At 41.3% G+C, this 122,567-nt stretch overlaps 2 protein-coding genes and 1 long non-coding RNA gene across 10 annotated transcripts; 1 reads left to right on the plus strand and 2 right to left on the minus strand.

Moving 5' to 3' along the window:
• Positions 1-419: 419 nt before the first annotated feature.
• RPS6KA6 (ribosomal protein S6 kinase A6) lies at positions 420-85,397 on the plus strand. 5 transcript variants are annotated; one of them, XM_081847993.1, is made up of 22 exons: positions 420-576; positions 44,303-44,362; positions 51,499-51,615; positions 52,676-52,757; positions 53,905-53,985; positions 54,678-54,757; positions 56,580-56,686; positions 57,662-57,699; positions 63,969-64,111; positions 64,661-64,731; positions 66,201-66,289; positions 68,937-69,001; positions 71,084-71,186; positions 71,582-71,706; positions 72,739-72,864; positions 75,491-75,580; positions 79,675-79,833; positions 80,413-80,574; positions 81,005-81,081; positions 82,084-82,201; positions 83,350-83,490; positions 83,599-85,397. In XM_081847993.1, the coding sequence occupies exons 1-22, from the start codon at positions 448-450 to the stop codon at positions 83,722-83,724; spliced, it is 2,289 nt and encodes a 762-aa protein (XP_081704119.1). In that variant the 5' UTR covers positions 420-447; the 3' UTR covers positions 83,725-85,397. The 5 variants fall into 5 exon arrangements, with proteins under 5 accessions (XP_081704119.1, XP_081704122.1, XP_081704118.1 ...); XM_081847996.1 differs by lacking the exon at positions 420-576 and adding an exon at positions 25,164-25,273; XM_081847992.1 differs by lacking the exon at positions 420-576 and adding an exon at positions 31,925-32,666.
• LOC309334087 lies at positions 22,142-33,908 on the minus strand. Of its 2 annotated transcripts, none has more exons than XR_014152859.1 (4): positions 33,122-33,908; positions 30,220-30,304; positions 25,050-25,254; positions 22,142-24,135 (listed from the first exon to the last, which is right to left on the minus strand). It is a non-coding gene; the product is annotated as an uncharacterized lncRNA (long non-coding RNA). The 2 variants fall into 2 exon arrangements; XR_014152860.1 differs by lacking the exon at positions 33,122-33,908 and adding an exon at positions 32,826-32,925.
• A 21,371-nt stretch (positions 85,398-106,768) lies between the features above and the next one.
• LOC309333953 (uncharacterized protein) lies at positions 106,769-121,043 on the minus strand. 3 transcript variants are annotated; one of them, XM_081848041.1, is made up of 7 exons: positions 120,724-120,843; positions 120,247-120,414; positions 117,535-117,681; positions 113,106-113,146; positions 111,308-111,423; positions 108,101-109,438; positions 106,769-106,934 (listed from the first exon to the last, which is right to left on the minus strand). In XM_081848041.1, exons 1-7 carry the CDS (start codon positions 120,819-120,821, stop codon positions 106,899-106,901), a joined length of 1,944 nt encoding a protein of 647 aa, XP_081704167.1. In that variant the 5' UTR covers positions 120,822-120,843; the 3' UTR covers positions 106,769-106,898. The 3 variants fall into 3 exon arrangements, with proteins under 3 accessions (XP_081704167.1, XP_081704165.1, XP_081704166.1); XM_081848039.1 differs by lacking the exon at positions 106,769-106,934 and adding an exon at positions 107,117-107,319; XM_081848040.1 differs by lacking the exons at positions 106,769-106,934; positions 120,724-120,843 and adding exons at positions 107,123-107,319; positions 120,916-121,043.
• Positions 121,044-122,567: the final 1,524 nt, after the last annotated feature.

Raw genomic sequence — 122,567 nt, forward strand, 5'->3', positions numbered from 1 at the left:
CTGCCCTAGGCAGAAAAGCAAATCCTGCTGCAGAAAGACTGACAGTGGAATACATCATTTGCATGCATGACATTCTTGGGTGGAAGGCCCACGCCACATCTTGTTTGAGCTGCGGCGAGTTTTGCTGCAAAAGAAGGCTGTAGAGGATGCCATTTTGCCAACCATCCAGTGCTCAGCATGCTTTGTATTCAGTGAAATGATAATTCAGTCACCCTTGTGCTCAGATGTCTGTGAGAGAGAAGAGCTGGTATCCAAAAGATTGTTGATCTAAGGGGCAGTGGTGATGACACACTGGTAGATCTTTCTGTACATTTGAGGAAGACACCTTTCACCAGTCCCAGTGTTTCGTTCCTGTTGGAGCTGATAAACTGGTCTGACAGGGTACATGAACCTCCTTTGGAATATCAGCTTACCACAGCGGAAGTAAAGAAGTTCATTGCTGAACTCATGCAAGTTCCCCTCTGGTCCTGTCATGCTCAGTCTATGGAGAGGTGTGTGCAACAAGTCACAGAGGCAGCAGGGCTACATCAGAGGCCAAGAAGCAAGTTGGCAGCTGATATCCAAGAACAAAGCAAAGCATGACCTGATGAAACTTCTTGTTTAAATTTCTTATAAACTTTCTGATTACTTTCTTATGTTGCTTTATGATTACAAGGTAATGTTTCTCTGCTTTATGCTTTTTAACCAAACATAGATGTACCAAGATAAATGTTCTCCAGTCACAAAAATAATAGCTGGTTTGAATTCCTCACAGCCAAAAACATATTTTTAAAATTAAGTATCACCCCCCGCCCAGTGACATAGACCCATTCACCCTAATAGACCAACCACCTCTGCAAGCAAGCCAGAACAATTTTTTGCTGAATACTTAAGGTTATCTATACCACAAAGTGTACATCCTCCTATAGGTTCTACACAGTGCATTGAGCAATTGCAGGTGCACACATCATCTGACATTTGATGGACGGTGGACTTCATCTAGGGCTTTTTCCATGTTGTCCCCTTCTGTGGCTGGTTAGGCTGGCCTGCTCAAGACCCTTGTGAGAATGGAAGTGATCTTCCATTTTTTAAAAAGGCTTTAAAAAGAATAAATGTTATGAATAGTTATCGCTGTTGGTCTTCAAATTATTGTCATGGGGTTTTTTGGGTGTGTGTGTGTTAGGCTGCATATCTAAGACCCTTCTAATCCTTGGATCTAGCAAGTGTTGAAATCTAAGCAAAGATTCAAATGGTTGAAATGGCCATTAAGGTAACAAAGGAAGCAGTTCCATGCCAGATAACAAAAGGGTGGGACCCTCCTTCAAATTTCTGGTTCTTAGAAAGACAAAGACCAGAATTGGGAGGTGTGTGTGTGTGTGTAGAGAAGCTAGAAGCAAGGCTGCAGGCTGGGAAATGAGAGAGACAGAGCAATGTTTGATTTCTGTTTGAATTCAAGGCTGTGGTGATGAGGGAAGCAAGGCCCTCTTGGGGTGTTAATGCTGCAAACCCCTCCACCGTAGGCTCAGGTTGTATATATCCTTGCTCAGGTTGTATATATCCTCAGGTTGTATATATCCTCAGGTTGTATATATCCTAAAGACACCACAATCTTTGTTGTGCCTCATTTCCAAAAGGAAGCATGAACCCTGGCTAAGTGCCTGGAACCCCTGGAATCTCTCACCACTCAAAGATTGGGGTGGCGTGCAACCTTATTTATTATTGGATTATTTCTGTCCTCTGGCCTCCATTGTAGTGTCAGTTTAATTGTATATTATAGAATATTTTAAACTATTACTTAAATGTATTTTTAAAAGAAATGAAAAAAGTCACAGTGACATGATACTGATCAAGTGCTGGTTTTCAATAGAATTACAACAGAAACTGAACATGAATAATTTGGGGCTAATCTTCCCTCAAACATTTATTTCTTTTTAAAAAGACATTGTTGTGGTTTCTGTAAATATAGGGGTGTGTGTGTGTGTGTAACTGTTTAATATATGTTAGCATATTGTAAATCATTTTGTGATTTCTTATGAGAAGCGATTCATAAATGAAATTATACATGTGTCTGTCTAAAATGATGGTAGCCGCTTTGGAAACCATTTCTGGTTCAAGTGTGAAATAAAAATGCAAGGGTGAACAAATATGGGAAGAAGTCAGACCTTGTGCAACACTCTTTCCCAAGTCATGACATGTGAAATTAAATTATTTACTTTATTTATTTCAACCACTTAACCTCATGTCATAGTGTAGTGCATTTGCATGCTATCCAACATCCTATGGCTGTCCATACACTAAAATCTTTAACATCCAAGACGAGCCCCACTTCCCCTCAGGAAGGCTTGCATGGTCCCTGCTTTGGTGCCATTTCAACACCAAATAAACACCTTTTTTATTTTTGCAGGTTTTAAACAAATCATTTTAATCCAGTAGCTGTTTCTTCTGCTCTCCCAGAATTGGCTGGTTTTAGTTTGCTGTTTTGATTTCATTATTTTATCTTCTAGCTTTCACAAAGGCAAGATTTTAAAAATGTCCAGGATTGATAATATAAAACATGAACAGTAAAGCCTTGCCTTGGTTGCGGCAGAATTTTCAAGGTCCTCTGATAACAATTTCTGAATGCCTTCTGTTTGTGAGGTTGATTGTGAAGTTGATTGAGGCAAGGGAGGTTTTTTTTTGAACGTTATCTTGCCCTGTAAGCATGCTGCAGAGATAGATCTTGAACCTTGGCTGTTTATCCCCAATGAAAAATTCAATGCAAGTCTTATTATATGCTCACATTAACCTTTTTATATTCAGCCTTTGAAATCTCACATAGCTCAGAACAAGCTTCACTGGTGCCAGAAAAAAAATTAGCTGCTTATTGGATGCTTCGGTGAGCTTTTGTCTCAGCTTCTCTTAGAATGCTCTGGGATTAGGTGTCTGATGACAGCGCTGGAAGTGACAGTACCCCTCTTTCTCAGCCTGATTGTTGCTGGCTCCTTCAAGGCCTCATGACAGAGTGCATGGTGACATCATCTGACTGTTCACTTCTCCCACGCTGAAGCAATTTGTTGACTCAATGTGGCACTGATCTATACATCTTGAAATGACAAACCTGGCATTGGTTTTCAAGCTGCTGCATAAGTCAAATCATTCAAAAAACAGTAACCCTTGTCAAGATATTCCATATATTCATGCCTTTGCATCACACACACAAACACACACACACACACAGATTGTTTGTGCATAAGATGAATGTGTGGCAACAAAAGGTACTGCAATATGCATGGCACATAAAATAGCTATGCTGTTAGTGATTCAGTGAGTAGCTTTTAAGTCTGACTCACATCTGAATCAATGGCTGGCAACAGGTCAGCACACTAGCCTGACATCAAAATAATGCCAATTTCCAATAAAATACCAGGTTGGATCTGAACACAAACAATTTGGGGCTAAGATTCAACTTCACTCACGTACCTCAGAAAGGCGTTTCTTTTAGGCCATCCAAGTCTCATATCTGCTTTGCTAAATAACCTGTAGAACTGGCTCTTTCAGTCATCACTATATGCATTCTACACATTCATCACCACACTGCAGATTTTATCAGGCCTATCCATCGTACCTTACAAAGCATTCAACATCGTGAGAATATCATCTTAAAAAAAAGAAGGAAATCTAAGAGATTTAGTATATGAAACAAAAAATTAGTTCAAATGTTTAGGTTCAAAACATATACATTTTGCAATGGGTTAAATTGCTAAACCACTTCAGAGGAATAAAGCTCTGGGACATTTTCAGAGGAAAGGCAATGACATCTGCCAGAGGGTAACTGACAGACTGTCCTTGCTTTTGCAAGTGAATGAGGTAATAATGAGTCTTTCAAGTTTGTGACAAATTAGCATAGAAGAAATCAGGTAATAAGGGACGTAATCTAATAGAGGCTTGGCACTTATTTTCTTTGATGGGGTTCTTATTCACACATGAAGTTGCAACGGTAACGGTTTTTATTTCTAATAACATGCAGTCCTGTGCCCATTTATATAGGAGTAAGCCTCATTAAAGGGACGCGGGTAGCACTGCGGGTTAAACCACGGAGCCTAGGACTTGCCGATCAGAAGGTCGGCGGTTCGAATCCCCGTGATGGGGTGAGCTCCCGTTGCTTGGTCCCTGCTCCTGCCAACCTAGCAGTTTGAAAGCATGTCAAAGTGCAAGTAGATAAATGGGTACCGCTCCTGCGGGAAGGTAAACAGCGTTTCCGTGCACTGCTCTGGTTCACCAGAAGCGGCTTAGTCATGCTGGCCACATGACCCGGAAGCTGTACACCGGCTCCCTCGGCCAATAAAACCAGATGAGTGGTCAGGTGTCCCTATGCCTTTTTAAGCTTCATTAAACTCAATGGGATTGACTTACGCATACAGGGTCAGGGTTAATCCTAAAGCTCAGTTGCACAAAAGACCAAAGGAGCAGTGTGGTTGTAGATAAAATACAATGTGTTCTGCCAGCAGAAAAGTCAGCAGATAACAGCTCACCGAAAAAGCCTTTTTTGGGAGTGGGGGTGTTTCCTCTGCATTTTAGGAACATGGGAAAGATAGTTGGATTTAATTGTAAGATTTAGTTCTCCATTATATAAAATGTCCCACAAGACCATAGAAACAGAAAGGTCACCTTTGTGAATCAGCAAACAGCCATTCCACAAAAGGTCTTTATTAGTAGTAATTTAAAATGCTATCTTACTGTGTTTCCAGGCTTTTGAGCAGAACAGACAATGGGAGATAGGAATCTTAGGCTAGTCAAGACAATTGAAATGACCTACAAAGTTGGAGCTTTTAATTTGAACCGGGGGGCGGGGGGGGAATCAAAAGTGTAACGTGTATAGACGTTTATAAATTGTAAACTGTGTGGGTTGGGGAAATGGAGAAGCAGAAATTATTTTGTCCTTTTCTTTCTCTCTCTCACCCCAAAAAACATTATAATGCCACAGGATGTTGTGATAGCCACTAGCCTGAAATTTTTTTATATATATATAAGGAGCAGGTCACCCTACTCCATTTCTCTGCTTCTGTGTCAGTCTTGTCTCCCTTGCACAAGAATATTGTGCTGTCCCTTGACGTGGGGGCGAGAGAGCAGCATCAGCTTCTGAGCCGTGTTAAATTTTCATCTCTTGGAAAGTTGGCATAAACCTGTGCTGGTCTCAGCTCACTGATCTTCAGAAAGCATGTTAGTCTGACTATTTATCCATCTGCTCACTAGCATCAACTGCTTTCCAAGGTATCTGGCAGATGTCTTTGCCATAACCCACCACCTTATTTTTATACCTGGAGCTGCCAGGGATTCAACCTGGGACATTTCTCATGCAATATGTGTGCTTTACTGCCACAGAGCTATGGCTAGGGGAATAGGGGGTTTCTGAGGAGGGCTTTGCCTGACATATAGGGATGAATTTCTTCTAGGCTCCTCCATGTCCAGAAGTGAGTTGGGTGGTGACAGGGCCTTATCTGTGGTGGCATCTATGCTTGGATCTTCCTCTCAGTTTTGAGGACCAGGTTTAGAAACAGATAGGTAGCCGTGTTGGTCTGCCATAGTCAAAACAAAACAAATTCCTTCCAGTAGCACCTTAAAGACCAACTAAGTCAGTTCTTGGTATGAGCTTTCGTGTGCATGCACACTTCTTCAGATACACTGAAACAGAAGTTTCCAGACCCTTCTATATAGTGAGAAGGTGGGGAGGGGTATTACTCAGAAGGGTGGTGGGAATGGGTGATTGGCAGATAGCTGTGATGAGCCTGTTGACGACTCTTAACGACTGCAATAGGTCTTACAGGAAAAAGCAAGGGGTGAAAAGGTGAAAAATGGCTTTGTCATGTATAATGAGATAAGAATCCAAGGTCTTTGTTCAGACCAGGTTTCTCCATGGTTTTAAGTTTGGTGATAAGTTGTAATTCAGCAGCTTCTCTTTCCAGTCTATTTCTGAAATTCCTTTGTAGTAAAACAGCTACTTTGAGATCTTGTATAGAATGTCCTGGGAGATTGAAGTGTTCTCCTACTGGTTTTATTTATGTCCGTTTATTCTTTGGCGTAAGGTCTGACAAACAGGCCAGACCTTACGCCAAAGAATAAACGGACATAAATCGGACATCAGGAATCACAAGACGGAGAAACCAGTAGGAGAACACTTCAATCTCCCAGGACATTCTATACAAGATCTCAAAGTAGCTGTTTTACTACAAAGGAATTTCAGAAATAGACTGGAAAGAGAAGCTGCTGAATTACAACTTATCACCAAACTTAAAACCATGGAGAAACCTGGTCTGAACAAAGACCTTGGATTCTTATCTCATTATACATGACAAAGCCATTTTTCACCTTTTCACCCCTTGCTTTTTCCTGTAAGACCTATTGCAGTCGTTAAGAGTCGTCAACAGGCTCATCACAGCTATCTGCCAATCACCCATTCCCACCACCCTTCTGAGTAATACCCCTCCCCACCTTCTCACTATATAGAAGGGTCTGGAAACTTCTGTTTCAGTGTATCTGAAGAAGTGTGCATGCACACGAAAGCTCATACCAAGAACTGACTTAGTTGGTCTTTAAGGTGCTACTGGAAGGAATTTGTTTTGTTCAGGTTTAGAAAAGCATTCTGTTTGCACAAGCCTCTTAGAGTATGCTAGATATTTAACTGTTTTTCTTTTGGTGATTGTGGTGTTTGCCTCCTAGGTGGGTCATAATGAAAGGGCTAAAATGAGTGTGATGTGATTGGCCAGTGGGAATGCAAGGGAGGAGTAAAAGTTAGAATGGGAGGTTTTGAAAGTCCATTGAGGTTTGGGAATTGAAGAAGGAAGAGGGAGGATTGGGTGTGGGTTGGTAGAGTTGTATTGTGAGAGAGTGAGAGGAATTGTTAGGTGGAGTCAGATAGATAGTTGGGGATAATCAGTTTGAAGTTGAAAGAAACTAAGATTAAGAAACTGCCAAGAAAAATTAACTGAAACCATAAGCTTGTCCCTGCCTATAAAATAAACTTGATTATTTGTTAATGTTAACAACTGTCTGGGCTCCATGTATACCCGAGATAAACGGGTTGGTGGCAGCGAAGAAAGCAATCACAGTGGTGGCACAGGGATCAATAGACCATCAAACGTCCGGGGACCCTGTGTGATCGCCACAGTGATTTTTATTGTTTACTCCCTGTTGTGTATTGAGTCAAAGGATTTTATATCTGTATTATTATTGTCTGTATTTGCATTAGGGTAAAGTAACTGCCTTTTGGTTACAGCTACTACTGGTTCATTTAAGCTGCTGTATTTGGATCCTCTGTCTTATTGGTTTCCTCCAAAAGGCAGGACTGTGATTGCCTGATATTGTTCCCTCCAAAATGTATCCTTACTAGCTAGTTCCCTGTCCCTATAAATGTAGCTCTCCCCTCCTCAGGTCTCAGTCTTGTTGCTTTAATAAAGAAGTGTTACTAGAGAACTGTCTCCAGCATATTATGTCAAGAGAGCTGAAATCACAAACCCCACGTCACAACACTCCCTTTATTTTTTATATGTTGTTTTGAGAGCTTCAGATGAAGTGTGATCATAATCTATCAGTCAGTCATTCGGACACTATCACTACTTCTTGCACTGTTACTTCTTTGAATTGGTCCATAGGGCTAGATTTAAGAAGACTGCTGCTGGATCAGAGCAAAGACCTATTCAGTTCCATATTCTGTCTTCATCATGGCCAACCAGATGCCTATGGGAAGGAAGCCCACAACCAGGACTTTGTGCAACATCACTATCCCAGATTGTGATTCCTAGAAACTGGTATTCAGAGGAATACTCCCTCTGGCAGTGAAGGTCATACAAATCCATCATGGCTAGCAGTCATTTATAGCCTTATCCTCCATGAATCTGTATTATTATTATTATTATTATTATTATTATTATTATTACCACTATTACTATTTATACCCCACCTTTTCCCTGACGGAACGCAAGGCAGCTTACAGATATAAACAAGAACTGCTTAAAACATAGAAAAACCAATCATTAAAATACAATTAAACAGTGATAGAATGAAAACTATAGACATATATAAAATCTGTTTAAAATATTCCAATACAGTGGTACCTCGGGTTAAGTACTTAATTCGTTCCGGAGGTCCGTACTTAACCTGAAACTGTTCTTAACCTGAAGCACCACTTTAGCTAATGGGGCTTCCTGCTGCCGCCGCACCGCCGGAGCACGATTTCTGTTCTCATCCTGAAGCAAAGTTCTTAACCTGAAGCACTATTTCTGGGTTAGCGGAGTCTGTAACCTGAAGCGTATGTAACCTGAAGTGTCTGTAACCTGAGTACCACTGTAATAACAATAACCAGTGCTATTTTTCCCCCTAGAACTCGCCATGAATGCCTCCCTTGTTCTGTTATAATAGCAATGGTACCCCCATGAGAGGTGCCAGAACTGAGTTCCAGCAAGTTCTGGTGGTAAAGAAGTCTTGACAATAACGCCTATTTTAAAGCCATCCAAGTTGGTAGCAATCACCAGATATTGTGGGAACAATTTCCATAGCTAACTATGCACTGTGTGAAGAAGCACTTCCTTTTTCTCTGTCCCAAACATTCAAACATTCACCTTTACTGGATGGCCGTGAGTTCTATAAGAGGAATGAAAACTCACTCCAACTTGCCACTCTTTCAGTGCCATGAAAATCTCTGCTTTTTATTATATTGTGTTTTGATTGTATGATTGTATTTTATTGTTTTTTGCTTTTTAAAAAATTATTGGCTACCATGAGTGTTGCGTGAGCACCAGAAGAGCAGGATATGAATCTTTGTATAAAATAAAGTAATTCAAAAAGTGACAGAATATCCTGTGTGGGAGTGGAACTCTCCCCGCCCCCCCCCCCATTCTTTCCCAGGTAGCTGGCCTCAATAATGCAAAACAAAACAAGTAACAAAGCAAAAATAGCACCTCCAAGGTCACTTCACTCAGCCACACAAAATACAGCTGAAACTGGATATTCAAGAAAAGTCAGGGACATGTAGCAGCCTGTAGGACGGTTGTCTAGCACTTCCTATTAATTAGGAAGGGAGACCCTGAACTGTCAAAGACGCATTTTCATGTTCTGTGCCGATCATGAATTCTTTCTCTTTTTTTTAAGTAATAAAAACTATTGCAAATAACTAGGGATTGCCTGTTAGCCCTTTGACTTCCCTGGATTATTATTCTTTCTTCCTTTCCTGGTTAAAAAGAAGAAGTCACCAGTGGGAGGAAGACAATTACATGAGCTGTGATTCACATTACCATCCTTCCCTGTATCAAAGCTGTAATTTAAAAATACATAGCAAAAGTAATTGCTATTTCGGATGTGTCCTTTAAAAGCAAAACAAGAGGAAAATGAATGGCACAGCTTTTATGGACAGTGCTTCAATACAAGATGAAACTATTTAGAACAGTCAGTCCCCACAGTTAATTTCAAAAAGGAGAGGTCCTCGAGCATCACTCTGTTTTGAAGCTGCAAAGTCCAATTGGTAAGCCAATATGTGTATAAAAGTGACTGTGGTTATGGGTTGGGATAAGGGAGGAATTCAATTCGGTTTTCATTTAAAGGTGACTTTACCTATTTCATAATTTATAAAACAATATGTGAACCAAAACATGCTCATCTTTCAAAATTCACATATCTCTGAATATTGCAATGCAGTTCTTCAGCCAACTAATGTGTACAAAGATGCATACACTGGTGTTAAAGTGTACATATAAATGCATATACAGTGGTACCTTGGGTTACATATGCTTCAGGTTACATACACTTCAGGTTCCACTAACCCAGAAATAGTACCTTGGGTTAAGAACTTTGCTTCAGGATGAGAACAGAAATCTTGCGGTGGTGGCGCAACGGCAGCAGGAGGCCCCATTAGCTAAAGTGGTACCTCAGGTTAAGAACAGTTTCAGGTTAAGAACGGACCTCCAGAACGAATTAAGTACATAACCAGAGGTACCACTGTATTGGGGGGGGGGACCATACACAAATGCATTGTACTGGGGGAAATTGCTTTCCAAAATGTGATATTAATACAAAATTGCATACAAAAATGTGCATGTCATGAGAAACTCGAACTAAAATGCTGGTGAATAATTTTTTAAGAAAATAAATGCAAAGAGATGTGGAAATGTGTAAAACTGAACTTAAGATAAGAAAAATGAGAAACTGAGGGAAGCCAAGAGTTGCAAGTTCACCTATCCCAAGTTATAAGAAAGGTGGTCTTCACAGGCTGAGTCGCCCTTCTTCACAACTGGTTCATGTTTCCTAGGGATGAAACCATGGCACTGGCTCTGAAGCTAGCTCCTACTTAATTCTAAGGTGGCCTGAAGCATCACTATTTGTGAGAGGACTTCAGTCACATACTGGAGATTTAGGTTTGTGCAGGGGGGAACATGGACCTTTTGACTTTAGGAAAGTGGCAGAGAAGCGCAGGAAGAAAGGGTGGGATGAGCAACTGATTGATGAGAAGACATATAACTGCTGCACAAACAAATCAGGATGAACAATTGTTGTTATATACTGTAACTTCCTTGCAAACAAATCAGAATGAATGTGCAGTGGAGACCAGGTACTGTCTGACCCCTCCACGTAAGCATTGTGCAAGCAAATCAGGACAAGTCCATTGTCTGGGGTTGAACCTGGGACTTTCTACATTCAAAACATCTGCTCTATTGCAGAACTATGGCCCTACCTCTAAATGAGGGAGCTTGAGTAGCTGCTGAGTTAGTGCTGGAGTAGTTTGGATTCTGTGTCGGTGTCAGTCACTACCGTCTACTTAGGACTGAGCATGGAACGTCATGTTTTTGGCTTATTTTCACTTGGACTGATCTGTAGCTTGGAGTGGCGTTCTCCAAGCCTCACTGGCAGCTGACCTCTTGCCATTTAGAGTTGCTTTCTGAAATCTGGACAATGCTAAACCAGCCTGTAGTTTGAATAACATACTTCTATATTTCCCTCTTGATTAATATTTATTATTTTTAAGAAGGTTTATAGACCACTCACATTTTAAAAGTTCACAGTAGTGCACAGAAAACCAAAAGGCAGCATAAAATATTCATGAAAAAAATAAGGCAGTTAAAATAATAGCAAAACACAAGAAGATGATCAGGTAACTTTTTTTAAAAAAAGAATAATAATTCAGACAAATTATTTTTAAAATTGGGTAAATTATTTGGGTGAGGAAAAAAATGTTTTCAGCATAGAAAAGATTTTGGAGCATGCCTTATCTTAAGTGTTTATGAAATCCACACTAAAGGGGCCACCACACAGAAAGCCCAACTTTAGGTGGACACAAGGCAAAGAGTAGGAGCTGTCCACAGTAACAGGAGGTCTTCTACCATCGAATGTAATGGATAGATAGGGGTGTAAGGAGAGAGGCAGTTTCTCAAAAAGCCTGGTCCCAAGTTGCTTAGGGATTTGTAAACAAGTAGCAATACCGTGAACCTATCCTGGCAGCATATAGATAGCCAATGCAGCTGATTCAGCAAAGAGCAAAGATGTCATGTGTTGACGATGGTTTGCTTTGGACAGCAACATTGCAGCAGCAGCATTTTGTTCTAACTGCAGTTGCTAGATCATCCACAAGGGCAGCCCAGGAAAGGCTTGTAGCTTACTGATACAGCACCTGCCTTTTATGGAAAACATCCCAGGATCAATCACTGGCATCTCCAGGTAGCGCTGGGGAAAGATTCCACTCTGGAGAACCACTGCCAGTCAGTGTGGATAATACCACTAGATGGACTCAGTATAAGGCAGCTTCTTCTCTTCCTTTTGGTAAAGGCAAAGGTACCCCTGACCACTAGGTCCAGTCGTGGCCAACTCTGGGGTTGCGGCGCTCATCTGGTTTTATTGGCTGAGGGAGCCAGCGTACAGCTTCTGGGTCATGTGGCCAGCATGACTAAGCCGCTTCTGGAGAACCAGAGCAGCGCACGGAAATGCCGTTTACCTTCCTGCTGGAGCGGTACCTATTTATCTACTTGCACTTTGACGTGCTTTCGAACTGCTAGGTTGGCAGGAGCAGGGACCAAGCAACGGGAGCTCATCCCGTCGTGGGGATTCGAACTGCCAACCTTCTGATCAGCAAGTCCTAGGCTCTGTGGTTTAACCCACAGTGCCACCCGCGTCCCTTTCCTTTTGGTACATTGCAGTAATCTTTTATGAATCCATGGACCACTGCCCAGGAATAGTTGAAACTGGTAAAAGGCACTCCTAGGTATTGAAGTCCCTTGAGTCCCAAGTGACAGAGATGTATAATGAGTACCCCTAACTGTGAACTCACACCTTTCGACAAATTGTGATTGGAACTCTACATACACTCTTACTAAAGGCTCTTAGGAACAGTATTAAAATAGCTGCATTCAAGGACTTGGTCCTTAAGCAAGCTATACATACGCAGCAATAGAGAGTCTCAAAACACTGCTGTGAATGTGAGAACATACATGTCACCCTAACCTTCCTGAGAACAATATTTAAAAAGTATGTTCAATGCCATATACATATCTTTTCCTGAAAAGATTGTTCTCATGGCATCTAGTTATTTTTGATATTAAAAGCACTTTTCAGGAAGAGGAAGAAAAGAATGGAAAGGAGCTGAGGTTAGCTTGTTATCAAGGTATGACTAAGATGCAAAGATTGATAGAAATTGCCAGGCTATTGTTCTTGAAATAGAAATCTTGCAAGCAAAAAGAAAAAAGTCAGTCAGATAAAGTTTAAGTATAATCTTGACAACGGTTGCTTGTTCTGGCAACCACTGGTTAGGAGTGAGCGGTGTTCATATCACAACAGCCATACAAATATGTATCAGGGACTTGTATAGTCAATAATAATAATAATAATAATAATAATAATAATAATAATAATAATATTTTATTTATACCCCACCCTTCCCGGTTTAAAAACCAGGCTCAGGGCGGCTAACAACAAATATAAAACATTGATTAAAATGCGACTTAAAAACAGCATAGAATACAACATAAAATGCAGCATCAATATCAATAAAATTCAAAAATTCAGGGGTCATTTTTTTTTGGGGGGGGGAACCCCAGTCAGTAGACATCGAATGATCACCAGGGCTAACTGGCCAAGTTGGTCCTACTAGAGCCAGCAAGGATGTGTGTGAATAAGAATTTAAACGTGGCGTCCTAGAAAGGGTTGCTTCAAAGAAGAGGAAAGGGAAAAGGGAATAGAGGATCAGGCTAATTCAAATTGAAGGCCAGGCGGAATAGCTCTGTCTTACAGGCCCTGCTGAAGGACATCAAGTCCTGCAGGGCCCTAGGCTCATGGGACAGAGCATTCTACCAGGTCATAGCCAACACTGAAAAAGCCCTGCCCCTGCTGGAGGATAGCCTGGCTTCCTTAGGGCCTAGGACCTTTAAGCAATTATTATTCGTGGACCTTAGGGTCCTCTGCAGGACATACCGGGAGATACTGTATCTCCAACAGTGAATGATACTTAATACTCAAGGTGAGGTGCTTAACAGGGCAAGGCATCCTGGTGATTCCGATATTCTCATTAAGATTGCAGTTTAGTTTAGGACATGATCCATTAGTTGAGATTCCTGCATTTCAGGGAATTGAACAAGATGACCCTTGGAGTCCCCTCCAACTCTGCAATCCTATGATTCCATGATCTGCCATTGGGAAACCTTTTTACATTGTCTTTTTCTGAACAACTGCCAGGGAACTTCTCTGTGTTGCAGAAGATTTGGGGGGGGGGTATTGGTGTACGAACTCCTTACACAGGTCATTGTCCAAGCCTGCTGGGCCTCATCCACATCTCCAAATGGATGGAAACATTGTCTAGAACACACCCAATGCAGCCTCATTTGGCTACACACTATAGGGAAAGTTTAGTAGGCAACCAGGAAGCTTGTCCTTCATTTTCATATCTTGACACTGAGAAACACTAGGGTCCCCCTAGTTGGAAAGCCATAGTTTGGGTCAGGGTTGAGCCTCTCTGTCTGGCCCTTGGGACTCTCCCCAGGTCAGACCCTCTCCCTGGTCACACCCTCTTTACCCAGACTGCTTTGCACTGTCTTTGAGTATTTTTGCCAGGTGGAACGTGCCTTTGAACTCTAATACGCCACTTGCTTGACTGGCTGGAGGATGGAGAGGGGTCTGTGAGTGTGTGCAGAAACTAGCCTACTATACAAAGGTAAAATTTACATTAATTGCTCCACTGCCTTTTGCCTCTGGCCCTGCCTACCTCTGAAGGGGCTGCAGCCCTCAGGATGAAAAGAGTTCTTCACCCCTAGCTTAGATAAACAACAAGCCTGAAGGTAAGTTCATTGGTCATCCTTGCTAATAGTCAGGATCTTTTCTATGCTTTGTTAACTTGATGTTTTACGGCAGGAACTGAGAATTTCAGTAATGAGGCCCTCCAGACCTCTCTGTTCAGGCCTTGGGATTCTCCCCAGATCACACCCCTCACTGGCCCTGCACCTTGTCTTCCTCTTCAAATGCTTCTGCCTGACTGGAATTTGTCAACAACAGGTTCTCCACCCCTGTTTTACAGCAAGAATAGTAGTAGGAAGTATCTGCTATCAAGATTTTAGTTAAACTGGATTTTTCTTTTCTTTTGATTCTGATTGCAAGATTTCTATTTCAGGAACAATAGTTTGCTGGTATCTACCACCCTTTTTGTCTTAGTCACACAGTGATAACAAAAATCTGCATTACTTTCCCACAGTGCTTAGAGTAAAAAAATTATGAACTACACCTGAAAGTAGAGTGGAATCTACACACATATAAAAAAAAATTCTGAAAATGCTTTTTAAAAAATATGTTGAGTTTTCCATAAGGCTCACCATTGCCATCTAATGCATATTGTATATTGCACTTAAAACACACTTAAAGGTTTTCTTTGCAGCTGTATAGCTGAGTCCTAGTTCTCATAATTGCCAGATGAACTAAAGATTAATTAAATTCATTTTGCAGTAAAACAGTTAACAGTTTCTAGTTTGTATTCATGTTCATTCCCTTCACACCCGCATCATGCAGCAGGAGGCCCAGACTCTTAGCTTTCATTAAATAAATAAAAACAGTTGTGTCAACTGGATGTCCATGAAAACATGGAGGCAAAGCTCTAAGGCTTATTATGCAGCTATGGAGGCAGTGCTGTTCCTAAGATCACTTAGTCATGTTATCACTGTCGCTGAGCAATCAGAAGGAAGAAAGGAATGTGAGGCATTTCCTATCTCTTCCCTGCTGAAAAAAATCATGCTCTTTCAACAGGAGCAGCAAATGGTACCTTGTGCTTTTAACATCTGTGTATAGTGGGAGAAGATTTTATTCATCTGAATAATACTTTGAAGACTCTAACCTTGTACAGTGGTACCAGTTTAGCTAATGGGGCCTCCCGCTGCCACCACGCCGCCTTGCGATTTCTGTTCTCATCCTGAAGCAAAGTTCTTAACCAGAGGTGCTATTTCTGGATTAGCGGAGTCTGTAACCTGAAGCGTCTGTAACCCAAGGTACCACTGTATCTGGCACATATTAAGCAGGAGAAACCATTTTTAGTTTGAAAATGATATTATGGGGAAAGCCTCGCCTGTTGACATTTTGTCTGACATTTTATTACTTGTGTGTGTGGCTCCTGATTTACTTTTGGATCCTAAAGTTCTACATATCAGCTTGTGCAACATACTGAATGCTGAATTTCTTTTGCCAAGACTGAACTAAAAAGTTCATCTGGATTAGCTAGAACTGAACTAGTTCATTTTGCAAAAGGACAATCTGGAACTTATTCCTTTTTGGACAGGATGAACTTAAACTAGTTTCTTTTTAAAAATGAACTTTCCAGGCATTGCTTTCCCATTCACTTGTTAGAGCATGCTTCAAAATTCATGTACTATATACACAGTCATACCTCGGGTTAAATATGCTTTGGAATGAATATTTTCGGGTTGCGCTCACGGTGACCCAGAAGTAATGGAGCACGTTACTTCCAGGTTTCGCCGCTCATGCATGTGCAGACACTCAAAATGACATCACGAGCATGTGTGGAAGCAGCGAATCATGACCCGCGCATGTGCAGAAGCGCAGACGCGGGTTGTTTTTGCTTCAGGATGCGAACAGGGCTCCGGAATGGATCCCATTCACATCCACAGTACCTCGGGTTAAGAACTTAATTCGTTCCGGAGGTCCGTTCTTAACCTGAAACTGTTCTTAACCTGAAGCACCACTTTAGCTAATGGGGCCTCCCACTGCCACCATGCTGCCGGAGCACAATTTCTGTTCTCATCCTGAAGCAAAGTTCTTAACCCAAGGTGCTATTTCTGGGTTAGCAGAGTCTGTAACCTGAAGTGTCTGTAACCTGAAGTGTCTGTAACCTGAAGCGTATGTAACCCGAGGTACCACTGTACACACACACACACTGCTCTTCAGCCAAAAAATGATCCTAGAATGGCTTACTAATTACAGTCACTGCCCTCAGAACACAAAAGGGAAAAGGATGGGAGGGAGAAGGAAACAAACCAACTCAAGTTCAAGTTATTCAGAGAATTTTCCTCAGGATCACAGTAGGGGAAGAAAGGATTAAATTCCTTCTCCATGCCTGCTGTGATACTGTGAATTATCAATTCCTCCAGCTAATTCAATTTCTACTTTAGAAACCTTGCACATTAGATGCAAATATGGCATTCATCGTCTCATGTAGCTTGGCCTTGAAACCCAGAAGAGCTGCCGCTAGTCTGTGACAATACTGAGCTAGATGGACCAAATGGTCAGAGGCCCTTTCATTTTATTGTGAATACACATCATGCTGATGCTTCATTTCTGCCCCGAGCCTGCACTGCCAGGAAATAAACCTTGTTCTGGCCTGCATTGCATATGAATGCAGGATCCTGGTTTGTTTAGAAACAAAACATGATTCCAGGTTTAAACATAATGCTAAGCACATTGTGGCTTGTTTCCTAGAAGTGCAGCAGCAGCAACAGATAAGCAAAGCACATGTGATTTCAGCAGCATGTAGCAGCCTGCAGTAGTAGTCACATTAAACCAGGTTGTTGTTTTTTTTTACAGTATAAAGCATGGGTAGGCAAACTAAGGCCCAGGGGCCAGATCCGGCCCAATCGCCTTCTCAATCTGGCCCACGGTCCAGGAATCAGTGTGTTTTTACACGAGTAGAATGTGTCCTTTTATTTAAAATGCATCTCTGGGTTATTTGTGGGGGCATAGGAAATTGTTCATTTATTTTTTTCTCCAAAATATAGTCTGGCTCCCCACAAGGTCTGAGGGACAGTGGACCAGCCCCCTGCTGAAAAAGTTTGCTGACCCCTGCTATAAAGTGATCATGGATCATAGAACACACATAGCTGATCATAGAAGTGCAGAGTTGGAAGGGACCACAAGAGTTATCTAGTCCAACCCCCTGCAATGCAGGAATCTTTTGCCCAGTGTGGGATTTGAACCCACATCACTGATATTACCGTATTTTTCGCCCCATAGGGCGCACCGGCCCATAAGACGCACCTAGTTGTTTTTTTTTGGGGGGGGGGAAATAAAGAAAAAAAATTTTATTTCCCCCCAGGCACTGGGCTGGCGCGGGGGAAGCCCGAGCTTCCCCCGACCCGAGCCCCCAGAACAGCCTGCTATCTGCAAGCCTAGGGAGCCGCGCTGGTCTCCTCAGGCTTACGGAGAGCTGCGCAAAGCGCGGGCACGCTCTTCAGTGCACCCCAGGCTTCAGAATGCAGGCAGCTCTGCGCAACTTTGGGAGCCCGGCGCGGCTTCGCGCTGGGCTCCCTAGGGTTGCACAGAGCTGCGCGAAGCCCAGGAGCGCAGGCAGCTCTGCGCAACCCTTGGGAGCCCAGCGCGAAGCCGCGCCAGTCTCTCAAGGGTTGTACAGAGCTTCCTGAAGCCTGCATTCGCCCCATAGGACGCACACACATTTCCCCTTCATTTTTGGAGGGGAAAAAGTACGTCCTATAGGGCGAAAAATACGGTAAGTGTCCCATGCTCCAACAGCTGAGCTATTCATCCAGCTTAATGTGTGAATCAGGATAATATAAGGCAACACTAATAACACTAATAACACTAACAACAACAACAACAACAACAACAACAACAACAACAACAACAACAACAATAATAATATATTTATACCCCGCCCATCTGGTTGGGCTTCCCCAGCCACTCTGGGCGGCTTCCAGCAGAATACTAAAATACAATGATATATTAAAATACAATGATCTATGTTTCTGGGTCAGTTTTTCCAAAGTGTGTGGGGCGTCATTTCCTTTACAGGTTGTGTGTGTGTTACATAGAAGACAGGTACTATACATTCTGATATATCTTCATGTCATATTCACTGAGAACCTGTGAGGTGTAGAGGATGTCTTTTCAGTGACGGCATCCTTGATGTGGAATGCTCTCTGCAAGTACTGTATATGAGACTGGTGCTGACTGTTGTCTTTTCAGCAGGAGGAGATCCACATGTGAAAACCCACTGCTCTCGAAACCTCTCCTAAACCAACTTGTACTATGTAAACTGCTTTAAGAACTACTTGTTGTTGATGAAAACCAGCACGTAGAGTATAATAAATAAATAACTCTCTCTTTTTCCTAGTGCCTAACATACCTCAGAGGTTCATTAAAAAGTTCCATGTCATCACTTGTGCATTAAATTGACTCATCAGATTTATTTATTTATTTATTTGGTCACGCTACAGGTTTTAATTAACTTACCAGTGCCAGGGGATCTGCTGTTTTTTGTTTTGCTTTTGTTGTTGTTGTTTTTCCTTCCAGCTGCACTATAGGTGGTAACACAACCATCTCAGCAATGCGAAGTAGAATCACAGAACTGTATAGTTGGAAGGAAACCCAAGGGACATCGAGCCCAACCCCGTGCAATGCAGGAATCTCAATTAAAAAATCCATGACAGATGGACATCCAACTTTTGCTTAAAAACATCAAAGGAAATACACTCCACCACCTCTTGTGGAAGTCTGTTCCACAGTTGAACATCTCTTACTGTCAGAAAGTTCTTCCTGATGTTTAGTTGGAATCTCTTGTCACTATAATCCATGCACAAATCTGCTGCTGTAAAAAAGTAAATGTTTGCCTATTTAACATGCATGTAAGTAACTCACTGTAATTGCCATTCAGCTCCCACCTTACTATTTTCACCTTTATATACCTGCTAACTAAGATTCCACTGCATTCAGCTGATGAAGGGAGCCTGAGCCCATGGAGCCACTGTCACAATAAATGTGTTAGTGCTTAAGGTGCTACTTTTTGTTGTTTATACCTGAGGGGGGGTCATTATGGGGACAAACAGAGTGACCCTATGGGTGCAACCCCAATCCCTTTGAAGGAAGGGGAGAAAATCAATGTAATACATGTCTGTTATCTCTCTCCTATTAGAATCTGTTTTGTATGCAAGAGAACCCTGAGATTTTTCTCGCAATAATTTTAAATGATGACTAGGATCTAGGAAAACTCTTGTGAACAAATTTAGCTTTATATGTATCTTTAAGATGCATTCCGTTTCGTATCATGTATAACCACAGACATAAAAGTGTCCTAAATGCTTTCTTGGAAAAGAATGCATTCCTGAAATGGAGCGTTAATGAGAATTCTGGGTACTGGGTACTATGACAGTAAATCAAGACTAGGAGCTGGAATGTGAAGGAAAGATTAAATGTCCATTAGTGGGTGACATCACTGAGAGTAAAGTTGATGCAGTTAAGCAATGTGGGCCAAAGAATAACAATGAGGATATAACCCACCAATGAATCTGAAGGCAAGGGAGTGTGATTAAAGCCTTCACTATGAAAAAAAGAGAGAAAGCAATTTAGGTAAATTATGCAGATGTATGGAACTTTATGTCATAACAGCAGCTTGCGTGTTGAGGTCCCCAGGGCCACCTCAAATAACTCACACATCACACAGAAATTTTGTTTAAGGTTTTTGGCATAATTTTTGGCCACAACTTTATTAAAATACAAAAATGTGAGTGGTTGCTTAGGCATTGGTTGCGACTATCTGCCCCCCAGTGGGGGACAGACTGACATCCCGCACGCCTGCGAAAGTCAGAAAAGGGGAATACACTTGGGGGTAGCGACGGAGCAGGGAACCTGCCCTCAGCCCTCCCCAAATGCAACCAGGGGCTCTTGCATGGCCCCAGCCCCTTGACAGGGTTGGACAAAAGCAATAGTGAGCCCCTGTATTCCTTTAATGGAATCCCTTGCAGCAGCAGCATTAGAGGGGCAGGCACAGCCAATCCATGCCCCTCCACCAACCAAACCATAAACCAATGCCTAACCACAACCTTACAAGTTGTGACGATTTGCTACGCAGTAGGCAAAAACCAAATGGCCCCAGCCAATCAGCCAGATGGACAAAATTCTTACCAGGCCCCTGCCCCAAGAGCAGACGACCCCATGACAGGCATAGCAAGGTCAATGCGAACAACCCTAAATATCGGGAGGGGGGACGGGCAATCCGATGCATGGGGCGAAAAGAGGAAGCTCTACGCCTCCTGCAGGGAGTTTTAGCATTTCTGGCTGTCAATCAACAAATGGCAACATTAACGTCTTCCCAACAACAAGGGAAGCCCAATCACAACAGTGGCCAACGATCAATTAGCCCACCCCACAACTTTGGAGTGTCCTTTCGGCCCCCACCGCAACACGTGCTCTCCGTGAAAGAGAACACGCTTTGTAAAACCTGTATATTTTCTAGGCACCTGCAATGAAAGCTTCTTCTAGCGAATTCAAAACAATTCCCACCCCACTAATTTTCATTTATACATTGGGCCACCTGGCTGCAAATTTCCCATTTTTAGACCCCCTTGTCTCTAACCTTTCTGAGTACACACACACACACACACACACACACGTGTGCGCGCCCCTTTCTTTGGTTGATCTTTCCATTACTCCCATTTGTTTATTTATTTGTAACATCAGTAGACTGCATTTCATTACCTCCAATTTATTTTTCTTCATTCACAACACTACATCCAGGTGACAGCCCAGGCACTGCACAGCCTCTTCTGATTTACGAAGGAACAGAGCTGAGTATCACCAGCATAATGATGTCACCTTACCCCAGACCTTCTAATGACCCCTCCCAACAGCTTCATTTAAATGTTTAATTCCCACAGAGATAAAATAGCAACCTGTGGCATGGCTTTCCCCTGCTGATCTTCTCTCTGGTCCCTAATTAGCCAGCTGCCTAATCTTTTCACTTCCTACTAGGACCCTGTCTTCTCTAGGTCTCAGTCTATTCAGAAAATCTTAAGGTTGGCCCTTGCTCTTAAAAGTGGCACCAGAGGCAGGGTGCTGTGACAAATTATTAACTCTGTGGTGCCTATTATCAGTAAGGACTGTTGAATTTTGTTTCTCATCCCAATCTCCTCTCATTTAGCTTTCCATGCCCTCCTGTCAACCACCAGTAATAGCATGCAATCAGAACTCATTGTTAAGTTACACAAAGAAAGTCAGTAACAAGTCTAACAATTCATAGCAATATCATGACATTGCAAAGAGAACATTTTCTACCATGTTGTTTTGAGAAAGAGAGTGGTTCTCATTTAAAACTCAACAAGCACACTGCTAATAAACCAAGGTTGTTGAGAAACAAAGCAATCAGTCTAAAATGAGTGGTCTCTCTAAAATGATTTTTCTCTCCACTTTCTCTGATAGGAAACCAGTTAACAGAACAATAACATTTGAGCTGGGGAGTAGTATGGATTAGCTGTTATAATGAAGGTGATACAGCAAAAGTGCACTTACAATTATTTCACCTCATAATGTAGCATCAAGTGAGAGGGCAAATAGCTCTGAAGGCTTGTCTCATAATGGATAATTTAAAAATGGAACGAAAAACGGCACATCTCAAAGCAAATTGGCTGTTGTTCATGCACTCCAGTCCCTGTCTACGTACAGCCCGGATTTGGAACAAGCAAAGGAAAACCAGGATGCATAACTGCATAGCAAAGTCCCTTCCATACGCTATCCTACTTCTCTTCCCTTTGTAGTTTACTGCTGATTTTAATTATTTTTAAAATATTTTTAATTACTTGATTTTACTGTTTTTATTTATAGTTTCAATATATCCTCCAAACCACTTAGTGGTTTTGTTGCAGTCAAGCAGTTTATAAATTTTGTTAAATGGATAAATAAATCTAAGGTAGGGGCTGATCCCTATATTATTTGTAGATGCTTCATCATACCCTCCAACATTTATCCAATGAAAATAGGGGTGTCCTATTCCATAATGGAATAATATTTATTTATATATACCCAGCCCATCTGACTGGATTGCCCCAGCCACTCTGGGCAGCTTCAAACATGTAGTAAAAGGTAAAGGGACCCCTGACCATTAGGTCCAGTTGTGGCCGACTCTGGGGTTGCGGCGCTCATCTCACTTTACTGGCCGAGGGAGCCGGCGTACAGTTTCCGGGTCATGTGGCCAGCATGACTAAGCCACTTCTGGCGAACCAGAGCAGCGCATGGAAACTCCGTTTACCTTCCTGACGGAGCGGTACCTATTTATCTACTTGCACTTTGACGTGCTTTTGAACTGCTAGATTGGCAGGAGCAGGGACCGAGCAACGGGAACTCTCCCCGTCGCGGGGATTCGAACCACCAACCTGATCGGCAAGTCCTAGGCTCTGTGGTTTAAACCACAGCATAATAGAACATTTAACATTAAAATCTTCTCTTCACAGGACTGTCTTCATATGTCTTCTAAAGGTTGTATAGTTACTTATTTCCTTTGCTCGGGGGGGGGGGGCACATGACTCCATAGCCTCCAACATTTCTCCAATGAAAATAGGGACATCCTTAAAAAAGCAGGACATTCCGGGATCAAATCAGAAACCAAGACGGCTTCTGTAAATCCAGGACTGTCCCTGGAAAATAGGGACACTTCGAGGATATGTTTCATTGTTTGCTTTTATTTCTTTTCATACCACAGCTGTTCTGTGACTGGGTTGGGCCGGGAAGAGGTGGAAAGGGAATTACTGGCAGACAGTCTGAATGGATTGACCCTCTTGATCATATCTCTGGAGACCTTTGATTAGCAATTTGTATGATGGAAGGAGTTAGCTCAATCTATGCCAAGAGTGGGAAGGAGAGGAAGAAAGGACCTTTTGCAGAACTGCCAGTAGATTTAAGGATACCCATGATCTGGACATACTGGACATATTGAAATTTGTCAGCAGGACAAGGCAGGAGAGTCTGATAAAGGACAACATCCAGATGGACAACAATTTAACCTTTAATGTGATTGCAGATGAATTAACAGTGGTGAAAAAATTAGTGGGAAAGTGCTTTGTTTGGCCACAAGAGAGATTAGTTACTTGAATACAGACCAATATATGTGCCAATGGACAGTAATTCATCATGGAAAATATGGGGAAATGTTGTTGCTTTAGGATTGACTGCTTTTGAGGTCTTCCCTGTAACATAAGGCTGGGAAATATTTAGAGAATGAGCAGTGGGGTGGGTGGATGTGCGCTGCATATGACTAGTGCCAGGTTCACTTCCTCCCAGGGGTGCCAACTTGAATAAAATATTGTGGGGGCCCAGGTAAGCCCCGCCCTGCATAACTGATCACATGGCACAGTGCACACACACCATTTGAATGGGAATGCCCATCAACTGTGTGGGGGCCCAGCCTCAAATATTTTATTGTGGGGGCCAAAGCTGGCTCCTATGCTTCTCCCCAGATTCTGACACAGTGAAAGCTAGTGTGGTGTAGTGGTTAGAATGTTAGACTATGACTTGGGAGACCAGGGTTAAAATCCCTACTCAGCCATAAAGCTCATTGGGTGACCTTGTGCCAGTCACTGCCTCTCAGCCTAACAGGGTTGTTGTGAAGCTTAATTGAGGAGAAGGAGAACCAAGTATGCCCCCTTGAGCTCCTTGGAGAAAAAGGTAGGACATAAATGTAATAAACAAACAAGCAAGCAACTCATAGGCTTGCTTACCATTATATCTGAACCAGTGGTTATGGTTTGTTTCTCACCAAACAATGAGCAGAAACCAAGGTTTATTTTTGGCTTGTTGCTCATGGTTTACTTTGCTTGCTGGTTATCTTCACCTGTGATAATTGTATCCCAAAGTCCCATGACCTACACCCATGATTGTTTTGAATTCTAGGTTGAGTTTTCTTGCAACCTGCCAAATGCTGCTGCAAATTCCCTTTAAAAACAAACAAACAACATTCAGTCCAAATTTCTAAACTTCAGAAGTAGTCACCATATATATTTTGCTAAAACAACTCATATTGTCATTTGTGATATGACTACATGAAGGCAGATATATCAGCACCCATGAACTGCAATTCTCTTTTAGAATCACATAGCTGTGTTACAGTGTATTATTATGGTTAGTTGGATAAAACATGTAGTTCTTCCCAACATTTTCAGATAAACAACGCTACAACAGCCTGGAGCCTGTACCCAGATTTACAAATGTGAACACTGCCTTTGAACAAGAGAGAGAGAATCTTCTCCTGAACCATGTGGTGGACCAGATTGTTCCATCATTCTTGCCAATGTTACAAAAAAATAGGGAGGGGGGAATGACAGACCCAAGTGCCTTGTTTTCTCTTCACTTGCTAGCTTTTTCTGTGATGCTCTAAAGTTGCAAGTGATGCCATATGAAAGCAAAACTATCAAGACACTCTCAAATGTGCGTTGGAAGAGCCAATCTTAAAGGGCAACATTTCCATGAAATTTTAAGGTCTGTCTGTAAACAGGTGTTGCCAGGTATTGCCCTGCTACCTTGGCTCATACAGTTTCCATTTTGTTTTGCTTGTAAACAAGCATAGCATTTATGCAGAGACTTGACATCAGAGGACAAAATCCAATGGGAGAACACTACCCACCACAATCTCTTCATTGTCATGAACAAGGGAGTGGCTCACCACACCTGCTGTTCAGGAACCTGGGACCTCTGGAATGTGCAAATGTCTTGCCTTCACCTATTTCTATTATATATATAGAGAGAGAGAGAGACAAAGAGAGAGAGAGAGAGAGAGAGTCTTATAGAACATCTTTTGATTGGCTTCCAAAAAACCACACACAACTGAAAATCCAAGGAAAGCTACTTACCTTCAAACCCCTCCTCTCTTGTTGAAATCAACTAAGTTTCTTGTTTTTGTGCTTGGAAAACCTCCCAGGATCATCTGTGTGTCCCCCCGCTTTATCCTCCAGCACTCATTTGCACCTCTAGTTCCCTTTCCAACTCAGCAGCAGTGATCCTCCTGGCAGCAGCTAGGTAGAATGAGATCCCCCAGAAGCTGGTGATGCCTCTCCACTGGAAGTGGGGTACCCAGGTAAGGACAACACAGTGGCAGCAAAATATACGGTAAATACAACAGGTAGAGAACATTAAAGACATTTAATCATTTGATTGTATGAGCTGTAGTCAATTAAACTTGCATAAGGAAACAAAAGCGAAAGGCTAGGCTGGATGAATCCCAAGCCGGAATTAAGATTGCTGGAAGAAATATCAACAACCTCAGATATGCAGATGACACAACCTTGATGGCAGAAAGTGAGGAGGAATTAAAGAACCTTTTAATGAGGGTGAAAGAGGAGAGCGCAAAATATGGTCTGAAGCTCAACATCAAAAAAACGAAGATCATGGCCATTGGTCCCATCATCTCCTGGCAAATAGAAGGTGAAGAAATGGAGGCAGCGAGAGATTTTACTTTCCTGGGCTCCATGATCACTGCAGATGGTGACAGCAGCCACGAAATTAAAGGACGCCTGCTTCTTGGGAGAAAAGCAATGGCAAACCTAGACAGCATCTTAAAAAGCAGAGACATCACCTTACCAACAAAGGTCCGTATAGTTAAAGCTATGGTTTTCCCAGTAGTGATGTATGGAAGTGAAAGCTGGACCATAAAGAAAGCTGATCACCGAAGAATTGATGCTTTTGAATTATGGTGCTGGAGGAGACTCTTGAGAGTCCCATGGACTGCAAGAAGATCAAACCTCTCCATTCTTAAGGAAATCAGCCCTGAGAGCTCACTGGAAGGGCAGATCGTGAAGCTGAGGCTCCAATACTTTGGCCACCTCATGGGAAGAGAAGACTCCCTGGAAAAGACCCTGATGTTGGGAAAGACTGAGGGCACAAGGAGAAGGGGACGACAGAGGACGAGATGGTTGGACAGTGTTCTTGAAGCTACGAGCATGAGTTTGACCAAACTGCGGGAGGCAGTGGAAGACAGGAGTGCCTGGCGTGCTCTGGTCCATGGGGTCATGAAGAGTGGGACACGACTAAACAACTAAGCAACAACAACAAGAAACAAATATATGTATGATGCCAAAAACATGCATTCTTTGTTTTAAAATGATGCATGTGTGAGTTATAGCAGGCATAATCTCAGAAGGCACATTCCTTCCTATATAAGACAAAAGAGAAAGATGATGCTTATTATCTTCAGTTTTCCTAGCTAGCTAGCTTATATCCAATGTTAGTCCTCCTCAGAATTTACCCATTGAAATTAATGAACACGAGTAATTTAGTTCCACTAATTTCAGTGGATCTACTTTGAGTAACATTTAGTTGGCTAAAACTCTCTCTCTCTGTGTGTGTGTGTGTGTGTGTGTGTGTGTGTGTGTATGTGTGATGATTTGAAAACCTTGATTCATAATATATTTAATTCTGGATTGTTGGTAATCCTCTGGAATTTCTGTGGTAGTTTATTAAGTTTTCATAACACACACACACACATATGCGTGCGTGCTGAATCAGGGCAATTTTTACTTGATTAATTGAGGAAAGATGCTTTTAGTCTAACAAATTACAGTAATATACTAAGCGCTGTAGCCCTAAAAATAAAGTGTATTGATGGGGCTGAAGGGGGATAGGGGAAAATATTATGTGTTAGGTAAAGCACAGAGATGTGTCCCTGTTTGTAGCTGGGAAACAGTGGAGAGCAGAAATAAATGTTTTACATATGACTCTCATTATTATTATTAGATTCAAGTGCATACTGGAAATTTAAGCTTGTACAATTAAACTGGATTCAATGCTCTGCATTCCTAATGTAACAAAACCATTTCTTAATATTCTTATTCTTATTTATTAAATTTCTATGCTGCCTTTCATTCAAAGATTTGTTACAATAAAAAAACACAAAATACATACCATAATAACAAACAAAAATAACGTGCTCTCATAGTGTAAAAGGTCATAGATTGTTTAATTAGCCAAAGACCTGGGAGGAGAGGAATGTTTTTGCATGGTGCCTAAATGTGAACCCCCCCTGGGGAGAGCATTCCACAAACAGGGTGCCATTGCAGAAAATGCCCATTCTCTTATTGCCGTGCTCTAGATCTCTCTCAGAGGAGGCACATGAAGGAAGGCCTCAGATGATGACTTTTAATGACTTTTGCTATTAGGAAAATAATGTGCAAATACTGAAAAGTGTGGGGAAAACATAATCAACGGGAAAATGTGTAAACACCTGCAAGCAATCCAGGGTGAATATTCATTGTCGTGTAACTACCACCTACAAAATTAGAATGAATGCTCAATAAAGACTGGACATAGTCTAATCACTGTGTAAGCGAATCAGAATGAATGGTCATCTGGACTGGAGGAGCCCTGTTTGTGTAGTGTGTACCATCACAAATGTGGTACAAACATAGTATTTGTGCAAATCTGCCCAAAACAGTCCCTGCTTTGCATTAGGTATTTCTAGTTAGTCACCCAAGAATGAGTTTTTAAGGTCACTGGGCACAGATTGTTTCAAGGAAATGGCATGGGCAGGAGGAATAAATATTGCTTCTCCTACACCTTTTAGCTCCTACAAAGAAGCCAAGCCAGATGCCCAAACAAGTGGCTGCAGTGATTGTTTCCTCTGCTATGTCACAGGAAATGGTGGGAGAGAGAATTAATCATAGGAATGGTGCTAAAATTTTAGCTGAAGCCTAGCCATGCCTCAATTGAAAACTGGGGATTTGCATCTTTGGGCCCTTATCATATTACTTTGTGAGGCCATGGTTGGCTGCACACATCTACAGATACAAATGCGAATGTGGGAAGCCTAACAAGAGACCACAATATTCAGAGAAAGGGAATGCACAGTCAGAAGTGTGAAAATCTGCAGAATGCACATCTCTGGAAAACATACACCTCTCTACATTGCTTGCATTTTCACACATCCAAAGGCAAACTTGGCCTTGATTGCAGGGCATCTCAGCTCAGGAAGAGTCATTACAAAGGATTGAGAACAGGCTTTATAAGGTTTATTATAAAGCATCCAGAGTAGTAAACACCAACCTTTTAAAGATTTCATCTTAATGTTGATAAGAACATAAGAAGAGCCTGCTGGATCAGGCCAATGGCCCATCTGTTTCAGGCACAAGAGCACTCTCCCTTCCTGCTACTCTTAAAAACAAACAAACAGAAATCTAGCACAACAGATGAGGCCCACCATAAATCAGACCATGTGTGGGTCCTAATCTACTTGTTGGACCAATACTCTAGAGCCAAATAACGTGGGAAATGATGTACGCATTGAGTAATTATAGCTAAATAGTTATTTATTAATTATTTAAAATATTTATAGATAGCCACTGCATATAAATCAATGTGGTGCAAAAAATAAAGTCAGTAGAACATGAGGCTCATAATCTCAAGGTCGTAGGTTTGAGCCCCATGTTGAGTAGAAGATTCCTGCATTGCAGACAGTTGGACTAGATGATCCATGTGGGCCCTTCGAACTCTACAATTCAATGATTCTCATTTTAATTTATTGGCTCTCAGCCAGTCCTTCACGGCATTCAGGCATTGGTCCAGGGCTCGCACAGCCAGTCCTGATTAAGATGTTATGGAGAAATAGAGCTGTGTGTCATCAGAGTACTGATGACACTGTGCTCCAAAACTCTGAATGACTGCTCCTGACTCAATTATTTAGATGCTAAATAGCATTGGGGACAAAATAGTGCCCTGCAGAACCCCATAGCACAATGACAGCCACCAAGGAGCATTCTGCCAATGCTCTTTGGACTCAGCAACACAGGCAGGAATTGAAGTAATACAGCGATTCTGATGGGCATCCTGAACAACTGGTCCAGGATACAATGGTTAATGGTATCAAACACCACTTAAAGATTGAGTAACACAGGGTTGCTTTTCATAAAGGACATCTATCAGGGAGATCAAGGCTGGTTCAGTCCCAAAACGTGGGCTAAACCCAGATAATTAGTACTGCCCAAGCAGTTGCTCTGCTGCAACCACTGCCTTTCACCCAAAAGCAAATATATTATAAGCAAGGGGTAGAGATGAGCAGAATGAACGCGATGGCAAAAGGTTGGAAGGCTGAAGAAAAGGGGAAAATGCCAGGGAGAGGTGTGTGGGAAGTTGACAGCCTACAAACATCTCAAAGGATTTCAGAACTGTTGTCTGGATTAGGTAAAGGGCTGGATAAGGGCCAAGAAACTGATGCTGAATCCTGACAAGATTAAGGTGCTATGGGTAGGTGGTTCTCAGGTCTGGGAGCTTGCTGTTTTTCCTGTTCTGAATGTTTTGGCACTCCCTCTGAAAGAGCAGGTGCACAGTCTGGGAATACTCCTTGATCCAACTCTGTTAATGAAACCTTGAGTGGTACTAAGTCCCTTTTACCAGCTTAGGTTAATTTGCCCAGTTGTAGCCATTCCTGGTTAGGGATAGCCTAGCTATGGTGAGTCTTCCAGCCCTGTTAGTCTTCCAGTTGTACTGCTGTGGTAAATTATATGTGGGGCTGCCCTTGAAGATGACTTAGAAACTTCAGAATTCTTGAAGCTGAATTCTGCCTGGTGTGGATAGCAGGATGCATATTACTAGATCAATTCATAAAGAATTACATTGTACGCTTATTCAGTTTCAGGCACAATTCAAGATACTGGTTCTTAACTTTTAAGTTCTAAATAGCTTTGAATCTACTTTACGAAAGAAGAATGAGTTAGTTGTATGCCTGCTGTCACTAAACCTTTCCCACCCCCAATATGGCAAAGATAATAATAGTAACTCACATTGCAGGGATGTTCTAACAATAACTATCAGAATTCATGTGACACTCTTTGAGCATTTGGGGGTAAGTATTATATAAATATTATTCCGCCAACTTTCAGCCAACCAGTGCATATCTTCAACCAGTGCATACAAAATTTGTCTTGTGATACATCACATTTCCCTTCAAGAGCTTATGGAGATAGGGATAATATGGTGTGGCAAAAACTGAACTTTGCATGTGGCGCTAAGCCCAGTGTCTTACTGGTTACCCACCTTGCAATCAGCAGTAAAGTACACAGGCCTTCCTTAGTGTTGGAGAAAGGCACTCTGAACATTCTTAGAAGCAGGTCCTTGAAACCTGGTGTGGAAGAAAGGTCCCAGTTTGCATATATCTTTTCACCAATCACTTTTTACTTCAGAGAGGTAGTTGTCTTAAGACTACAAAATCGTCAAAGGCTCTTGTTGCAACTTAATTTTACAGGATCTGCTTCCTGTGTTCATTGGGACTTGGTAAGCACATTCTCTAGTAAGTGCATTCATTCAATATAATTTAGGCCACTTTTTGGAGCGAGCATCTGAACAGGAAGAAGCCATGCAGTACCTAGACCAGTGCTTGGAGACAGTGATGAGATGGATGAGGAAAAACAAGCTGAACTTGAATCCTGGCAAGACAGAGGCACTGTGGGTGAGTGGTTCCCATGTCTGAGAAATTGGTCAATTGCCTTTTCTGGATAGGGTTGCACTTCCCTTGAAGGAGCAGGTTGACAGTCTGGGGGGTTGCCTGGATCGAGTTTTGTCACTGGAGACCAAGGCAGCCTCAGAGGCTGGAAGCACCTTGGACTGGGAAAGCTTGGCCACAGTAGTTCATGCATTGCTTACATCCAAGATTGGATTACAACAATGTGCTCCATATGGGGCTTCCTTTCCACTTGATCCAGAAGGCTGTGGCACAACTGCTGGCAGGAGTGAGACCTTGTCAGCATATAATGCCTGTGCTCAGAGACCTATACTGGTTGTTGACTTGCTACTGGGCCAAGTTCAAGTATGTAAAACCTTTAACAACTTGGGAGCAGTTTACGAGTGAGATTGCCTTACGCCATATACCTGACTTGCTTTGATTTGTGGAACTGGCACTGCTACAGGTGCCACATAATACCCATTCTGCACTTGTAAGAAATCCACCTTACGTGTGGCAGCACTTATTGACGTCAGACAGGTGCCTTCACTGTACTCTTTTGGAAGCCTGCGTTTTTAAAAACAGCAACAACACAAAACCCAACATTCTTGTTTAGGCAAGCCTGCCCAAATATGTAGCACGTTGGTGTTTTAACTTGGTTGGTCCTTAGCTTATAGCTATTTTTTAATCACTCTTTTAATATGTCGCAGCTGTTTTATTGATGTTATTGTTTTATTCTTTTTGTAAACGGCTTTGAGGTTTCTTCTTCTTAGTCAAGAGGTATGCAAATTCCACGAAATACAGTAACTAAATGGAACATTGAAGGGGGTGGGGGTGGGAAGCAAACGTTTGGAGCTGCAGCCCTAACCGGTTTACTGTGCGGCACCAGCCTTTCAGGGTGCTTCAGCTGCAACAGCAGCACGACTGTCTCAATAGCATCTGGATTTATTTATTTAATTTTTTTTAAAAAAGGAAATTAGTTCTTCCACTGCTCGCCTGTCGCCTCCGCCCCCCCCCCCGCTACCCCTTTCACCCAACCCAAAACTCATCTCGAGTATAAAATAGCCTTTATTATTTAAAACAGCCAATTCTCCCTCCTTCTCTGATCCGAGCAGCGTTGCACATTTCAGTGGTGGTGCGGTGGGGGGGGGGGGAAAGAGAGAGAGAGAGGAAGACGAGATGGGTGGCGGTGGAAAAGCGGCGGGTGCCGACGTCATCGCCACCGACGTCACCTTTCCCCGAGCCCACGCAATCGCTGACGCCACACCTCCCCCTCCCTCCCCAACTCTACCTTCTCACCCCCCCCTCCCACCACCCTACGCGTGATGCTCGCAACTCCCCCCTCCCGCAGGGGGAATTCTCCTCTACCCGGGCCTGACATCACTCCTCCCTCACCCAACAGCCCACCAAAGCAGAGACGCCGGTTTAGCGACGGCCTTCTCCTCCCGCCATGTTAGGAGGAGGAGGGGAGGTCGGCGTAACACGGAGCCGCCCCCGCCTGCCCGGGTAGCAGCAGCAGCAGCAGCAGCAGCAGCTCCTCCTCCTCGACGGGCCACTGCATGGAAAGGCTGGGAGCGATGAGCGAAACCGCAACAGCCTTGGAGGCTTCGGCTGACTAGGGGAAAGGCGAGCGAGCGAGGGAGGGCGAAGCTCCCTCCTTTCTCCCTCCCCCTCCTCCTCCTTCCCGTCCCCTCAGCACGAGGGGAGGGGAAGAGCATGAACGGCTGCCCCGTCCCTGCCCGCCGCGGCGCCGCTTGGGCGAGAACGAGGAGGAGAGGCGGAGGAGGCGGAGGTGGAGGAGGAGCGCGGCGGCCGCCACCAGGACGACGACGACGACAGCCGCCGCCGCCGCCGCCGCCACACAGTCATGGTGCCCTTCGCGCCGCCGGAGGGCGCGGAGGAGCCTCAGCCTGAGCCCGAAGCGGAGCCCTCCTCCTGCCCTCCTCCTCCCCCGCCTCCTGCCGCCGCCGCCGCCGCCGGCCTCATGGAGATCTCCGGCGGCGGAGGAGGAGGCGACGGTAGCAGCAGCAGCCCAGGCGGAGAGGTGAGGGAGTCCCGGGCTGGGTTTTCTGAGGGAACTTGAGGTAAAAGGTTCTGAGGGGGGATCGGGCGGGCGGCAGGCAGAGGCAGCGCCGGCTTAAGAGGAGGGGGCGTGCGTGGCGCTGCCGGTGGTGGGCAGTGAGGGAGGCGGAGGGGAAAGTACCGGCTTGCCGCTGTTCTCCAATCCCTCGGTGCTTCGTCTCCTCCTCTCCCCGCAGGGATGCGGGATGCGGGAACCGGTTCCGGAGGGGTCTGAGGGAGAAGGGGCCGGCGGGGGGCGGCCGGGTCGTGAGAGGAGTTTCGTGACACCGACTCGACACCCCCCACCCCGTTTTCATGCGTTCCCTACGGTATCTTTCATGCGACCCCCCCCCCCGCATCTCCCTTGACTCCACCTGGTCCTTCAACTTGTCTTTTGCTTGCTTACCTGCCGCCTCCTTATTTAGTTATCTTTAATACCCTCGTTATTCTGACCTGTCCCTCTCCATCATGCCTCCATGTCAATCCTCTATAGATTCCTCCATCCATCAACAGCTGAACTTGCGCTGTCATTCTCTTATCTCTTCTTTGCGCGCATCCTCCGCTCGCCGTTTTCCTGCCCTCTTGGCTGGCACCTTCTCTTACCCTTTCACTAACTCCGGCCTTGCTAATTGCCCTTGCCCCCCTGAGAGGACTGAGAACCTCGACTTATTCAAAAGTCGATTTAGCAGCCCCATCAGATAACGGGAATTTTAGAGCTAACTCACTTTTTGCAGTGGAATGTGAGGGAATCCTGAAACGGAAAGCTGTTCCCTTTTGTTTTTCTTTTCGATCTTCTCTAGCTCCGAATTCCAGGTCTCTGTTCTTTTACTGCACGGGATCCAGTGACACCCAAAAGTCTCTGAAAACTGTCCCCCCCTTTCTACAACCACTTGGTTTTCAAAAAAGTATTGCCTTATCATTTTCTTCTTATCCATCTACCTATTGCTGCCTCAGGTTTCACTTTTTTTTCCACTGAAGTACTTTTACCAGATAGATTCCTCTCCAAGGCAGATCCTGTCCACATCTGTTTGTCTTTCATCCTTACCTTGACAAATTAACCTCTGTGTCCTAAAGATGCTTGGTTCTAAACAGTTGCCAGATGCCTCCATTCTACACTTCTATATCCATCTCCATCTGTTTTTATTGACAACCACTTCCTACTTTGTTCACCCTAGTTCTCCTGGTAGTTAATCCCAGACATCAAGGTCTGATGCATCCTTCCTCTACCCTGCTAGCTGTCTCCCCTTCACAACAAGGCACTGATTCTGGAGTTCGTTCTTACTTAAATAATACTTCACTCTCACAAAAATCACCTCTTTTACTTCAGCATTAAAACATATTTGGCACCATGGTGCAGTAGTGAGTTACTCCTCTTTGCTTCAGTGTTTGTTGACTTAAGAAGATGAACTATTTTGAATTTGTTGCTGAAATATCTTGCTATGGTGTGCATCTAATATCCTAATTCTGAAAGGCTCCAAATTGCCCTTTCCATTCCACAAATTTTGTTTGAACTTCTCAAAAGAGGCTGCTGCTCTTTGCCCTTGAGGTGTCTCCTCTAAGTAGCCCTAATGACCTATAGATTCCTGCCATATTTCCTTTATCAGTCCTACTGGAGTGATGCTAACATTCCATTTTAAAAACAAGAGGTGTGGTGACATCTGTCAACTACATAAATTGGGAACAGACATAAGGAATGTTCTGCAAAACTTAGCAATAAAAATAAGGAATTACTAATGACCCTTTCTGGATGCATCTGCTTTGGAAGATGTCGTGCTGTTTTTGGCTTAGCTGATTTTGCTTTACTACTTTCAAGCACCTCAAATAAAATTCACTATATTACTGTGTTAATAGAGCTCTGGGGGTCCCAGGTGGCCTCGCAATGAGGCAGTGCATTAGACTTAGACCTGCATAGCTTCAACAAGGGTGCTGCATCATGTGTTCTTAAACATGGTCTTGACCCTCCACCCCAAGCTTCACTCAAAACAAGCCCCTACTCCTTAAACATCTCTTTAAGACTGGTTCAGCTTAAAAGTCATTCAATTGTCCCTTCTTTCAGATTCTTCTTTATCCTTATAAACCACCTGCACTTTGAGCCTTATTTGTCCTTAGAGGATCTAAGAACCTATGTAGTAACTGTTTCTAAGCCAAGGAGAAGCTGGTAAACCTTTTATTCTCTCAAGAGCTCATTTATTATGGAAAACAGCTTGTACAGTGCTACATCGGGTTACAGACGCTTCAGGTTACAGAAGCTTCAGGTTACAGACTCCGCTAACCCAGAAATAGTACCTCGAGTTAAGAACTTTGCTTCAGGATGAGAACAGAAATTGTGGTGCCGTGGCAGTGGGAGGCCCCATTAGCTAAAGTGCTTCAGGTTTCAAGAACAGTTTCAGGTTAAGAACGGACCTCCAGAATGAATTAAGTTCTTAACCCGTGGTACCACTGTACAAGGTTAGAGTCTTCAAAGTATTGTTCAGATGAATAAAATCTTCTCTGTAAAGTGGTATGCCCAACTTCTGTATCATATACTAACATTGCCAGGGTGTTATCAAATACTGTTTGATGTCAGGATCTTTTACATTCTACCAGTTGTAACAGCTTTTGTCAGAATGGCTTTTGTTTGGCTTTCAGTGGCTTAATTTTAGCAGTCTGACTGACTTTTCCCTTTGTCCCAGGCACCATCAGAAGTGTCATTAAACAAACATTCTAGATGCATTAAAATTGATAGTTTCAACAATGTCGGAACACTTTTTTGAAAAAAAAAGATACTCAGCAGTTTCATGGTAAAAAAATAAGCAGCAACTTGGAATCTCCTTGGTCCTAATGTAGCTATTGCTGGAAATTGATTGCATAGTGTGAGTTAAAAAAAATTCACATTGTGCAAGTAATAATATTCTAGTACAGAATACCACTGAATATAGAAACTTTGTGCTAGATCCCATGTTCCTGAGATTGGTAGAAGAGAGTTGTATATATGTGTTTGTAGGGGGTGGTGGTTAATGTTTTGTTTTTGTTTTAACTATTTATTTTGTTCTTTTATCCTGTATTTTTATCTTGTGAACAGCCCTGAGATTGGATGCAGAGCAATATATAAATTTAATAAATAAAAAATAGGCCTTAAATGCAAATTTATATGCTATGTTAATGAACATTCTTATCTAAATACTGTTTCAAAAACTGGTCGGACTAGTCTCTGGTTGTTCTTCAAGTGTTTTTATCGGTCCACTTCTATTAGAAGAACTCATTCATTGCTCAAGATGATATTTTTTTATGTTGTAAATGTATGAGACTATAAATTGAAAGTTTATTACTCTGTGAGGTAGGAAGTTTTAAAAAACACCAGATTCTATACATGGAAGTAAGTCATACAGATTATGGGGCTGAACTCTAGCGTAAGTGTGCATAGGATTGAAATCAGTGGGATTTAAGCAGCATGACAGTGCAGGATTGTATCCTTAGTGTTTTATACCTTCGCTGTTTATGTGTTCATAGTGCTGTTCCTAAGCACCGAATTACTGTGCAATTCTCTATTATAGCAGTATACACTTTGAAATATTTTTGTGATTGAATCCTTAATCATGGTCTGTAAAAAAAGGTAAAGATCAAGGACCCCAGGATGGTCAAGTCCAGCCAAAGGCAACTATGGGGTTGTGGCACTCATCTCACTTTTTAGGCCGAGGGAGCTGGCATTTGTCCACAGACAGCTTTCCGAGTCATGTGGCCAGCATAACTAAACCTCTTCTCGCACAACAGGACACTATGAAGAGTGCCAGAGCATGCGGAAACACCGTTTACCTTCCAGCCTCAGCGATACCTATTTATCTGCTTGCACTGGTGTGCTTTCAAACTGCTAGGTTAGCAGAAGCTAGGACAAAGCAACAGGAGATCACCCCATCATGCGGATTCAAACCACCGACCTTCCGATCAGCAAGCCCAAGAGGCTCAGTGGTTTAGATCACAGCGCCACCCACTCCCCTCATGGTGTATGTTCCTTAGTAATTTAGGAAAATACTATAATAAAATTCATTATTGAGTATCTAAATAAAAACAAGATTAGTGTTTACACTCAAAATTATTAAAATACAACATAGCAGCATTTGTTTAAAAACAACTTTGGCCTTCTTTTAAAGAACCTGTGTGCAAAGTAGCATATTGTTAGGTGCCAGTGTGGTGTAGTGGTTAAGAGCAGTAGACTCGTAATCTGGTGAGCTGGGTTTGCGTCCCTGCTCCTCCACATGCAGCTGCTGGGTGACCTTGGGCTAGTCGCACTTCTCTGAAGTCTCAGCCTCACTCACTTCGCAGAGTGTTTGTTGTGGGGGTGGAAGGGAAAGGAGATTGTTAGCCACTTTGAGACTCCTTAGGGTAGTGATAAAGTGGGATATCAAATCCAAACTCTTCTTCTAAAGTAACTCATTAAGTTACTTATTTGAACAAAAAACTAATATGCATGTCACAGCTCCGGTAGTCATTACTGTCTTCTAACACTACAATCCTATGCATATGTGGAAGTAAATGCCACTGAACTTTGTCAGGTGTAGGGCCAAATTACACATTACACTAATGTGCAAAGGATCCAGTTGCCAAGCAGGGCTGTTTGCCAGTCCCACTGCTTCTAAGCAGTGGCAACAACGCCTAGTAGCAAAAGCATGAAACCTCTGTGGGCAAGTGTTGTGCCCTTCTAGGTCTTGCTCCTCCCTCCCCCATATTTTTTTCTGGTACACTATGATCTACTCTGAAAGCTGAAACAGTGGGGGGTATAGCTGATGACAAAACTTTGCAGTAGGAAAAGCAGGTCAAGCTTGCCTCTATCCTAAGCATGCCTTAAATACTGTGTCTTACTGGTGAAATCTGTCTTTGGAAAACCATGGTTTTAATTTACAGTGGTACCTCGGTTTAAGAACAGTCGGGTTTAAGAATGATTCAGTTTACAAACTCCACAAAACCAGAAATAGTGTCCCATTTTGAGAACTTTACCTCGGTCTAAGAACGGAATTCAAACAGTGGAAGGGTACCGGCAGCGGGAGGCCTCATTAGGGAAAGTGTGCCTCGGTTTAAGAATGGTTTCGGTTTAAGAACGGACTTCCGGAATGGATCAAGTTTGTAAACCGAGGTACCACTGTATTCCCCTACCCAGAAATCTAGTAGAATGTTCATGCATAAACAGGTGCTGTTTCCGCAGTACCTCCTGTTCCCCCCCACTCCAACTTCACTATCCTTCTTACTATTTGAAAGGTACCAACTGGTACCTGCTAGAAGATTGCTTATAATGGATCATTTTTCAGTGAAGTACTAGGAGTATGGGGCTACTACTATGTACAAATCTGGGAATTTTAGATTAAATGTTAAAAATTACTTGTAAATATTCCAAAATTGTTAGTTGCTTTAAAATCAAAGATTTAAATGTAAATCAAATTAATCTTATGGATCTTTGGCTATTGTTGTACAGGTTCTGCATACTATCAAAACAACCAGAAATGTTTTGAAATTAACATTGGTTTAAAGTCGTAACTCTAGAAATAATTTATTAGTCTGATTCCTAATTTTATGTTGAGCAGATACATGTATGATACAGAAAGAAACAGATGACATCTCTGTTGAATCTGTGCTAAAATTGTGAAATGTCTGAAATCAGTTACAGTATATTTGTTAACAGAGCACAGATTAAGATTCACTTGGAACATTTTCAGTATCCATTCTCAGATGCTATCACACAAGTAATGGAGTTTTGCAGGTAGCATCACTGTAGATAGTTATGGAAAATTTGTAAACTTGGTACACATGCAACATTTTCAGTGTCCATTCTCAGACATCACTGTTGGACAATTAATAGAGCTTTACAAGTAGTTGCACATTTGGTATGTGGGTGCTGTTACAGGAACTGCTCCTCCTGTAATATTCTGGAGGTGTATGTGTGTGGGGGGGGTTTAGACAGGATTATGCATTTAAAATGTAAAATTGATGTGTGTGTGCATGAGAGAGAGGGAGCGCTTTTTGGTTTAGTTTGGTTTAGTAGATTATTAAGGCAAAACTTAAATTTCAGTTTATTTTATTTTATTCTTTCTAAAAATTAGAATTGTACGTGGGAAATGTTTTCTTCACTCTTTGAAGTTTATGAGGAAGTCAAATGCCAGATTAACATTGTAGCCTGAAATGAAATTATTCGGCCATAACAAAAAGGATGTTTACTTAGGACAATGCTGTTGGAGTTGGAGACAGCAAATATTGTCATGAATATGAATTGAACCTTGCATTTTCTGTTGCTTTGCCAGCTCAATGCCTCTTTTGTGTGTGTTCTTATTGTTGAATTGGTGAGAAAGAAGAGTGCATCTTTGGATTATCAACTTTGTCCCTATATTCATTATGTGATAGAAATAAATTCTTCTAGTAGCCTTTTTACAATGATCTTTGCTTAGATTAATTTTATGAAGCTGTTCTCATTTATCTTGGTTCACAGTTCACTAAAACAGAACACAGTTATAGTGAACATCCCTGGCAAAGTTGTATGTTCCAAAAAGTACTATGTGTGTGCAAGAGAACTTTTAGGAATTTATATCTCTTACAATCATAGGTAGTGTCAAATGGTGTCAAATGTCTAATAGTAATAACTCTACATTTGGAAATTTACTTAGGTGCTGTAATTTTAGAGTTTATTTGCCCTCTTTTGAAATTAAGGGCTGAATTAAAAATAAGGGCTGAATTAAAGAATTCTGGATAAATGAAGAAATATTTTTAAAGGGAAATAAATCTTTTTTCATATTTATTTACCTTCTGCTTTTAAACAGTGACAGTAAGGACACTGGTAAGGTACTGTGCATCTTTTACACTTCTATTATGGTTATAGGCTGATGTCTCACATGTGCATGAACATTTACTTGATAGCTCAAGATGAGGACTTGCAGCTGAATGTGTGAAATAAATCCACTGAAAAGCATAGTGTTTAAAGGGATTTGAAAGGTGGTATTTGATCTTTGAAACCTATCATTTCACGGTTCAGACTTCTATATATCTTATTTACTAGATTTGTAATTTGTTATTTACAGATCGTTTTCCAAAATATTATGACATTTATATTTACAATAAGTTCCAGAGGAAGAAGGGGGGAAAGGGCAGCCACTTCTTCTATTGCCAACTTTTAAATTCATTAAATGCTGAAAAAAATAATTTGACTAAAGTTAGACTAGATTGGAAAATAGTTGCTGCAGCATTATAGTGAATATTAGAGCAAGCATTAGTTGCCCCTATACAAGCAGCAAGAGGCAAACTACCTCACTTATTCTCTCTGGCTAGGAGCCACAGTGCTATCCCAGGTATTGGTCTATTAAAGCCAGAGGATGCACCTTTGAAAACCTCAATGATCCAACCAGGGAAGGGGTACAATACTTGCATTACTTATTCTCTTCTCCCCCGGTCCAAAATATTGGTGGACAATATTTGGTGGTTATGCTTTGCCCCTTCCAATAAAATTATCTAGAGTGGTGGGAATTTTGTGGAGCTAGGTTAAAAAGTGCAACAACCATAGTTTTCTAAAGCTTTTGAAGAAAGGTTTTCTCAAGCTTTTGAAAAAAACTTTGATGAAGCCATAGTGACACTCAAGCTCACACTGAAGTCCATGTGTTATACCTATTTTCAGGCAGTGTAGTTCTGAGTTTTGGGTCTTGTCTAAATCTTACCTGTTGTTACTTACCCCATGGATTCCCACTTTGTGTTAGCAACAACACAATCTGGTCCAGTGCAGGATTTGTAAAAGAAAGCATACAGAGTGTCAGCAGGCATATAGATATAGGTCATCCTGTTGACATTGTGTACCTAGAACAGGTGTGGGGAAACTTAGTTGCTGAACTACAGCTCCCATCATCCTAGTCCATTGACCATGATTGCTGGGGCTGTTGGGAGTTGTAGTTCAGCAACATCTGGAGGGTCAAAGATTCTCCATACCTCACTTAAACTTTTAAAAATCTATTATCTTCTTCAGTGGGGTTGTTCTATGATAGATCACAACTCCTTCAAAACATCTGTGCTATTGACTCTCAAACCTTGAGATTGTTGAACTATATACATAAAAAAAATCAATCTGAGTCGTGCAGCAAAAATTGGGTCTACTAGGCCATTTTTTTAAAAAAATGTGGACTAAAGTTGTTTCAGGGGCCCTTCTGAGATTAGGGGCCCTGAAGCTTAAGCTTGATTAGTTTCATAGTACGTCCCCCCCCCCCCCCCCGTACAGGACATGTATTTTAGAGGCCTAGAAGTGAGGGAGTACCCCCAGACTGTGCACCTGCTTCACCAGAGGGAGTTGAACCAATTCAATACAGGCAACTGACTATTTCTCAGATCGAGGAGCCACTCACCATGCCTCCGTCATTCCAGAATTCAAACTCAGTTTATGGACCCACCTATGAGGAGGGGGGATGTTCAATTAATGTTGCAGAACTCTCTCTTCCATATGAGTATTTGTTTTCACTAGCCCCTTGTTTGCCTCTGCATTGAAAAACAATTGCCCTAACTTTTCAGTTTGCTGGAAATGTGTCTTTATTGGGGAGCTAATGTATCAATGGATTTAGGGTTTCAAAACAAGAAATGATTTTTTGTTGTGCCAGAAGAAATTTAATGTATATAAAATAGATTATTTAAAACATATTTAGTAAGAATAATCAAAATTTATATAAGCTGCTACTACTTACAGGGTAGATTGGGCTGGCATCTGCAGAAAGGTATTTTATTTTAGATAAATGCTTAATTGCTTTATGTGTGAACATAAACACAAGAGGCTTTTGAGACTTGCTGTTTTATTGATAGCAAGCATTTAATTTGTTCTTTGTGGTGATTGAATGGTGCTTTGAATATTAAGCTTTTGTTGAAAATAATAATCAAATAGTGGACTTGGTTTACATGATAACTTTGTTATGTCTGTGTTGATAATGAAGTTAGTTGTTTGAGATTGAAAAGTCATATTCGAGCAACCAAATCCAGATATTAGAATGCAGTGAATGTATTTAACTTCTTTCAGTAGAAATTAACTGCTGATGCTTTTGAAGCCGTTCAGATCAGTTGGTGGTGGTGGCAAGACAAAGCACACTTGCTGGGCAGACCTCCTAAGGCAGGGGTGAGGAACCTCTGGTCTATGAACCAATCGTGACCTGAAAGACCATTTCCCTTAACCATGCCCATCCACTGATGTGACTGATGATGTTAGCTGATGGGTGGGAGGTCAGGGTTTAATTTTGCCTTGGCTGCATGCCCTGCTCCCAGCAGGGAACAAGATTGCATGGGCAAGGCAGAAGGATTTACTCTCCACTGATCTGCTGAAGGGTGGGGATTAAAATGCTTTTCAAAAGCACTGTTTGAAGCAGTTCCTACACTTCTCCAGCAGTTGGCTGAGCAGCAGTGGTAACTGTGCTGCTGTCCATGTATGGTCTTGCCGGAGAAGTGCACAAACTGCACTTTTGAGAAGTGTTTTAAGGCAGTCTCTATATTCCAGTTTCAATTGAAGTGGGACTGCAGGAGTTGCCTTAACGTGTTTCTCAAAAGCACTGTTTGAAGTATTCTCCCCTTCTTTAAATGAAGTCAAAGTTTAGGGCCAACTAGATGTTACAAGAAAAACGTTTGGTTCTCAACACAGTCTTTCTGTTTTAATGCTGGAATGCATTTGCAAGGAAGACTTTGCAGGTGCAGGAGAAACTAAGTGCCCTTCTTACTCACCAGTATACTTTGGGAAGTCTATATGATTCCTGTATTTGCTTTTACCTTATTGAAAGTGTGGCATGGCCATGTATTTTCCAAGTTTGCCTTTGGGCACTTTTAAAACTAGATCTAAGATTAACAGTGCTACCTGGGAGACAATGCTCAATGTGTGAACTGAAGAATGTTATCTTTGCTATAGCATAACACATTCTACACTTTACTAAACTGAAAGTGTGAGAAGGATTCAATGAAGTAAACTTAGAGTCTAAATAGACTTACACCGTTTTTTGAGAAGGAGGCAGGCAAGATCCTTACAAATCCCGCCGAGGATTTGTGCAACAGATTGCAATCTCCTGTTCCCAGCAACACTCAAACTCAATATCTTAGTACAGGAAGCCACACAGAGCTTCAGATATGGTCTGAGCACAGGCGCCAGGAATGCCTTGTAGTGGGAAATTGTCTGTGTATTATTGCTGCTCAACTGGGAATTCAGCCTGGCCACAGCTTCCACAGAGAGCAGTAGCTGACTGACTCAGCAGTGGGCTTCTGCAGGTGCCCTCTGTGTTGATTGCTGATGCTGGGACTGAATCCAGATTGGCTGAATGAGTAGAGTCTCCCCTTTTTTCTTGCAGTGGAAATAATTTTCCAAGTAATATATATATTCTCTTTTGTAAGTGTATTAAATTCTATAATTTTCCATTGGAAAAACATTTGACTAAAGAGTTCAAATAGCCATTCAGTCCCATAGGGAAATTGCTATCTGTTATCCTATGCTGCCTCTCAGGGTTGTTATGAGGATAAAATGGGAAAGAACTTCTCAGGAAATTTTGTAGTTTTGTTGTAATGATATATATGTATGCACACCATAGGAGGGCGACTTGTTTGGTAATTAATATAGCAAAATGAATAACTTTCTTTAGCAGGTTTTTCCAGTTTTTAATTATTACTATTCTACATGTCGGAGCAAGTGCATATCCTTGTTTGTATGATTCAACTGTTTAAACAAATTTAGCAACTTGTATCTTAGCACAGTTACGGCTCTTATTAAATGGAGGCAATTGTAATAAAATTAGATTTAGTAGAGAACTGCTGTAGATCTGCTTTGCGTGCAGAAGATCCCTGGTTCAGCTCCTTGTGTCTCCAGGTGAGGCTGGGAGAAACTCAATCAAAAGCTTTGGAAATCCTCTGCCAGTCAGTGTGGACAATACTGAACTAGATAAACCAATGATCTAACTCTGTATAGGGCAGTTTCCTTCGTAGAGGCAGACCCTCTGAGCCACCTTGCTAATTATCTTGCTTTCGAACAGGCGATTCTGTTACAAAACATGCATACATGATTACTCATTGAAAGCCATATTCTTCCTTAGATGTTGAGCTTTTAAGAATTTTTCTAATGCTTCTTAATAAATTTCCTTCTTCTAGTTTGAACCATAGAAGCCATATGGACAGACAGTTATTTCCCCTTTTTATGACCTTTACCTATTTGAAAACTGTCAATTGGGTGATTTGACTTTTAAATCAAGGCAATTTAAGTAATTGATTAAAAAGAAAAACAAAACAAAACAAAAAACAAATCAGGTTCCAACTATAATTCCAGAACAGGAATCCGTACTAATTGGTGTTTTAATTTTAAAAATACCCATTTGACATTATCTATTTATACTACCCAGAGGTATAAATAATCTGAAACTTCTGGTCGTTCAGCTTTATGTCTTTTTCTCTGCAGAAAACATGCATTTTTTAAGAGGAGCGTTAGGCAATTGTACATTATTGAAATTAATGGGGGAAGTTAAGATTTCTGCCCTTCTGAGCAGTGTTCTGGAAAGGTTATTAAATAAGATATTTAATTAGGGATTATGTAATGACCAGTACACTTGTATTGGATATATTCTGCAATTCTATTCAAGTTTTCTGTTTAACCACATTTTTCATTTATTTCTGCAGCTGAATGGCATTAGAGTGGTGGATGAACCTATGGAGGAAGGAGAACCATATTCCTATGAAGTAAGTTCATGCATAAGTTCTTAAGGGTGGGAACTGCCATCAAAATATTTTGAGTTTTGTATTTTCTTTTGGATGCTTTATTTAGGAACCAAACTAGGAGAAAACTTGGAGGACAAAATGAGAGGTAAAAGAGAAGTAATAGAAATTTACCCTGCTTCTTCAGTAGAAAAGTTCAGGATTTTTTTCCTATGTGCCCGAGTGTATGACATAGGTGATGCACATAGGTGATGTGTAACCTTGCTTGAAATAGTTTGACTTTCAAGATTTGCAGTATTGATGCAAATCAAGTAGTATTTTTAATGAATTTTTGTTCCATATGTGTTGGATACATATCTGATGCTTGTTTGGGTGAGGAAAGCCGTATACTGGCAGCAGGCAGCCTGAATGACATTTTGTTTCAGAAGGAAGAAGTAACTACAAATTATTATAATTTTTAGCATCTATTTTTATTGTTACTGAAAGCAGTCTTGGAAATAATTGCTTAATACTTAATAGTTCACAGAACTATTTTTTGCCTGCCTGCTTACATGTGCTGGTTAGTCATTTATAGCCTTAACAAATGGAGAGGGCCTGTTATGCAAAGCTCTTCCTGATCACTTGGAATGGAACCATGCTTATTTGCCATAGGCAATTTAGATGGTGCTAGTTACAAGCCTGGTTGAAAGAAAAAAATAATTCTTAAAATGTTTTATCATAAGACACTATGTTTTTAGTGGCGTTTGCTTTTATCTGTAAGCTGCCTTGAGTCCCACCAGGGAAAAAGGTGAGGTATAAATAAATAAATCACCACCATCATCATCACCACCACTTTGGAATGCTACAACATTTTCTGATATTTAAATTACTTTTGAGCAGTACCAGCCAGCCTGAAATAGACTCAAGTGTGTTTATGGCAAATATGTTAATTTTATAGGCATTCTGTCCAGTAAAGGTATACAGACAGTGTTCTGGATTGTATTTAATTTCCTTAGACTTTCTGTGTGGTGTTACTTTGCTCTGATTTTCATTTGACTGATAATCATATAGTAAAGTTCTGATGCCTTAAATAATTTCCAAATTCTTTCTCAGGGAATCCAGTGAAAGTATTTTATTTTAAATACTGTTTTTTGTTTTCTAATGCTTGACCTGTAAGCAAAACTTCTAGGTCTCTTAACATTAGTACTGGCATCTGAGTGATGTGCTATTGGGTCTAATTCTTTTTTATTAATTAGCTTCTTCTTTGGTTTATATATTAGTGCTATATATAGTGACTACATAAGCAATCTATGGAATGCATAGCCTAGGTGTTATCTTGGATATTAGGCAATGAGTGCTATCTTGGAAATTAGGCACACATGATTCTGAGTATGGATACATTAAGAGCAGGATTCCTCAACCTGGTGTCTTTCCATCAGCCTGGCTAGCTTTTTCAATGGTCAGGGATGATGGTAGTTATAGTCCAGCAACATCTGAAGGGGACCAGGTTAGGGAAGACTGTTGTAGGGGATGTTTCATATTCCCCATTCCTCTAATGTCTGGCAGTATACCTTATTTGCACTTGGTGGCAATACACAGATTGGCTCAGATGATGTGATGGCATGAAATATCATTTACAAACATTATTATTGCAGAGGCAACACAGAATCCTTACAGTGCATATTTTGTGAAGGGAAGGGAAGTTGTTAGTTTGGAAGGCATTGAAACATGGACAAAGGCAGAAAAAGATTTCTGTGTCTGACTGGAGATAGAGAATATTTGAGACATGTCCCCAGTCCAGTTTTCAATATTAATAAAATGTAATTAATACGTTAAAAGCCACACAAGCTTGAAATAAGAGCAGCCCAGCCCTGGAGCTGGTCTTTGCCTGCCTTCCCCTATCTCTGGAATCATTCCAACAGGGTATTTGGTGGGTGAGGGGCCATTCCAGTAGGTGCCTAGTGTTGTGAAGTGCTTTATAAATAACTGTCAGTACTTCGTTGCTTCTGGAAGCACTCCCCTTATCCTGGCATATGTTATCCATTAGGTTGGCTACGGCAGTTTCTGTGCCAAGAACAAGCCTAGAACTAGACTGACATGAAACGAGACAATCAGTTTCATCCTCTTGCTCAAGTAGCTTGCCTAAGAAGGTGATTTGTGGGTATTTTTGACCAGCTGATGATTGGTTAAAATCTTCAAGGTTTGAAGAGAGTTTCTTCATTAGAGGTTTTACAACAGTCTTAATCAAATATGCTGATGACATCCAGCTCTAAATTTAAGTTACTAAGTTTCCAAATGCTGTTATCTTTGTCCTAAATCAGTGTTCAGAAGCTATGGTCAAGTGGAAGAGGGGTAACAGATTGAAGTTGAATTCAGCCAAGTAAGAAGTGATGATAGATCTTCCTATAATTTATGGGGCTGTAATCTCCCCACTGGAACAGCTTTGAAACCTGGGAGTTATTTCTGATTCAGTCCTGCTTTTTGATAAGCAGCTTGCTGTTGTAGCCAAGAGTGCTTTGTTACAAAGTGCAAAAGAGATAGCTAAATTTAGGTGAAAGGTAACTCTGAAGAAGTTTAGAATTGAGGAATAGTTCTATGCTGGGGATGGAGAGGAACTGGAGTCAAGAATAGAGTAACTAAAGGAAGTGGAGTCGACTTGGCAGCGGGCTGTATAGGAGCTGATGTAAAGCCTGGGTAATATAAAAGGCTGTATGAACAGGAAAGAAGTGGGAAAGTAAGAGCTTTGGAGGACAGGGCCAGGTGCCAAATAGTCCTAGGATTGTGGACTCTAGATCTGACGGAACTATTGTCTCACCTTTGTTAGAAGGTGGCTTCTGCTAGTTGTGGCTTCTTTTGTTACTGAAGCAGTGTGATAGAGGCAGCAAGCATTTTAGGTGTGTCCAATTGGTGCGCGACTGCCAATGCACAGGTCCTTTTGGACCTGGAAGAAGGCAAAATGAGGGCTGAATTGGGGCAGGAGGTGCTTATCCATGTTCTGCTGATACGTGTGGGGGCCAGGAATGGAACCTCCGTGCAAAATTGTTGCCGCCTATATTAAGCTGCGGACTCCTGCTTATTAGTAGTGTGCTTCATTTTAAAACGGAAGAAGTCTTAGTTTAGGCAAGGAGAGTATCTGCATTAAAAACACACACACCATAATATTCATACCTGATACTTTATTTTACAAGCAATAAAATACCACATGCAGTTCTAAATTACATAACAATGAGTATTCAAGGAAACAATGAGTGAGGTTGGTGTTTATAGATCATAGGGCAGACAGAGCAAGTTCTTCAAATCAGGACCTGAAAAAGTTGGATGACTTGTTCATAGCTTGGTTGCTCAACTTTGGCTGTGATGGTGGTTGTGTGATCTGATTTTTTTGGCTTTAAAGTCAGGGTGGGGGAAGAAGAGGAAGTAATAGTACTGTGGGACCAGCTTGATAACCTGCAGCAGAATTGGTACAACATTCTGGACTACCCCCCTGGACCTTCATTTATGTTGTAGATGTTCTGGATTGTGACATCTTAATTAAGGGGCTGGAGTAGAGAAACTAAAGGAAGTTGGCTTTAGCAGATCAAACTTGTAGGTAGATGAAGATAGGACTACAATAGCAGGAAGAAAGTAGAAGACAACAGAGGTTTAAAGAGCTGTAGTCCAAGGAACAAAATGTGCAGAAGGCTAAATCTGAAACAAAAGTAAAGCGATTGAGAGCACTATACTGTTGATAAAACCTGGTTTCTCTCCCTGATACTTATGCTCTGCTTCTTTTGTTGCTGCCCACACTGAACAGCTGTTGAGTGACCAAGTTCTTTTCTTTTGTTACATTACGTGGTTGCTACTCAATTCTTAGGATACACTGAATGTAGTTTTTTCAAATTAATGAATATAACTGAATAGCACATGGGATCTAAAATTACTCAGCCAGGACCTCAGATTTATATTACAGGAGACTATTCCATGGACAATTGTGTGATTGCTTTTTCCTGTTGAATTCTTATTTAATGACTGTTGCCAAGTTCCACAGAAACAAATTGTGATGTCATAGGATAGTAACTTAAGGTGGAAGAAGAAAATAGAAACAGATGAATGACTAAAATGGTTTTTCATGCAAATGTTCCAGTTTATTGAAATATGAAAACAGCATTGTTGAATGTCTTGTGTGTGGCATCAGTAGCTATTAAAGATTTTATTATAGCTTATTGATATGACTTCTGTTTTTTCTGTCACTAGGCAACATGAATACTAGCATTTTAATTGTTTTTTCCTTAAGAAAAGGAGGGATGAATTTTTAATATGTGTCAGGACAGTACTTGGATGCCTTCTAATCTTATGTGAGGGAAAGATGGAGGCTCTGATGTCAGCATTTATATACATTTGAAGTTCTTAGTGGTGTTTATATCTTCAGTGCATTGTTGGAAGAAACTGAGTTCTTTAAATACAAAGCAGATTTGTTGTTACACATCTTAAATATTCAGTTTTGAAAATGTAAGCCTTTTATTTTCTATATTTCTCATCACTGTGAGGAACTGGAACAGTTATTCAGATACTGAGGTATCTAAGGTGTTTTATGCATATTGAGGTAATAACTTGCTTTGTTGATTAATACCATCTTTTGAAATTCAAGCAGTAAATGTCTGAGAACATTGTGTATATTCATTATCTACTATATATTGTGGAAAGTGGTTTGTTTATTCTCCATGCAGATGCCTCTTGAGCTATTATTTGCTAAACCATGAAGGCTTCTGAGGTGAGGGTGGTGGTTTTTGTTGATGTTGGAACACTGGATGCCATTTTGAATCAAGATGGCAGCTTGAAACATGACTTTGGTGTAACTTCACTGGATTTTCAGTACAGTGGGTGCAAACTGCACCAATTTCATTCTTGGCACAGTTGTTCCTGACGTGGGAGCAGCTATTTTTTTTATCAACCTTGGAACACTGGATGCACTTTCAAATTAGGATGATAGTCCAAAACGTGACTTGGGCACGACTTTGTCTGATTTTTCGCATGACTGGTACAAACTGCACTGATTCAAACTTGGCATGAAGGTTCCTGAGGTTGGGACAGCAATTTTTGTTAACGTGGAGCTTCTGGCTGTCATTCTGAATCAAGATGCTGGACTGAAACATGACTGGTGTGATTTTGCCCAATTTGGCGTTAAGCATCCATTTGTATGCCTCTGAAGATATTGTTACCCAGTTTACCATGACTTTGCCAAATTTGAACCAATAGTTCCAACCAGTACTAATTTGGATGGCTCTGAAGATAGCATTGCCAAATTTGGCAGGACAGTTGCAACATATGCAGTTTTGGATGCCTCTGAAAATATTTTCACTGAACTTGGCATGAGGATTCCCAAGATGGAAGAGGCAGACTTCCTATGTTTAGACACCAAGTTCCATGTTGAATCAAGATGGCAGACCAAATAAACCATAACTAAATACTAGCATTCTGCACCAGCTGGAGCTGCTGAATCAGACCCAAGGGCAGCCCCATATAGAACCTATTAAAGTAATCTAGCCTTGAAGTTGCCAATGTGTGGACGACAGTGGTTAAGCTATCCTTGTCCAGGAACAGCTGTAGTTGGCAAACCAGAGGAAAGTGGTGAAAGGCATTCCTAGCCTTCTCCTTCCCCCATGACTATGAGACTGTCATCTCTGTTTTATTCACCTCGTTTCACGCCTAACTTCTAACCACTTAGCCTACTTAAACTGTAAACACTTTGTCAAACATTTTACCCATTTAAGGAACATTTTACCCATAGTCCCAAACTTACACTACCTTGCACAGTGATTTGTAATTTTATGTTGATAAAAAAGCAACATGCTTCATATCCTAAACATTTATTTTCTGTTTGTAGACAATGAATTAATCTCAAGGTCTGATAATCTCGTTGCTTCCTCACAACCAATATAAGGATCTACTAGAGACTATGTCTCTGAGAGGACTTGGACAATGTTGTAACTATTGCCTGCAGTATCCTCCCCATTCAGTGGCTCCCTAAAAACAGGAGCTTTTCAATAGAAAAAGGAACAGTCTACTATGAAAGGATCATAGAGGCCTGAATTGTCCTTCCCATTATTATTATTATTTAAATATTATTTATCACTGCTCTTCACCAGCAAGTCTCAGGGTGTGTTACAACACTTTGAAATTCGGAATTAAAAACAATTAAAACATTCTACATTCGCCAGAATAGGTGGGTTTCTGTAAACATGAATCTCAGGTGCCAAAGGCCAGGTTAAAGAGGTGTGTCATCAGTATTCCTGAACAGTTGTATAGTGAAGAGGCGAGACATACCTCCATGGGGAGGGAATTCTACCACTAAGTGGATGCCACAGGGAATGAATGCCCTCTCCTAGGCCATTGGCAACCAAACTTTTGCAGGAAGTGTAACTACCAAGGGGCCCCCCTCTGCTGATCTTAACAACCAAGCGGGTTTGTAAGGAAGGAAGCTGTCTTTCAGATATTTGGAGCCCATGTTTTGTTGGGCTTAAATACTAAAATGAGCACCTTGAGCCTGGTAATGAACTGGTGGCCCAGGCAGCTATTTTAAAACAAGGGGTTATATAGATCATATGTGCTCTAAAAGCAACCCCAGCACTGCATTTTGGACTAGTTGAAGTTTACTTCAGCAGCCTCATGTAGAGCACATTGGAATTTCCCAGAGCATGGAGTACAGTGACCAAATAATCTCTGTCCAAAAGAGGCTGTAGCTGGCAAATCAGTTGTAGCTGAAAATAGGCAAACCCAGCCACCAAGGGCCTCAAGTGACAATGCTGGATCTAGGAATAGTCCTAGGCTACAAACATGCTCCTTCCAGGGGAGTGCAACTCATTCAGAACAGGCTGTTTTCTCTCCTTCTCGACTTCAGAAATTTGAACATATAACACTCCTGTCTTTTCAGGATTCAGCTTCAGTTTGTTGGCTAACATCCAGCCCATCACCCATCCTCACTTTTTGGATAATTTGTAGTAGCGCTTCTGATAGGTGGTAGTGGTATATTGTTTATGATTATACATCTATGGGCAGAGCAGCTTATTTTTATAGCACTAGCTGTAGATTGTATGAATAATAAATTATAAATAATGTCCCCTTCACAAACAGTAAAGTAGACAGATGGGGGCAGTAAAGATTATTATTTCAGTGGTCGTTATTATTCATTTTTATTTGAATAGGATGAAGGAGTTGTGAAAGAGATACCTATTACTCACCATGTGAAAGAAGGATGTGAAAAAGCAGATCCTGCACAATTTGAATTACTTAAAGTCCTTGGTCAAGGATCATTTGGAAAGGTAAGACAAAACTAGAACTGTTTATTCTAAATAATGCAATTTCATGTCATATTTGATTTCTAGTCCTGTTCATTCATCTAAAGACATACTTGATTTGTATTTAATGACTTTATAGTGAGCTATTCATGTTGGGGAGTTATTATAGTAAATTTACAAAGGACATATACTAATACCTTCTCCACTGCTTTCACAATACGTTTTACTTTTCGAAAGTATTTTAGTCATTTTTATGATGAAACAGTACATAATTGTTTTTGGTGGAAGATGGAAAAGGCATATATGATTTACTGAGAGTAAATGATTAGCCAACATAATTGATGTTTACTGTGGTTTTATAATTTGTTGGAAGACGCACAGAGTGACTGGCCCAGCCCAGTCAGATGGGTGGCATATAACTAATAATTGGAAAGCTATGAAAGTGACCCTTAAACGGATGTGTATTCATCTCCACTACTATTAAAACACTAAAATGTGTGTGTTTGTGGAATGAGTTGCTAGATTCAACACAACTTAAGGTTGAGGTGCCTTGAATGATGGTCAGGGGTGCCGTGGGCAACACTGGCCTCTGTCCCACTTTCCTTCCTTCCCTCCTCTGATGCCCTCTTGCATCTTCCTCCCAAAGGCTTGCACAGCTGTTTGTTGCAGCAGTCCTGACTGCAAGCTCTCCAGGTGAATGGTGCCTCTGGGGCTGGCCAGGGGGTGCTTCCTAGGCCCCTCTGGGGCAGTGTGAGGAGGCACGTCACTTTGGGCCAGGGGGGCAACTCAGAGACTGGGGGGGGAGGACAGCTGTAGCTGCCCAGAGGACTTCCAAGGAGAGGAGAGAAGGAGGCTGAGGGATGAGGGGCTGCTGGCTCTGTAGGCAAGGGGTGACATAACTGGGCTTTTGAGCCCCACTGCGGTGCTGCAGAAAGAATGTAGTTTGTCAAAAGAGCCATGGACCCAAAAAGTTTGAAAACATCTGCACTAAAGGATTACAAGTTCACATTAGCTTTTCAAAAGCAATCATTGTGCATAATTCAGTAAGCATTTGTAAAATATTTAATCTCTGTTCTCTGGTTAGGTTTTCCTCGTGAGGAAAATTTTTGGTCCTGATGCTGGACAGCTGTATGCAATGAAAGTTCTGAAGAAAGCTTCTTTAAAAGGTTTGCTTGCATTTTTTTAAAAAATAATACAGTACATTGGCTAGAGCCCCTTCTTCATGTGCCCCTTACACCAGTGGCCCAGAGGGTGGCAACAGGAGAATGGGCCTTCTCTGCTGTGGCTCCCATTTGTGGAATGCTCCCTGTAGGGAGGCTCGTCTGACTCCTTCATTACTTATCTTTAGGTGCCAGGTGAAAACATTTTTCTATAACCATGCCTTGTTTTATAGTTTAATAATAATTCCTATATTAAAGGTAATTACAAGTTCAATTGAAGGTACTTATTAAGTAAATATGTTGTAGGACTGAAGTGTTCGGCTGCAGTCCTCAAGGGCATACATCTGAAATAGTTCAATGGGTTTTGCTTATTGATTATTTCAAAGTGTGTGGCGTAATGATGGCAGACTTCTGTTTAAACCAGTTGTTTCCTTCATCTTAAATCAATGCTTGATTTCCTGACTAAAAAGTGCCTGGGCTTATCCTGCCTGGCAGTTGCTCATTTTGATGTAAAATATAGTGACAGAATATCCCTGTTAAGTGAAAAGGACTCTGCACATGTTGAGGGGCATTTGTTCCAGTATTTATCCTGAACACTGAAAACAAGGTTGAAGACTACACTCTCTTCAAAAGCATTTCTTTATTCCCTAGCTTTAAATGACATATTTTTAGGGCTTGTTTTAATAAAGGTTTAAACAGATATGGCAGTGATTTATGGATTTTAAAATATGGCCTCTCCATATATATCGTGTTATACCTGTAAATCATACTACTGCAGTGAATTTCTCTTGACTTTTTTGTTGCAGTGTGTGTGAATCTGGTTGGTGACCCAGTGCAATCATAAATTGTAGAGTTGGAACGGACCCCAAGGGTTATCTAGTCCAATTCTCCGAAATGCAGGAATCACAGTTAAAGAATCCCTGACAGATGGCCATCCAACCTTCTCCAGTGAAGGAGAGTCATTTTGTAGAATAAACATTAGTGGTTTGTGTACAGAAACTCCTTGGTGAATTCTGCCTGTTGTATATATTTTCCCTCAAATTCTTAGTCAAAATAGCCATTTAACTAAACTGTGGTTGTTTATAAAGTTTTCTGTGGCTGATTTAATTCAGGTAGCTTGCTTAATATAGATAACAGCCATTTCTGTTTGCAGTTCGAGATAGAGTTCGTACAAAGATGGAGAGAGATATATTAGTAGAAGTAAATCATCCGTTTATTGTCAAACTGCACTATGGTGAGTATTTTTGTGTCCATTGAAATGCATATTTAAATGAAAATTCTAATAAGCATTTTCTTACAGATTTTTTGGGGAAATTTGCTGACTGATGGGAAAGCAAAATAGAACTTAATTATGAATGAATGCATGATAAACTGATAGTGAACATGCATGAAACTAACAATGATCAATCCCTGAACTGAATGAGCTCTTCAATGCACTATTTGGTCTGTCCTAAAATTGTTCTTGGCCAATCTGGAAATAGCCATAGTTTTATAAGAAGCTATTTTTAAAAGGACCCTTCACACCACTGATAATGTATGACATCTTGGTAACCTGTGACCACATTGCTAAATATGGAATTTTTGCCTCAACACGACCAAATTGTAGTGCTAATTCTACTCCCTCATGAAGCCTATTTGTTACACGTTTGCTTTCCTGTCTCAATAAAGTTCACTTGAATTTAGATTGAGGTTTCTACTTATGCAAATAAGAATGCAAGCATGTGATGGAATTTAACTTTCATGGCTTTTGTCTGCTGTTTTTAAAGGTTTAATTGTAAAATTGGATACAAAATTAGATCTTTGCTGTAGAAAAAGTCTTGAGTACTTTTAATTTGTAAATAGTATTAAAATATTTAGAGTTCTAGATAAGCATGTGGGTATTAATTTAGTATTTTGATGAAATATTCTTATGATTATTCAAATCAGCTTTTCAGACTGAAGGGAAGCTATATTTAATATTGGATTTTCTCAGGGGAGGAGATGTGTTCACAAGATTATCCAAAGAGGTACGTATTTCTATAATTTTGAAAACAAAATTAATATTTACATTAGGCAAAATGGACTATCTTGTAATTTTACATTTTTACCCTGTCCTTCCACATTTGTGCATTGCATGATATATATTGAATATACATTAGTACATATATCATAAAGACATACCAATTTAGAAAACTGTAAGTAGCTGGGCCTATTTAATTGAATGAGCAGAGTTTCCAGTAATGGGTGTGTTTTGGGTAAGGCTCCTGAACCCGCGATTGGGAAGAACATTCACCAGGACCAAACAAAATGTCACAGAAGTGTGGCAAGCTTTTGAGTTATCCAGGACTGTTCACCAAGCAAGATGTTGCACAAAGTAGGGAGTGACAAGAGTGAAAAAAAACAAAAGAGTACAAAAATAAGGCTAATGTAGTAACCGTGAGGTCAGCTTCTGGATTCTGTTCCATGATCTTGAATTCTGGAGAACTCAGAACCGTGCCACATCTCTGTGACATCTTGATTTGTGCCAATAAAAGTTTTTTTCCTTCTAAACCTAAATAACTTTGTTTGGTTTTTATGAGCTGAAGGCTATAATCCTATGCACACTCAATCTGTGGGATGTTTCTGAGCAGTACAGGCACCCCACCACTTACATGCATCCCATTAATGCACGGCCACGTTTATGTGGATAGCCAACAAACAAACAAACAAACAAACAAACAGACAGACAGACAGACAGATAGATAGACAGACAGACAGACAGACCTTCCCTTGCTCGAGGCTTCTGCCCTGAAGTCACTCTGGGCTTCTACTGAATAAGGGAAGGCAGCCTTCAATTGACGTGGGGTCGGGAGATACCTTCCCCTGCCACTCGGCTGCGTGTCCACGTCCCCATTCTTGTGATAGTTCTGCTGGGTGCTCTTATTGGCCGTTGCTCTCTGTGGCCAGCTGCCAGCACTGTTCACACTGGTTCCCCTCGGGCACAAAGACAGACTTGAGAGAGGCTTGGCAGCAGCCTTGGGCAAATTCTGGGGTTAGTCTCTCTCTCTCTCTCCTCCCCACACACCGTCCCTAATAAAGTGGGGCGCTCCTCATTTTACGCAATTTCACTTACGTGTGTGGGGCCCCCAGAATGTAACCCCCGCGTAAGTGGGGGGACGCCTGTATACATAGGATTGTCCTGTAATTTGTTCAGTATACAGTATGGACTGAGAAATATGCCTCCCATTTACAACTGCTCATTCCTAAAATGGGAATGTGTGTTTAAGTATTTACTTTTCCTTGGAACAAGAGAAAATGAAAATCTTGACTCTGCTTTGAATCTCTTCCACCTGTTATAAATATTCTTCTATAAATATTTTTATACTTCATATATACTACTTTGGCATTTACATTTCTACCAACTTCATTCCAAGTTGCAGAATATTTTTATAAAATGGCTGTTTTCTGAAATCAGTTATCAGCATTTTTATACCAAGGAGTATCTGGACTGCATTCAGATCTTTATTTCATGTGGAGGGAGTGGGTGTGCAAGTAGAGCACATGATGATCTGTTAGGGAGTTTAGCATCATTCTACTTCCCTTCTGTACATCCCAGTCATCTTTTAGCAGGGGTGAGGGGAAGAAGGAGGAATGATCTGAATATCTGTTTCGTTGGGAGCTAGCAGGATTTATGCTAGCCCTCTCTAGCTTGTCTTTTCTGATGGCCTATATACAGCCTGAGCTCCCATCATCCTGGATTATGGGGGATACACGCATCACAGCTTTTTAGATCTTACGGGACTTTATAGTCATCTTAGATATGCAGAAATTTAACAAGATCAGAATGTAAATCTATATAGTTCTTATTAGGTTATGTTTACAGAGGAAGATGTGAAATTCTACCTCGCAGAACTGGCCCTTGCTTTGGATCATCTGCACAGCTTGGGAATTGTGTACAGGGACCTGAAGCCAGAAAAGTAAAGTAAAATGTATTTTATCCGTTACTACAGTACTCTTGTTCGAAGATTTATTTGCCTTTTTTGTAATCAGAATATAGAATCACATGGAAGTTTAGAGATTTTATTCTTCTAATATATATTGAAAATAGAGTATTGCATATTTGTTAATATAATACAGGCACCCCCCCACTTACGCGCATTCCACTCACGTGTGACCATGTTTAGATGCATCACCGTGAAATAAATAAACGATTTAAACCAGGAAATGGTGCCAAAACACTGCGAAAAGAGCAAGAGAGACCTGGAGAGTGGGGAAAAATAGCTTGCACGGCCGCTCCGATTGTCTTGCCGCCTCCACTAACGCACCCTCCTTGTCTTTCTTCTTCCTCGGCAGCAGAGGCATTGTGGGGTGGGGGTGCTCCATGCCTCTGCCCACCTGCCCATCCCTCGCTCACTCGCTTGTGTCAGTTTTGTTTCCTGGACAGGATCCGAGAATCCCTCTGCCCTCTGATCACCCTCTCCCTTGCCGCCCAACAAATAGGCAGCAACATTATTTCTTGAGGGGTGGGGGAGAAATTAGATAAAAAATAAACGGTCTACAGCAACTTCCAAGACTACTAGAGAGAGTGCTGAGAAGCCCAGCAGCAGTGTTGGGCACCTGCAACCAAACAGCTACTAACCCACAGCTCAACTTTTTGGTCACTGGAGGCAGGCAGGGCATGCATGTCCAAGGGTACATAGCTGCCCGGGGAAAACTGATGGGATGGATGGGATCTGCTGAGAGAGAGCTGTTTTCCAGCGTCTCTCAATAGCGCCCCCCATTTTTCACATATATGTGCAGAGTCTGGGAACATAACCTCCACATAAGGTTGGGGGGGATGGAAATGCCTGTATATAAATAATATTGGTTTAATTATTATTTCATTTGCTAAATTAAATGTATTATAAATTCTCCTGTTATGTGTATTGGTGAATGTGGATTTTAATTTTCAGCATTTTGCTTGATGAAGCAGGACATATCAAGTTAACAGGTAGGTGGAACTTACCAACATAACTTTTAAAAAATATATAAGTATCTTGAAAAGTTATAGTAGGAGATACTGCATTGAATTTTTCATAGCTGTTGTTATGTGCATTTTTTCTTGTGCATTTTCAATCATTTTAGACTTAGAGGTTATTGCATGCCAGGATCTTGTGCATATAGCCAGAAATGACTTTCTTCTAGCCAGGTTGTAAGCTGTTGTAACTTCCTCCAGTGTCCTAGCCAGCAAGCTCACATATTCTCATGCACCATCCTGTTGACTGTTTAGCACTTCTTGGAGATTTTTAATTAAATCAGGGAAAAAGATGATGAAGAAGAAGAATTCCATTCATTCATTCATTCATTCATTCATTCATTTGTTCATTCTTGTACACTGCCCAAGAATATAAAAGAACACAACAAAACATCAAACATTACAAGCTTCCCAATACAGGGCTGCCTTCTGATGTCTACGGAAAGTTATATAATTGTTTATCTCTGGACTCAGCTACACAGCTGCAAATAAAATATTTTAAATGTGTTGTAAAGTGAAATATACAAATGGGACACTAGATAGTAATACGTAGTGAGCTATGCAAAATTCAATGCCTTTTTCAAAACATTTTTTTTAAAAAACATTCTCACAGTGTTTTTATGTGTGTAGATTCCCCCTCTTTAACACCTGATGGGAGGGCTTTCTACAGGGCAGGTGAGAAGGTAATCTACCTGGTTCCCTTCTCACGATGTGGGAACTGCTAGGAGGCCCTCTGTTCGGGCTGGATGATGGGGGTGGGGATGGTCATTCAGGTATATAGGGCCAAAGCACTTATTCTGCAACAATATGTTTTAATATATTGGCTTAGCTTCTGAATTGAATATAATTGTTCACCACCAATGCCTTGCTTCTGCAAAATCATCTGATTATTGTAAGGAGTCACTGAAACAGAATGGCATTTGAGCTCGGAGGCTGCATCAAGAAGAGGGGTCTCTGAAATTGAGACCTCAGCTGCCCAAAGGAAATGCCTTCTATTTTTGCAATAGTACCCTTGGATCCTAGTTGAAAGGATTTTCAACAGTGAAGTGGAAGCAGTTCTTCTCTGCATTTTTTTGAGTGGGTTAGAACCCCAAAGTATAATTTAATATCCTCATGATTCTTTTAATCTACTTCTGCTTTTCTGCAGAGGATGTCAGCTGTTAGATCCATTTCTTGGTCCAAAATTATGATGGAAGCAGATATTATGTTCCAGTTTGATGGCCCAGTTTGTCAGGCATGGTTTCTATTTGTTGTAGCTCATTTGCTATTGAGATTGCCCTCATATATATTTATTCAGCTTATAAATGTATTAGCCACTTTTCTTCACAGTGGTTTAATAAAAAAAGACACATAAAGTAAAAAATAACAAAAACCCCAAGCAGTTAAACATAGTAACTGTAAAGTTTAGGTGAAATGTATAAATCAGGTGGAAATATTTCAAATAGAAGCTCAGCAGTTTGACCATTTAGTTATTTAAGAACTCATTGGTGGATACCTTCTGACATCTTGCTGAAATTTACAGAATAATTCCCCTTCTTCCTTGAGATATGTGCATTCCTTCATCCAAATTGTTTCTTTTGAAGTTCTTGCAGCTAGTGGATGAGGGACGGCGTCCAGGAGCACCGGAATCCCACAGGAGGGCTTTGTGCCTAGTGCCCCCATCCCCACAAATTCGGGGGTGGTATAGGGCACAGCAGGCAAGGCAGTCCCCCCCCCACCATCCTGGGGGGGGGGTAGGGAGGCTAATTACTCCCATCATAGCCTCCAAATTACCTCGTGTGGGTCGGAGAGATGTTATTGTCAGCCATCTTCCGATGTGCCCCCTAGTGGCCCCCTGCTAACAGAAGAGATCTCTGATAAAATAAGACGAGTCGGAGGAACAAGAGAAATCATGAGAAGATACGCCAAGACTCGGTATGGCAAATGATTGATGGGGGAGGGAAAAAAAACTTCCTTTCTTTCCTTATGTGATTAAACAAGAATCCCCTCCCCTCACGAGTCAGAAATGTCGTTTTAAGGACTTAAGCTGTGGATTTAAAGCTGTGTGGAGATAAACTTTCGAACCAAAGCATGTTTTAAGAAGAGCGTGGAATGTATAAGAGCTTTGGAATGACGCAGTTAAAAATGCCGTCACCATATTGGGAAGTTCTGTCGGAGGACTTAAGTCTGAGAGGAGAAATAGAGAAATAGAGCTGTTTTTATATTGTGGGTGAAACTCCTCAGTGGGACTTAAGAGTGACAGTTTTGCGAGATTAACGATGGAAAGAGCGATGTTATCTATGAAGGCGATGATATATGGAAACCATCTCGATTTGAGGATTGGAAGAACGGAAAAATTCACACAGGATTATTGGTGTTTATCGGCTTAAGGAGACTATCGGAAGAGATCATAAAGGAAAAAGAGAAAATATATGAACAAGATGTGATGTGGAAACAGCAAGATAAGACTGGATAGAATTATGAACTCTGTTTGGATTGATTTGGACTGATTTGGACATTAACGCAGTAGCAAGAAGATGATCAGAATCCCCCTTCGGATCTTGAAATATGGGTCCCCCCAACAAAATTTAAAATTCGGCTTTGTAATTCGGAATTTATGTGATGTGATTTAATTTGATTTGATTGGCCGGTTAATAAAAAATATTTTTTTTAAAAAAAAGAAATTTACAGAATAATCCACTGCATGTGTACTCAGAAGTAAGACTCTCTTTAGTGGTGTTTTCCCCCAAGTAAGCACACAAAGGATTGTAGCCTCAAAAGTATTAATGTCTTAGTTTTGTAACAGGATCTGTGTGTCACAATTGTTTGATGAGAGAGATGAAGGATTATGTCAGAATGATAGCAGACACAGAATATTTGCTTCTAGTATCTCCAAAGTATATAAAAGGTCATCAAAGACAAGCAGGAAGAAGACCTAGTACACTTCTCTCATGTAGATGGAATGTTGTATAAGTGAAGAAATGCACCTTGGATTTAAATGTTGTATACGTCTATAGAAGTACTATTTACGCAGATTCAGCTTTACACACTTGTGGGAGGGACTAAAAAAATCGAAAAGGGAGCAGGGTTTCAGGAAGAAATACTTTGGCAATCCCACCTGTCATTGAACCCAATGAGTTTTGGCTATACACGCTTTTGGCTTTACATGTGACCCCCAGAACATAACCCCTGCATAAGTAGAGGTAGAGGTATTATCATTGTAGATTGCCTTAAGTACCTTCATACTAAACAATCTGAGTTTAGTCTTTCAGTCATTCCAAAAGAGAGAAAATTCATCTGAGTCCTTCAAAATTTTCAATTTTTACTCTTGATAAAACAGGAAAAATAGTATGCTGGGAGGAGCTGGTTCGCCCCAAATTTAGGATGAGTGAGGATTGGTAAAATCTCTGTTTGGGTTCCATGTGAATGGTTTACATTTACCTTATTTTTGTCACGTTTTGTAGAAAATGGTTTTCTCCCAAAGTGTCTCACCTCAGTTAAAAAGAAAATAAGAAAAAAAAGCAAGAGAATGGCTTTAGGAGAAAAGGGACAAGGGGAGGCGAAAGATCAGTACCTCTGGTCAGTTGAACAAAGTACAGGTCTCTAAGCATGTCTTTACATCCAGTTTGGGCCTTGGGCCTGGTTGATCTTCACTTGCTGGCATTCTTTCTTGAATAGCAGTGGGTCTTGTTCTTTGGATAGGTCTGGAATGTCCCTTTGCCTTGCTTCTGCAGTCGTAGGGGAACTGGAATTTGGAACAGAATGTTCTTTCTGTCATGGAGGGGAATATTGCATTATTTTGCAGGCTGAAATTTTAATAGAAAGAAAAATGCTAAAATATAGTTGAAAATTGCTTGTTAGCAAGCACACTTTAAATTCTCTTCAGCTTTATTATAAGGGACAAAAAAGCAAAGTAGGCATTTATGAGTGAATTTTGGCAGTATTTCACATAGCCACAGCAAAAGAAATGAGAAAACATGTTATTTGGTCAAGCTTACTCAGCTTTTGGTGTGGCATTGTTAGCAAAGTCAATGAATCTTTGTAGAAGACAACATTAAGTTGTGAAATGTATTGTTCTAAAGGGGCACAAGGAGCTAAAACAAATTATACAATCATAATATAATGCCCTGCAATCATAATATCAAACATATCATATATTAGTATATAATCATGATATCGTACTATCATAATAGCAAAATCATACAGTCATAATATCATATGGTCACACAACTATACAATCAATATAACAATATCATACCATCACAATATCACACTATCATATTGTACAATCATTAAATCATATCATATGATCATTAATGAAGGAAAATAACCTATATCCAGCTCCACCAACACATGTTGCTGATGACCAGTGTAAAATGGGAGAGGCTTAATTTCCCTCTCCTTGAAATTCATTTTGCATTGGCCAGCCGGGGTGGGGTATGTGGGCTGGGAAGGTGAGGGCTATGATATTTGGTGATGGCATTGTTATGATATTGTGATTGGGAAATATTATGATTATATGATATTGATCTGATTGTGTGGTTGTATGGTGTTGTGTGTTTATGATTATGTAATTGTGATATTATAATTGTATTGCAATGTTATTATAATTATGAATGATTCTATGATTGAATGAGATGGCTGGTTGATTTAATAATATGATTGTATGATATTATGTTTGAATGCTATTATAATGTGAACTTGTAAACGGGCATTTGCTGCACCTCATAGCAGTTGGCAAGAATATGTTTGCTAAGAGTGTCGTGAACCTGATCAGGAGAGCTTTAAACTATATCCTGAGGGGGAGGGAGATAGTATTACAGATGACAGTTAAACATGCATGCACATACACAAACACACACACTCCCCTTACTTTTTCTTGGCTGGATTTGCCTTTTTACCATTGGATTAACTTGCAGACTGTGCTTCTGGACACTGGTGGAAGCCATGTGAAGATTAAAAAAATGGTCTGAAAAAGCTTTACAGAAAATTGGACATGATCGATTCTTGTAACCTGTTCTTTCCTTGAAACTTCAAACACAGCAGCTGGAGGCAAACTGATTTTAAACCAAGCAGCAGCTTTGTTAATATGAGCTGCTACTGGCATGTTTCTACATGGCTTTAAAAATACAGCCATAATTCCTTATGTTAGGTAAAAATGAGACTTTTCAGTAATAGTTTTGCCATTGATGAACATTTTCATGTTATATTGTACAGCAAGAATTTGGCAAGAGGTTTGTACATGCAGATCCCACTTACAGTTCCCAGGGAATCATTTGTTGGGTGAGCATTCACACAATGAGCTAATGATTTCCATTTTTTTCCTATGAGAACATTTATAATCCATGATCTTTTTCTGCCCTGTCCCACCGTGGTTTCTTCCTAAAATGGCTGCAACCAACCAGCAAAAGAATTACAAAGGAAAAACTGATTTGTCCAACTTCTACTGCTCTCTGAGTTGTCTTATCTCACTCTCCCCTCCCTCTGTCCATGATTTCTGCCCCAAAATGGCTGCCGCTGATGAGCAAAGCACAAACAAATAAGTAAATGAGCAAACTCTGGCTGTTGGGATTTCTGAGTCAGCTGTGCATATAACAAGATTTGGGTATAACTCCTTGTGTTCAGATAAGTGAATTTGCGGGTAACAAGTGGGCAGATAGTGGGACCTGCATGTATATAGAATGGCTTGTTAGGAGGCCAATTTATTTAATAAACTGTGCTGTCCTTGTATTCACTGCTGAGCAGCACTGAAAGCATACCTGAAAATAAATGTTATATTGTATGTACAGATTATGTTCAGTCTTCCAGCATAGTGCTTTTTTTTTAGATCCACTTAAAAAAAAAACTATTTAATTTTGTTTGAAGTATAATAAGCCAAGGGTGACTTATTAATATTCACATGAGTCATTGAAGCTCATATATTTGTGGAACAGTATGGCAACCACTTTGTTTGTATCTTCCATCATTTTGCCTTTAGGCTAATAATATCATATTAATTAACCCTGATCACATGAAGCCATTATAGTACAGGAAATAACACAGTAAAAGAATACCGTGTTATCATGCAGTTTGCAAATGTTTCAGTCATTTTTTCTGTTTAATTTGAGAGTTCCTTGATCAGCTGTTTTGCATCCCATTTTTTCTGTCCTATGGGCTATATGATAGTATATGTACTCCTAAAAAATACACAGTTTAAGTTTGTAATGTTTTGCAACCCCTATGGCACAAAGTTTCTTTATGTGAACTATTTTATAATACTATTTTAGACTTCGGCCTTAGCAAAGAATCTGTGGATCAAGAAAAGAAAGCCTATTCTTTCTGTGGTACTGTAGAGTACATGGCTCCTGAAGTTGTAAACAGACGAGGCCACAACCAGAGTGCTGACTGGTGGTCATTTGGTGTTCTTATGGTACTGTATATTTCATTACCTAATTTTACATGACAATCAGATGTGCTGCATGTTGTTGCCATTGTCCACATGTTTAAAATCTGAGAAAGTTTTTGTTTTAAAATATACTTAACGTCTGTGTGAGATTTGTAGTTATTTTCTGTGTTGAATAACTGAAGTATGGCAACTGAAAACATTTCACCACACAATATTTTGACAATGAAAACCTTAATACATTTTAGCATAACCATTTGATTGAAGAATCTTATATTCCTTTTTGCTTTTTTATTGTGGCAATGAACTACTACAACAAACTCATGGACTGAATTTTAGCCAAGGGCATTTTGTTTGTTGTTGTCTGTATGTGCTATGGCTGAACAAACTATCAGTTGCCAATAGTATTGCTGCATTTTAACTAATGGCCCTCCAAACTTCATGGGGCAATATATCATAAATTCCACGTCTAGTTATTTTATTGTTTTCTTGCTGCTTTCCTATCCCCAGTTCTAAATTCCTCCAAATTAAAATTAGATTTTCTAAAAGTTTGATCTGGGCTTGTTTCTTTCCCAGTTTGAAATGCTTACTGGTACACTACCATTTCAAGGTAAAGATCGAAATGAAACTATGAATATGATACTCAAGTAAGTATTTTTCTGTTCTCCATCTCAAAATATTTCTATTTCTAAGTATTTCCAACTTAGAAAGTATAATACAAATTATATTTGACTAATATCATATAACAATCTTTAACTTGAATGAAAGAATATATAGAGTAAAAATACAGTTTTCTTTATGACCTAAATGATTAGAAAATGTATTCTACAAATGAACAAATTACATTTTGGAGATGGCTTTTTCTTTAAATTTTAATGTCTTCTATGCTTTAGAGCAGGGGTTGTCAACCTGGTCCCTACGGCCCACTAGTTGGCGTTTCAGGATTCTAGGTGGGCGGTAGGGGGTTCTACAGCACAAGCTGAATCCACCTTCCATCGAGCATGGGTGGGTGGGAAGAAAATTTTACCATCAAGAAAGATGCATTAGTGGGCAGTAGGTATAAAAAGGTTGACTACCACTGCTTTAGAGGGTCTTTGCTTATTAAACTTACAGTCAAATGGTTTAATCTTTAGAATTGGGTTAGTTTGGGGCTTGCCAGCAGCAGAGACACAATGTTGCAAACCCTAGCTTTTGGTTAGTGTTGCAAGAAACTTGCTCTGGCGATGCTGGCAGGTTTTTGTGCAAAGGTTAAGATCAATGTGTTCATTCCCCCCCCCCCTTTTAAAAAAGCTTCTGTTTAGTATCAGATACAGTGGTGCCTCGCAAGACGAAATTAATCCGTTCCGCGAGTCTCTTCGTCTAGCGGTTTTTTCGTCTTGCGAATCAAACCCATTGACGGCTTAGCGGATTAGCGCTATTAGCGGCTTTTAGCGGCTTAGCGGCTTATCGGATCAGCTGATTAGCGGCTTAGAAAAAGGGGGGGAGGAAAAAAACCCCGCAGGAACTCGCAAGACATTTTCGTCTTGCGAAGCAAGCCCATAGGGAAATTCGTTTTGCGAAGCGCCTCCAAAACGGAAAACCCTTTCGTCTAGCAGGTTTTCCGTCTTGCGAGGCGTTCGTCTTGCGAGGCATTCGTCTTGCGGGGCACCACTGTATATTTCTTGGAAAAGTGATGAACACTTTTACTTGCCAGATTGTATACTAGATTCTTGCCCCTCTCCAGCCACAATGAGTTCTTTTGGGACTTGATTCTACATAGGGAATCAGCATCTGTTCTGGTGACTTGCTCAGTGATTTTGGGCTATGGAATGGGGAGAAAAGCTTTGCAAAGAACTCTGATTAAATAGTCAGCTCATGAAAGCATAATGGAGTATTGTATTCCCAGAAAAATTGTTTGTTTATTTGGAATAGATGAACAAGAATATGCAATTCTGTGTAAGATGCAATATAGAAAGTGGATGACATGAATAGTTAAACCCCTTTTAAATGTGCTCTTTAGGGTAATTGAATTGAACTGCATACTTCCTTGTTGCATTGAAGTGTATTGCACAGATTATACTCTATGTTTTATTTAATTAGTGAGTATACTTTGAATATGAATTCTCTCTTTTTCTAGAGCAAAACTAGGCATGCCACAGTTTCTTAGTACTGAAGCTCAAAGTCTTCTCCGGATGTTGTTTAAAAGGAATCCTTCAAATAGGTTAGGTAAGTTTGTATCGCCTAGATTAGTGTTGGTGAACCTATGGCATGCATGCCAGAGGGGTCACTCAGAGCCCTCTCTGTGGGCACGCATGCTGTCGCCCCAGCACAGAGCTGGCAGAAGGAAAGGGCAGCGTGTCGAGTCCTCAGCTCAACTTGTGTCCGAGTAGAAGCGCCTCAGATGGGGCATCGGGGTGTGTGTATGTGCACGCAAAACATAGCCACAATCTCTGGGGGGCACATTTTCCCTTGGGGAACCTCCGCTGTGGGTGGGGAGGGCACAGCACAATGAACATGCTCAAAAGTGCGCTGCTGCATTGGTGGGCCACCAAGAGTTCCAAGCAGCCACCTTCCTCCTGATGCTGCGAGATTGAGGCTTCGCATACCCTCTGGCCAGGGCCAATGGGAACGGAGTCAGAAGTGGAGTGGAGGCTTCATGCTCCCCAGCTGAGCTGCCCGATCCCACTCCTACTTGCGAGCAAGCAGGAGCAGGATCAGGCAGCTCAGCTGGGGAGCGTGAAGCCTCCACCCCACTCCACTTCTGAGAGATCCCTGCCTCCACTCCTGCCTGCACGCAAATAGAAGTGGGATTGGGCAGCTCAGCTGAGGAGCACCTGGCTGCCTTCAGGTGGTACAGGGGCTCTCAGATGCAGCTTCTGGGCTGCCTCCACCTCCCCCAACCTCAGCAACTATTCAGCCTGGCTGCCTTCATGGGGTTGCAGGGGATCTGATGCGGAGCTGGGGGATCCTTTAAACTTCTCCCTTGAGGGGAGTGCAGCTGCAAACCTCTCAATGGAAAGTGTGATGGAGCCTGTACCTCCCCAGCTGAGCAGCCCCAATCCAGCTCCTGTTCCCGTGCAAGCAGCAATGCTGCCTAGCAGAGCAGTCCGATTGCACTCCTACTTGGCTGCAAGCTGGAGCAGGCTGAGGGGTGCGGGTGGCGATGATATCCCTTGCCTGCTCGCTTGCTGCCCCAGCCCAGCCTTCCCTCACTCAGCGCCTCCGGAGCTGGAGGAGGGGGTGGTTGCTGTTGTGGCTGCGGCGGCAGAGGGATCCAGCGCTAGAGGGCGGCAGGTGCCTGCTCACTTGCCACCCAGCCTGCCTTCCCTCACTCTGAAAATGGAAGTGTGGCACTCAAAATAGAAGTTATACTCAGAACAGAGCACGTTCCACTTCCGAAAAGAGTTTGAAAACCAGAACACTTAATTTCCGGGTTTGAAGTGTTTGAGTTCCAAGCAGTTCGAGAACTAAGCTGTTTGAAAACTGAGGTACCACTGTTTTGCTCCATTCTCTCTCCACGTGGATGCACCAACCTCCCCTTCTAAACTAAAACCTCAGTATTCAGGTTAAATTGCCGCGTTGGTACTCTGTGATAAATAAATGGGTTTTGGGTTGCAGTTTGGGCACACAGTCTCTAAATGATTCGCCATCACTGGCCTATATTGTAAGCAACTAAGGCTTGCTTATTTAGTTGCTTATCAAAGATTCATTCTGTTGAATCTTAGCAAAACCACAGAAGGATATGTCTTAAAGATGCTTTCGAACCAAGCATTTCCTTGAGTGTTAAATATTAAGTTCCTATTCAGTTGTCTCACTAGCTTTGCATTTATGGTCTGTCCTGGCTTATGCAAAGGTTATACTATTTCCCCTGGAAAATAGATTTGGAAAAAGGAGGAAATAAGAAAATTGGGTTCAAGTTGTTGTAATGAACTGTTTGAGTGGAAAACTTCAGTAGCATTGCTGGTCTTTCAGTGGAGTCAATGGTGTGTCCTCTGCATTTCTTCTTGTTCTTTCTTTGCTGCAGCCTGATGTAATGACTGCTGCCAGATGACAGGACAGATGGTGGCCTCACATCCCTTCTTTTCTGTCTTCTGATACAGCCTGACTATAATTTCTGCTTGTGTTCAAGTTATAATGAATCATACTCTGCTTCATCAAAATGAGCCGTCATTCAAAATAATGTAGTTTGGGTGGCAAACCTGTGGCCCCGGAGATGTTGCTGAACTAAAATGCCTCATCTTTGACCATTGAACTTGCAGGCTCTGGCTGAAGGGAGTTGGTCTGCAGTAACTTACAGAGGGATAGAGGTTCCTCACCTTGATGTAGTTTATGCAGCTCCTTTGGGGTGTATTCTGTTGTGAACTTGTTGTATAATGCACTAATAAAATACTGTGTTCCCAAAGATAAAATTATAGTAGTCAGCTAATAACTGTGACAGGGGCTTGTTTGTTTTGGGTAGTGATGTATGTGTGGGTACAGTACCTGATATAAACAATCTTGTTTCTTTTTTCATTTTCATGGTACACCTGAAGGTGAAAAAACTGCATGTGGTCAATCCTGGAATTTTTATTTCACTTCAAATGCTATAAGTAGATGTGTTCCATATCCTCAGACTTTCTCTTAAATCTGTTTACTAAATATAGGCTGGGATTCAAAGAGTGCCCAAGGTTTGAGGCATGTCAACTAAGAGACAACAGTCTGTTATTCAAAACTATCACTCAAAACCCTTAGTTTTGAAACGATATTCCAATATATTTTAGGTAAGGTAGAGAGGTGCTATTTGAGAAACTAAAAGTCAAAGCCTCTTTGGATGCCCCACAATATTTTTCTTTACGCTGTTTGATTTAGTACCTTTCATTTCCTGCAATGACAGGAGCTGGTCCTGATGGGGTTGAAGAAATCAAGAGACATCCTTTCTTTTCAACCATTGATTGGAATGTGAGTACATAAAAGAAGGCTGAAATTTAATACTCCATTTTTGTAATGTTGCCTTTCAAAAAATAAATAAATGTGGGATATATCAAATTGTTCAAGCAGCCAAACATTGTGTACTTCTAGCATCTATTTAGAAAACCTTTTTTCTAAAAAGAAAAGAAGAAAAAAACCATTAAGGGAGACTGAGATGAAATCACATATGAACCAACCCAGACCCTACAGTCATCATCTGAGGCCCTTCTTCATGTATCTCCTCCAGGAAAGTGAGTGTTTTCTGTGGGAACTCCCCAGTTGTGGAATGCTTGAGGAGCCTTTCTTCTGTATCTTTAGGCACCAGGCAAAAACACTCCTCTTCTCACAGGCCTTTGGCTAATTAAACAATCTATGGCCTTTTAAACTGGACAGAGACCCATTTAGTCCCTGTTAATGGGATATCCTTAGATCACACCTGATTGAGGTAGAGGTGATGCACCACTTCATCTCAACTCAATGCCTTTTTGCTACGAGGAGCCAAAACCTCCAATAGGGCCCAATCTGTTTGCAGGAAAATTCCTTCCTGGCTCCAGATACAGCAATTATTAAACCATAGTGGTCCTGAACTCAGGCACAACCAGTCTAAATATTCAGGTGTCAGACCAGAGTGAAGACATCCACTCTGGTCACTGCCCAATCCCAGCCTCCAGCATGCCCTTGATTTGGCAATTTGGAGGATGATGTGCTCTCCTGTGGATCCCCAAACAATCAGCCACTATGAGGTGGCGTCTTGTCCCATGGGGAGTAGAGGGGCAGCTGCGACACACCACAACTGCCACCCACCCTGGCACCAGGTAAGCGGCCATTTCCAACCTTCAGTCCTAAATGTCTAAAATTTGTTCATTTTCCCGTTTCATACTCTAATTTTTATCTAATTATTATTAATAATAAAAGACAGCAATGGCTTTTCTTTGATCAAACATAGCAACTTTGCCCCCAATAAGTTCAACAATCATGCCTCCATATTTAACAATAACAATAAAAATTCTGTCATTGTCCACATAAGTCTCTCTGCTGTTATATTGAGATATTATCCATAGTTCTTTTTTTGTTATGTAACCATTAGTTCATACCCAGTTCAGTGTCTTCAGTTCCAATTTCCTGTTGGGTTTGATGTGGTTTTGCATCCTTATCTAAAAAACATTTCCAAGAAAAGGGCCAGAGGTTTGATATTTTTTTCTTCTGAGTTCACTCAAAATTGTACACTGAGAGAGCATTTCTTTCTCAGCTCTGTTGATTACAAATCCCATCTCTCTCCATCCATGACTTCATTCCTTTCCTGCAGAATCGAACTCCACCATTTGGCTGTTTCTTTCCTCCAAACACCCTTGTGAAGGACTTTTCTATTTCACTATCTGTTCCCTCCAACTCTACCATTTCACCCTCTGGTTCTGCCAATCCTTTACCCATATTCTTCTCCAAATTCTCTGTATCATCTTTGATTCCACTTTTCATTTCATTTGTCTCTGGCTTGCTTTCATTTACCATTAGATCAACCTTTGATCTAATCAATTTTATTTGCTTACCAAACATGTGCTGATGGATGCCAGCAGTCAGTGGAATGTCCAAAATATACTTGCCGTACTGAATATTTTTGATCTTATTAACAATTCAGTATCATTACATTTCCTGTCTCCATCTTAAGATCTTCATAGCCTTATATCTTATTAGAATAAAACCATTCTCTGTGGAAGTCCTTTTTCCAAATTTACAGGAAGAGAAGAGGAAGTGAGAATAGAAAACCAATGTTTCACTGGGGCTCACTACAACTCATGCATGTACTGTTAAGCCATGGCTTAGCGTTAATGTGCAACTTCAGCCATTATGTGCAAGAAGTGAGTCGGGAGAAAGATATTTTTCTTGTCTTTTCCCCCCACTCAAGCATGAAGAGAATTGTTTTTTGTAGCCTTTTGGAAGTTCTTCAGATTCACACTAGAGAATCAGGTGAACCCAACTTAAAGAGAAGTACCTACTTTACATTTTGATGCTTCAATTTTGCATGTGATGTGTTTGCGTTCATGAGGAAATAATATATTGCAATTCCATTTTCAGAAACTATACAGGAGAGAGATTCTGCCTCCATTTAAACCTGCTTCCGGGAGGCCAGAAGACACATTTTGTTTTGATCCAGAATTCACAGCAAAAACACCAAAAGGTAATACGGTAAAACAAACAAACAAAAAACAATATAAACTCTTTTCTCTACCATGCCCATTTACAGTGTAAATTTCACTTAAAATCCAAGCAGTGTTGGAACGGATCTAATCTGCTTAAAAACAATAAAATAAAATATGCTTTTTGATCTCTTTGGAAATTAAATCGTCAAGTTAATTGTTTGAAAAACAAATCTCAGAAAGAAGACGAAGTAGCGCTTTATTCCTTCTGCCTTTGTCAGTTTCTTCCTCTTATAGATCCGTTAAATTCTTATAAATGTAAATGAGCTTACTATTTATACTTGTCTTATTTTTCAAAAAGTGAAATAAAAAACCAAAACTGCAGTGGAAAAAACGTATTATGGGCTGTCTAACATATTGTAAATTTAATCATTAGATTCTCCAGGAGTTCCACCTAGTGCTAATGCACACCAGCTCTTCAAAGGCTTTAGCTTTGTCGCAACTACGGCCATAGAAGACCACAAAATCTCCCCTCTCAACAACATATTGCCAATAGTTCAGGTAAAAGCTTTCATTTTCTCACCCTGGGTCCCGTATACACATATAACTATTGAAATAGCTACTTCCAGTGGTGTAGTGATAAGATTTGCAGTAATTGCTTATTAAGCAAATATTGCTTATACAAGATGCATATTTTCTATTTTCTGAATATTAATCCTTCAGCACAGCCTTGGAAGACCTCTGTCTCACAGATCTAATTGGCCCGCGAGGCAGTTTTATCCAAGCCACACCCATCTGTATTGCACCGAACATCATATGTAGCATCGTATGAGATGTCATATGCATAGCTGTCGTTTCCCTTTTTTTAAAGGGAAATTCCCTTATTCTGAATAGGATTCCTCGCAAGAAAAGGGAAAAGTTGACAGCTATGGATATGTAACATCAGAAGTGGGGCAGGCAAATACAGGGCTGGAATACATGACTGGAATCAGCTGCACTGGGAACTTGCTAGTAAGCTGGTAGGGCTTTTCTCTGAGCCAATCAGCTAACGTGTGCTGAAATCTAGTGCCTTTTGAAGTTGTGCTGAGTGCAAGCTTTTAAAAGAACTTCTTCTCAATTTTATCAGCCGATGGGTGCTGAAAGGGAACTCCTCTGAGGTCCATTTACAAGCATAGTAGGAATTCTAATTCTGCCTGAAAACAGTGTTTTTGCCTCTGCCAATCTGCAGAACAAAAATGTCATTTTTTTAATGTGAAGAGCGGCAGAGGAAAAACGTCCACCTGCTGGCATGGTTTGAATCCATACCATACTTGCAAACAGACTTTAAAGGTGTTTCCTAATTTAGCACTGAGAGAGAACTCACTTAAAGTCATCATCTGATGTCAGGTGATTGACAAGTGGGCAGCTCCACCCATCTTCCAAAGTTGGCCCACAGGGAAGGTGGAGGGATTTTAGAATCCAGCCTGCCAACTGGATCTGGTTGCCCACCCTTATTGTAGCAGGTTCACAAATAAACTGAATCGTTTACTGAAGTTTATGAAATGATTGTTAAGAATTGTGTATAGCTTTAAACAACAGTTTGTTTGCTTTTAGCAACTTCATGGGAACAGTGCACTATTCACAGATGCTTATGAACTTAAGGAGGACATTGGTGTTGGCTCATACTCAGTGTGTAAGCGCTGCATCCACATGGCTTCAAGCATGGAGTTTGCTGTGAAGGTATATATGGAGTTCCTTTCTCCATAGTTGGTACTGGCAAATCTATTAATAGGTCTTAGATCTCTTTCCTCTAACCATACTTAACTATTTCTGCTGAATACAAAAATGTACGTTTTTAAAACAAAGACCTTTCACTCTAATGTTTATAAAGCAGCCTGTTATTAAAACATTATTCAACTGTAAGCTTTACAATAAATATTCAGTATTCTTGCTTACATATAGTTACCTTCATGTACCCAAGGGAGTATCCTGCAATTTAGGAATATCTTTGTAATGTCCTGTTGCAGTTGCTTAGGACACTTAAATAGATTTAGTCTCTTTGATGCCACAGTACTCTTTATCTTCTATAAATAAATGGTCTATACAGCCCTTAACGGCTTGTGACCAGTTTCCTTGGAGGATTGCCTTCCTCCATATGTACTTTCTGGACAGCTTCTGTCTGCAGAACTTGCGCTATTTACAAGTGCTATATAATGTTCCACAGTAGCTATGTGTCAATCTTCTAGTGCGGTCACATCTGTGTTTCAAAACACCTTGCCTATTGATGCTAGACAAGTGGCCTTACTGTATTGTTTTAGACACCTGCTGAAAATCTTTTTCTTTCAGCATGCCAACCCAGACATATAATTTAGTGTTGTACATTCTGTTTTTATGCTTTGCTGATCTCATCTGTGCTTATTAATACTAAAATAACAATGTACACTGCTTAGATTTTTATGATTAAGCATTCTATACATATTTCAAAATAAAGCAGAAGTCAAATAAAAATATTTTTGAAACTGGTAATCAACAGAGCACTTGGGGATAAAGCTGATAATAAACTGAAACAAGTAAATATTTCAGTCATTAGTGGTCCTCCAGTCAGAAGACCTACATTGGCCAAAAGGTGATCAGATCCTCACTTATATTGCTGTCCTTGTTTCTCAGAGCATCATAACATGTAGGCTAAAGAGAAACCGTGAGTGCATGAGTTGTGAACACCAACTGATGTGCAGTGGCACCTCGGGTTACATAAGCTTCAGGTTACAGACGCTTCAGGTTACAGACTCCGCTAACCCAGAAATAGTGCTTCAGGTTAAGAACTTTGCTTCAGGATGAGAACAGAAATCGTGCTCTGGCGGGCGGCGGCAGCAAGAGGCCCCATTAGCTAAAGTGGTGCTTCAGGTTAAGTACAGTTTCAGGTTAAGAACTGACCTCCGGAATGAATTAAGTACTTAACCCGAGGTACCACTGTATTCAGTTGATGGTCAATAGTAGATAAGGTGGTAGTGTGCAGTGCTACACGCCTCCCCATGCTTATAATTCCTAAGAGGCTAGAAAGTGAACATATCATCCTCTTCTTTTAAGAAATGACAGCATATGAATAATCTCTTCCTATCCTCTTTGATTGAATTTTGGTATACAGTGGTACCTCAGGTTAAAAACTTAATTCGTTCTGGAGGTCCGTTCTTATCCTGAAACTGTTCTTAACCTGAGGTACCACTTTAGCAAATGGGGCCTCCCACTGCTGCCGCACCACCACCGCACAATTTCTTTTCTCATCCTGAAGTAAAATTCTTAACCCGAGGTACTATTTCTGGGTTAGCGGAGTTTGTAACCTGAAGCGTCTATAACGCGAGGTACCACTGTAAATGGCAGAAGTTGTCACTGTGTCCTTCCCATTTAACACAATTGCTCTGTCAAGAAAAAATAACTTCCTTCAAGGCATTTCAAAGAAAAGGCCTTTATAGATTCATATGTTCTTATATTAATGGTAGCCCACTGTCAGAAAAGCAACTAAAAAACCAACTGCAAGGTACCCTGATGGGTTTGTTAATTCTCCAGCAAGTTCATTACTTTTATCTCCAGTTCCTTTATTTTAAAACAGGTGATTCATCCTCTCACATTTTTTGAACATCTTTGAAAGATCTGCTGTCAAAGATTTATGCAATTTTAAAAAATACTACTTATCTTTCCTTCTTGGGATTGAAAGTTGTGTGGGGAAAAGACCTTGCAGAGGAATTAAAAACAAACCAATTGAATAAAATATGGGCATCCAAGCTTTTAATATATGTTTCAGTCGACATGGTGCAGGGGGGACTCTCAAGCTAGCTCACAGGTCACCTGTGAAATTGGTTCACAATAAAAATGGGGTGGAGAGATACAGTGTGTGCTGAAGGAATTGTCATGGAAGATTCCCATATTGGCACCTCATATGTAACCGCCCAGCAGTGAAAACATTATGTAACATAGTCTTTAAAGAAATAATATTATCACTGAACAAAAAATTGAGAGGAATCATTTTCTCTGTGTTTCTGTGGTATTATTCTGAACATCCAACCTGGATTCCTTCTCTTTTAGTGTGGCAAGAACTCATTTTGTCATATAAACAAGCCAGTCATTTGTATTCCAACTCAATATCATTTTATTTGAAAAAGCATACTATTTACATGTTCTTAACTGGACTGCACTCCTTGAAATGACCTCTCTTAGAGGTAAAGCACTTGCTCAGATGTATGCCTACAAACACTATGTTTATTGTGGTTTACAGGTTTTTAAAGTTGTTTACATTTTATTGTTACTATAAAACTGCTTTCATTTTAAAAAAACTAATGTGTAACTTTTGCATGCTGTTTAATTTTTCCAGATAATTGACAAAAGTAAAAGAGATCCCTCTGAAGAAATCGAGATTCTGATGCGCTATGGACAACATCCTAACATTATTACTTTAAAAGATGTATGTATTCTTCTTGGTTTCTGAAAAAGCATACTGTCTGTAAACATGGATTTAGTAAAACATGTTCTTGCTATTCTTCACTAGAATATAGAAAGTTCAACCTCTTTAATAATTTTCAGGAAAATATTTCACTGTGCCTCATTAAAAGCCCATTACCATAATTGAATGTACAGTGGAACCTAGACTTACATATGCCTTGTCTCACGGACGTTCCAAGTTGCATCTGCGGCAAACCCGGAAGTAAACACTGGGTTTGCCGCAATTCACGCATGTGCGGAAGTGGCTTCTGCCATCTGCGCATGTGCAGAAGCGGCAGCCGCCGCCTGCGCACGCATGAAAGCGCACTGCCGCCAAATGCGCACACGCACAAGACGCCTCTTCTAGCATCCCATTTTCACCAGTGGACGGACCTCCCGGATGGATTATGTCTCTAAGTGGAGATTCCACTGTAATGCTTTTTTTATATATATATAAGATATTTATTGAAATTTTCCAGAATAATACATTGTAAAACAACAAAAAAGAAACAACAAAAATGCAAAAATACAAAAAAAAGAAAAGATACAAAAACAACTAAAAACACATACAATTTCCCTTTACCTATTTTCTTTTAACTTATTTTCCGGACCTCCTCATACCTCCCTTTCTTATATTCCAATTCAAATTGTAAATTCAGCAAATCCTCACCATTAGTTTTTGCTTATTTCAAAACCTTATTTTCCATATCTCTTAAAGCATTACAGCTGGAAGCCACTTAATTTTCTGTCCAACATCATTCTAACATTCATTAATTTTACAATATTTCTGCAAATAGTCTTTAAACTTCTTCCAATCTTCTTCCGCCGACTCATTTCCCTGGTCTCGGATTCTGCCGGTCATATCTGCCAATCCCATATAGTCTATCATCTTCATCTGCCATTCTTCCAGAGTGGGTAGGTCTTGTGTCTTCCAATATTTTGCGATGAGTATTCTTGCTGCTGTTGTCGCATACATAAAAAAAGTTCTGTCCTTCTTTGGCACCAATTGGCCGACCATTGCCCAGGAGAAAGGCCTCTGGTTTCTTCAAAAAGGTATATTTAAATACCTTTTTCATTTCATTATAAATCATTTCCCAGAAAGCCTTAATCCTTGGGCACGTCCACCAAAGGTGAAAGAATGTACCTTCAGTCTCTTTACACTTCCAACATTTATTATCGGGCAAATGATAAATTTTTGCAAGCTTGACTGGGGTCATGTACCACCTGTAAATCATTTTCATAATATTCTCTCTTAAGGCATTACATGCCGTAAATTTCATACCGGTGGTCCATAACTGTTCCCAGTGAGCAAACATAATATTATGTCCAACATCCTGTGCCCATTTAATCATAGCAGACTTCACCGTCTCATCCTGAGTGTTCCATTTCAGCAGCAAGTTATACATCTTTGACAAAACCTTAGTTTTGGGTTCTAACAATTCTGTTTCTAATTTCGATTTTTCCACCTGGAATCCAATTTTCTTGTCCAGTTTGTAAGCCTCCATTATCTGATAATAATGAAGCCAGTCTCGCACTTTGTTTTTTAATTTCTCAAAACTCTGCAATTTCAATTTATCTCCCTCTTGTTCCAAAATTTCCCAATATTTTGGCCATTTGGACTCCATATTAAGTCTTTTAAAAGCTTTCGCTTCCATTGGCGACAACCACCTTGGAGTTTTACTTTCCAATAGATCTTTGTATCTTATCCAAACATTAAACAATGCTTTCCTGACAATATGGTTTTTAAATACTCTATGTACTTTAACCTTGTCGTACCACAAATATGCATGCCACCCAAAAGCATTATTATATCCTTCTAAGTCCAAAATGTCTGTGTTCTCAAGAAGCAGCCAGTCTTTCAACCAGCAGAATGCTGCTGATTCATAATAAAGTTTGAAGTCTGGCAGGGCAAATCCACCCCTTTCCTTTGCATCAGTTAATATCTTAAATTTTATTCTGGGCTTCTTGCCCTGCCCGACAAATCTAGAAATATCTTTCTGCCACTTCTTGAAACAGTCCATCTTGTGGTTCCACTGTAATGCTATGCCATGTGTTCAGTTGTCCATGTGACTATTGCTGTAGGGGAGACTGTGCCTTTTTGCTAAACCCCACAGACATACATAGAGGTCCGCACATATATCTGTGCACCTTCCTGCATAAGAAATGATGTAATCTCTGTAGGAATTGGTAGTATGTTAGCATTGCCTGGAATTCATTTGCACGTGGTTTCATTTGGTTTATGGACTCACACAGATAGTGAAATGAAACACCAATGTGGCCTTAGTAAATGTGCATTTGAATCTGCTAGAACTAGGGATGGATAATATTTTTGGTTCTAGAAGAGAGATTCTTACCAGGCCGCTCAGGGCCTTATTTGACAGGTGAGCACCTGCCAGTCACCTGGTTTCTTAGAAAATCTGATTTTCTAGATCCATTTCAGTCGGAATTGTGGCACAGAAATTGCTTGGGTCACCTTGCATGATGACATCTTTCAGGAGAGAGACAGGGGAAATTTGTCCTTGTTAATTCTTCTCAGCCTCTTAGTGGCTTTAGATATCATCGACCATGATACCCTTTTGGAGCTGCTGTTGAAATTACGGCTGGGTAGCTCCACTTTGCAGTGGTTTTGGTCCTACTTGGATGGTCATTTCCACAGGAGATGCTTGGGGAGTGCTCTTCACTCCTCTGGAGCCTGGAATGTGGGGTTCCTCAGGGTTCAATCCCCCTCAATGCTTTTTAACATCCACATGAAACTGCTGAGTAGGGTCATTCAGAATTTTGGAGTACATTGTCAGCAATATGCTCACTGGGCAAGGCAGTTTGAGCATATAACATCCATCTTGGACCAACTAAACTGGCTACCATTTAGTTTCCAGGCCCAATTCTAAGTGCTGGTTTTGACCTATAAAGCATCAGGACTGCAATAACTCAAAGACCACCTCTCTACATAGGAACCAACCCAGACCCTGCAATCATCATATCAGGCCCTAATTCCTGTGCTGCCTCTGAAAGAGGTCCGGAGGGCAGCAACACGAGAAGGGGGCCTTTTGTGCGGTGGCTTCCTGCTTCTGGAGTGCTCTCCCCAGGAAGGCTTGCCTGGTGCCTTCGTTGCATATCTTTAGGTGCCAGGCAAAAATATTTCTCTGTTCCTATGCCTTTGCCTAATTAAACCACCTATGGCCTTTTAAACAGGGTATGAGGAGTTCGTTTGTTATTATGTTATGATTTTTAGTGGTTTTTGTAAACCACGTTCTGATCTTCAGATCATGGGTGGTATATAAATTGGATAAATAATAATAAAGGTGGACAGAGATACCCACCTGTCAAAATCTCTTGTGCAGCTTTGCACGTTGCCTTTCACTTCTCCTTCAAGCCACTGTTGAAGTTTTAAAAGAAAAATGCACAAAGACTTGCAAAGGTAAACACTCTAGCATTCTATCTTAAAGCTGCAAAGCACCCTTTGAAGTAGTGACCACCTCCTTTAAAGGATGGGGTGGGTGCTCCAAAGTGTGCTTTAAGACAGGATCCACTGTCTATGTGCCTTCCTTTTTCTCTTTCACATCAATAAACTGGGAGGGGAGAAAGAAAGGTGCATTTTGCATGCAAATGCAATGGAGAGGAGTTCTCTTGCACCCTGCCTTTGCTTACAAAATGCTGCCTGAAAGTTTGGCACACGATTTGGTATTTGGAAGCAGAGGAGCCTTGCAAAAGCCTTTGCAAGTCTCCCCTTTCCCTTTAAAATCATCTAGTCTTGGGCTGATCTTCTGTCTCTGTTCATCTGGTGCTGAGTGGAGATTAAATCCTGCTGCCTGGGCTGCATGATCTTGTTTCCTGCCAGGGAAAGGATGCCCTTCCTATACTGGAATTTGACTTTGTAATTCAGATTTTTTTGGGGTCATTTTACTCAGAGTAGATACATTGAAATTAATAAGCATGACTCTGTTAGGGATATGAAGTTTAGTAGGTCTATGCTGAGTTAAACTTAGTTGAATATATTATATGACTCTGATTCACTTTTCTCAAGTAATCAGGTGCCTGGGAATATTTACATTACTCATATGCATTTAATTTCCGCAGGTGTATGATGATGGTAAATATATCTACCTTGTCACAGAATTAATGAAAGGAGGTGAACTACTGGATCGTATACTCAGACAAAAGTATTTCTCAGAACGGGAAGCAAGTGCTGTATTGTTTACGATCACTAAAACAGTTGACTACCTTCATTGTCAAGGAGTAAGTTATGTCCATTTTGATTATTGTATAGTAATTACATTTGTATACATTATAATATGTTGTTAATATTGTGGAGTAACTTTAAACTAGGCAGTACTCTACATAGTAAACAGGACTGTAGGATATTGTGATCAAGAGTTTGATTAGGTAAGCAATAACGTAAAAGTAAATTTACAATAGTAATTTATTCTGAAATCTATAGGCAAAAGAAAAATGTGTAGTTTTTCTTTTTTTCACTAGTGACTAAAATCTGGATCTGCTTTCATGATGGAAAAGCAAGCATCAGTTCTTTAAAAATTAATTAAAGCATGCTTACTCAAAAATAAATTTCATCAGTCTCAATAGGGTTTATTCCTTATCCCGTGTTCTTCAGATTGCAGTCTAAATCAGCAGCCTGGTTAAGTTGCATTTATGCTATGAATAGTATCTAATTAAATTACCCATATTGGGCCCACATGCGTGTTGTATTGATTCTGCATCTGAAGTATTTGTCTCTTTCTTTAAAAAAAATTGAAAAAGCTCCAAATGATCATTTCCTGCTTTTTTCAGTTTTCAGTTTAACATTTGTGTATTTTTAAGGTGGTGCATCGAGACCTTAAACCCAGTAACATTTTATATATGGATGACTCAAATAATGCTGACTCCATCAGGATCTGTGATTTTGGTTTTGCAAAACAACTTCGGGGGGAGAATGGGCTTCTTTTAACCCCCTGTTACACTGCCAACTTTGTAGCGCCAGAGGTATGCTGAATTTCTTGTATATTATTTGCACATGCTCTTGTGACATCTCAAGAAAGTAGTTACATTATATTATCTATTTGCCTTGTATCTTCTAATTGCAAAAGGTTAATTGTTTTGTTACTTTTTTATCAAATTGCTTACTTATTACATTTATAGAGAGCTGTTCTCATAGCTCAAGGCAGTTAACAAAGCTTTGCAAAATAAATATGTTAAGAATACGTTTTGTTCTTTTAACAGTGTTAAAGCAGATGCATAGAAACCAATTTTCAATATTAACTGTTGTCATCTTTAACCGGAACATTTCTGAAATCATAGCTACTGTAACTAGCATGTTTTTGAGATTTTCTTTTAAGCTGTTACTTGGGACTTTCAAATTATAGTCTTTTCATGACAGAAAAATTGAACTGTTTATTCTTCTCTATTTCATTAGGTTCTCATGAGACAAGGATATGATGCTGCTTGTGATATCTGGAGCTTGGGTGTCCTTCTTTATACAATGTTGGCTGGGTAAGAAGTGTTTTTCATTTAATCATTGCACTGAATGTTTTATTATTATTATTTTATTACATTTATATCCCACCTTTTCTCCTAGGAGCTCAAGGTGTTGTACTGTCATGGACTGGCTGGATGCAGGAAGAGTGGTGGGAGGCACAAGCTGGGGGTCCCCCAGGGGAAGAAGGCTCAGAGCCATGGGATGGGTGGCAGGACAATGATAAGTAGTAGAAGAGGGAGCAGATTGGGAAGATGAGGTTTCAGAAGCTGAAGAGCTAATAGGGTTTAGTGAGCAGGAAGAGGCTGTGGCAGAGAGCAGACCAGAAGCAGAAGCGTAGGCTGGTGAGGAGGAGGACCAAGAGGCAAAGTGGAAACAGGCTGCTGAAGAAGCCAATATGTTTCCTCCTGCTGCTGTGACCAGCTCCCCTCCTCCCTGGTCTCTCAGAACATGAAGAGGGATGAATAGGGCAGAGCAAAGAGAGACAAAATGAAGGAGCTTCAGGTTCCTGGGGAAGGATCCAAGGGAGGAGGAACCTTTAGAGAGCAGTGGAAGGTGGGGACCTTCAGTCCTCGTAACGGCCTAATTGGGGCAAGACCTACTGGGAAGAGTTGCTATGATCGCTAGGCCTGCCCTATTTTGTTTCTTTGAATAAAGAGTTAACTTCACAGACACCTTGTAAGTTTTTGCGGACTTGCTCCCAACTCCTACCTTGAAACCTACACACTTCTCCCTCTTTCTGTTTTACCATCACAACAAGCCTGTGAGGTAGGTTAGGTTGAGAGATAGTGACTGGCCAAGATCATGCAGTGAGCTTTATCTCTGAGTGGTCTCCCTGGTCCTAGTCAGCACACTAACCACTATATCACACAGGTTTTTTTTATGTGGCTGTAGCTATTTCTCTATAGTCTAGCACAGGTGAAGTAAGTGCCATCCTACATGAAATTTGACACCTCATAGTCAATAGGCTTCAGTGATGTCTGTTAAACTAATCTTGTTCTTTTGTATTGGAACCCCAGGTATACTCCTTTTGCCAATGGTCCCAATGATACCCCTGAGGAAATCCTGTTACGAATAGGCAGTGGGAATTTTTCTTTAAGTGGAGGCAACTGGGACACTGTTTCAGACGCAGCAAAGGTGTAAATGTATTTTATCTTATAATTTATAAAATACAGGTAACTGTGTGAAACATCAGAATAACATTTTTGGCTAGGATCAATAATTTAAACTATGACATCAACAGCAAACTTATCTTTAAGGCCTTTCTCTGTAAGCATTTGAAAGGTAATTTTGTATTGAAGCAGAACTGAAGGCATCACTTTGGTCTCTGTCACTTTTGGCTCCTAAGGTATTTATCGGAGGTAGAAAAAGCAACCTGTTTTGTTATTTACGAAACTCAGACCCAAGCTGCTGTTGTAGAATTTGTGTTGCATGAGCTTTAATTATTTAAAAACTCATTAAATTTCTATATATATGAATAGATGGTATGTAAATTATGAGCCCATTTATTTTGACATTCAATTATCCTGTTTTCCTATGGCATTTGATGTCTGAGACTTTTACTGTACCTTATCTCTGAAATCAGAAGTTCTTGTTTAGCTTAGATTTATAGGTAAGCAGTGGAATTTTAAAACTGTATGAAAGGTCACATTTAAAAGCACAGGGTGACATTAAACTAAATCAAACTTTGAATAGACCTATTAAAATAAATGGACGTAAGTCAATTGATGTCAGTGGTTCCACTCAGTGTATGACTAACATTTGATGTCACCCATAGGATAGAATAAATGCAAACAGTATATATATTCATCACATATAGCACCTTTGATCAATAATTATTTAAAAGTCGATAACATGTATAATTTACTACTTCGGAAACTATTCTACTGAATTTATGAAATGCAATTGAGACTTTTAATAGTTCACATAGAATGTTCTCTGTAAGAGATGGAAATATTACATCTGCAACATGCCTAAGTGGGTTATGAGTGTTGGCCAAAAGCAACATAAAGCAACATGAGACTGTTTTAGACAAAATTAAAATTTAGAAAATGCTCTATTGCTTTTTTGGAATTTACTATATGTTTAAATCTCTGAGGAAAATTCAGAGACTCATGTGGGCTCTGATGCACACATGGTGCTCTTTTTCATTTTGGCTTCTCTCTTTGTATGCTTCAGAAGAAAGATCACTTGAATGTCATTATATGATTGATAAGACCAAAAGGGTCCAATCTCTCACTGCTTAGATTTGGTTGTAACAGTTGTATCTGTCCAATTTGCTTTAGGATTTGCTATCTCATATGCTGCATGTAGATCCACATCAGCGATATACTGCAGAGCAAGTTCTTAAGCATTCGTGGATAGCATGTAGGGACCAGTTGCCACATTACCAGCTAAACAGGCAAGATGCACCTCATCTAGTAAAGGTAAAACTGGAACTAATTAATCTGTTGTTGCCTGTGGGAGATTGGGGTTTTGGTTTTGTTATTCTTCATGAGGGTATCATGATCTATTTTAATTTCATTATCTTTTAGGGTGCCATGGCTGCCACCTATTCTGCACTGAATAACAAGACATTTCAGCCTGTGTTGGAGCCTGTTGCAGCTTCAAGCTTAGCTCAACGACGGAGCATGAAAAAGCTAACATCAACCGACTTATAGTTCCACTGGGGCACTTAACCAAAGTGGAGCAAGAGAAAAAATTCAATAAGTGGCTCTGTATCTGCCTGGCCTGTGATTTAAAAGGCATATACAAGTTCTTCCTACACTACTTGAATTCTGTTGAAGAAAGAGAAGATATCCACAGGTTCAGTGGGATTCATCACACATTTTGCAGGAAGTGTCAGTGATTCATTGAAACAAAGCATCAGGGTACATCATAATGATCATGAAGAGTTTTCTGTACACGGTCCTTTTCAAAGATCTGTTGCATTATGTTAATACTTTTAAATACTGTATAGTTTTTCCCAGTTTATAAATAAATGGTTTAGGGGACCATCAACACTGCTCAAGTTGTAAATTTAAAATTGAAAGAAAATAGTCAGTGTTTTAGTATTTTTGCTATCTGGCCCTATTGTAAAATAACGAAACAAAATCAAACTTATGTGCTCTAGTTTTGTAAATTGGTCACTTTACCAATGGACTCCATTCACTTAACTCATTGGTACAGCAAGATAAGGATAACTGAAAAGGATGTGCCAGTGCAAAACTCATGTACGCTAAAATGGAAGCCCCAAGTATGCCTGGTAACAGGCAACTGAAGAAAATGTACAAAGGGAATCAGCCATGAACCTGCACTTCATCGTAGTGTGAAAGCCATCACTAGAACTGTAGGATTGGTCAGCCTGGGAGTGCTTTTGTGTAAGACTGCTGTGAGGTGTTGGTGGTTAGAATGATAAAGCCTACTATATTTTTAACATACATGTGACATCTCCATCCTCGGAGGCTTTGAAGAAAAGGGTGAGTAGGCATTTTGGGTATGCTTTAGGAATAGAATAAGACAATTAGGTATAGAATATCTAGGACTGTGAGGTGATCTAGATGAGCCCCCCTCCAACAATATTATCATTCTGTGATAAGGGATTAGGTGTGTTCCATTGTCAGTACTGTATACATTTGCAAAACATGGGCTGTGCCCTTTCATTTACTGTAGAAGGGCTGATAATTGTTTCTGCACTGAGGTTTTAAATACAAGCCCTCTAGAGCAAGAACCTATAGAATTACCATTATTACTCTTGACAGGCAATTGAAGCTACCTTGATAGTCCACTGTGTTCTCTTCTTGTTTCCTTCCCTTTCCACCATTAGATGTTATTTCACCATGAATTATAAGATACTGATTTTTTTTTATTAAAAAACCCACATATTCATATTTCATAATGTTTTTAAATTTATTCATACTTTCTGTAGGAAATTAGTACATCGTTTTTTTTCCAGACCCTTTATAAACATTTCAAAGATGAATATCCATTTTAAGCCCTTCGAAGTCCTGGATCAGATCTAAACTTTGAAATGTGTTCTAAATATTTTTTTAATCTGTTCTGGAGAATTTGTCTCAATGGAAAAAGTAGAGAAAAGTCTGCAGTTTCTTGCTGTTGTGGCCATAACCAATCTTAAGCATAAGGTCAGCAGCTGAACATGTTAGCCCACACTGGATTTACAAACTGGTGTATGTTACCCCAAAGATGTGAATTTTAAAAGAAGCACATTTCAGTAAGCCTTAGCCTAGACTTTATAATGATCTCACAATATTTGGCCACAGAATATGCTTCTGAGATGTTGCAAGATGAGATCAGATGGAACCTTCCCCCAATAAAAACCCTCATGTTGGTAATATATGATCACCTTTTTTATTGTGAGTTCTTGAAATAACCACTAATGCAGTCAGGGGAAAGAAACTCCATCCCATGTGACTAAATATGAAGAACTTAACTAGTTTTAACTATTTACATATTGTTAAATATGCTGGGAGATCATATCATTTTTGTTGATGCTTCCGTTGGGAATGTTACAGATAGGTATTATTCCGTTGGGAATAACAGAGCAGCTGGAGCTGAACACCTGAAATAGAATGCAGTTTCTAAATTCAATAAATCATTACAATAATATACCCTAGTTTATGAGCATACAATTATATCAGTAAAGAAGATTATAGATCCCTCATTTATTTCATCAGTGAAAGTGTGACTTAACATTTTACAGTTTAAAGTCCCACTCTTCCAAAGAATTTTGGATAGTGTGTTTGGTGTGTCCTTCCCTTTCCCCAAATCTATATAACTGCCTTATACCTTGTCAGCAAACATAGCCCAGCGTTGTCTATTCTGACTGGATGACTCTCTCCTGGGTCCTGGGCAGGGACCTTTCACAACAGATCCTTTGAACTAGAGTGGAAACATAAAAACCATGTGAGATTAACCAGCTGAGAAATAGTCCATAGTCCATGGTTGAATGGGGATTTGAGCTCAGAACTTCCTTGTTCTGTGCTAGCTGCTATGAACAAATGCTGGTTTGTTGGTAATACCAAATTAGCTAAATCTGTGGGAGACTGTAAGGTAATAGAAGCATCCAGCTATGTTGAAAGAAGAGGGTGGCAGATGGAATTGTTTGTTAGGACAAAATTATTCACGTTTGTAATTATGCTTACATAGCATAAAGCACAAAATATAATAATAGAGTAGGAGAAGACAAGAGTGCCTTCTGTGCAATGGAAAACTAGACATTGACAGTGCTGTTTTTCTAGAAAAAGAGATGCCAGAATTCACCATGAATGCCTCCTTTGTTCACTTCTAATGGCAATGGAGCGCACCTGAGAGGTGCCAGAACTGAGTTGCAGTGAGTTCTGGCTGAAAAAAAGCCCTGGGTACTGGCATTCTCCCTCTTAAACCTCCCCGCCCCCTCAAAAGTAATGTGGAGCAGATTTGAAAAGTGATGTTACATCTTATTTTATGGACTGTGATCCATGCAAGTTGCCACAATGCGTTTCTTTTTATGGTGCCACCAGACTTTTGTTTGTTTTCCTGCAAGATGGCTAGAACATGGATAATTTTCTCTAGGGAAAGCAGTAATGGAAGTTAGAAACATCGCTGTCAATTAGGATTGGGGATCTGGGCATCCAGCCAAATGTATTGTTGCCCTTCATCCTCACCACCAAAAGGCAGAAGAGTGGATACCAGGGAATGGAGTATAGGATTTAGTGTGCACTTCCTTATAAAACCAGAATAGGGTTCCATGCTAAATGGACCACTTCTGTGATTCAAGCAAAGCTGTTCTGTTTTCATTTTTTGTTTTTATGCCGAAAGAGTGAAGTGCCTTATTCAGAGACTCATGACAGGCAATTTGAAAGATACTAAATTATTTGTGTGTGTGCCATCAGCACATACAGAACATCCACAGTGATAGCCCTACACTGAATGATCATACCATAGGTTGCCATATGCTAAAGTGGATTAGCATCCTGACTTTTACCTCTCAGAATGAATTTTACTGCACTAAGAGCTGGTTTGCACTAGGTAGTGGCACCTTTACAAAGACCTCTATGCGGAGATGAAATTTGAATGAACTGCCACCTTTGTGTGGCAAACAAAGTGTGGATGTTTCGACATCCACACTTGCAGCAACCCCATTTCTAGAGCTGCTGTCATTGTAGAAATTGCAACACAGCCCCCTGTGTGGAGCTGTCTGTTCATATAAATGGCATCTCCTAACCAAAAGCTCGAAAGTGGCTCAGTATATTTGCAAGCATTCATGAGGACCACTGACTAGTGTGAATTGGCTGTTGTGAGGGTACATGTAACCATTCTATGAGTCAACTAATCCCAGTTGGATGGTCTTGATTATGTGCTCTGAGACTCCATTGTGCCTGTGTGATTAGATTCCCACCCTCCCCATAGAGTTTTCTATCACCAACTGTGTCCTGGTTGTCATCTAAAGTGTTGCTTCTCGTGAAATATTTCTTCTTTAAAAATCTACCTGTGCTTAATTGGAGCTCCCAATGTGAGGACTACTGCATTCAGAGCACCACTGCTGAGTGATTAACATACTGTCTCCTCCAATTTGAATATATAGGTGGAATCTTGAAATATTATTACACATTGCTAAAATGCAATGCAAATTTGGAAAATTACCTTTGGGGTGCATGTGCATAGGCTGCTTTAATTCAATCACCTGAAGAAATCATAGACTTGTGACAAAATTATCATGATATCACAGCCCATCGTTTGGGTTCTGTAAGGCTCTCCATGCCGAAATACCTGTTAGAAAATCAGTGTATTGTTTAATCACATTTGTCTTTCTCCAAGCTGTGGCCCACTTTTCTTGCCTCTTGCTTTGGTAAACTGCATGAAAAAAACAGTGACTGACATCTTTATGGCAAAGCTGCTTGCTTAGGATGATCTTCTTTTAGGGCAGTGGTACCCTGAAAGATTGGGTAATGCTGGTGCAACTTGCAGCACATGGCCTCTTGGATTTTCTACCTTGCCTTTGGGGCAGGGAGGAAGCCCTGAAAAAGTAGGAAGCCAGAAACAGTTTCCTGGCAATTACACAGTAGCGTAGCATGAAAAGTCTACAGGCACAGCTGTGTCAATTGCAGCAAATGATCCACACACTTGTATTCAGATGCATTATATAAAGAGAAATAACCTGTGTGACTTCAAGACGGCTTCAGTAAACCAAATTATGTGTGTTTCAAAGCCCAGATTTTATATTATAGCACTTGTTGAATCTGCCCTATTAAAAATGGGCACTTTGTCATTTTTTAAAAGCCACTAGACAATTTTGTTGTAAATACGTCATTTAAATACATTAGCATTAAATACAGGGATTACTTTTAGTATGTGAACCAATAGGAGCTATATTTTTTGGCAAACCAATTTTACCCATATTTAGAATAGTCCTGTTGGTGGAAAGTGGTGGTTGTGCCTGTACAGATATGTATTCATTCTGCACTTGGCAGTATGATCCCAATCTGTGTTAGACAACAAGGGAAGGGTCTTCCACTTACACAGTGGCTAAGTTTATCAACCCGCTAGAAAACTCTACTATGCACACCCTTTGAACTTAATAGCAGTTGTTGTGCAGATGCATTAGAGTCCTTGCAGAGTTGCCTTCATTTTAGCACAACTTAAACAGGGAAAGGTCTCAGTGGTTTTTAGCTCCTTGTCTCCTATGAGGATTGAGGGATGGTTGCTCCCACTCTGCAGTATTGCTAGAGGATAATTATAAAATTAGTTATCTGTGTTAATATAGACTTTCAGTGGAAGTAGAGATGCTGAGTAGCTAAAACTAATAGGTGAATTAAAAAAAAACAAATTTAAGTCATAAGCCATCATTGGGGGGGAGGGTTCATGTAAGTAAATGCAGTTTTAAATTACAAATGGGCAGTTCTTCCAGATATAGTTCCTGAATACCCTCTTCAGAAAAGTTTCATTAAACTGAAAATTGAGTTAAGTTGCTGAAGAAATGAGCAGAAGCGGTATCCCTTTTCTAGGATGGAAATGTTCATATTAAAAGGGGTGTGGGAAAACTGTGGTTGCAATTGACTTTTACTTATGCTGCATTCTTCCACCGTCCCAAGCACTTTGGCATTCTTGCACTGAATGGTTTGATTCAGACATAACACAACTGTGTATAAAGCCAAGATATGCATGGGCCTTGTCCTCACTGCCCTTTCTTTGCTTCCTTTCTCTTCATACTTGAGTTAGTCATAGTTTCCTCTTACATCTAAAGTGGTAAACTATAGGTCCTAAAATTGGAACAAGGTTTGAAGCTCTTGGTTTGTCCTGAGTTTTGTAACTATAGCTTCCCCCTTTCAGACATAATGGGAACCTATGGTTAATTAATCTAGGTAGTCTTCAATGTTATGTCGGAACCAGACTATTGCCTAGTTTACATTTTTGAACCTGTTTGGGCATGTGCCTGGCTGTGAATTTCAAAACCTGGAAAAAGCATCATGTGACAGCAAATTACGCAGTGTTTAAATACATGCTATTTGAGGGTACAGCATTTTCTTACAGATTTAAAGTCACAAAAAAGTCCTACCTACTTCAACCCTGTTGTTAACGTTATAACATTCATTTCTCAAAACATTGTGGATTTGTATCATATTGTATTTATTTTGTTCAGGTTGTCTTCCTTTTTTTTAAAAAAAGTTTTCTTTTAAGGCTCTGTATATAGTGACATTAAAGTTTGTGTTGTATTACGTTCTACTTAAGGATGTAGCCGGTATTGTATTACATAGTATGTTGTTCTTTGCATCCATGCTGCTAAAGACAGTGTATGCTTTCTCTCTCTGAATCATGACATATGCCAAAGACAGCATAGAAATCTGTGTTTTTGTTATTGCTTCCGTTGAAATTTTGTGAGGAACATCTTTAAATTTAAGGGTCCATGGGTACAAGATATATTTTATAATGCACACACTCACACTCACTCATAAGGTTTGCCAAGTGAAACAATTTTGATCATTTTTAGTTTTGAATCTTCTTAGTTTTTCATCAAAGCTCCTACAGTTACTTGAACTTAAATTCCTCTCAATTGTAAGAGGCCCCACTAAGATTATGCACATGCTGTGGAATAATGTGTGTGTGTGTGTGTGTGTGTGTGTGTTCAGAGGTAAGAGTAAGGTAAAGATTGTGCCAAAGCCTGCATTGCTGACATTTACGTCTTCTCTTCAGTCCTCTTAAATTTTTGTCACACAGGAATAGGTGCCGTATTCTGGGAGCATGTTGCCAGCACCAGTTCTTCCTAACAAAGTTAAATCCAATTCTACACAATCAGAGTTCCACTCAGACAATACTTCCCTTTCCTCCTCTTCCCATGCCCACCCCCTCTAATGTGCTCCATAAAGTCCCACAACCCTAGAGCAGATTTCAAAGGTCTATTTTTTTTCTGCTATTTTAGATGTGGTAGATGTTTTGTGTTAGGACATGCCTCTACACCAGCCATTTTGCCTTATGCCACACCCCTGTGGCAGCATTGTGCAACTGGTGTCACTGCTGTCCAGAGCATGTTCTCAAAATTTCAAATGTGCTCAGTGACGCAAAAATTGTTGGCAATCCCTGCCCTAATTTATTCTTATAGGGCTTAATCATAGCATATACCTGTACTGGTCCTCTTGGGACTGTAAGCCTTTTCATAAGAAGAGTGTCATTCACACTATTGGCTTCATACGTGCTTCTGAGAGGAGAAGGGAGAGAGAGAGAGATGTCATTTAATTGCCCCCCCATAGTTAGCACCAGTGTTGGAATTATACAGTTTCAAAGGACTTATAAGTTTTAAAAAAGCAAACCCTTTAAGCTCATCAGGTAGTGGTTGTTCCTCACTAAGGTACAGCAGTATTTGATAAGTTTCCTGTGACAACACATATTTATAATAAAACTTATACCCTGTCTTTCAAGACACATTCCAACTCAAGATGGTGCCAAAGTATAAAATCAGCAATATAAAATACAAGTAAAAACAGCAGATGAGTATAGTATAGAGATATGGGTACAAACCCTATTAGGACACATTTTGGAAGCCACACTGACAGCCTTCTTGGCTAAAGATCGGGGGTATAAATGCTGTAAACAAAATACACACTGGAAAAAGTCCATCCTCTCGTTCCCCACCATCCAATATCACTCTGGCAACATTGGGAAGGGCCTCAGAGGCTGAGAAAAGTTATGAAGCAGGCTCCTACTTTATGTACCTCAAATCACAATGAATGTCTGTGTAAAGTGTTTCCTTTCCCCCAGGCACAGAACTTTGAGTGCTACAAAAACAGGGTGACTGGAACAAGTGCAACTTCATGTTAACAGGTGTGGATGCTTGACATAAAGAGGAACAAGTCCATGTTTGACCCTCTTCAGAAGAATTCCACATGCATGCTCCCAACACATGAGAGGGGAACTGGGCCAGAATAAGTAGCTCTTCCCCTACATGCCCACGTAATAGTCCCCCCCCCCAACTCTTTTCTATACGTATGGTACAAACATCTGCAAGGACAGGACCTTCATGTATTGTGCAAAGATTAATCCTCTTGATCTGGAGCCCCAGACACTCAAGAGTTCCAGGCCACATGGAAGCATTTTTGCGTACAAGAACTGGTGTGAAGACCTGCCTCATGTACATGTTCACACCTGTATGTGTCAGCAGTAGGATGGGCTACTTCACCCTGATGCAATTTTTGGAGAACACCTGTGACAAACGCAGCAAATGCTGAGTGAGTGATAGATGTGAATCTGGAACATGCCTGTGAGATCTGAGTACTCTGACATCTGCATATGTGCATTGGCTTACTGCTCACTTTCACATAGGGATGTACAATGGTATTTTTTTGGGGGGGGGTTACTCAGTTTATGTTCAGTATTGAATGTTTTATTTGTCTCCTTTTTGTTCTTTTTCATAACTTTGGAACTATTTCATTTTGTTTCCATTAGTGCCATTTGTATTTGCTATTATTTTCAAAGGGGGGGAGGGGGCTAGCCAGTATTCTGCTGCCTGTACCTTTGGTATTGAAGATACATCCAGAGTTTCCCCTATTCCTTGAAAGCATCAAAAAGTCAATACTGCAAATATATTAGAGAAAGATTTCCTGCTTTAGAAGGAGTTTTAAAAGAGGCATATCCTTTATGTTTCTTATTGCTTTCCATAGGAGATCCAATTGTTCTTCTGCTTGTAAGTTCTATGTTTTCCATCCTATTGGATGGCATGAAATGGTTATGCATTTTAATACTATCTCCCAACTCATCAGATTTCAATAATAATAATAATAATAATAATAATAATAATAATAATAAAGCATAGCAAGGGGTCACCATTTTATAAGTAATCTAAAAATGACACTGTGTTCTTGCTCTCTTCAATCCTCTTGTAACCCTTCTGTGACTTGTATGGGCTGTTCTAGGAGGGCTTCAACTGAAATGAAATAAAACTTTCCATTTAGAACTCATTTGTTTCAATTCCCACTTCTTTCTATAACAATTAAATGGGGCTCCTTTATTTTTTTCATTTATTTTTTAAGGAATGCACTCAGCCTTCCGGCCCTTCCTCCACAGGTGTTGGGGATCATGTGAAGGTCAATGAAATCTTCTGCAGGGTCAGCCCTACTATAAGGAAGAGTGAAGTAGCTGCTTGAGATGGTGGATGCTGGGAAGCAGGGAGCAGCTGCAAGGTGTTGGATACAAGTGTGCATAGGATTTCCCCCCCTGGGGAAGGAGTGGGGGAACACAAAGTAAAATACTGAAAGTGGGGAGCAGGCTAACCTCACAAAAAATGAGAAGAATACTGTCTACATTTTGTCTCCTATCTTGGGTTCTACAAATGCTAGAAACCTTGAAAAAGAAGGAAAGAAGGAAGGAAGGAAGGAAGGAAGGAAGGAAGGAAGGAAGGAAGGAAGGAAGGAAGGAAGGAAGGAAGCTAGTGGTTGCATCTAGTGCAGCTCTAGGTAACTAGTTATGTTAGCATAGTGACATCCCCTTGCACAATAGAACTCCTCCCTCTCCTCCCTCACCCATGTTCCTCTATGGGGGTTCCCCCTTCCCTGCAGAACAGATCTTGGGGGAGTGCTGGGCACACATGGGGGGGGGGGGAATTCCATTGCACTAGCATAGGTCCTCATGGAAATGGAATGCGTGTCTTGGATGCCATGCACAGAATCACTTGTCCTCAGATGTGCATGGTTGGAAGATAATAATTTATTTGTCGCACAACGTGTTCTGCACACCTTAGTCTGCTGCTCTTGGATATGGCAGAGGAAAGCATATTATTGCCAGTTTTGAAGTTATATTCAATTACTGGCCTTGTGAATTCCTATATAGAAGTGGGGGTGGGTTGTCTTGTCCTTTCAGATAGAAAAATGTCTTGGACCAGCTTTGACTTGCAGAATTATGTGCACATTGGTTTATATCTAGAACACTGCTCTTTTTCTGTGTGTGTGTTTAAAGTCACTTTTGCAACACTTTGCAAAAACCCAGTGTGTGGCATTGGAATAAACCTCACCATCTGCATCAGGCTGGAGCAGTTATTTCCTCCCCCATGAGAATCAAATTTGGATGTCCTTGTTCTGGCAGTTCTGAAGCCTATTAATAGTCCCGTTGACATACATAGAAGGGGATGGAGGGAAGGGGGAGAGCAACACCTGAATAAGCAGATAGGGGGAAGCAAAGGTACATTGGCAGCAATTGGTATTTTTAAACTAAAATGTGAACCATTGCCCCAAGTGAATGCTCTAGAATGCCCTTGATTTGTTTATTGTTCAAGAGCAGTGCCAGTAACAGTTATGCTTCATGGCAAATAATAAGTCAAAATAATATTTCAAAACCATGAAGATTTTCAAAAAAGTAACATCACAACCTCCAGATGTTATTCTGCCACCAACTCACAACATACATTGGTTCTGCTTATAAAAATATATACTAAGCAGCTTTTCACTTTGCACAGGTATTGCCATGCTTTTTTTTCTTTAAAAAGCAATTTTTAAAATTACATTTATATGCCCCCCTTCCTTCAAGGAACGGTGGCATACATGATTCTAAAGGTAAAGGTAAAGGGACCCGTGACCGTTAGGTCCAGTCGTGGCCAACTCTGGAGTTGCAGCGCTCATCTCACTTTATTGGCCGAGGGAGCCGGCGTACAGCTTCCGGGTCATGTGGCCAGCATGACTAAGCCACTTCTGGCGAACCAGAGCAGCGCACGGAAACACCGTTTACCTTCCTGCCAGAGCGGTACCTATTTATCTACTTGCACTGCGTGCTTTCGAACTGCTAGGTTGGCAGGAGCAGGGACCTAGCAACGAGAACTCACCCTGTTGTGGGGATTCGAACTGCCGACCTTCTGATCGTCAAGCCCTAGGCTTTGTGGTTTAACCCACAGTGCCACCCGCTGTGGTTCTACTCACCATTTTATCCTCAAAACACAGTGACTGGCCCTAGGTTACCCAGTGAGCTTCATGGCCGAATGGGGATTTGAACCCTGGCCTCTCGGGTCCTAGTGCAACACTCTAACCATGCCATATCTCGATATTAAAGGATTGGAAGTAAAAGAGATTCCAAGCCAATTTTCACAGCTGTGTTAACGAAAAGAAATGAAAGCTATTGTGTACAGTGCACCCACAGCTCATGGGCCCTATCTTGCTTGCCATGCAAAATCAATTCCTTCCAATGGCACTTCTTCCTGGTCTTCCAAAGGGTGCATCTTCTTCATCATCTTAATCATAACTGCAAGCAGATCAGAGCACACCTGAACCAGGAAAATGTGCCACTCCTTGTTTATTAAGCACCTCCAACCTGCTTGCAATGTCAGTATGCAAGATGAAAAACAGACCCTTTTGCAAGGGCTCTTCTTTCTTTATAAAGTTACTTGTATACTGCAATTTCATTTTTTTAAAAATCAGATAAGTGTAGAACCATTTTAAATATGCAATAAGTCTCACATAATGTTTTTAAAAAGAGAAAGATCACTAGTTTTCATGTCTAGGGTCACCTAATGAAGCTGATTGTTGGAAGGTTCAGGACAGACAAAAATAAATAGTTCTTCACACAGCATGTAGTTAAACTATGGAATGTTCTACTAATGGGGAAATATTGGGTTTCAGTAGCCAGTACCTTGCAGGTTCAGGCTGGAATGGCCAATAAAATCCAGACTCCAGAGGTTAGCAAAACAAGGTGTTTATTTAGCATTGCAATGGACACCATTTAACCACCTAGAGCAGAAAGTGCCAGCTCATGTAAAAAGCATAGCAATAGTTAAACTTTAAGCATTCCTACACAACAACTGTTCTGGCCAGCTAAGTCACACAGCATAGCTCAACCGCCTTCTGAAATAGCAATGGCCTTCATCCTTATCTCCTTCCTCTTGCTAACGTGCTGCTTTGTTCTTCTCTCATGGTTCTTTTGCAAAAACAACCTTCACATTCCAACCTTCGCTTGCTAAACCCTTCCAACACACATTTCAATTTTCATGCTATAATTTCAATAAGTTCTCTGACAATACCATGAGATGTAGCAATGACCCCCAACTTGGATTGCTTTATAAGGGGGTTAGGCAAATGGTGGATTAGGCTGTCAATGGCTGTGCTCTGCCTCCACTGTTGGAGGAAATATGCCTCTGAATGCCAGTTGCTGGGGAAAGCGAGTAGGGAGAATGCTGTTGCTCACAGGTCCTGCTTATGGACTTCTCAAAGGCATCTAGTTGGCTACTGGACTTGGTGGGTCTTTGATCTGATCCAAAAGGGCTGTGTTTATGTTCTCGTGGTTTTAGCTGCCTTTACTTACTTTGTTTGCAGGAGGGGCTTCAGAAGGAGCCGTACTCCCCTTATGTTTAGAGCTGGGGGGGCATTTTTCTTTTACCACACTACTTCCTGGACAAGAAATACAATCCACAGGGTATGAAACTGCTGGATAGGGTTTTTATTCATGATTTGAACATTCTTCATGGAACCCTCAGATCGTCAGTTTACATTCTTTCATATAGGTAAAGGTAAAGGGACCCCTGACCATTAGGTCCAGTCGTGACCGACTCTGGGGTTGCGGCGCTCATCTCGCTTTATTGGCCGAGGGAGCCGGTGTACAGCTTCCGGGTCATGTGGCCAGAATGACTAAGCTGCTTCTAGCAAACCAGAGCAGCTCACAGAAACACCGTTTACCTTCCCGCCGGAGCGGTACCTATTTATCTACTTGCACTTTGACGTGCTTTCGAACTGCTAGGTTGGCAGGAGCAGGGACCAAGCAACGGGAGCTCACCCGGTCCCGGGGATTCGAACCGCTGCCCTTCTGATTGGCAAGCCCTAGGCTCTGTGGTTTAACCCACAGCGCCACCCGCATCCCAATCTTCATATAGTTAGAATCATATAATTGTAGAGTTAGAAGGGACCCCAAGGCCATCTAGTCCAACTCCCCGCAATGCAGGATTATTTTGCTAAAGGTGAAGCTGGAACCCATAATCCAGAGATTAAGAGACTCATGCTCTACCAACTGATCTATTCTAGCTATCTAAACAGTGGAAGTTTTGTTGATTATATTAGAGTACCACCCTCATTATTTTCTTATGTGAAAATATTTGAAGTGCAAGAACAAACAAACAAGTGATCAACAACAAACAAACAAAAGTGATCACTTCCCTTTATTAGGTACCCTAATAAAATGTCTTCCCCAGGCAGGAGGTGCTTCTGGAGAGCTTTTGGGTGTGAAAAGATTGAAATGGTCACTCAATTTAAGCAATAACGCTCAAAAGATATTATCTAGTGATCGTATGATGATTCTGTGCAAGAGCTTTGAAAGTAAATTGTCAGTTCTGGTGGACACCTTCCCACAAATTGCAGCAGACCCAGGTTATTAAATTAAAAAACTTCAAACAATATACTCAGATGGTTCAATACAGTTGTTTTGATGTACAATGTAAAGATGTTATGAAAGTTCTGGCAAAGTTTAACAAGGCTTTCTAGAAGAAATCTGTAGCAAAATCAATGGAAAAACGGAGTAATGCTAGAGCAGATTATAAGAAACTGCTCAAGAACAAGAAAGCAGATTATGGAAGAAGGCTTAAATTAATGAAATGGTTTCATTAATTTAAACATACATTGGGGGAAACTAAACATTCAAAGCAGTCTTGGTTACTGTTGCCTGCAGGACTGCAGGGATTGGTGTCACTAGTTAGACTCCTGAATAATAATAATAATAATAATAATAATAATAATAATAATAATAATTTATTATTTATACCCCGCCCATCTGGCCGAGTTTCCCCAGCCACTCTGGGCAGCTCTGAATCTAGTGTTAAAAACAATACAGCATTAAATATTAAAAACTTCCCTAAACAGGGCTGCCTTCAGATATCTTTTAAAGATAAGATAGCTGCTTATTTCTTTCACATCTGATGGGAGGTTGTTCCACAGGGCGGGTGCCACTACCGAGAAGGCCCTCTGTCTGGTTCCCAGTAACCTCACTTCTTGCAATGAGGGAACTGCCAGAAGGCCCTTGGCGCTGGATCTCAGTGTCCAGACTGAATGATGGGGGTGGAGACACTCCTTCAGATATATTGGGCCGAGGCCGTTTAGGGCTTTAAAGGTCAGCACCAACACTTTGAATTGTGCTCAGAAACGTACTGGGAGCCAATGCAGATCTCTCAGGACTGGTGTTATATGGTCCCGGCGGCCACTCCCAGTCACCAGTCTAGTTGCTGCTTTCTGGATTAATTGCAGTTTCCTGGTCACCTTCAAAAGTAGCCCCACGTAGAGCGCATTGCAGTAGTCCAAGCGGGAGATAACTAGAGCATGCACCACTCTGGCGAGACAGTCCGCGGGCAGGTAGGGTCTCAGCCTGCATACCAGGGAACTTAGAAGCAATTAAATCATCTCAATGCTCCCCATGTTCCTCTATACTGAAAAAGGAGCATTTTAGAGCCAGTTACTTGTCAAAACCCCTGCCTGTATCATTAATATCCCCCTTTATTGAGTTGCGCTTTCAAGCAATGCCCTCGGCAGTGCTGGTTGGTTGTTACAAAAAGATTCCATACGCAGATAGATTTTGTATATGCAGGTAATTGGAGGTGGAAGATATTATTTATTATTTGTTATACTGCCCCTTATACACGCCCCCCAAGTTTTGTTAAACCTTTGTTTGTTCAAGGAAGCAATCATCCCACAATTGAGTGCGTTCTGTGGTTACTGAGTGATTCCAACACATTAGTGACACATAGAGTGACCCTTTTTGCGTTGGTGGCTAAGGAGATTAGGTAGAAGGATTTGGACAAAATAGCTGTGAACTGTAAGGGGTATTCAGAGGTCTAAATCCGAAATACATTTTGTATATAGCAGTGGAGACCCCCTGGTTATAGTCTCACCAGAAGCTGATGATTATGTTTGTTTCAGCCAGTGCCTTGATTTATATTTTGAGTCTGAAACTGTTTGTTCTTTTGCTTGTGTCATTGCCTTTGACTAGCACAATAAACATTGATTGACTAATACGTCATTTATATGTTGCCCCATAACACAGATTCCCCCCCTCCCCAAATGCAATAGTTAGGCTTTTGAAAAGCCTTTGTGAAAAGCTCAACTGTGCAGTGAGGATGGGAGGCAGCTAGGGATGGAAGAGAGGAGGTGGGAGAAAGATGGGGAAGAGTATGAAATGTATGGAAGGAAATATGAATGGATGTTTGTGTCTGCACAAAGAAGAGAGTATGTGGCTATGTGCACATAGGCACTACTTTTGTCTCCAGCTCCTGCCTACTTTTGTCTCCAGCTCCACCCACTACTGGTATACTGTCCCCAAAGGGAAATGTGATCCTTGGATATACAAAGCTCTCCCCGCCCCCGCCCGCTGTATTGTGTTTTTACTGTCTTTTAATTTTTATTCTAAATGTTTGCTGTATAATCTGCCTTCCATTGAGTTCCATTGGCCAGAAGAAGGTGGAAGGTTAAAACATTTATTAAAATAGGCAAGCATTTTCTCTCTCTTAAACCTAAGCTGTGTCAGCAATCTTCACTACTTGTCCTAATTTGCAGGCGGGGGATGCAGAGGTTCAGAGGGACAAGATGCCAATCAATCAGGGAAATCAGAAACTCTTGATGATTGACTGCAAATCAACCAGATATCTACCAGGAGATCTCGATTTGTTTTCTTTCTGCCCTTGCTCTTCATTACCCAGTTCTGAACAGTTACCAGTTTCCCAACACAATGCAGCTTCCCAAAAGGTGGGGCTCTGTTTCCCACCCCCCCACCCCACCCCCACCCCTTAGGCAGCAATCCTTAATTACAAGAGACTGATAATCAGAGAAGGGAAATGATGTAAAACAGCATTACAAGCAGCGTTACACTGATTTTCTAATACTGTAATGGTGACTTTTGTTTTATCTTTAGTTGTCGGTTTTTAAATAGTATTTTATAGATTGTAATTGTTTAACTGATGATTTGTTAATTATATTATATGATTTATGATGTATTTGTGATGTTCTGTTCTGGTACTGTTATTTATTCTTTGTAAGCAGCTTTAGCATTCATTTGAATGGAAAACACCATAGAAATACAATTCTTCAATCAACTAAGCCCCATTGAACTACTGAGATTTACTTTCAAGTAAGCACACATAGGCTCATTTTGGCAATAGCATGAAGCAATGGAGGCTAACCCTCCCCAGTCAAGGCAGATCTCCAAATCAGATTAACTGTTCCAGAGAGATAATATGAAAACTGTTCCACTATATTTTTGCTCATGCTGAAATTTCCCTGTATTTTTCCTCTTCATACTCTTTTCTTTGGTCAGAAGATGGAGCCATTCCCCATTCTATATGATTCTTTCTCTATTTTAACTAGAGCAGGATTAGTCCCTAGGGCATTATAAAGTAGCATTTGATTATTCACTCTTATTTTCAGTCTGAAACTGGGCCAGCCAACATCTTTCCAAAACCAAACAGATACTTAAAATAATAATAAAAACAATAAATGAATGTTTTAAGTAAAGATTCCATGAAAATAAAAAATAGAACAGTTTACAGTGGCTAATTGCAGCATTATTATTATTATTATTATTATTATTATTATTATTATTATTATACCAGTCCCCCAGGGGGGGTGTATGTGTTATATCCTTTTTTACTTTCCTTTTTGAACATACATGGTTATACAAATGAAATAACTGCTTTGAAAGAAGTTTACATAAGAGAAAACACTGCTGTTACTGGGTATTAACCATCTTTCTTTTCTTTCTTTTCAAAAATGTAATAAAATTACACCTTTTTTGCAATTAAAAATGTAACTTCTTTCCATCAGTTTGAAAGAGTTGACACACAATGCAATCCTAGGCAAGTTTGCTAAAAAGTAAGTCCCACTGTGTTCAATGTGTTTACACCCAGGTAAGTATGCTTAGGATCACACTTTAGCCATGTGAGCTACATTTTCTGGTCAGCCCACTATGGACTGTGTCATAACCTAGTACCTAAAGGTGGTTGGGAGGCAGCACCCACATCCTCCAAGGGGAAAAAAGCAGCTTTATTGCAAAGGGGAGACTCTCCAGAGGACCAGACTCGGCCAGAGGACCAGCAGCTCCTCTTAAAGGGGTGTCATAGCTCAGTGGAATAACATCTGCTTTGCACACAAAAGGTCCGAGGTTCATTCTCAGGCAGGCAGTGCTTGAAATCTCCCCTGATTGAAACTCTGGTGAAACACTGCTTGTCAGTGTAGATAATAAAGAGTTAGTAAAGGTAAAGGGACCATTAGGTCCAGTCATGACCGACTCTGGGATTGCGGCGCTCATCTCACTTTATTGGCCAAGGGAGCTGGCGTACAGCTTCTGGGTCATGTGGCCAGCATGACTAAGCCGCTTCTGGCGAACCAGAGCAGCGCACGGAAACGCCGTTTACCTTCCCGCCAGAGTGGTACCTATTTATCTACTTGTACTTTGATGTGCTTTTGAACTGCTAGGTTGGCAGGAGCAGGGACCGAGCAATGGGAGCTCACCCCATCGTGGGGATTTGAACCACTGACCTTCTGATCAGCAAGTCCTAGGCTCTGTGGTTTAACCCACAGCACCACCCGTGTCCTAATACAGAGTTAGACAAACTGATAAAGTTAGACGAACTGATAAAGCAGATTCCTGTATTCCTATATAGGTAGTTTAGTTTCCCCTCCCCTCCCCTAGCAGACTAGCAGAGTCCAATGGACAGTTGTCCTAGGACTGCAGAGCTGAAGGACAGCATGCTCTGGCCTCAGCCAGGGGACCAAGGGCCACTGGAAAGCTGTTCCCCTGTCTCCCAGAAAGGTCATCATGGCATGGGGGTAAATAATCCATTGGCCCATGAAGGAGCGCCAGCAATGGCCTTGTTTCCACCAAACCCTATTGGAAAGAACACTTACAATAACTTAGCTAGTGAGAAGCAGTGTCCGAGTTTGCACTGTTCTTCCTGCCTTCGAAACCCTTTTTCACTTGTGCCTTGGCTTTTTGGGCTGTATACTTGAGGGCAGGAACTTTTCTATTACTGATTGCTGCAAGTCACTCTGGTAACCTTATTTTAAGTCCCACTCCTGAATTTCTATACCCTTTTAATCATTAGTTCTCAAACAATGGGAAAACACCACTGAGGGAGGGGTGAAAGACACTTATCCCAACCCCACCCCTCCAAAATGAAGCATGAGGAAAGATCCAGATACTTTTTCCTGTTAGAAAACGAGGTTTAGCATTGCAGCTGCTGAAGCTGCTTTGCTGCTAACTGCGGAAGCTGCAAAGAGGCAGTGAACATGGATGATCCGGCCACAGCTCTGCTCATGCCTCCTTGTCTGGCTGGCTATTTGAGGAGGGAGATTATTCCCTTTCATATGTTACATGAGTAAAGGTGATTCATGCTTTGCCAGCGTGGATAGTACTATAAGGAAGAAATAGGCAACCACCTCAAGAAAAGAAAATTTGCTGTTCCTTACTACAATACAGTCTAAGGCCATATCCCTATCATTTCTTTAAAGTACTATTATACCACTTTGACAGTGATGACTTCCCCGAAATAATCCTGGGAACTGTAAAGGTGCTGAGAGTTGTTGTTGTTTAGTCGTGTCCGACTCTTCGCAACCCCATGGACCAGAGCACGCCAGGCACTCCTGTCTTCCACTGCCTCCTGCAGTTTGGTCAAACTCATGTTCGTAGCTTCGAGAACACTGTCCAACTATCTCATCCTCTGTCGTCCCCTTCTCCTTGTGCCCTCCATCTTTCCCAACATCAGGGTCTTTTCCAGGGAGTCTTCTCTTCTCATGAGGTGGCCAAAGTATTGGAGCCTCGGCTTCAGGATCTGTCCTTCCAGTGAGCACTCTGGGCTGATTTCCTTAAGAATGGATAGGTTTGATCTTCTTGCATTCCATGGGACTCTCAAGAGTCTCCTCCAGCACCAGAATTCAAAAGCATCAATTCTTCGGCGATCAGCCTTCTTTATGGTCCAGCTCTCACTTCCATACATCACTACTGGGAAAACCATAGCTTTAGGAGACCCCTATTGCTCTCCAAAGCTACATCCTCAAGAGGTCCCTTGGAAGAGGCCCTTAAAGTTCCAAGGATCATTTGGAGGAGCCAAAACTAATGGTTTCAATTTATAGTACAGATGTGACCTAACTTTTAAAAGTGCTTCTGTGTGAAAAAAACAGAGGTTCAGCCTTATATCCATCATTTATTCTCTAAATTACCATATACAAAAATTAGGAATAAGCTCTGTAGTAATTTGTTAAACTTTCATGATTTCCCAGGAAATTACGAAATTTCTCTTTGGAAGTTTTTTTTTTTAATGTGTCAAGCGGGGGGTCATGACTGAATTGAAGTATGCTGTTATAGAACTTCAAACTAGCATCTTTTGAAAGATTCGTAGTAGCTGGAAGTTCCTAGCAAATTCCTCACCGAAACTGATGCAAGTTTTGTCTCAGATTAATTCATGCAAAGCATTCTGTTAAGTGCTGGAGGCCAAATTAATATTTAAGAAATTGTTGTCATTTATTACTTTGCATCACTTCCACAAACACATTCTGAGCCTTGGGCAGTTGGGTATTTAATTCTTTTAAGGTAGCTCAATGAATTATGGAGCAGGGTTTCAGCAGGGGGAGGGGGCGGATAAAATAAAAGTCCAAAAAAAGGGACTTTTCATAAATTTCGTAGTATTGTAGAATTGGAAGGGACACTGAGGGTCATCTTGTCCAACTGCCTGCAATGTAGGAATCTTGCCCACAGCTGTCCCTGGGTGGCTCAAAACCCAAACCTGGTTAACAACCAGATACATAGACCCACAGCACCATGAGGCTTAAAAGTAAAGGGTAAAGGGGACCCCTGACCATTAGGTCCAGTTGTGGCTGACTCGGGGTTGCGGCGCTCATCTCATTTTATTGGCCGAGGGAGCCGGCATACGGCTTCCGGGTCATGTGGCCAGCATGACTAAGCCGCTTCTGGCGAACCAGAGCAGCGCACGGAAATGCCATTTACCTTCCCGCTGGAGCGGTACCTATTTATCTACTTGCACTTTTACGTGCTTTTGAACTGCTAGGTTGGCAGGCGCAGGGACCGAACAATGGAGCTCACCCCGTCGTGGGGATTCGAACCACTGACCTTCTGACTGGCAAGTCCTAGCCTCTGTGGTTTAACCCACAGTGCCACCCACGTCCCACCATGAGGCTTAAATAGCAGTAAAACTTCATCATCATCATCATCAATGTGTAAATGGCCTTTGTTTCACTTACTTCAAAAATAAACATTTTTTTAAAAAATGCTCATGGATTTTAATTTAAATTAACAATGAGTCAATCAAGCATTATTTATACAAGCCCTGCTGTATCATTCTAATGGCCCTTCTAGTCCATCATCCTGTTCAACTAGTCCAGCCTCCTAAACAAATGGATGCCTCTGGGAAACCTGCAAAGAGGACAGGAGTGCAACAGCACTCTTCCTGTTTGTGATCCCCAGAAACCAGTATTCAGAGACATGCTGGCCCCAACACTGGAAGGTGAGCATACCCATAGTGATCCCCACTATGGCTAGTAGCCATTTAGGGGATGTGGGTGGTGCTGTGGTCTAAAACAATGAGCCTCTTGGGCTTGCTGATCAGAAGGTCAGCGGTTTGAATCCCCGGGACAGGGTGAGCTCCTGTTACTCTGTCCCAGCTCCTGCCAACCTAACAGTTCAAAAGCATACCAGTGCAAGTAGATAAATAGGTACTGGTAAACGGCGTTTCCGTGCACTCTGGTTTCCGTCATGGTGTTCTGTTGCTCCAGAAGCGGTTTAGTTATGCTGGCCACATGACCTAGAAAGCTGTCTGTGGACAATCGCCAGCTCCCTCAGCCTGAAAGTGAGATGAGTGCCGCAACCCCATAGTCGCCTTTGACTGGACTTAACCATCCAGGGGTCCTTAACTTTTTTCCCCTTAGCCATTTATAGCCTAATTCTCCAAGCCATGTATAGCCTAATTCTCCATGTGTCTCCATGTGTCCAAAGTGTCTAGCTGCATATTGTAGGAGGGAATTTCATACTTTAACTATGTACTGCATGAAGTATTTCCTTTGGTCTGCCCTGAATCTTCTGAAACTCATTAAAAAAGATTTGGAAATATGGGGGAAGGTGAAACTATCATTTTTAGGAAGGATTTCAGCCTTAAAGATGAATATCTTACCTTTGTTCTTATTCCAAACAATACCAGTAACAAATAGCACTAGCTGCTTTAGGGAATGGCAAAGAGATATTTCAAGATTTGTCTGGCGGGGGTGGGGGGGAGGAGGAGGAGTGAAGAATCAAGTATAAAATTTTGATAGATACTAAAGACAGAGGTGGCTTTGCACTGCCAGACTTTCGATCGTATTATGAGGCAGCCTGCTGCATCTTCTGAAACTCTGCTTCATTGGATGCCACAGAGATCTAGTGTTATGAGGGGGTGGGGGAAACACCCCTCTATACACTTTCTCCCATCATGGTTACTTTTTTTACTCCTCTATTATGTCTTGCCCCCCACCACACTACTACTTACACATTTTCTAAATGAAAAGAGCTCCAGATGTTATAATTGTTGTGCATAAAGAAGTTGCTCCAACCCCTTAATCAATATAGTTTTTAGAAATCTTTTCAGTACAATAATGGTAGAAGGGCCTTGCCATCATCGCTAGTAGCAACCCACAGCCTTTCCTCCATGAAAATGTCTACCTCTCCCCACTAAAGCTGCCCTGGCTGCTGACCATTATGGGAGCAAATTCCATTGTTTCACAGTGTGGAAGGTGAGTAGAAAAAACTTTGTCCTATCCACTTATTTCACAACATACGTAACTTTACACATGTACTTTGCCTCCCTCCCCCACCCCCAGCCAGTGTGGACTGGTCCATTAGTGTAAATGAGGCACTGGCCCAGCAAGCTCAGTCTGCCCTCAGCCAGCCAGCCTCCCTCCTTAAACCAACCAGGGGGGTGACTCTGACTATCACTGTTGGTCCCCTTGCCTTCTGCCCTACTAGTCCCAAGGGGCACCATCCACCTCTGTTCCAAATAGTGTGCATTTCAAGAATGTTTGCACTGTCTCCTGGTCCGCTGCATTTTGCTCTCTTGCAGGGCTCATTACAAACTGATTCTATGCCACAGCCACATTGATAAAGAAAAAACCCAAAAACACTTTATATGTGTTATAACACTGTGATACCAGATGGCGCTGTGGATTCCCATCTTTCGCCAACGGGATTTTCCTTTAAGAAGTCTACAACGTGTTTAATTGAATCACTTTTTTGATGTGTCTGGATCTAGCCTCTGTTTCTTAAGGTGATGGTATCCTTTCCAAACATCATGGAGGGAAATCCTGAGTTTGATTTACAAAGAGGTTTCTGCATTGCTGGAGTTGTTGAAACCAACCACCACCACCTCCCAAGACTAAAAATGTGTTCAATCACATTAACTGCTGAAGCTATATTGTCACATTTGTCCCAAAGCCAGGATGGACACACTGCATTTATTCCCTATATGCCTATCTTGACACCACATTTCTGTCAGTCTGTTCTGTTGGTGTACTTGGCCAAATTGGAGTACTGCTCTAGTACACATTGTAATGACTGGTCTTTGCTAAAAAGCCAGAACTTGCAGAGAAATGTGTTGTTAAGTTGGCAGACTGTATAGAGTGAGAAAAATATGCCCATGATGTGACACCAGCATTCTGGGGGAAAGGCAGTTCACACAACCATTTCTCCATCTGACACATTGATTCAAAGGATCCACTTCGGGAGCATGAAGTGATTTGCACCATAGTTCCTACAAAGACAAGCTGTACACAGGGAGTGGTGCAGAAGTGGCTGATTTGGGCAGAAACCTCAAAAGCTACATTCCAATATCTGAAGTTGCAGCTGGCTGCCTTTACCACCACCCTGCCCTGGCAAGCTGCAGTGGCAACACCCAACCTCATATGCTATGCCTGCTGGGAAAAGGCAAGGAACCAAACACGTTGTTGTTGTTGTTTTAAAGACTCAGTCTGCTCTTAACCTTTGTGAGAGCAAGCTGTTTACTTGGAGCTGTCCATGGTCCTGCAACTTCTGGGCTGCCTTCCTCGGAGGATTCTGGTATCAGATGCAGAATCTTAGAGTAGGAAGTGACCCCAAGGGTCATCTAGGCCAATGCTTTGCAATGCATATTGCAATCTTTTGCCCAATGTAGGGCTTGAATCCACGACCCTGAAATTAAGAGTCTCATGCTCTACAGACTGAGCATGAACAAGGCAATTACCAAGTTATGCCAATAAACTCACTACTCACAGGTTGTTGGTGGATATGTTTTATTTGTTAGCTTTTAATAAAAGGAAGAGCTATTCATTGATACCAGCTGCTGCATAAAAAATCCCCAGAGAAGTGTTGTGGTAGAACTGAAAAAATCATTCCTCCTTTCTTTTTATTGAAGGAATTTTTGAACCCATTTTGCTCCAGGCTGGAATGAGGAAGATAGAAGGCATGAGAATGGAATTAATAACAACAAGAAGTATTACAAATTATTCTGCAGAAAGAAACATGCAAGTTTTGCCACCTTATACACATACAAGAATGCATTTCTGCACACAGTTATCTGAGAGTAGTGCCTTCGGAGGGCCACTTTCAGGTAGCAGATGGGGCCAGAAACAAAAGTGGGCAGAGAAAAAAATATGTGTAAATGTTACCTTTGTCTACTAATATACACGTACTCACACACCCATCTCTGTTCTCCACCCAGATAAGCAAGAAGCATGCCAGGTGCAGGCAGGAGTCTGAAGGGTGGGCAGAGGAGCCAGAGGAGCAGGAGGATGATCAAGGGGAAGAGGCCGGTGATTTGTGGGGTTCTGTACCACCCATGTGGCAGAGGGAAGAAGAAGTCAGAAATGGGAGAAAAGGAGGCAGGGAAGAGTTACAGGAAGGCACAGAGGTGGAAGAGACAGAGGCAGAGACAGCTAGGTCATTAGAATCTCCTCTGCTTCTTCCCTTGCTGTCTCCAAGGACAAGGAGGGGTTTAAAGGGACAGGAGCAGCTGGAGCTGTAGTACAGGAGTTGTGTATGCTTGGGACAAGGCATCATCAGAGTTCAAGGATGTAGTCTAGGCAGGCAAAATGACTTAAGGAGGGTACACAGCAGCACAGTTTCAGAGTGTGGCTTAGGGAAAATCCTGAGGGCCAGATAGAGAGGCTGAGGGGGTGTGCACACATTGCCATTTCAGGCTTGAGGTGCTCAATCCCTTCATTGCATCCATAGAAACAAACTCCTGTTTCAGCCATTTCATGCTGGAATGTCTCTCTGAGGAAACTTTTATATAACTAAGCTATTTCACAAGAATGTCAGGTGTAAGAATGAGCAAGATAGGTAGGATTCTACTAGTTTGCTTAGTATGAATACATTTGCTCCTGTTTTCTAATGCTTCGGCCAATGAGCACTTGTATTTTACAAGCAATGTTGCAGCTTTTTAAACTTTAGACTACCTGTATTGAAGTTCTGATTGCGGTGCACCCAATATTACCTCTTCCCTATGGTGTAATATTTGACTGCCTTACACCAACTATTTGACCTTATTACACCAACATTTCTGACCTGCGTTTTCATGAGATTTGAAGAAAAAGAGAAACAACTTACTAGGCGTGCAGCTTTCACCTCCTGCAGAGATCCTGTTGGAATTGTGGTGAAGAAAGATTTGTGCACCGCTGTGTGTTTCTCAATATCTTTGGGAGAAGTGGTGGGTGATTTGAGTGGTGTTTTCCCAGGCGTTGGGCGAGGCAAGCTGCTGTCAGCTGTAGGTGACATTTCCTCACTTCTGAAATGAGTAGTGGCAACATTTGGGGATGGTGTACTTGCTCTGGCAAACATACGTGCCCGCTTCTGAGATCTGAGAGAGGTAGTGAGAGCAGAAGCTGCCTCTGTGTTCAATTGATCTTCTGGTGGTGGCGGCAAATTTCTGGGTGGTGATCTGGGCGCTGAATCAGGAGGCACCATGCCAGGTGGTGATGTGGGCACTGTTTTCTCCAATGGCGGCTGAGATGTCAGAGGTGAAATTTCTTGATCTCCAGAATTAGTAGACTCAGGCAAAGGTGTTTCTGAAGCTGCAGCAGTGGAAACTTTGCCTTCTTCTTTTCCCTTTCCAAAACGTTTCCTGGAAACATTTAGTGATGGCTTAAAAGCTCTGGCAAACAGAGGTGTGCGCCTCTGAGATTTGAGCGATGTGGTAGGTGCAGAACTCAGCTCTGTTTCATCAGTGGCTGATGTTCTCTCAGAGGTTGGACTGTCATTAGTCACAGGTGAAATTTCCTTACTTCTAAAATGAGTCATTGAATGCTTTGGAGGAGGCTTGGTGCTGTTTATCTCTTGTGGTGTATGGATGGAAACAGATTTTCCAGGCTGCATTTTTTCCACTGATGATTTCAAAATCCCTTTGGGTGATTTTGATTGTTCCCCATCATCACTTGGTGATGGCGCAGCAGATGTTTGAGGGGTTATGTCTGATGGAGATACCATCAGTGCAGTATCTTTCTTATCTTTGATTCTTTTCCTAGGTTTAGTTGCTGAAGGGGAAATGGGTGGTGGTGATTTTGGTGGTGGTGGTGGTGGTGATGGCGATTCCACAGTGGTCTGGGGTGATACACTGCTATGGTGTGATTTTTCTTCATTTTCAGGTGTAACTGTTATATTACCAGCTGCATCTACCTTGGTATGATCACCTGCATGTTCCTTAGTGTCTGATACAGGGGGCTTCTTTTTCTTCCAACAAGGCAACTTGTGCCAGAATTTCTTTTTCTCCTCTGACTTGCTTGAATCTGCTTTCTCGGAGTTCTCTAAGGCTTGGTTCTGGCTTGGTTCTAGAGATGGTTCTAGAGATGGTTCATCAGATTCACCTGGAGCAATTGCCTTGGGTGGTTCAGTGGTGGGGATTTTAAAGTCTAGTTGCACATGTCCTGGTGCTAGCGGTACGTTGACTCGCTGAAAGGCAACAATCAAATTGCATGTTAGTAATTGTGACACAGAGAGAGTGGGATTGAGATAAGGAGAGAATCCATGGACAGCTGCAGACCCTCCAACTCTCTCATACCAAATATCTCTTGTTCCGCGGCCACGTTCACACCTCCTTCATTTATCAGGGTAGAAAACTCTACTCTAGCTGCACAAAGCTATACTGCATTCATTCATTTGCAGTGGCACATCTGGGGCTTCAAGAAAACCAAGATGTTCATTCTTTTGTTCTTTTGGCTAAAGATATGCTTCAAAAAACCTCTCATAACTGCTGTACAATCTGTTATAAAAATGAGCTTCATCAGCATGAGAAGTGGCAGACAGTGCAGAACATGGCACCTTACTGCTTATGGGTGTGCATCAGTGCGGATGTACATTAGGGGCAAGATGCACCCATCTCCATAACTTAGATATTTAACTTCCATAGATCAGGGGTACGGGGATTTAACCACTGTTTTTATCTAGCAAATCACACAAACAATACTTTAACAAAGCATCCCTAAAAGCCAGTGTTATATCAGTGGGAGAACGAGAGCTGACTTTAGAGAATTGGCACAGCTGACATGTGTGTGTTCAGTATAAATCTGGCAGCAAAGTTGGTGATCTCATGTGACTTGGACCCATAAACTTATGTTAGGCCATTGTAGATAGGACAAGAGCCAACAAGAGTGAGAGGGCAAATGGGCAGAGTGGTGCAGGTGGTGACATTATGCCACCCTCCACCCTAAGGTTCCAGGGTGGGTTGCAAATTAAAATGCAATATCAAAAACAATTTAAAATAACTTGGAATCACAAAAATAAAGTTGGTCTTAAAATTATACACCTCATGTGTCAAAAGCCAGGGTTAAAGAGGTGTTTCTTCAGCATTTGCCAGAAGCTGTACAATAAAGGTGCCAGATGCACTTTTGTAGGGAGGGTCTTCCACAGCTTTGCGGCTGCCACAAGAAAGGCTTTCTCTTAGGGTCCCCCACAAACCTCTGAAGGTGATGGAACTACCAAGAGGTTACCCTCTGCTGATCACAGCATACAAGAGGAATTATAGGGAAGCAGGGAGACTTTCATATATTGGAGGCCCAAGGAAGAATCTTTGGCTCTGGACTTTTTGATTGTAATACAGTATGTGTTGCTTCACTTAGTTCAAAATGTGGCAAGTTACCCTTCTGGTGTCCTCTTCACCAGCTTGGATCTTTGTTGAATTTCTCCAACATGGAAGGCCATTGCTAAGGATTGAAAGGATGCACACAACCCATCTGGGCTTCTATAATGTGAGTGTAGTTCTAATTGCAATCATTTTTTATACAGCTACTATGGACTACAATGCCCACGATGCGGTGCATTCTCACAAAAAAGTACATGTCAAAACATCCAGTCAGCAGAATATAAAATATATACATTGAAATGTCACAGGTCACGTGGATTTTGCATTGAACTTCCTGGCTCTGTAAGCAGATTTCACCATGCTATTCTGTTGGCAGTTTTGTACCTTTCAGGGTTTTTTGTAGATCACTCCCTTAATGGCAGGGGACCTTTGGCCCTTCAGGTCCTGCTCCTATCAGACTTAGCCAGCATGGTCAGTGGTCATGGATGACAGGAGTTGTAGTCCAACAACATCCATAAGAGCAAAGGTTCCTCAACTATGTTGTAGCAGATATGACACATCTTTTATATTGAAACCAATATACCCATATGGCTTTGACAACTTCTAAAATACTTGAATACTAAACTAAACTAAAATAAAATAGAGTTTTGTCTTTATCAATTTCAATGCATTGCCCCTCCTAATATTGCACTTTATTAAAAATTCTTGTCTTATTAATTGCCTGGAGGAATTCTGCTTACCTTTAAAGCAGAAGGCCTTGATCTTGTTTTGGTACCAGGTCGTACTGGCTTTGGAAAGTCCAGAGGAAAGCTTAGGCTGACTCGTGGCTTTAGTATGGCATTATAGCACTCAATATCTGAAATATAGATAGAAATAAGAAAGACGTTTGAGGGAGAGGGGAACCCAACAACACAATGGTAAAGAGTGGTTTCAATGAATTCACCTATGAGTTCAGTTCTTAACAGCTGCTTAAAAGGACAGCATAAGAATAGCCCTACTGAATCAGGTCAATTGTGATCTAGACCACCATCTTAATCTCAGTGGCCAACTTATGTGGAGCCCAAAGGCAGGACCTGAGCGCAGCAGCCCTCTCCTCACTTGTGAGGAACTAGCACTGTGAGCAACTGGCATTCAGAGGCATATTGCCTCCAACCGTGCAGGCGCAACATAGTCATAATGGCTAGTAGTGCCATTGGTAGCTTTCTCACCCTGAATTGTCTAATCCTCTATTGCAGTGTTTCTCAAACTTTCTTCTCTGAGCCACAGTTTCTGAATAAGAGTTTGCTCATCCCGCACTGAATTTTTTATTGCTAAGAAATGCGTTGGAGAACAGAAGGTAACAATTCCTAGCAGTGTTTTGATTTATAATGCAGAATACAGCTACTTTATAATATGATCATGGGACACCCTGAAAGCATAAAACAATGCAGCTAACATAAGAACAGGAACCATTCCCCAAATATTATTTATTTTATTATTTATTTATCAGACTTACATATTCTGCCCTTCATTGCAAGATCTAAGGGCGGCTCACAAGATAAAAATGCAAGGTAAAGGCAAAAATAAATCATTAATAATCAAAACAACCAAAACAACCCCCTCTGGCCACCATGCTCTCATGGAGAAAAATGGGACACTTGCGGGTTATACACCTGTGCAGGTCTGTCTAGCACAGCAGTTCTCAACCTGTGGGTCCCCAGAAGTTGTTGGACTACAACTCTCATCATCCCTGAGCTCTGGCCTTGCTAGCTAGAGGTGATGGGAGTTGTAGTTCAACAACATCTGGCGACCCACAGGTTGAGAAAGGCTGGTCTAGCAATATTGGATCTTTCAGGTTAAATGTGTGTTTTGATGCATTAATCTGAGAGTCTGGCTCCACCTACTACTGGGTTGAAACAGTTTCCCACCTTTGCTTTAAATCCCATATTCATTGAATGCTGTGAGGAAACACCAGATTCATTTCCCTAAACTACAAGTGGGAAATAATAAACGGCTCATTTTCATAAATCTTCACTGGGCTCTTGAGAATAAATACAAGTGCTGACAGTCAGCTGGAGATATTGGTAGGGTGGGCTGTGTGTCTTAATGAGTCTGGTCTCAATGCTGTTGGACTACAACTTGCAGCAGCCCAAATCAGTGGGCTAATTTCGAGGGAAGATGAGTGATGTAGTCCAAAAGATCTGGAGGGCACTGGATTGGGGAATACAGTGGTACCTTGGGTTACATACGCTTCAGGTTACAGACTCTGCTAACCCAGAAATATTACCTCGGGTTAAGAACTTTGCTTCAGGATGAGAACAGAAATCATGCAGTAGCGGCACAGTGGCAGCAGGAGGCCCCATTAGCTAAAGTGGTGCTTCAGGTTAAGAACAGACCTCCAGAACGAATTAAGTTCTTAACCCGAGGTACCACTGTACTCATCTAAATAGTCAGAATTTCTTTACCACTCCCTCTCTATCCTACAAGATAAAGAACATTTCTTAAGTGTGTGCCCTGCCCTGCAAAGCAAACTCTCTGATCGGATGTTCACTTTCATACCTGGAATGTATTTTTCATAAAGTGGAGATCCTCTATATTTACTACAAGAGAAAAACAACAACAGAGAGAGGCATTGTCATATAGACTGTTTTACCAATTCTAAAGACATTATCCTTTTTTCAGTTTTAAAATATTATTATTATTAACAGGTACAAGGTAAAAAGGTTAAGGTAAAGGAGCCCTGGACAGTTAAGTCCAGTGGAATTCAACTGTGGGACGTGGCGCGCATCTTGCTTTCAGGCCAAGGGAGCCGGAGTTTGTCCACAGACAGCTTTCTGGGTAATGTGGCCAGCATGACTAAACCGCTTCTGGTACACCATGACAGAAGCCAGAGTGCATGGAAATGCCATTTACCTTTCCGCTGCAGCGGTACCTATTTATCTACTTGCACTGGCATGCTTTTAAACTGCCATAAGTGTATGCCTTAGAACTGGCTTCCTCAACCTCGGCCCTCCAGATGTTCTGAGACTACAGTTTGCAGCATCCCTGACCACTGGTCCTGCTAGCTAGGGATCATGGGAGTTGTAGGCCAAAAACATCTGGAGGGCCGAGGCTGAGGAAGCCTACCTTAGAACAACCTTCATTTGGGAACTGAATAGATATAGAATGATTGAGTTACGTTCCTAAACAATAATATTGTTATAATTTATTTCTAATATCCCACTCATCTGACTGGGTTACCTCAGCCAATCTGAGTGACTTCCAACAAAATATAAAAGAACACAAGAAAACGTCAAACATTAAAAGCTTCCTGAAACAGGGCTGCCTTCAGATGTCTATGAAAAGTCAAATAAATGAGTGCTTATCTCTACAAAGGTTCAGTGAGATCTTCTCTTTTCTGTAGTAGCAGTTTATGAATTCTGTCCACCACCTCGACCCCCCACCCCCGTCATCCTAATTATCTACCGTTTCAACACTCATCCTGGTAACCAAAACAGAAGTCAGGTGGGATTTATTCTAAAGACCTGGTTGTATGCAAAATCCCTTTGGATACCTTGGAGCCTGCGGCAAGTTGAATAGAGAAGAAATTACTTATTTGGTGTACATATTCCAGAACATCAGTGTGTCTGGGCATGAGTCATTTAGATAAGTGAAAACAAAATAAGCACCTATTGGCCATTTGAAATGAAAATACAATTAAAGGCTGCAAGGTCTCGTTCATATTTACTACTGCGATACTATTAGCTGGAGAAATATTTAATAATGTTATGGTCATGCAATGAGGACGGAATTTTTTTCCCCTCTAGGCATTTGTTCAGCTGATAGCTAAAGCTGTTTTTTTTTTTTTTTTAAGGAGCACTCATGGCTAGGAGATGCTTTCTAAAATGGCCATTGATGATTGGTTACTGCTAGCTATCAAGCATGCCTCAATTGGTTGGGACCTGGAACCGTGAGATTTATTTATTTATTTATTTGCAGCTGGCTGAAAGGAGGAGTTTCAATGTGGTTTGCTTTTGAGAAACTGACACTATGATGCAGATAGGTAAAGGGACCCCTGATCATTAGGTCCAGTCACGAACGACTCTGGGGTTGCGGCACTCATCTCGCTTTATTGGCCGAGGGAGCCGGTGTACAGCTTCCGGGTAATGTGGCCAGCATGACTAAGCTGCTTCTGGCAAACCAGAGCAGCGCACGGAAATGCCGTTTACCTTCCCACCGGAGTGGTACCTATTTATCTACTTGCACTTGGCCGTGCTTTCGAACTGCTAGATAGGCAGGAGATGGGACCGAGCAACGGGAGCTCATCCCATCGCAGGGATTCAAACCGCCAACCTTCTGATCAGCAAGCCCTAGGCTCTGTGGTTTAACCCACAGCACCACCCGCGTCCCTCTATGATACAGATAAGTACCATCTATTCTGATAGTCAACACACATAGCCCGCCGCTCAACCTTATATTTGTAAATGGATATTACAAAGCAGCATAAGTCTCTTGCTCTCTCCTCAGGAGGAAATTAATCTGGTGCTTGAAACTTTGCTCCCATCTTCCCCCCTGCTAGTGGCAGCACTGAGACTGAGAAGCTGACCCCCCCCACCCCCGGCTGTGCTGACAGCTGTTAGGAAACCCATATTCCTCTCACAGAGCTACATACAATCCCTAGAGTTTCCTGGGAAGAGGGACTGGCTGTTAAACCACTTGGCAAACTGTAGCCCTATGAGGGGAACAGGGGTCTCCTAACAACCCTCAGACCCCTAACAAACTACAGTTCCCAGGATTCATTGGGGGAAGTCCATGATGACTTCAAGTGGTTACAGGGTGATGGGGCCTAATACATACCCTCCAACATTTCTCCAATGAAAATATAGACGTCCCATTCCATAATGATAATTTTACTATTTATACCCCACAAATCTTTTTGGGTTGCCCAGCACTCTGGGCAGCTTCCAACATATATAAAAACATAATTATTTTTTTTAAAAAACCCTTCACTATACAGAATTTCCTTCAGGCAGCTCAGGACTTGGATAGTGTATCTCCAAACCCTCCAACATTTCTCCCATGAAAATCCTATGGGACATCCTAAAGAAAAGCGGGACATTCTGGGATCAAATCAGAAACCAAGATGGCTTCTCTAAATCAGGGACATCCCTGGAAAATAGGGACACTTGGAGGGTCTGCTAATATATAATGTAATGTATGCTGGCAAGGTTGCATTGTTAGATAATTATAGAACAGCTGCAGGGAACTTCTTTCAATGCAAAGGAAACATTTCGTCGTCATCAACCCTGAAGGTGACACATGTTAGTGGTGGGAATGACCAAAGGGAGTAACAAATGTGAATCTTGCCACTGTACAATGGGCTGCTTTCTTCACACTCACCGGCCTCTCTCTCTGTACCATCCAGGCAAGGAAGAGACAATATTAGAGTTACAGGATGCATTCTAGCCAGGCAAAAATGCTCAAGGAGGGTATGAAGAAGATGTGGTGAGGGATGTGGCCTGAGGAGAGTCTCAAGGGCCAAATAGAAATGCTTGTAGGGCCACATTTGATCCCCCAGGCCTGAGGTTTCCCACCCCTGTAATAAAATACTATATTTCCCATTTTCATCTTCTCTTATTTCCACTGCATTCATCAGCATATTTTGTTTGGGCGGGGGAGCAAAGTTAGGATGGAGGATTACAACTCTGGTGGGACCAGCAGAATTGATAGAAAGAGCTGAAGAATGATTTTTGTTACTTTCATAATTCTTCCCGCCCCCCCCCTAAAACTTTGAAATGATTTTTCTCAACAGCTTTTAAAACATTTGAAAAGGTGTCTGTCTTTTTTCCCTCTTTTTGTGGCCTTGTTTCATTTCTTCCCTTGTTAATTAAACCATTCATCCAAAACAGGCATGGAAGAGAAAGATCTAATTTATGGACCTAGCCCAGTGAAAAGAAACAAAATTGAAGAATAAGCTGGACTGTTTAGAGGATTTATTACAACTGTGGTTGAAAGCCTTTTGAATAAGCTTGAGTGGGAGACCTGCAAAATGTGGCAACTTAATATTGCATCAAGGAGATGAGGGTAATGAGCTGGATCCTTGAAACAGAGGTAGGAGCAATTATTTGAGTTGCAAAGCTTCCTCTGGCATACAGATGGTCCTATTCTGCATTACTAAGACCACAATAAGAGTATGCAGGATCAGGCCAGTGGCACATCTAGTCCAGCATGCTGTTCTCAATGGTGGCCATTGATTATGATTAATCACATGGCCCTGGAGGGGGGGGAGAAGTTTTGTGCAGGATTCACTTTTACTAACCCGCTGAAAATGTCGCGGGAAAATGTAGGGGCCTTGTTTTAAATGTGTGCCTGTTTATGAAGCTCATCTCCAACATCTGGCCCATGGGGTGATGCAGGTAATTCACTCCACCCTATGAGTCACCATTTTGTACCTGGCTCTGGTTCTGGTTCTGGTCTGCTCAAAAATAAAATAAAAATAAAAATCCCTGAAGTAGTTTCTGCAAAATCAGTTTTTCTGCCCGACCCTGAATGGATTGCAGGTGGGAGCAGGTTGCACATGAGTGCACATGCATTGCCTTTTAAATAAATAAATCTGGAAACTCCACTTGTCTCAATCCAGCATCACTTCTTTCTTCGGACAAATATTTCTATATCCAGTGCATAGATCAAAATGTGCAACACAATGGCTTTCCCAGTTCAAGGCAAGCAAGTTGAGGAAGCTGAGTTCATATCCTTTGGGGCAGTGGTCATTGCTGCCTATTGGGACTGGCAGGACAGAAGGCACGGAGGCCAACAGTAGGTGGCGCCAAAGTCAATGACAGCCAGAACCACCCTATGACTTTCTGTAAGTAAAGGTGCAGATTGGGGGGGTGGGGGGGTGGGCAGCAAACTGAATGTGATGGGGGAGAAGGAAATGATCCTGGAATTGCTTTGTGAATTTGTGCCCTGTTAACAGCTGTAATTGGGGCTGGAGCATAACTTAGATTACCTGACATGCTGGTCTACCTCGGATGTCTGCTCTAAGTTCTTGGCTGGAAGGTGTTTGGCATTGGCTGGAACATTCTGGACATTGGCTGGAAGGTGGCGAGTATTAGTTCCCTCTGAATGAACTTTCTGGTTGTTTGCAGGTGTTTGACTGAAAAGACATTGAGAGAGGATTAGGGATGGGCATGTTAGCCCTAACCCCCTCAACATTCCCAGCAGCCTCAAGCACTGGGCAGAAGGTCCAGAGAAGGAGGATTTGCATGTGCATCTGAAAGAGAATCGCAATTGTGTGGGCTTTCCAGTGATGGGGAGGAGTCCTTGCTTGTTGCATTCCTTACATACTTCTACACATTCAAATGGGGGGCGGGAGGGGCTCCAAATGCTGTTGGATTCCAACTCTCTCAGAAAGCATGGATGATAATTATGGATGGTGGGGGTTGTCACACAAAAGCATTGGGAATGGGGCATTGCTCCCCCATCCTTGCACCAAAAAAGCAACAACCCAAAAACTTTGGTGCCCTTTGTCATGTGTGAAGCACCTTATACTAGATCTATTACAGGGGTCAGCAAACTTTTTCATCAGGGGGCCGGTCCACTGTCCCTCAGACCTTGTGGGGGGCCAGACTATATTTTGAAAAAATAAATGTCTGAATGAATTCCTATGCCCCACAAATAACCCAGAGATGCATTTTAAATAAAAGCACAAATTCTACTCATGTAAAAACACGCTGGTTCCCAGACTGCCTGTAGACCGGATTTAGAAGGCAATTGGGCTGGATCCGGCCCCTGGGCCTTAGTTTGCCTACCCATGATCTATAAAAAAAACTCTTCATTTCTTGGGCAGATTATACTTTGACAACAATTCAGGACCAGCTTTGCTCAAGAAAGGGTGGTTGGTTTTGTTTTTTAAAAATTATCTCCATTAAAGCCATTTTTCCTGACTACAGTGGTAACTCGGGTTACAGATCCTTCAGGTTACAGATGCTTCAGGTTGCAGACTCCGCTAACCCAGAAATATTGCCTCGGGTTAAGAACTTTGCTTCTGGATGAGAACAGAAATCAGGCGGCGGCACAGCAGCAGCAGGAGGCCCCATTAGCTAAAGTGGTACCTCAGGTTAAGCACAGTTTCAGGTTAAGAACAGACCTCCAGAATGAATTAAGTTCTTAACCCGAGGTACCACTGTACTTCAGAGTGAGACAGCAAAGTTTCTTTCATTGGCCTGGCTGAGATCAAATACTATCTGGTTCTTCCCTCCCATAAGTGCCTGCTGCAACAACTACACTTGTAACAGTATGAAAGAGCTAGTACCTGACCTTTCTGATTTGCATCTTCCTTACCTCATTCTATTTTTACTGTATCCTGACTCTTAGATGATAATCCACTCTGGTCCCATTAGCACTCTTCATTTAACACAGTAGCATACCACTTTAAACAGCTTAGCTTCCCCTGAAGACTCTTGGGGACTGTGGTTCTCTGAGTGGTTCACCAGTCGATTCCTCATCCCAGAGAACTCAGAGAACTTTAGTCGTGTGAAGGGAATAGGGGCCTCCAACACCTCTTAGCATCCTTAGCAAATTACAGTTCCTAGGATTCTTTGGGGGAATGCATGATTGCTGAAAGTGGTATGATAATGCTTTAAATATATAGTACAGAAGAGACATATTATAAAGCATCAAGCTCCTGAATGTGTTAGCAGACAGGCAAACAATATCTCTTTCTTTCTATCTGTCTGTCTAGACAGGTGCATAGCGTGATAATATTTAGTCAACTACTGAAGAAATTTTTGCTTAGGAAGGCTTTATCTGCAGTGCACCCAGTCACTTATGGAATATCAATTTTACATCTGATGATTTTTTTCCTGGAGTTTGCTGGTATGCTTTTGTTGTTTTGAGAGCTTGTTGAATTGATTTTATTGCTTTTAGAGCGTGCATTTTTGTGTTTTGTTCTGTTCGATCATATATACTGCTTCAATGGCTTTACACAGTGGAAAAGTCTATAAATTTACATAATTACCTATCCAAGGATTGGAAACATGGTGCCCTCCAGATGTTAGACTACAATTCCCATCAGCCTTAGTGGTAATTGCTGCCCATCGAGACTGACAGGGAGAAGGCACAAAGCCTAACAGTAGGTGGAACCAGAGTCTATGACAGTCAAAGTCACCCCTTGAACAAAGAGGAAGCAGATGGAGGCAGAGCCCCATTCACCCAAATCTATTTAACATGCTTATTTTTAAAAAGCATGTGCAAAAGAATAGCCATGAGAAGAGGCATGTGATCAGATTCAGGTCTAAGATTTGCAGACAGGGAGGGTAACCCTTCACCCACTGCTGTGGTACTGTTGAAGTTTTACCTCCTGTAATTGCTACTTAATCCAGAAGGGAAGCTGCCAACGGCATTGAAGGCAGTATTCTCTTAGAGTGATTAGAGCTTTGGAGTGGAGAACATTTTCACTGAGATTGCAACATGGGTGAAAGGGTTAATTCTCCTTCCTAGGAACTGTAGACCTACTGCTGTAATTGTCATAGTTGTTGTTGTTGTTGTTATTGTTGTTGTTGTTGATCCAACCCTTCAAATGCATGCACATATTCGCTCCTTTCATTTACTCCTGCAGGAGGAAATGTGGAGATGGTAATGATCTTGGAGTTGTTTTGCGAGATTGTGCAAAACACCCTGTTAACAGCTGTGCCTGGGGCTGGAACATAACTTGGCTTACCTGACTTGCTGGTCTGCCTTGGGTGTCTGCTCTAAACTCTTGGCTGGAACATTCTGGGCATTGGCTGGAATGTTCTGGGCATTGGCTGGAAGATGGTGAGTTTTGGCTGGAAGGTGGTGGGTACTGGCTCTCTCTGAACGGACTTTCCAGTTCTTTGCATGTTTTTGCCTGAAAAGACATTGAGAGAAGATTAGTGATGTGCATGCTAGTCCCATCCATAACATTCTCATTGGCTACAGCTTCAGGTTTTCATGCATTGGGCAGAAGGTCCAGAGGGGGGTGGTTTGCATGTTAATCTGAATGAGCTTAGAATCCTCCCCACCATTGGGAATCCCAATTGCATGGGCTTTCCAGTTGTGGGGAGGAGTCCCTGCATGTTCAATTGAACACCCAAAGAATAATTTTTCAAACTTTCATGTTGAAAGTTCAGAGTGGAGCTGGAACCTCCAAGGACATAGTGACCAGGCCAATGTACACCTCTCCGTGCTCCTTACATCAACCTGTGCTCTTTGAACACCTGTATACTGAACTTGTATACTGAACTGGGCACTATACATGGGAATAATAAACTCCATGTGGACTGACACCTTGTCTAGATTTTATTGGTGTTTCCATGTAGCGGATTATCCACATTTCAGAACGATGCCCCGAAGTGCAAGATTATTTCACCTCACCAGCTTGTTCCTTCTAGCCAGACCGGGGGAATTCATTTTTCTGTTTCAGGCATTTCCTTCCCTTTTTGCTGAGGATTCATATTGTGAAGTCATCCTGAAGAAGCCTGAGCAGGAGATGCTGCTGCTGATGTCATAAAGAGACAGAGAAAATGAATGAAGGGGAAGGTTGAGATTCCATTTGGTACAACCCAGATACCATGCTAAGAGGTAGTTCTAGTTAAATCTTACTTACACTCCTTTTTCCTTGTGACTCTTGGTCTTGATATTGTGTGGTGGTTTACTAGAATATCTGCTGCAGCTCTCCAAAGGACAACAGCACATTGCCTCCATTAAACTGCAAGTCATGGGATCCTGCAGATGGGTTTTTGGACCTGGGTGATTTGCTGCAAGTCTTAACTTGAATGACTGGAATAGGAAGTTGGTTGGGTTACTGCCAAAAGGTTATGCTGTGCTACATAGGTGGATGGTCTCTGGCTGTTGTAGGAAAGTAATTGGCCTGATGGATCAGACAAAGTTCCTTCAGGTTCAATAGTATCCTGTTTCCCATGGTGGCCATACAGATGCCTTAATGAAGGCAACTGCTGCCTCTCAATGTCTGCTCACTCTACTGCAGAATACCTAGGAAGACCTAACATTATCCCATCACACTAGGAGATTACTGGAGAAGGCTGGGACCCTTTCAGTCAAGCAGCAGCTTGAATCACAGGTGCAGGTTGTGTTTGCTCCTACTGTTATAAAAGGGCTGTTTCAGCTTGTTCATTGCTGGAGCAGCTCAACAGTTCTGTGTTCCTAGAATCCTGCCTGAACTTTGCTTTGACTTGTTTCCAGCCTGAATTCCACCCAGCCTCACACTCAGTTTGATCCTTTCCTTGTGCTGTGCTGTAGAGCAGGACACCCAGTCCCACCTGTGACTTTCACGTTCATTCCCTCAAGTTGCCAGCATGCTCTCATCCCTATAAAATGTCCCTTGAAGATAAGTGAGGGATTATGCCTAGCTCTGGTGCTGGAGTGCCTTTCTGGGGATTTGATTTGAGGTAGTAGCTTCATTTGTGGGAACACTGTTGTCCTGCTTTTTTACTGCAGAGGAGCCCACAGAACCAAGCCAAAAGATAGATTGGTGGTCACAGCAACATGGAGAGTTCCTAGTGAGCTATTTGTTCTGAAGGGGGTTAGAAGAGAATTGAATTGGTTAGGACCTGAGTCAGAGATTGCAGTCTGTGGAGGTTGGCTTACCAACCTTAATTCTTCCTCAGCCAGTTCCTGCCCGCCCCCCGACTTGAAGGTAAAGGTAAAGTGACCCCTAACCATTAGGTCCAGTTGCGGACGACTCTGGGGTTGTGGCACTCATCTCGCTTTACTGGCCGAGGGAGCCGGCGTACAGCTTCCGGGTCATGTGGCCAGCATGACTAAGCCACTTCTGGCGAACCAGAGCAGTGCACGGAAACGCCGTTTACCTTCCCGCCGGAGCGGTACCTATTAATCTACTTGCACTGTGTGCTTTCGAACTGCTAGGTTGGCAGGAGCAGGGACCGAGCAACAGGAGCTCACCCTGTTGCGGGGATTCGAACTGCCAACCTTCTGATTGGCAAGCCCTAGGCTCTGTGCTTTAACCCACAGCTCCACCTGCATCCCCCCCTGACTTACATC

The sequence above is a fragment of the Podarcis erhardii genome (genome assembly GCF_964252035.2).
Source record: "Podarcis erhardii genome assembly, chromosome: Z".
Taxonomy (NCBI): Eukaryota; Metazoa; Chordata; class Lepidosauria; order Squamata; family Lacertidae; genus Podarcis; species Podarcis erhardii.

Excerpts from the sequence above, each read along its gene's own strand:
- LOC309333953 (XM_081848039.1), bottom strand. The coding sequence starts at position 120,821 with ATGGAGTTTATTATTCCCATGTATAGTGCCCAGTTCAGTATACAAGTT. Across the intron at positions 120,415-120,723 it reads GATGTAAGGAGCACGGAGAG|GCAAAAACATGCAAAGAACT; the intron begins GTGTACATTGGC and ends ATGTCTTTTCAG. Across the intron at positions 111,424-113,105 it reads TTATGAAAAATACATTCCAG|ATATTGAGTGCTATAATGCC; the intron begins GTATGAAAGTGA and ends TCTATATTTCAG.
- RPS6KA6 (XM_081847992.1), top strand. The coding sequence starts at position 32,490 with ATGGTGCCCTTCGCGCCGCCGGAGGGCGCGGAGGAGCCTCAGCCTGAG. Across the intron at positions 64,112-64,660 it reads GGTCATTTGGTGTTCTTATG|TTTGAAATGCTTACTGGTAC; the intron begins GTACTGTATATT and ends TTTCTTTCCCAG. Across the intron at positions 75,581-79,674 it reads ACATTATTACTTTAAAAGAT|GTGTATGATGATGGTAAATA; the intron begins GTATGTATTCTT and ends TAATTTCCGCAG.